Source organism: Schistocerca nitens, chromosome 4, assembly GCF_023898315.1.
Source record: "Schistocerca nitens isolate TAMUIC-IGC-003100 chromosome 4, iqSchNite1.1, whole genome shotgun sequence".
Taxonomy (NCBI): domain Eukaryota; kingdom Metazoa; phylum Arthropoda; class Insecta; order Orthoptera; family Acrididae; genus Schistocerca; species Schistocerca nitens.
In genome coordinates, this window is record NC_064617.1 from 176066187 (window position 1) to 176210365 (window position 144179).

The following is a 144179-nucleotide window of genomic DNA, read 5'->3' on the forward strand; positions in this document are numbered from 1 at the left end:
CAATGGTTTTAAGAAGTCTTACATATACGTAAGGTAGTCATTCGCAATTGCTAAATATGTATGGATATACACAACTGGCCATTAAAATTGCTACACCACGAAGATGACGTCTACAGACGCGAAATTTAACCGACAGGAAGAAGATGCTGTGATATGCAAATGATCAGCTTTTCAGAGCATTCACACAAGGTTGGTGCCGGTGGCGACACCTACAACGTGCTGACATGAGGAAAGTTTCCAACCGATTTCTCATCCACAAACAGCAGTTGACCTGCGTTGCTTGGTCAAACGTTGTTGCGATGCTTCGTGTAAGGAGAGATGCGTACCATCACGTTTCCGACTTTGATAAAGGTCGGATTGTAGCCTATCGCGATTGCGGTTTATCGTATCGCGACATTACTGCTCGCGTTGGTCGAGATCCAATGACTGTTAGCAGAATATGGAATCGCCGTGCTGGATCCCAACGGCCTCGTATCACTAGCAGTCGAGATGACAGGCATCTTATCCGCATGGCTGTAACGGATCGTGCACCCACGTCTCGATCCCTTAGTCAACAGATGGGGACGTTTGCAAGACAACAACCATCTACACGAACAGTTCGACGACGTTTGCAGCAGCACGGACTATCAGCTCGGAGCCCATGGCTGCGGTTACCTTTGACGCTGCATCACAGACAGGAGCGCCTGCGATGGTGTACTCAACGACGAACCTGGTCGCACGAATGGCGAAACGTCATTTTTTCGGATGAATCCAGGTTCTGTTTATAGAATCATTATGGTCGCATCCGTGTTTGGCGACATCGCGGTGAACGCACATTGGAAGCGTAAATTCGTCATCGCCATACTGGCGTATCACCCGGCGTGATGGTATGGGGTGCCATTGGTTACACGTCTCGGTCACCTCTTGTTCGCATTGACGGCACTTTGAACAGTGGACATTACATTTCAGATGTGTTACGACCCGTGCCTCTACCCTTCATTTGATCCCTGCGAAACCCTACATTTCAGCAGGATAATGCACGACCGCATGTTGCAGGTCCTGTACGGGCCTTTCTGAATACAGAAAATGTTCGACTGCTGCCCTCGCCAGCACATTCTCCAGATCTCTCACCAATTGAAAACGTCTGGTCAATGGTGGCCGAGCAACTGGCTCTTCACAATACGCCAGTCACTACTCTTAATGAACTGTGGTATCGTGTTGAAGCTGCATGGGCATCTGTACCTGTACACGCCATCCAAGCTCTGTTTGACTCAATGCCCAGGCGTATCAAGGACGTTATTACGGCCAGAGGTGGTTGTTCTAGGTACTGCTTTCTCAGGATCTACGCACCCAAATTGCGTGAAAATGTAATCACATGTCAGTCCTAGTATAATATATTTGTCCAATAAATACCCGTTTATCATCTGCATTTCTTCTTGGTGTAGCAACTTTAATGGCCAGTAGTGTACGTGCTAATCTCCTTCTCCCCCTCTCTCTGTCGACCTCCCCCGCCCCCCTTTCTTTGTCCAACTCATCATCCTCCCCTTTTTCTCTCTATCCATCATCTGCACCTCCCTACCCTCTTTCTCCATCTCCTCCAGCCCACCTCTCTCTGGCCATCTCCTTATTCCACTTCTCCATTTTCTCCTCCACCATCTCTTCGTCGCTCCCTCTTTGAACTTCTAATTATACTTTGTTCATTGTTACTTAAAATTAAAGATGTCATAGTACTATTTTAATCACATGCTGGTAATAATCTATAAATAAGTATTTCCTGTTTTCTGTGGAAAGCGACTGCGAGAAAGATGTAAGATGGTGTTTGCCAGCTTGCCCCCATACCGCTGTTGTGACCCAACATGCTCTGCAGAGTGTCAAAATGTTGCCTCGGCCTGCTCAAGCACCAGATTTATCATGAGTCACTATCGGACGACAACTACAGCGTCATCCATAAACCTATCAGGAGCAAAAGTCATGGAATCCCATCCCACAAACTGACCTGACATCTGACACTTGAGCAACACAATTTATGCACGTTTCCGTTCTTGCAGTCAACATTCTGGTGGTTACACCGGTTTTTAGTGAACCAGCATTCCAAAAAGAAATGGTTCAAATGGCTCCAAGCACTATGGGACTTAACAACTGAGGTCATCAGTCCCCTAGACTTAGAACTAATTAAACCTAACTAATCGAAGGACATCACACACATCCATACCCAAGGCAGGATTCGAACCTGCGCCGTAGCAGCAGCGCGGTCCCGGACTGAAGTGCCTAGAACAGCTCGGTCACAGCGGCCAGCCCAGCATTTCACTTTTGCAATTGATTACCTCTCGCTTACGTTAAGCTGTGGTTTTGCAATGTTAATAACTTATATGTTACCTAGACGAATGCATTTCCAAAATTTCATTACTCTACGTTAATTATGTATTGGCGCTGCGATATTATTCATTCAGTGTATACTGGAGCTATTTCGATGACATCGTTAATTCTTCAGTTATAGAGTATATCTGTATATTTCTGAAATTAGTTAGAGAAAGTGTGGATGTTCAAGCCATACTTCCTCAGCCATACACAATCTTGTACCTCGAAGTTGAAGAAGGTCTTCTGCCATACAGTACGTGATACTTGCAAATGAACTGCGTTTCTTTTATGTCTTAACAATTTTTCCGTCTTGAAAATCGAAATTTTTGTTAGTTGCCAATAGAGTCTGTTGCAAAATGTTTTTAACTTGTAAGTCATATTTTATTATGCTTGATCTTAATGTGATTTGACTTTCTTCTTCTTATTATTATTATTGTTCTTGTTGTTGTGGTCTTCAGTCCTGAGACTGGTTTGATGCAGCTCTCCATGCTACTCTATCCTGTGCAAGCTTCTTCTTCTCCCAGTACCTACTGCAACCTACATTGGTGTATTCATCTCTTGGTCTCCCTCTACGATTTTTACCCTCCACGCTGCCCTCCAATACTAAATTTGTGATCCCTTGATCCTTCCGAACATTTCCTACCAACCGATCCCTTCTTCTAGTCAAGTTGTGCCACAAACTTCTCTTCTCCCCAATCCTACTCAATACTTCCTCATTAGTTATGTGATCTACCCATATAATCTACAGCATTCTTCTGTAGCACCACATTTCGAAAGCTTCTATTCTCTTATTGTCTAAACTATTTATCGTCCATGTTTCACTTCCATTCATCGCTACACTCCATACAAGTACTTTCAGAAACGACTTCCTGACACTTAAATCTATACTCGATGCTAACAAATTTCTCTTCTTCAGAAACGATTTCCTTGCCATTGCCAGTCTACATTTTATATCCTCTCTACTTCGACCATCATCAGTTATTTTGCTCCCCAAATAGCAAAACTCCTTTACTACTTTAAGTGTCTCATTTCCTAATCTAATACCCTCAGCATCACAGGACTTAATTCGAATACATTCCATTATCCTCGTTTTGCTTTTGTTGATGTTCATCTTATATCCTCCTTTCAAGACACTATCCATTCCATTCAACTGCTCTTCCAAGTCCTTTGCTGTCTCTGACAGAATTACAATGTCATCGGCGAACCTCAAAGTTTTTATTTTTTCTCCATGGATTTTAATATCTACTCCGAATTTTTCTTTTGTTTCCTTCACTGCTTCCTCAATATACACATTGAATAACATCGTGGAGACTCTACAACTCTGTCTCACTCCCTTCCCAACCACTGCTTCCCTTTCATGCCCCTCGACTCGTATAACTGCCATCTGGTTTCTGTACAAATTGTAAATAGCCTTTCGCTCCCTGTAATTTACCCCTGCTACCTTTAGAATTTGAAATAGAGTATTCCAGTCAACATTGTCAAAATCTTTCTCTAAGTCTACAAATGCTAGAAACGTAGGTTTGCCTTTCCTTAATCTAGCTTCTAAGATAAGTCGTAGGGTCAGTATTGCCTCACGTGTTCCAATATTTCTACGGAATCCAAACTGATCTTCCCCAAGGTCGGCTTCTACTAGTCTTTCCATTCGTCTGTAAAGAATTTGCGTTAGTACTTTGCAGCTGTGACTTATTAAACTGATAGTTCGGTAATTTTCACATCTGTCATCACCTGCTTTCTTTGGGATTGGAATTATTATATTCTTCTTGAAGTCTGAGGGTATTTCGCCTGTCTCATACATCTTGCTCACCAGATGGTAGAGTTTTGTCAGGACTGGCTCTCCCAAGGCCGTCAGTATTTCTAATGGAATGTTGTCTATTCCCAGGGCCTTGTTTCGACTCAGGTCTTTCAGTGCTCTGGCAAACTCTTCACGCAGTATCGTATCTCCCATTTCATCTTCATCTACATCCTCTTCCATTTCCATAATAGTGTCCTCAAGTACATTGCCCTTCTATAGACCCTCTATATACTCCTTCCACCTTTCTGCTTTCCCTTCTTTGCTTGGAACTGGGTTTCCATCTGAGCTCTTAATATTCATACAAGTGGTTCTCTTTTCTCCAATGGTCTCTTTAATTTCCCTGTAGGCAGTATCTATCTTACCCCTAGTGAGATAAGCCTCTATATCCTTACATTTATCCTCTAGCCACCCCTGCTTAGCCATTTTGCACTTCCTGTCGATCTCATTTTTGAGACGTTTGTATTCCTTTTTGCCTGCTTCATTTACTGCATTTTTATATTTTACCCTTTCATCAATTAAATTCAATATTTCTTCTGTTACCCAAGGATTTCTACTAGCCCTCGTCTTTTTACCTACTTGATCCTCTGCTGCCTTCACTACTTCATCCCTCAAAGTTATCCGTTCTTCTGCTACTGTATTTCTTTCCCCCATTCCTGCCATTTGTTCCCTTACGCTCTTCCTGAAACTCTGTGCAACCTCTGGCTTAGTCAGTTTATCCAGATCTCATATCCTTAAATTCCCACCTTTTAGCAGTTTCTTCAGTTTTAATCTACAGTTCGTAACCAATAGATTGTGGTCAGAGTCCACATCTGCCCCTGGAAATGTCTTACAATTTAAAACGTCTGACCATTATATAATTTATCTGAGACCTGTCAGTATCTCCAGACTTCTTCCATGTATACAACCTTCTTTTATTATTCTTGAACCAAGTGTTTGCTATGATTAAGTTGTGCTCTGTGCAAAAGTCTACCAGGTAGCTTCCTCTTTCATTTCTTACCCCCAATCCATATTCACCTACTATGTTTCCTTCTTTCCCTTTTCCTACTATCGAATTCCAGTCACCCATGACTATTAAATTTTGTCTCCCTTCACTACCTGAATAATTTCTTTTATCTCATCATACATTTCTTCAATTTCTTCGTCATCGGCAGAGCTAGTTGGCATATAAACTTGTACTACTGTAGTAGGCGTGGGCTTCGTGTCAATCCTGGCCACAATAATGCGTTCACTATGCTGTTTGTAGTAGCTTACCTGCATTCCTATTTTTTTATTCATTATTAAACCTACTCCTACATTACCCCTATTTGAATTTGTATTTATAGCCCTGTATTCGCCTGACCAAAAGTCTTGTTCCTCCTGCCACCGAACTTCACTAATTCCCACTATATCTAACTTTAACCTATCCATTTCCCTTTTTAAATTTTCCAACCTACCTGCCCGATTAAGGGATCTGACCTTCCACACTTCGATCCGTAGAACGGCAGTTTTCTTTCTCTTGATAACGACGTCCTCTTGATTATTATTATTATTATTATTATTTCTTTCTTTTCTCAGACGTTAGGTCTGGTCAAAAATGGAAAGTGACATGGACCTTGATCAAGCGTGACTTCCTTTTAACTGTATGGTATATGTTATATTGCATTTAGGAACTTTCGGGTAAGTGAACATGTATCAATAATTACGGATTCTGTAGTTGTATATATAAGTTTGGATGTAGCTGTATTGCATTGATGTACTGGTGGATATTGTGTGGTATGACTCCTGTAGTTGATAGAATAATTGATATGATGTCAACTTTACCCTGATGGCACATGTCTTTCACTTCCTCAGCCAGTTGGATCTATTTTTCAATTTTTTCTCCTGTTTTCTTCTGTATATTTGTTGTATTGGGTATGGATATTTCGATTAGTTTGTTAATTTCTTCTTTTTATTGATGAGTATGATGTCAGGTTTGTTATGTGGTGTGTTTTTATCTGTTATAATGGTTCTGTTCCAGTATAATGTGTATTCATCATTCTCCAGTACATTTTGTGGTGCATACTTGTATGTGGGAACGTGTTGTTTTATAAGTTTATGTTGTAAGGCAAGCTGTTGATGTATTATTTTTGCTACACTCTCATGTCTTCTGGGGTATTCTGTATTTGCTAGTATTGTACATCCACTTGTGATGTGATCTACTGTTTCTATTTGTTGTTTGCAAAGTCTGCATTTATCTGGTATTGGGATCTTTAATAATATGCTTGCTGTAATATCTGGTGTTTATTGTTTGATCCTGTATTTCAATCATGAATCCTTCCGTCTCACTGTATATATTGCCTTTTCTTAGCCATGTGTTGGAAGCGTCTTGATCGATGTGTGGCTGTGTTAGATGATACGGGTGCTTGCCATGTAGTGTTTTCTTTTTCCAATTTACTTTCTTCGCATCTGTTGATGTTATGTGATCTAAAGGGTTGTAGAAGTGGTTATGAAATTGCAGTGGTGTAGCCGATGTATTTATATGAGTGATTGCTTTGTTTACTTTGCTAGTTTCTGCTCGTTCTAGAAAGAATTTTCTTAAATTGTCTACCTGTCCATAATGTAGGTTTTTTATATCGATCAATCCCCTTCCTCCTTCCTTTCTGCTTAATGTGAATGTTTCTGTTGCTGAATGTATGTGATGTATTCTATATTTGTGGCATTGTGATCGTGTAAGTGTATTGAGTGCTTCTAGGTCTGTGATACTCCATTTCACTACTCCAGATGAGTAGGTCAATATTAGTACAGCGTAAGTATTTATGGCTTTTGTCTTCTTTCTTGCTGTCAATTCTGTTTTCAGTATTTTTGTCAGTCTTTGTCTATATTTTTCTTTTTGTTCTTCTTTAATATTTGTATTATCTATTCCTATTTTTTGTCTGTATCCTAGATATTTATAGGCATCTGTTTTTTCCATCGCTTCTATGCAGTCGCTGTGGTTATCCAATATGTAATCATCTTGTTTAGTGTGTTTTCCCTTGACAATGCTATTTTTCTTACATTTATCTGTTCCAAAAGCCATATTTATATCATTGCTGAATACTTCTGTTATCTTTAGTTATTGGTTGAGTTGCTGATTTGTTACGGCCAGTAGTTTTAGATCATCCATGTATAGCAAATGTGTGATTTTGTGTGGGTATGTTCCAGTAATATTGTATCCATAATTTGTATTATTTAGCATGTTGGATAGCGGGTTCAGAGCAAGGCAGAACCAGAAAGGACTTAATGAGTCTCCTTGGTATACTCCACGCTTAATCTGTATTGGCTGTGATGTGATATTATTTGAATTTGTTTGGATATTAAGTGTGGTTTTCCAATTTTTCATTACTGTGTTTAGGAACTGTATCAATTTAGGATCTACTTTGTATATTTCCAATATTTGTAGTAACCATGAGTGGGGTATACTATCAAAAGCTTTTTGGTAATCAATGTATGCGTAGTGTAGCGACCTTTGTTTAGTTTTAGCTTGATATGTCACCTCTGCATCTATTATCAGTTGCTCTTTACATCGTCGTGCTCCTTTGCAACAGGCTTTTTGTTCTTCATTTATAATTTTGTTCTGTGTTGTATGTGTCATTAATTTCTGTGTAATGACTGAAGTTAATATTTTGTATATTGTTGGTAGGCATGTTATGGGGCGATATTTAGCTGGGTTTGCTGTGTCTGCTTGATCTTTAGGTTTCAGTTAAGTTATTCCATGTGTAAGTGTATCAGGGAATGTGTATGGGTCTGCAATGTAACTGTTAAATAATTTAGTTAGATGTGAATGTGTTGAGGTGAACTTCTTTAGCCAGAAATTTGCTATTTTATCTTTTCCAGGGACTTTCCAATTGTGAGCAGAATTAATTGCTTGGGTGACTTCATGTTGCAAAATTATCACTTCAGGCATTTGTGATATCATCTTGTAGGTGTCTGTTTCTGCTTGTATCCACCGTGCATGCCTGTTATGTTGTACCGGGTTTGACCATATGTTGCTCCAGAAGTGTTCCATGTCTGTTATGTTTGGTGGGTTGTCTATTTTAATGTGTGTGTTATCTATTGTCTGGTAAAATTTCTTTTGGTTTGTGTTGAATGTTTGGTTTTGTTTCCTTCTATTTTCACTTTTTTTGTATCTTTTAAGTCGTTTGGCCAATGCTTGTAATTTCTGCTTCTTTTCATCTAATTGCTCTATCGCTTCTTGTTGTGAGATTTTACCTAACCTTTTTCGTTTTTTTTTCTGACATTTCATTTCTTATAAATTGTGTTAGCTGTCCGATGTCTTTTCTCAGTTTTTCTATTCTGATCTGTAGCCAGTGTTGCCATGCTGGTTTTGTGGGTTTCTTCTGTGTGTTGGTTGGTTCTGATCTCTGCCTAGTGTGTATATTTGGTGTAGTGAGTGCTCCTATATGAACCAGTAGTTGTAACTCTTCCATAGTTGTGTTTTCATTTATTTAGTTGTGTATGATTGTGTTGATAGTTTTTATTGTTGTTTCGACTTGTGGGTTATTTGGCGGTCTATGCAAGAATGGTCTAATGTCTGTATTTGTGTCTTTGTATTCTATATATGTCAGCCGAAATTTTTCTTCTATATCTAACATGTGTGTCACTTCATGTTCTATTTGTACTTGTTCTGGTGGCTGTCTTAATATTTCGTTTTCCTCTGATTGTTTAATTGATGCGTGTTGTTCTTTGTTTGTTTACTCTGGGATGTTTGAGTCCATTACTGTATTTTCTTCTTCTTCTGATTGCACATTATTTTGTTCCAGTATTTGTTGTACTTCTTGTTTGATGTTTTCTAATTCTCACTGGGGTATCCTGTTATTTTCTCCTGATAACGACGTCTCTTGTTTATTATTATTATTATTATCATTGGTGTATTGTAGAGCAATAATGTAACACACTAACTGTTAAATACAGTACTGACAAGATATTTTTGGGTTGCTACACTTTTTTTTTTTTTTTTGATGGGGTGTTTGTTCCTAGGTACGTGGCCAACCTTGGAAGAGTTTTTACATTTTGAAAACCCTCACTTTTTGGGTGTATCTGTTCTAATTTCAGGAAAAAGAGTGCAGCCAACTTACAGCAACTGAGCGAGGTGGCGTAGTGGTTACCGCACTGTACTCTCAGACAGCAGGTTTTCCGTGTTTTTCCTAAGTAGTTTCAGCCAAGTGCTGGGATGGTTCCTTTGAAAGGGCACGGCCGACCTCATTCCCGATCCTTCCCTAATGCGATGGGACCGATGACCTCGCTGTTTGGTCCTCTCGCCCAACTAACCAAACATGAATTGAAGACTGTCATTTCGAAATGACGTAAGACAAAATACTAAATCTGTAGACGAATGTCTGAAATGTGTTCTAAGGTACAGCGTTCCACTATAAATAACCGAAAATGGAGTCCGGTGAGTATGAGAAACTGTAAACTAGTTACATTGACGTTGTATGGTGTTAATTATACTGTACACGGAGGTGAAAAGAGCCATGTGATACCTGCTAATATCGTGTCGGAGCTTCTTTTGCCCTGTGTGTAGGAGCAACTCGACGTGACGTGGACTAAACAAGTCGTTGGAAGTTCCCTGTATAAATATTGAGCCCACGCTGCCGCTATAGCTCCCCTTATTTGCGAAAGTGTTCCCGGTGCAGGATTTTGTGCACGACTTGTGTCCCATAGATGTTCGATGGAATTCATGTCAGTCGATCTGTGTGTCGAATCAACCGCTCAAACTATCCAGAATGTTCTTGAAACCAGTCATGAAAAGTTGTTTCCTTGTGACATGTTTGGGAACATGAAGTCCATGAATGGCAGCAAATGGCTTCCAAGTAGCCAATGATAACCATTTCCAGATAATTATAGGTTTAGTTTGACCAGAGGACCCAATCCATCGCATTATAGAGCCACCACCAGGGGTCCATGCCTTCATGGGGTTTGCGCCACACTCGAATCATACCATCGCTCTTTTTTTTTTTTTTTTGTTTTTGTTCATCAGTCTACTGACTGGTTTGGTGCGGCCCGCCACGAATTCCTTTCCTGTACTAACCTCTTCATCTCAGAGTAGCACTTGCAACCCACGTCCTCAATTATTTGCTTGACGTATTCCAATCTCTGTCTTCCTCTACAGTTATTGCCCTCTACAGCTCCCTCTAGTACCATGGAAGTCATTCCCTCATGTCTTAGCAGATGTCCTATCATCCTGTCCCTTCTCCTTATCAGTGTTTTCCACATATTCCTTTCCTCTCCGATTCTGCGTAGAACCTCCTCATTCCTTACCTTATCAGACCACCTAATTCTCAACATTTTTCTATAGCACCACATCTCAAATGCTTCGATTCTCTTCTGTTCCGGTTTTCCCACAGTCCATGTTTCACTACCATACAATGCTGTACTCCAGACGTACATCCTCAGAAATTTCTTCCTCAAATTAAGGCCGGTATTTGATATTAGTAGACTTCTCTTGGCCAGAAATGCCTTTTTTGCCATAGCGAGTCTGCTTTTGATGTCCTCCTTGCTCCGTCCGTCATTGGTTATTTTACTGCCTAGGTAGCAGAATTCCTTAACTTCATTGACTTCGTGACCATCAATCCTGATGTTAAGTTTCTCGCTGTTCTCATTTCTACTACTTCTCATTACCTTCGTCTTTCTCCGATTTACTCTCAAACCACACTGTGTACTCATTAGACTGTTCATTCCGTTCAGCAGATCATTTAATTCTTCTTCACTTTCACTCAGGATAGCAATGTCATCAGCGAATCGTATCATTGATATCCTTTCACCTTGTATTTTAATTCCACTCCTGAACCTTTCTTTTATTTCCATCATTGCTTCCTCGATGTACAGATTGAAGAGTAGGGGCGAAAGGCTACAGCCTTGTCTTACACCCTTCTTAATACGAGCACTTCGTTCTTGATCGTCCACTCTTATTATTCCCTCTTGGTTGTTGTACATATTGTATATGACCCGTCTCTCCCTATAGCTTACCCCTACTTTTTTTCAGAATCTCGAACAGCTTGCACCATTTTGAACGCTTTTTCCAGGTCGACAAATCCTATGAAAGTGTCTTGATTTTTCTTTATCAGCTCTTACCACAGTTTTCCAGTCGTCTCGGATCCAATGGATATGGTCAAGACCCCAGGAGAAGCGCTGCAGGCGATGACATGCTGTCAGCAAAGGCACTCTTATCGGTCGTCAGCTGCTGTACACATTAACTCCAAACTTCACAGCACAGTTCTAAGGGACACTTCGTCATTCGTCCCATATTGGTTTCTGCGTTATTTCACGCAAGGTTGCTTGTCTGTTAGCACTAGTAACTGTGTGCAAATGCCGCTGTTCTCGGTCGTTAGGTGAAGGCCGTCTGTGGTGAGAGATAATGCCTGCAATGTCGTACTCTTGGTACACTTGGCACTGTGGATCTCGGAATATTGAATTCCCTAACGATTGTCCCAGGCATCTGGTTCCAACCGCCATTCCGCGTTCTAACTCTTAATTTACGTCGGGCGGCCATAATTACATCGGAAACCTTTTGACATGAATCACCTGAATACAAATAACAGCTCTGCCAATGCACTGCCCTTTCGTGCATTGTGTACGCGATCCTTCCGCCATCTGTGTATGTGCGTATCACTATCGGCTGACTTCTCAGTGCATGTGGGATCACCAGTGGAATGGAATGGTACACACTCTCTCATGGATGTGAACGTCTGCGGAGAAGGGTAAGGAACACATGGGTGCGTGATACAGTGATTATACCATTCGCTAGTTCCAAGTCCAAATCTTCGTCGGGCCATCCAGAATTAGGTTTCCTATAGTTTCCTTAAATGCCTTAAAGCGATTGCCTGGGTGATATCTTTGAAAAAGAAAAGTAACTTCCAGGAAATTCACTTGTCCACCCTTAATAATTTGTTTGGTCTCTGCTGACTTTCGATTGAACGTTAGACCCTAACTTCCAGTTGTTCCTGTATGAGTAGCAATATGCAGTAGACATACAGAAATGGACAGTGTAACACGAAAGTAGCACCCGTCCGATATAATTTGTAGAGTTGTTCAACATAGAATGAGTATTAAATGATTTACATCCCATTCCATTCGAAAATTCAGCGTAATGCGTGACACCCACAGGCACGAATACAACCACGTACTCCTAGTTGCGTGAAAGCAAAAAGTAAAATGAAGAGAGTGTGTGGCATATTTGGCCGGGAGTCCACTTCTGGCAGGTCGGTCTCTTAATCGATTTGTGCGTCGATGATGATCATGATGATGATGATGATGATGATGATGATAAAACACACAGACACACACGCGAGCAGAGAAAATCCCCGACAGGTCTGGTGTCAAACCCAGGGATCAGTGATCTAATCAGCAATACTGAACAGAAGACCACGGGTCTATGACTACGTGGAAGCGAACGACCTCCTGGTGAAGGTCATCTTGAGGAATTTCTTACGACGTTTGGAACACATGTTCTATCAAGATCGCTCGTTGGAGACAGCCCTGGAAGAGTACGTCTTCCCATCACAGCCCAAGTATGCTCTTCTTCGTCGTTTCATTAGCGGGCACCCCGTGTAGTACTCAAGTTCTGCCAAATTTATCTTCATTTACCTATGCGACCGGATGCTCTCCCTTCGCCGACGTCGTCAATTGCCTGAGGTAGCTAAGTCGTATTACCAGTCCAGTGTTTGCCCAAACGAGCTTGGGAACCGTCTTAAAGGTATAGTAAGTCTGACCAGTGCATCAGACACTGTGGTTAATGCGCTGCGTGCATTAGATCCGCGAGTTGCTCACCTGCCCGCGCATAGCGCTTTACGGACGGTTAACTCAAGTATACTCTGAGGCTGACAATTTATAGGACACTGGATTCCAGTCAAGGTTGTGCGTTCCTCAAGATGCTTGTGATGTGAACTGCAGTGATCCTGCCACAGTATGTTATTTGGTGTTCTAATCATGTAAGGTATAACAACATGGTTTACCATTATTGCCACAACCTTGCGAGCATTCAGCCGCCTTTGAACAAATCAGTCATGTTGACACATTCGATAGATCCGCACACGATGATCCCAGACACATTGGTGTCGGTCTGAGAGCCACGCTCTGAAGCGGAACTCATACCACAGAATGACCGTAAATGTGCCAGTGGCATCTGGCTCTTCACCGTGAATGGGTCTATCGCCTGTGTTAGGTATCAGCGGTAAACAACGCGTGGTAAATCTAGGTCTCGACCCTGACGGTTCGTAGTGATGGTTTATGACCTTCGTCCCGATTTCAGCAGTCCTCACACGCCCATTCCTAAGAACCAGGCGAAAAATCCTCTCGTGGTGTGCGATATGATGCTCTCATGTCACTCTTATCAATTTTCGACCTTTCTCAAACTTCAAGAGAGGGTGATAAGCTGCAGATGCACGTGCACTGAGCTTTCTGTCTTGCTGTCTCCACCTGTAAAGTTCCTGTGACGTTTGTAAGGTGTACATATGTTTTCTGTCATTGTAAATACACTCCTGGAAATGGAAAAAAGAACACATTGACACCGGTGTGTCAGACCCACCATACTTGCTCCGGACACTGCGAGAGGGCTGTACAAGCAATGATCACACGCACGGCACAGCGGACACACCAGGAACCGCGGTGTTGGCCGTCGAATGGCGCTAGCTGCGCAGCATTTGTGCACCGCCGCCGTCAGTGTCAGCCAGTTTGCCGTGGCATACGGAGCTCCATCGCAGTCTTTAACACTGGTAGCATGCCGCGACAGCGTGGACGTGAACCGTATGTGCAGTTGACGGACTTTGAGCGAGGGCGTATAGTGGGCATGCGGGAGGCCGGGTGGACGTACCGCCGAATTGCTCAACACGTGGTGCGTGAGGTCTCCACAGTACATCGATGTTGTCGCCAGTGGTCGGCGGAAGGTGCACGTGCCCGTCGACCTGGGACCGGACCGCAGCGACGCACGGATGCACGCCAAGACCGTAGGATCCTACGCAGTGCCGTAGGGGACCGCACCGCCACTTCCCAGCAAATTAGGGACACTGTTGCTCCTGGGGTATCGGCGAGGACCATTCGCAACCGTCTCCATGAAGCTGGGCTACGGTCCCGCACACCGTTAGGCCGTCTTCCGCTCACGCCCCAACATCGTGCAGCCCGCTACCAGTGGTGTCGCGACAGGCGTGAATGGAGGGACGAATGGAGACGTGTCGTCTTCAGCGATGAGAGTCGCTTCTGCCTTGGTGCCATGATGGTCGTATGCGTGTTTGGCGGCGTTCAGGTGAGCGCCACAATCAGGACTGCATACGACCGAGGCACACAGGGCCAACATCCGGCATCATGGTGTGGGGAGCGATCTCCTACACTGGCCGTACACCACTGGTGATCGTCGAGGGGACACTGAATAGTGCACGGTACATCCAAACCGTCATCGAACCCATCGTTCTTCCATTCCTAGACCGGCAAGGGAACTCGCTGTTCCAACAGGACAATGCACGTCCGCATGTATCCCGTGCCACCCAACGTGCTCTAGAAGGTGTAAGTCAACTACCCTGGCCAGCAAGATCTCCGGATCTGTCCCCCATTGAGCATGTTTGGGACTGGATGAAGCGTCGTCTCACGCGGTCTGCACATCCAGCACGAACGCTGGTCCAACTGAGGCGCCAGGTGGAAATGGCATGGCAAGCCGTTCCACAGGACTACATCCAGCATCTCTACGATCGTCTCCATGGGAGACTAGCAGCCTGCATTGCTGCGAAAGGTGGATATACACTGTACTAGTGCCGACATTGTGCATGCTCTGTTGCCTGTGTCTATGTGCCTGTGGTTCTGTCAGTGTGATCATGTGATGTATCTGACCCCAGGAATGTGTCAATAAAGTTTCCCCTTCCTGGGACAATGAATTCACGGTGTTCTTATTTCAATTTCCAGGAGTGTAATTCATCTTTACTGTACTGGGATCAAGAGGCACGCGCGCGCTGACGAGCAATGGATAAGACCGTTGATTCTGCGGTTAGTGTAATAAGTGGTGCGCTTACTTGCCAGTCACTTGTGCAGCGCCGTGGAATTTTTATTAGAAGAATAGTAACGAGCAATTGACTTTCGGAGGAGGGGATATGATATTTGTGAATCTGGGAGAAATTGGCTGGAATGCTTTATTATGGAGATGCAAATTTGTTTATAAAGCTATTTTATTGTTCTTAGATGGAGCAGATTTTTGTAGTATTTCAAGGTGACCCATGCACGCGCAAGAATAAGATGTTTGTCACAACTATCAATTGAAGAAAATCTTTGTTCCTGAGACAACTACTAATATTCACAATGTGTTAATTTGATCTCTGTTTTCATTATGGCACAAATTACACAGCTGGATGAAATTTCGGTAGTGAGAGAATTTCCTAATTTTTAGAGTCGTCTTATGTTGTACAGCCTTTTTTGCTTGACAATAATCAGAGTTCAGTTTTTACAAGAGCACTTTTCTTTAAAGTAAAACCCTCCCCATCATTCTTAATAAAGTTTAAAATATTGTGTCACGTGTGCATTGTACCCTATGCCACACGCAGTCATAGACTGCTTCTAATAAGCAAAGAAACATTCGAAGTACATTATTTTTCTTGAGCTGCTATATTTGCTGATATCAATTTTCTTTCCAGAACGTCAGTACACCACACACGAAACAGAAAATGACCAAGAGGTAAGTTACTTTTCCTTCAAGACAGATCTCACTTTGTTTTCTTGTGAGCAAATTGTACCCAATCAGAATTTCCAGGTGTTGTGCTAAGTAAGCAGATTAATTTACAGTAAACAGTGTAAGTTTTCTAAACAGTTATTTTCTACCGTGGTGAGCAGTATTTTATTTTGTGCATATTTCAAGTCAGAGATTGCACTTCATGTTACGTAAATTTCATGAGGTACTTCAAAAATGGTTCAAATGGCTCTGATTATTATGGGACTTAACTTCTCAGGTCATCAGTCCCCTAGAACTTAGAACTACCTAAACCTAACTAACCTAAGGACATCACACACATCAATGACCGAGACAGGATTCGAACCTGCAACTGTAACGGTCGCGCGGTTCCAGACTGTAGTGCCTAGAACCGCTCGGCCACTCCGGCCGGCTATGAGGTTCTTCAGTACCGAGTTTCAGCTCAATAGTTCTCACTGAGTACACCATTACTTTTTTGGGATTTAATTAGATTCATTATTGCAGATCCAGAATTTCCCTACGATTAAAGTTTTATTTCACAACGCTGTTCACATGCGCATCACAGGGCCAAACAACAGTTAGTGTTGCTCAGCATTTGAACACGACGTCCTCATCAGACGTTACACGAAGAGAAAGTTTTTGGAAACAGTACATTGTCTCATACACAAATTACAAAGGAAACTTACTCATTACATCGTGCACTCACTGAACTCACCTATAAGAATAACCCTTGATGTACTGGAAATATTCAGAGTAAGCTTCATTTCTGCTGAAATTTTAAACAAATTGTCAAAGAAGCGTATAAATATCGGAGTATCAGTCTGGTAGCATTCCGTCAAAGTGTTCACGACATAGCACTATGCCTTTGTCTTCAGCGTATTTCTCTATAGAATAGCAAACATACAAATGTCCGCTATGTACGTATGACCCAAACAAAGAGAAACAGCGCTCCATCGCAGTAGCATCAGAAATATTCCCAAATTTTATTTCTGTTACATTACGTTTTTGCGAGTTGCTGGTGTTTCCTTTTAATATTTCCTAACCCATGGTAACCATAATACTAAATTTCAAATAAATTAGACACTACGTCCTAATGTCAATGTTACTAGTACTGAAACGAAAGCTAGATATATAAGGTCAAGGGGAAAAAACTAGGGAAGTCATTTTTTTTCTAAACTGAATTATTGCTACAGCTCGAATCGGACTTACATATGCAATTGTTAAGAATCTGAAAAAAAAGCGAACCCAGACATGAGCATTCAAAGTTTTGTTGTAAGGGAAGCAGTGAAGGAAGTCAATTAGTCAGGGGAAAGAAGCAGCCAAGTCAGGATGACTCATCTGGGTGTAAGAGGGCAAACGAACAGACCTCTGATGCAATCTCTCCCCATAGTAAATTAGAGGCAGGGAAAAACAAAAAGGAAGGTGGCTGGCTGCATAGACTTTGCAAAAAATGTATCCGTGCAAACTATAGCAGTCATTGACGTTTACTTTAAGCAGCAGTCTCTGTGTTTTCTTTCATTATCCATGTTCTTGCACCAGTCGAATTTTTTTACGTTTATCCTGAATCAATTGCGAAAAAGATCACAAGTAAAGTGACGTCATTCCTTTTTCACTATCACATATGCCTTGGATGAGGACACTGAACTGCACTACACTACACTCTGTGCCCAAGGAGTTATGTTCAGTATTCATGGATACGACATGAACGATTATTCGAAGCCAAAATATGTAGTAAACATGGGCACGAAACTGCATACCGGTAACTTGACAGCTATGAGTACAGCTTCGTGATCGATACTATGAAACAAACCTCTTCTACTGCTAGCTATTTTCTTTCTGTATTTGAGAGGAAATAGTATGGCCCAAAACAAGAAAAATTATCTGGTAAACATGTGTTCTAAAATGCACGTCATAAGAACTATGAGCTCTTGTCCAGTAGATGTAATATGTTTCACAGTAAAGATGAACAATGCTTATAGCTCTTAAGATATGCACTTTAGAGCCCATGTTTAGTGGACTTCTTTGCTTAGACCGTTCCTGTCATATCTACGAATATTAGGCATTTCCCTGGGACACCCTGTAAATCTTGTGATTCTCCTTCATTCATTATAGAACTCTCAGTCAAATTAGAGAGCTCAAGAAGCTCAAAATTACATTCCCTGTTCGTGGCCATTCGATCTTAGAGTGCGATAAAAATTTTCGATTATGAGACACAAAGACACTAATGGTAGCAGCTGCAGATTTCAAGAAAATGATCGAAGCATCCCTGTGTAAGCCGTCTCCTTTGCCTGGTCATTGATAACGAAGAAATGACAAACACTGCTGGACTCAAAGGGTGATGCGAAATTCCCTTTCAAAACTAAGTCTATCAACATAATATCTGATCCCAGCTACTGCCGTATGCTTACATATCAAACGGTTTATCATAGAGGAATGAACACTGGAATCATAAAGACACCACGACAATGTCAACCAGTGGATGGAGTGTCTGAACTGCTTATAATGGTACAGTATGTTTAATGTCAAAAATTCTTACTTGTCTAGAGCACAGTAGCTTTGCAGTTATTTTCTGTTCGCTACAATCTAACTTTAACAATTCCTCCTTCCAATTTGCAAGCTAAAACAAAGATTTGCAAACCCTGATTATGATTTTCTGTCCTGATGTTGCGAAGTTCTTCTGTCAGCTGCTCTGAACGTTCGTGATGTTAATACTATAGCTGTATTATCACAGCCATAAATTCGTTTAGTCGTGATTGTTTCGCTCCACTTACCTGTTTCTTTTCTCTTACGTTTGACTGCATTCTGGGAAACTACATCAATCTGGGAACACTCCGGATGCCAAAAATGCTATTTCCACATTCAGTGCACCCAAGATGCTTAATTTATTAAGTAAAAAGTATTGTATGTTGGTACATATTCATATAATCACAATTCAAACATTAAAATCGCTTTTCACCGAGTTTCATAAAGTCTAGCTTCTCATTCTTTCCCCTGGCACTTCATACATGAACTGTTAGCAAGAAAACTTGATAACGTGTTTAATAGTCTTTATTCTTAATGTTACTCGAAATGATAAATTAATGATTACGGCTACAGTCACAATGTCAACGTTAACATTTATGTGCAAATCTGCTACTCAAATTGTTGTGTCCACTCCATACTTTTAAGGATAAAGTAGAATTAGTCTCCGTCTGTTCCAGCACACACGCGAACCGTGACAGTAAAAGGAACTAAACTACTCGCATTGTTAACGAACTGTTTCTCGTGTTGTATTTCTAGGGTCTTTTTTTTTTCACACACAACTAGTTTACTACAGTCAGGCTCTGATACCCCACGGCAAGTACTTCCTTAACATTAAGCCGTAAGAAAAGTCTCCTGATCAGATGAATCGCTCTTAGTGCCTAACGCGGTGGGAAGTTCAGTTAGCAGGAAGTTCTATTAATGTTAAGCTTCACTATTGTAGAGGTGCAGTATTTGCCTCTCTGAGTTCCGCCTTTATAGTGTGAAGTAGGACAACGTACGATACTTCAGCGATAGCTATAATATGTACTACGGAAAGGAGTGCGTTCTTCTATAGTTATATATTTTCGCTCTTGCATTCTGTCTACAACGCTCGTCTATCGGCTGCTACGTCGCTGTGGAAGACTGCAGTGGACCTACTTCGAGACATTCAATTTGTCCGCCATTAGCACCCGAGGAGACCAAATATAACGGCGGAACCTCTGCGGTAGCAGATACAGCTGCCATCTGTGCGTCGCTCAACGTAACCACCCTCTGTCGCTGCATTCGCTTGCCATCTAGAGGTCAGTTTGTGAACAATTTCTGCGCTATGTAAGAAATATTAAGTCATGCGAAGCTGTAAACTTTAATTAAAAATATTTTACACAGATACAAACTAATTAAATAAATATATTATTAGATTAACTGAATCAGGAAACTTGCGGAGAAAACTCATTGACAGTTTAAGCGCTAAAACACAGCTAATATAAACGTAATTATGTGACAATCATGTTACGAGTTAATTTTCCCTTAATAAACTTAATATCGGCACGGTACACTGACAGGAGTAAGCAATAACTCTGTTATTCGCTATTGTATGAATTATCACACTCTCTGCTACAATTTAGATCGATTTAATTCCAAAAATGTAATCAACATGATTATAACATACGAATGTTAATCAGTGAACAGAGAAACGTAAATGAGTAACTTGGAAGTACACATATATATGGCCCATATGCATCTGTCTTCTAAACGGAATTCTCAGAGATAATACAATATCCTCATTTATTCTCAGAATAAGTTAATAATGTATCATACGTTTTACACCAACGAAACTTTTTTTAAAGACTTTTTTGTAACATTAAGAATGATTCCTACGACGAATATCGTCGCTAGTGTTACAAGATGTGTAGGTAGATGATATTCGAAGAAAATTTCTACATGTGAACACGCTGGTAACAAACTGTTTGTCACCCCAACAAAGAAGAAAACGAATAATTTACACAGCAGACCACCATACGTTGGGCACAGCAATGTGAGTAAATTCCTTTATCATTAGTTAATTTTACAGCATATCGTACGAAAACATAAAAACAAAAATTCCAAAGCCATAAAATTCACAGATTTTGGAAGTACAGCACTTGACGGTAAACAATTCCACAGCGTGTCAGATTCTTTTCTGCGTAACTTTCTTCAACAACAGTTACTTGCTGCTACTTGATGTACTGAAAGGAAGTATTTAAAATCGTTTGGTTTCTCGGTTCTCTCCCGTATTATCAGCTCTCCTTTGTAGCTCTTATGGTCGTAATAACGAACACTACTTTCTCGTAGGATGAACTGAAGCTGAAGAGTTCAGACGTGGCTTCTGACCCATTAGCTAATGAACTATTGCTGCTGCTTCGACAGCAAGTCTGTGATATGGAGCCAAGGTGTTTGGTAATGGTATCTGCGCCACTGCAAAAGACTAAAGGATCTATAACCGAAGTATGTAATTACTATTTGTGTGAGATATCCTTTATGGAGATTTGAAATGAATGCTATGTAACCTCAGCCAGATAAATCCTCCCTGATCTTACGAAACATAGCTTCATCAAACATTATTTATGAAACACATCTTCACCAAATATTATCAAATTGTTCTTTTATTTGATTGTCAATGCCGCTACTTCTGAACTAAGTACATATGGTTTTCTTGCTTCAACTTCTGTACACATATAAAGGATCAACTGCACGGTTAATCTAGATTCCCAACTCTCGGAGTCGGATAACGTAAATAGTTGCCCTTTGGATTGCTGGCGGGACACTTTGAAGATGGGAAGTCACGAGGGCACGAAACAGAAATATAGTTCCGTGGCGCGTTTCCAGTGCACCTTGAGCAACGTCTTTATGGCACTTACAATCAACTACTTCCAGAGAAGGTATCACACTGGGCTACGAGAATGGTGCGATTGATCACTGCACTGCCGTACCATTAGCTATAAATTGTTGGCTCAAATATTTCAGAGGCATGCATGTGTGACTTTTTTTTCAGGACAGTGCGACCAGAAAATCAAGCATCGGTGTCCTGCATAGTCCCTTGTTTTTTGAGTGTTAATATTGTGTCGTGATATCTTTCCACTCCAGCGCTGGATTTGCTGATGTTACGGTCGCGCCACGGGATGTCCGCTATGTGAAGAGCGAGGGGCAATAACGATAGTACTTTCTGCGCATGCGCACAACGAGTTCAAGGCGGGAAACAGCCGACTCGTTGCAGGTGTGGTTAAGTGGGGCAAGTGTTCGTAGCTCAGGCTGTGGCTTTGCGGCCATCTGGCATGCCTAGAAGAGCTGCTGGGACTTCTAGTGGTGCGGGGACAGTAAATGCAGGCACCTGGTAGGAAACCGGCGGATGCTGACTTGTCAAATGACTTAGTGTGTACAGAAATACCCAATTTCTCCTTTCTTGACTAAAGTGCTACTCGCGAAAGTGTAGCAGTATTCCTAGGATACACTAGTCGCGAGGTACATGTAGAGAAAACACTTCTAGGGTGAGATAAGAGGGTTTCGTACCCTCAGGCAATAAACTGCACAGAACTATTTAGGACAGCGATTTGTAGCTGTGCACGCGAAGATTCTGGAGAGCAGAAAGTGAACCTTTTCCGAACAGAAGGGTGAGCATGGTTTGTTGTGTGCGATTTAAATTAATTGTGGTTCAGTAACCCATGTAGCAATGTTTGGTGGACGCCATCATCATCGACAAGTCCTCAGTGGCATATAAGCAGTGAACACTGCAGAGTCAGTAGGTGTTAGCATGTGTCGTCTGTTGACTGCGCTGGCTGTGGCGGTTGTGGTGGTCGCAGGTCGCGACTGAAGAGACCACCGTCGGTGCGAGGTGGCTCCCAGTCGGGGGCGGTGGTCGTCTAGACGAAGGAGGGCGTGACGGGGGTGGGCGGCACGGGCAGGTGGTCTCCCACGGGGTGGAAGCCCGTCTCGTCGGCCACGTAGCTCAGCGACACCTGCTTGCCCTCGGGGCTGGTGTAGGTGTAGGAGCCCTCCTTCACCAGCACCGCCTCCCACCCATTGTTCACCGGCACCAGCCTGCCGTGCTCCGTCACTACGGCGCCCTTCTTCTCCGCGTACCTGCAAAACCAACGGGACACACCTCAAGAACTATGCAGTACAAAAGCGGTCGCTCAGTGCACTAACATCATTTACCTACAATATAACAGGTCAGCAACTGGAAGCAGTTAATTCCACAAATTATCTGGGAGTAGGCATTAGGAGTGATTTAAAATGGAATGATCATAAAAAAGTTGATCGTCGGTAAAGCACTTGCCAGACAGATTCATTGGAAGAATCCTGAGGAAATGCAATCCGAAAACAAAGGGAGTGGGTTACAGTACGCTTGTTCATCCACTGCTTGAATACTGCTCAGCAGTGTGGAATCCATACCAGATAGGCTCGATAGAAGAGATAGAGAATATCCAACGGAGAGCAGCGCCCTTCGCAACAGGACCGTTTAGTAATCGCGAAAGCGTTACGGAGATGATAGATAAACTCCAGTGGAAGACTCTGCAGGAGAGACGCTCAGTGGCTCGGTACGGGCTTTTGTTGAAGTTTCGAGAACATGCCTTCCCCGAGGAGTCAAGCAGTACATTGCTCCCTCGTACGTATATCTCGCGAAGAGACCATGAGGATAAAATCAGAGAGATTAGAGCCCAGACAGAGGCATACCGACAATCCTTCTTTCCACGAACAATACGAGACTGGAATAGAAGGGAGAACCGATAGAGGTACTCAAGGTACCCTCCGCCACAAACCATCAGGTGGCTTGCTGAGTATGGATGCAGATGTAGATGTAGAACCTCAAGTGCTAAATTTCTACACAGAGAGTGTTAAAAAGTATCATATCATCCTACAGCAGTTAGTATTGGTCGAAACTAAAAGAATACGAGGGACGTTCTACACTGAAGGGCCTGTATTCAAATATAGACACATTTAAACAGGCAGAATACGACGCTGTGGTCGGCAGTGCCTATATAAGACAACAAGTGTCTGGCGCAATTGTTAGATTGGTTACTGCTGCTACAATGCAAGGTTATCATGATTTGAGTGAGTTTGAACGTGGCATAATATTCGGCGCACGAGCGATGGGGCACAGCATCTCCGAGGCAGCGATAAGGTGGAGATTTTCCAGTACGACCATTTCACGAGTGTACCGTGAATATCAGCAACCAGGTAAAACATAATATCTTCGACATCGCTGCGGCCGGAAAAAGATCCTGCAAGAACTGGGCTAACGACTATTGAAGAAAAACGTTCAACGGACAAAAGTGCAGCAGCTACGCAAATTGCTGCAGATTTCAATGCTGGGCTACCAGCAAGTGCCAGCGTGCGAACCATAGAATGAAACAACACAGATACGGGCTTTCGGAGCCGAAAGCCCACTAGTGTGACGTCACGATACACCTCACCTGGGCCCATCAACACTGACATTGGGCTGTTGACTGCAAACATGTTGCCTGGTCGGACGAGTCTCGTTTCAAATTGTATGGAGCGGATGGACAGGTACTGGTATCGAGACAACCTCATGAATCCATCTACATCTACATCCATAGTCCGCAGGCCACCTGACGGTGTGTGGCGGAGGGTACCTTGATTACCTCTATCGGTTCTCCCTTCTATTCTAGTCTCGTATTGTTCGTGGAAAGGAAGGTTGTCGGTATGCCTCTGTGTGGGCTCCAATCTCTCTGATTTTATCGTCAGGTCTCCTCGCGAGATATACGTAGGAGGGAGCGACATACTGCTTGACTCCTCTGTGTAGGTATGTTGTCGAAACTTCAACAAAAGCCCGTGCCGAGCTACTGAGCGTCTCTCTTGCAGTGTCTTCTACTGGAGTTTATCTATCATCTCGGTAACATTTTGGCGATTAGTGAATGATCCAGTAACGAAGCGTGCTGCTCTCCGTTGGATCTTCTCTCTCTCTTCTATCAACCCTATCTGGTACGGACCCCACACCGGTGAGCAGTATTCAAGCAGTGGGCGAACAAGCGTACTGTAACCTACTTCCTTTGTTTTCGGATTGCATTTCCTTAGGATTCTTCCAATGAATCTCAGTCTGGCATCTGCTTTACCAACGATCAACTTTATATGATCATTCCATTTTAAATCACTCCTAATGCGTACTCCCAGATAATTTATGGAATTAACTGCTTCCAGTTGCTGACCTGCTATTTTGTAGCTAAATGATAAGGGATCTATCTTTCTATGTATTCGCAGCACGTTACACTTGTCTACAGTGAGATTCGATTGCCATTCCCTGCACCATACGTCAATTCGCTGTAGATCCTCCTGCATTTCAGTACAATTTTCCATTGTTACAACCTCTCGATATACCACAGCAGCATCCGCAAAAAGCCTCAGTGAACTTCCGATGTCATCCACAAGATCATTTATACTTATTATGAATAGCAACGGTCCTACGACACTCCCCTGCGGCACACCTGAAATCACTCTTACTTCGGAAGACTTCTCTCCATTGAGAATGACATGCTGCGTTCTGTTATCTAGGAACTCTTCAATTACACAATTGGTCTTATAGTGCATATGCTCTTACTTTGTTCATTAAACGACTGTGGGGACTGTATCGAACGCCTTGCGGAAGTCAAGAAACACGGCATCTACCTGGGTACCCGTGTCTATGAGCCTCTGAGTCTCGTGGACGAATAGCGCGAGCTGGGTTTCACACGACCGTCTTTTTCGAAATCCATGCTGATTGCTACAGAGTAGATTTCTTGTCTCCAGAAAAGTCATTATACTCAAACATTTCATGGACGCTGCATGTCAGCACGGGACTGTTCAAGCTGGTGGAGGCTCAGTAATGGTGTGGGGCGTGTGCAGTTGACGTGACATGGAACCCCTGATATGTCTAGAAACTACTCTGACAGGTGACACGAACGTAAGTATCCTGTCCAATCACCTGCATCCATTCATATCCATCGTGCATTCCGACAAAGCATTCCAGCAGGACAATGTGACACCCCACACGTCCAGAATTGCTACAGAGTGGCTCCAGGAACACCGTTCTGAGTTTAAACACTTCCGCTGGCCACCAGACTCCCCAGACATGAACATTATTGAGCATATTTGGGATGCCTTCTACTCTTACGGATTTATGTACAGCCCTGCAGTATTGCTGGCGTCAATTCCCTCCAGCACTACTTCAGACATTAGTCGAATACATGCCACGTCGTGTTACGGCGCTTCCGCGTGCTTGCGGGAGCTCTACACGATATTATCCAAGTTTTTTGTTTTGTTTTGGTTTTAGGGCGCAAAACTGATATGGTCATTAGCGCCTGGTCCGTGACTTAGGAAACAGTAAAAACCGAAAATGGAAACCAGCAGAAATGGGAACGAAACTCAAAAAATTGGAGAAACTAAAAGCAGAAGGAAGGCTTAAAAATCCACTACAGAAAGGGGTTGGTTGTGCCTGGAGGGCACTGACCGTTTCTAACAACAAGGTGCCATTCCGTAATCTGGAACAAGACTTTACAGGACCTGCAATTGCGTCGACACCTTTCTGAATAATGAAAGGGTTGACCGTGGAGAAGTCGTGACCTTCGTCAGACCGAGAAACAACAAGGAACTGTGGCAACGATGGAAGAACTGTCTGTGGCTGAGACTCAGTGAACTTACGCTTGTGACCAGACACAGTGGAAGGTGAGGAAACCATTGCGGAAGAATCCCCCATGATTACCGGCTTCTCCGATGGCGCGCTCCTCCCTTGTGGGGGCCCTCTCTGAGGGCACTCCCGCCTTAGGTGATCGTTCACACCTCAGGTCACACCACCCGACAAACGGACGGAGGGACCAATCGGCACTTTCGGAAGGTATCAGCTCGGGTAATCACCCCTCCCTGGGCCTGGCCGTTACCAGGGGGTACGTACGTGTCCTACCTGTCTACCCGGGGCGGGGAATTACGCGTTACCCCGTCACCGGCTACGCATGGAAGTGCGTGGGTCGTATTAGGCAAGTGTACCAGTTTCTTTGCCTGTTTAGTGTAGGAGGGCTTGTATGCGCACATAGTAACACTCTACCGGCCACATCGGTACCAACGTGTTGCTGCATCAAAGCCTCCCTGTCGTCCACGTACTGTTTTCTGCTGAGTGCATCCTTTATTCGACCAAACAGATGGAAGTCGGAAGATGCGACATCCGGGCTGAAACATGGATGAGGGAGTACCGCAAGGAAGCGTGATAGGACCTTTATTGTTTACAATATACATAAATGACTTAGTTGACAACATCGGTAGCTCCGTGAGGCTATTTGCAGATGACACGGTTGTCTACAAGAAAGTAGCAACATCAGAAGACTCGTACGTACTCCAGGAAGACCTGCAGAGGATTAATGAATGGTGCGACAGCTGGCAGCTTTCCCTAAATGTAGATAAATGTAATATAATGCGCATACATAGGGGCAGAAATCCATTCCAGTACGATTATGCCATAGGTGGTAAATCATTGGAAGCGGTAACGACCGTAAAATACTTAGGAGTTACTATCCGGAGCGATCTGAAGTGGAATGATCACATAAAACAAATAGTGGGAAAAGCAGGCGCCAGGTTGAGATTCATAGGAAGAATTCTAAGAAAATGTGACTCATCGACGAAAGAAGTAGCTTACAAAACGCTTGTTCGTCCGATTCTTGAGTATTGCTCATCAGTATGGGACCCTTACCAGGTTGGATTAATAGAAGAGATAGACATGATCCAGCGAAAAGCAGCGCGATTCGTCATGGGGACATTTAGTCAGCGCGAGAGCGTTACGGAGATGCTGAACAAGCTCCAGTGGCAGACACTTCAAGAAAGGCGTTACGCAATACGGAGAGGTTTATTATCGAAATTACGAGAGAGCACATTCCGGGAAGAGATGGGCAACATATTACTACCGCCCACATATATCTCGCGTAATGATCACAACGAAAAGATCCGAGAAATTAGAGCAAATACGGAGACTTACAAGCAGTCGTTCTTCCCACGCACAATTCGTGAATGGAACAGGGAAGGGGGGATCAGATAGTGGTACAATAAGTACCCTCCGCCACACACCGTAAGGTGGCTCGCGGAGTATAGATGTAGATGTAGATGTAGAACAGTGCAATGAAATTTTGTGAACTACTCTCAGGTGCACAGAGATGTGTGAAACCTTACGTTGTCATGGAGGAGGAAACGTATGTTTGTATTTTTGCGGCGACGAACACGGTAAGTCCTCTCTTCAATTTCGTTAGGGGAGCACAACACACTTCAGAGTTGCTCGTTGCACCATCAGGGGGGAGACATCAAACAGAATAACCCGTTCAGAGTCCCTCAAGACCATCACCATGACTTTACTGGCTCAAGGTGTGGCATTGAACTTCGTCTTCGGAGGTTGGTGCCACTCCATGGATTGCCCTTTTGTTTCCGGTTCCAAGTGATGAACCCACGTTTGATCGTCTGTGACGACTTTCGACAAAAGTTGTCACCCGCACAGGTGAGCCTTGGTTCCTCCTTACACTCTTCTGTTGGGCGGCGAAGAACCAAGGGGGGCACACACTTTGAATACCCCAACTGATGGACGCGTGTGCCAGCACTATCAACAGAGACGTCCAGATGTGCAGCCAGATGTTTGATTGCGATCCGTCGCTCATCTCGCATCCCAGACTATACTCATCCATTCTTTGATAATGAGAGCACTCAGCGCCTTCCAACGAACTTTAGGCAAAATTTCAAACATTTCTTGCACTACTTCTCGCTTACATGCTTGAAGTCAGGTGTAAGGGGAGATCAAAAACTCCCGTTAGAAGCATTGCCGCAGCGTATATGCAACGTAGCGTAACTCCGAAGCGGCTATATACACGCCGACATGTAGGCCAAGATGTTAATGTATTCGAGTCTTTCCGACCTGCGTACGATAAATGCGGAAACGTGGACTGCGACGGCGTCGTTACCAAATGCGTCCACACAGGACCAACGTGTTGCCCGTACTTTCTCGGTTGCCGAAGGACAAACACCGGTAGACATGGATCGGAGAATGAAGAGCGCGTACGGGGCAACATGTGTGTCGAAAACCACCGTCGTAAAATGGTGCGCCATGTCACCTGCTGGTCGCGATTCGACATAAGACGGAGACCATTGTTAATTTCCTGGTGGCCCTGTCATTTGGAAACGGCACTGCGGAACGTTAGGGACATGGCGGCATGTAATTAAGGCGAAACATCCAGGAAAACTGCGATAAGGGGTGTGTTGCTTCATGGTAACTCATATCCCAATATCGCAAATGTCGTAACGCAGAAGTGACAATAAATCAAGTGGGAGAGTTTTGAGAACCTGTCCAACAGTCCTGATCTTTCTCATTGAGATTATTACACCGTACGTCCCTTAAGAAAGACCCTGAAAGGTCGACGATTTCTGTCGGACGAGGATGATGTGTAGCAGGCAGTTATAAACTACTCCATGCCGCAGGAGACGGTGTTTTACAAAACAGTTATCTTCAACCTGGTACATCGGTGGATTGATTGCCTCAGTGCTAACGGAGATTCTGCCTGATTGGCGGACCGATTTTGAACTCCACAGCCTTCGAATACACTCTTCTCGGTCGCCCCTTATATTTAACACAATCTCATTTGTAAGATAATCAGGAGTTTGAAGTTTTTTGCAATGCAGAAGACATTGAATCTTTAAAGAATTGGGAATGTATGTAATTCTAACATTTCGTTGCTAAAGGATCACCAATGCAAGTCTGAGTAGTATTTCATCGTGTATCTGTCACAGCTGCGTAATATTCATTGATAGTGACTAGTTTGGAACGATGAAGTTCGAAAGTAGACACCAACACAAATTGGTAAGCAACTGTGACAGAAAGAGTAATAATATTAAACGAGAGTCATTGGTTACTTTATATCTGGAAAGCAGCACTGCGGGAATAAGAACCATTACATCCCCAAGAATGAGAATGAAAAGGGGCCGACATTGAAACATCACTAGAGAGCGCTTGGAGCATTTTCAACCAAATTTATCAGGAACAAGATTTGTTATTCGTATAAAAATACTCCCTACTTTCATGTGGGGGGTTGCGGGGGGGGGGGGGGGATGAGAAGGGAAGAAGGAAAAATATTCGAAAGCGACCTGTTGGTATGTATTTTCTATATTTAGTTGTTTGCACTACTTTTAAAAGTATGAAGTGATATTTGACCCTCATTTTGGCTGATAACGTCCATCCTGTGGTACAATGGTTGTTCCCGGATGGTGATACTGTGTTCCAAGACGATAGGCTCCCTGTTCTCACAGCTTGCATCATCCAGAACTGGTTTTGTGACAACGAGGATGAATTGTCGTATCTCCACTGGCCACCAGTAACCAGATCTCAACAGGCATATGCTTCGTAAAGAGGGGTAGAAGCCTGCATGGTTGTCTGATCCGTCCATTTAACCTAAATCATTCTAATGTCTTTTATTCCAGCCTTTGATCACAATATGAATTCTTCAGACGATGACCGGTTCCAGTCCGTAATGATCCTCAGATCCATAATATACAAATATATACACCTAGTGCGCAGTGTGTCTTTCAACATAATACAGCAATACATATCACAATATACTATCATACAATCAGGGAGATGTACAGAAATATGGTAAAACGTACCTCTTTTTACACCATGTCCTAAAGTGATAACGCCATAATGGCATCGTCGAAACATATAATAAGCATAGCTTCGTCGTATAGATCTGAAATAAAGTGTAGAATAGGCCGCATCGTCCACACATTCATTACTGCAACTGGCTACTAAAGTACAGTAGCCACCAGAAATCTGTTTGGCTACATCATCCCTAGATGTCGCTACTGTCGGCTTACATGTAGTCATCATTTCCGCAAAAAACATAATCTGATAAAAACACATTATGTAAAATACATGTAGCAAACTTTTAAAATTCTGGTACTGCAGCATAGCTGAAAGAAACGGGAAACTACCTCTATTGTATACCCCCAAGACCTGCAGCTCTACAGCATTGTAGAATGCTCATGACTCATTGTTATGTAAAATAGTCCACACGCAATGTAGTCCCTATTCGCATTTCTAGGCGGTAACTACTCAGGAAGACATTGTCATCAGAAAACTAATAAACCGCCATTCTACCGGTGAAAGTGTGGAATATTAGATCTCTCAACCGGTTAGTGGTTAGGTAATTTGAAAAGAGCATAAGATATAGTGGGAATTACCGAATTACCGAAATGCTGTGGCACGGAAAACAGGGTACCAACACAAAATAAAACAGTGATAACGCAAGAGTCGGTCTACTGACGAATAAGAAAGTAGAAGTGTAATTGAACTACTGTGAACAATGTAGTGAATAGATTTTTACAACCAATATAAAGGTTATTTCATCAGGAACGGGCAATATTCAGGAGTAAGACAGAATGATAACTCGAACACAAGTCTAGTAAAAATGGGCTCTCTAATGCAAACCTTAAGAGCTATGAGCACTTGCTCAGTAGAAGAAATGCATTTCACAGCAGCGAAAGTGAATAACCATTTTAATGTATGCGTTTTAGAGTCAATCTTCACTAGATTTTTCTGCTTCGAATGGTCGTTCTAAATTTTATCAGTCCTTCTGGGACATTCTGCGGTCACAAAGTAAATACACACCGTAATAGAGCAAGTTACGCGTCTGCTCATTCCGTGTATGACTAACAGGTTGAATTATGAATGTTGAGATGAAAAAAATTATTCGATAACCCAACTGGTTCGAACATTCATTTGTGATTTTGCACAGTAACTCGATAATACGAAAAGGAAGAAAAATGAAAATACTAAGACCGTTACGTTGACAGGAACTCATTCTTTGAAATTCTGAAGGTAACAGCGAGAAAACACAGGAAGAGAAGCGTTATCTAATACTCGTTCAGAAACCACACTGAAGTGAAGTACATGAAAGCTAGGTCGTGGATGAGAAGGGAATGGGATAGGATATTTTAGTCTGTACATAGAGCAAGCAATGAAGGAAGCCAAGGATACATTAGTAAAGACAATTTAACTTCAGGGAGAGTAATTTAAAACCCTGAAGTTTCCCAATAGCGTAGTAATTCCGCCAGAGAAAATTAAGCAGCAGACTCCATGTTAATCATCACAATGTGTATGTTTCAAAGCTGCATGAACAAACCCGTTTCGGATATTTTTGCCTTCCATTACTGCACAAAATGGGCCTACAATAAAAACAAACCTTTTTCCGTATCAACGTCATGCCTCAGTCATGTTGGTAAGTTTTCACCATTTTTTGCAGCTTGGAGAGACGAACAGAACAGAAATTTGCAACTAACGTGGATACTGTAAATGCAGACACGTAGTACGGAATGTCGAGCAGCATACCTGTTTCGTGGTTCCATCTGCCGGCGAACTGGCGAACTCTTAGCGCTGACTTGCGCGAAGCAGATGCGCAAAGAGATTTCTGAAACCTCTGATCACAGTTCAGTATCGTCCCTACCATGTGGGGTAGTGAAATTTATTGTAAGAGAAGGCATTTTTGTAGCAGACATTTACTACTATTCACAGAAAGAATTCGCTAACCAGTGTACATCTGAAAGTAGGAGACAATTTTTTTAAATTTAAATCGTGAAACTAGATAATGTTGCCACGAGGTCATCCAAAGGCCTCTAGTTCGGACAGCTATACCCAGAGACTAGGCTTTCCCCCTATTCAAACAACACATACACTTCTAGAAAGACAGAGCTGCCCCGGGCATGTTTTATGATTTTTAATAGTTGTCAGATCTGTTGCTGCCCATGAAAGATATATTCCACATGACTAAGAAATCCTAATGAAATTATCTACTGCAGCTATTGCGAGAATCAAGTTTTTGTTTTCGGATACTCCTTGTGCATAGTGTGGAGATCAGACAAGTATTTTCAGCCTCTCAGTGTAGCAAATTGAAAGAAAATTGTGTTAAAGGCATTACAGAAGCGTACTTCCAGTTTTTCGCTGAAGTGGTAAATTACCGTTTTAATTTCCAGACGGCTCTTGTCATCAAAAAATAAAGAGCGGGAACCTGTTTTGAATTTCCATCCGATCTTTGTATTTCATAATTAATGACAATCAGCTGTGCAGAATGTCACCAACCCTTTATTCCGTTAATTTATATCGCAAGAGAAACAAAAGCGATAGATCAGCTAATGAGTACAGTCGATGTAAGCGTGAGCTGTGCTTGATACAGGGATGGGTAATTAATCGAAATTAATCGATTAATTGTAATTATTCTGGTTTTGGGTTTAGCGATATTCCTGTCACGTCGATCTTACGTATTCGATAATCCTCACGATTACTTAGTCCAGTTCTCTCTCTCTCTCTCTCTCTCTCTCTCTCTCTCTCTCTCTCTCTCTCTCTCTCAAGGTTAGGAATTGCACTTTATAATACACAGCTGTAATATTTCACGTTTGTTAAAGACGATCGATTTCGATCATGACTTGCCCATCTTCGACTGTCGAAGACGATCAGATTCATGACCGAAATGGATACTGTTTTATAAATATAAAACCATAGATCTGTTATTATACACCGGAATCTGTACGAGTAAATTCCCTTTTTTGTTGTAAAACCTGTTGACTGTTGATTTTCTGTCTGTAGCTTCATTATGAAAATGTGTGTCTCGCCTACTAACCAGGGTGTGAAGTCGGTAAAGCGCGAATGATCATGTCGACTGTTTTTTTTTTTTTTGTGGTTTTAGGGAGCACAGCTACAGTGGTCATGAGCGCCCAGATCAGGGCTATTACAAATGATTGAAACGATTTCATAAATTCACTGTAGCTCCATTCATTGACATATGGTCACGACACACTACAGATACGTAGAAAAACTCAAAGTTTTGTTCGGCTGAAGCCGCACTTCAGGTTTCTGCCGCCAGAGCGCTAGAGAGCGCAGTGAGACAAAATGGCGACAGGAGCCGAGAAAGCGTATGTCGTGCTTGAAATGCACTCACATCAGTCAGTCATAACAGTGCAACAACACTTCAGGACGAAGTTCAACAAAGATCCACCAACTGCTAACTCCATTCGGCGATGGTATGCGGAGTTTAAAGCTTCTGGATGCCTCTGTAAGGGGAAATCAACGGGTCGGCCTGAAGTGAGCGAATAAATGGTTGAACGCGTGCGGGCAAGTTTCACGCGTAGCCCGCGGAAGTCGACGAATAAAGCAAGCAGGGAGCTAAACGTACCACAGCCGACGGTTTGGAAAATCTTACGGAAAAGGCTAAAGCAGAAGCCTTACCGTTTACAATTGCTACAAGCCCTGACACCCGACGACAAAGTCAAACGCTTTGAATTTTCGGCGCGGTTGCAACAGCTCATGGAAGAGGATGCGTTCAGTGCAAAACTTGTTTTCAGGGATGAAGCAACATTTTTTCTTAATAGTGAAGTGAACAGACACAATGTGCGAATCTGGGCGGTAGAGAATCCTCACGCATTCGTGCAGCAAATTCGCAATTCACCATAAGTTAACGTATTTTGTGCAATCTCATTTTAAAGTTTACGGCCCCTTTTTCTTTTGCGAAAAAAACGTTACAGGACATGTGTATCTGGACATGCTGGAAAATTGGCTCATGCCACAACTGGAGACCGACAGCGCCGAATTCATCTTTCAACAGGATGGTGCTCCACCGCACTTCCATCAAGATGTTCGGCATTTCTTAAACAGGAGATTGGAAAACCGATGGATCGGTCGTGGTGGAGATCATGATCAGCAATTCATGTCATGGCCTCCACGCTCTCCCGACTTAACCCCATGCGATTTCTTTCTGTGGGGTTATGTGAAAGATTCAGTGTTTAAACCTCCTCTACCAAGAAACGTGCCAGAACTGCGAGCTCGCATCAACGATGCTTTCGAACTCATTGATGGGGACATGCTCCGCCGAGTGTGGGAGGAACTTGATTATCGGCTTGATGTCTGCCGAATCACTAAAGGGGCACATATCGAACATTTGTGAATGCCTAAAAAAACGTTTTGAGTTTTTGTATGTGTGTGCAAAGCATTGTGAAAATATCTCAAATAATAAAGTTATTGTAGAGCTGGGAAATCGCTTCAATCATTTGTAATAACCCTGTAATGAATTCACTGCGAGGCACAAGGTTAAAACAGCAACTAAAAAGGACAACACTATAAAAGGCACATTAACAGGCAAGGGATTAAAAGAAAACAGCATAATCAAATGTACTTAGACAGGTTTGTCAAGTGGATAAAACGAAGAACGCGAGCAGCTGCTCCTGGGTCATCCGCTGAAATGGCATCCAGAGTACATGGCAGGCCAAGATCAGTGCGCAGTGTATTAAAATTCGGACAGGACGTTAAAATGTGGCGTACCGTCAGCAATTGCCCACATCGGCGGAACGGCGCCGGCGCAGCCGTCAGCAGATGGCGATGGCTGAACCGGCAGTGTCCAATCCATAACCGGGCCAAAACGACCTCCTCCCGCCGAGAAGGGCGTGAAGAGATCGTCTTGTTTTCATTAAGTGTAGACCAATCGGCATGCCACAGCGATAAAATGCGCTGACAAATGACCCTGCTAAATGCCGACTGTGTACCATATACGATCGCTGACGACATCAGCGATCTGACAGTACTATTAAGTGTAGTGGCGGAGTTTTGTGCTGATTGTGGAATTTCAGAAATAAATAAAGCAACAATTATGTTTGTACATGTCTCTACGATATGCTGTCACGAAATTTTTACTTCTATTAGTTAGAAAAACAGAAGTGTAGAAGTAATGACGTCACTTTATTTTTTACGGATTAAAGTATAATAAAAGTGCTGGACAAGTGTGAGTAGGACTCGCCCTCTGGCGGCTCCATGCGAAATTAATTATGTATGTGGATAGCTGATCTACAGGTTTTGATGCGTTAGTTTGCGAGTATCCAAATATATGAGATAAATGGACGAATTTCTTGACTGCATTGATTTAAAAGCTTGAACTTTTTACACTGCCAATGGAGCACGAAGCTTAATGGCTCTGAGCACTATGGGACTTCACATCTTAGGTCATCAGACCCCTAGAAATAAGAACTACTTAAACGTAACTAACGTAAGGACATCATACACATCCATGCCCGAGGCAGGATTCCAACCTGCGACCGTAGCAGTCGCGCAGTTCCGGACTGAAGCACCTTGAACCATTCAGCCACCATGGCCGGGTTGGATTGGGTTGGGGGAAGAGACCAAACCGGGAGGTTATCGGTCTCATCGGATTAAGGAAGGACGAGGAAGGAAGTCGGCCGTGCCCTTTCAAAGGAACCATCCCGGCAGTTGCCTGGAGCGATTTAGGGAAACCACGGAAAACCTAGATCAGTGTGCTAACCACTGCGGCACCTCGCTCGGTACCACGGCCGGCCACGAAGCTTAATATTTGACAGTTTTCAGTTTGCTCTATCTACCCATTCTTGAGAAAAAGGGCCGTAACAGATGGACAGGAGGATTGAAAACAAATTGATCCTGTAAGAGTTCTTGATGTGCATTTTCAACTTTTCTCGGCGTAAAGAATAGTCAATTATATTTCGGGCATGCAGCTGCGGATAATGAAGCTATAGGCAGCAATTCTTGCGACTTATTCTGAAAATGGCCGGACTATATGCAGCCGAAGTATCAGTGGAAGAAATTTTATTTGCGCGGCTGCATGCTCGAAATATAATGCGTGGACTGTAAGAGTTCTCTTTTTATCACTTCAGATACAGAACTCTACAAATATTTTTATGGGAATGCTTTACAGGCCTAAAAATAAAGATGTAAACAGTCTCAAAATTATTACTGGGATACAGTTAACTGATGTGATTAATTGTATCATTTACACATTCAACTATTACTTACAATGTCCATCTCTATACATACCCTTGTGTGAACTGGCCCAGGTTGTCAGCAAAGTGAACCCGTGTGCCGACAGGGAATGACTGCGGAGATGTGGCCACATTCGGTGGCGGCGGTGGTGGTGGAGGCGGCGGAGGTGGGGCACCCGGTGCGCCGGGGGCACCAGGAGCACCTGGTGTGCCAGGGGTACCTGGTGTGCCGGGGGCACCTGGTGTGCCGGGGGCACCTGGTGTCCCAGGTGTGCCGGGGGTGCCAGGCGCGCCGGGGGCACCTGGAGAGCCAGGGGAGCCTGGCGTGCCAGGGGAGCCTGGCGTGCCAGGGATACCCGGGGAGCCGGGGGTGCCTGGTGTGCCAGGGGTACCTGGTGTGCCGGGCACACCTGGTGTGCCAGGCACACCTGGTGTGCCGGGGCTGGGGACACCTGGTGCACCGAGGGTGCCAGGTCTGCCAGGGGTGCCTGGTCTTCCAGGGGCGCCTGGGGCACCGGGGGCACCTGGGGCACCTGGGGCGCCGGGCACTCCTGCACAGATCAGATGCATTCAGTGGCACGTACATGGCTGGTATCACAAAACACAAATGTGGTAGTAGTTATATTTCTTAACACATTCTTAACAAAGTGTAAGGCCACCTTTTTCTTCCAGATATCTTGCCTACTCCTTCATAGCCCAGTAGAACACATCTCTCAAAGAAAAACACACTTCCAGTGTCTTCAGATATACTGCAGAATGATAACGAAGTGTATATTATGTGCATATCAAGAAGAGTAGTGGAAAGGAGAATCCGTTCATTTGTGGAATTCCAACTGTTTTAATTTTATGCCATATTTGCATTCACACACTAATTTATTGGTACCTAGCAATCTGCCTCTACTATGCAGTGGTGGGATAAGTCATATATGACTGGACAACATATCTGGCATAGATAATCTTAGGTCAGTCTGCCTATTAATGAAAACAATCTCAAAATTCCTACAGTAATTCCTGAGATTAGCCATCACATACAGACGGAACAACACAGCGCTGGACAGTCCATTAGCAATGTCTATAGATGTACAGATTGATTTTGAACATGATGGGTATGAATGAGTATTGTTTAGAAATTAGCCTTCAATAAATTTCAGTATGAGAGCAAACATGAGACAAAATAAAGGCAGGGGAACAGTAGATAATATCGATTAGCACAAAAATTGCTAACGATGGAGTATGGGGACAAGTAAAGGAATTCTCATATCTTTAAAGGAAGATTACATAGGGTAGCTGTAGCAAGGAAAGTACAAGGAGAAGACTGGTGCAGCCAATAAACGTTGTGTAATAACATCAAATATTGATGTGGGATTGAGAAAGTAGGCCCTCAAAGGGCACATTTGGAGTACGGCACTGTATAGGAATGATACGTCAACCATTGCGAATATGGGGAATTAGCAACTGGGTGCATTTAAAAATCTATCGCTGTCCAACAATGTTCAAAATTAATTGGGCACGTAGAATATGCAGTGAAAAGAAACTTAAATAGTCAGGAAACAATTGTGTTGTGAGCTCTTACCATTACCAGCAGCAAGTCACTAGAATAATGCTACAGTTTCCTCGGATAGTAAAGTTGGCACTGGAAGAAGCAGAAGAGAGCAAAACTACATCGCCTGATTAAAAGTATCTGCGCACTTATTTGTGGACTTTAATATGGGGTGTGTGCACCATTCACCTTTATTGAACTCTGATGGGGACACTGTCACTGAGGTGTCAATGTCTGCCTGAATGGTGGCCCTTACTTTCACAAAAGCCGAAACCACACAAGGTAGAGATGTTGCACGCTAAACACTAGGGCCTTGAGTCAAGTCGACATTGTAATTCATCCCAAAGTCACTCCACTTGCTTGAGACCCTAACTCTGGGCAGGCCAGTTTGTTTCAGGAACTACATCACAGATGATACTTCATAACAGGGTGAACTGCCATGGGACACAGTCAGTCATCGGCTTCTACCTTTTTCTCTACTGTACACAATAATAACAATACTGTGAAGTGTGTAGGAAGTTTCATATCAGCGCACACTCCGCTGCGGAGTGAAAATCTCATTCTGGAGATTGCCAGATGCTATAGCGCGATTCATCACTCGTTTCCAGTAATCCACAATCCATTGCCGTGGTTCTTTACACCACGTAATGCAGACAGAAAAACGTGATGGGGGTGTTCATATACAGGGCACAACGGGTAAAGTGCAGATATTTTGTGTGTTACCTTAAAATGTACACAAATTAGTGTGTTGGTTGTTTTCTCTTCGTATGGAACAGTCTTTCCACAAACATGTGAGAAACTTACGGCGTGCAGTTTTCTGAACAATTGTAACTGCACCACTAAGTGGTTACACCTCTCAGTATAGACTAAACGTTTAACGTCCTCTCTTCCGCACTTCAGTAGCTAACCGATTGCCTAGAGGAAAATAAGCGTTGATTGCTTGCTCTTGCCACATGTACTAGGAGGCACTAATCAACCTAAAAACATACTACTCCTAATAGCTATAACTACACGCGTGTTCAGAAAAAGACAGAACACCTTGAACGACTAGAGATAGGAAGTTCATATTCACCGTACACGTACATTAATATGTTCTCCAGAAATCAGTAACACTTCAGTCGCCTGGAATCAGCATGTGACCTGTTGCTTGGCACAGGGTACGCCATGGGCGCTGATAACTTGTCCCATGCATGATGGCATCGACGCGTATAAGGCGCAAATGGAATCCTGTCGTATAGCCATCCATGCTGCATTCAGCTGGCTTCAAATTCATCTGTGGTGGCTGGCATAGGGCCACACCACTGCATCTCTCATTTCACCATATCCCACACACTTTCGACTGGCTAGAAATATGGTGATCAGGCGGTCCAGGGTAAAATGCGGTGTAGCGTTTCGTGATGCAATACCTCATAGGTGAAGTGCGACGGCCGGCCGCAGTGGCCGAGCGGTTCTGGTCGCTTCTGTATGGAACCGCGCTACCGCTACGGTCGCAGGTTCGGATCCTGCCTCGGGCAGGGATGGTTAGTTGAGTTTAAGTACTGAACTGATGACTTCAGAAATACTGTAGTGCTCAGAGCTGTTTGAACCGATTATTAATACGATGATAAATGTAAAATACCTGTGCGAGAGATAAATAGTATGGAATTTAAACATCTCCTTCCGATGTGATGTAACTTGATAAAGACATACAGACTGTATTAAGCTATGGCAAAGAGATAATTATTCCATGTTGGACATTGGAAGGGGGATGCTCTATGTCGGATTGAGAGGAGATTGTTGGAAGCTGCCATTAAGGCAGTAATCTATGTTTTATGGTATTGGAGAAAAATACATGTAAAAGCACAAAAGGAGTATTAGGTGTGTAGAGAGTTCATAACAATCATTTCAAAAGAAATATTCAGTGATTATAAAGACGCAAGTCTTTAGGAAGTGTTGCCGTTTTACACGGTTTTAGGATTCATCGAGAATATTTCTCCGAAGATATAAATAATTTCACGAACTAAAGTTGGACGCCTCATTCCATACACATGACACAGCATAGCACTTGGCTGTACCGATCGATTTACGTAGAGCGATAAATTATCTTTAGTGATTTCAGGTGGAGAAGTTCCAGCAAGGAGACTCAATGAGATCTGCTACTGCGAAACGCATATAGTATTACAGTATTCTATAACTTATGGAGAACAGTAAGCAATATAGACTTCATAACCACCGCAAACATAATGAAAATGGCTCAAATAGAAGGAGCAAATAGTAAAAAGGAATCGCTAAACCAAAGCATAAATATCAATTAATAATAATACGCAATGACATTAATAAAACGCTCATTAAGTAACAGAGAGAATAAAAAGAACTTTAAAGCTGACATACTATGACACCAAGAAGGCAAGCGTTCGTGCAACATTGTCTTGTTGAAAAATGGCGTCTGGGGTTTTGTGCAGAAAGGGTATGGCTACGGCTTGCAGGAAGTCATTTACGTAGGTAACACTAGTGACCGTGCCATGGATATACAGCAGCTGTCATTTGCGGTCGTACCAGTTAGCACCTCACCTCACACCTTATAGCCTTGAGTTGGCGCTTTACCTCCAGTGCGGATGAGTCCTGTCATGCCGCTCCCTCTGTCTAAATGGTTCAAATGGCTCTGAGCACTATGGGACTCAACTGCTGTGGTTATCAGTCCCCTAGAACTTAGAACTACTTAAACCGAACTAACCTAAGGACATCACACACATCCATGCCCGAGGCAGGATTCGAACCTGCGACCGTAGCAGTCCCACGGTTCCGGACTGCGCGCCTAGAACCGCGAGACCACCGCGGCCGGCCCTCTGTCTAAGGCGAACCAAAATGCGGCCGTCATTTTCAAACAAAGAGGACCTGGATTCGTCAGAAAACACTGTCTGATACCATTCCTGTCCCCAGTGACACCATTGCCGTCTAGCAAGTTTCTGCGCCTTCCTCAAAGAAAGGCGGAGAAGTGGACGACGCGCACAATAAATGGTGACGGAGTGTCATCCCTGATAATGTACGATGCGTTACACTATTGCGCCAGAGGCGACGAGGATGGAGATGTGTTCCGCAATGCCATTCAGGTGAGGTGTCGATCTTCTCGGGAGGGGGGGAGGGGGAGGGGGAGGGTTGTCTGATTCGTGCGATCTGACCCATCTTGTCGTGTTCCACGGCATTCCGTGAACCATTCTGCACACACCCGTTGCACTGCCGAAACACTTCGTCCCACACGAGCAGCAATTTCCCAGATGGATGCATCACATTTCGTGATGCCAGTAATGCGGCCTCTTTGAATCGTACCGAAAATGAAACAGATTCCTTGAGAGAACACGCTTTTCGGAATCTTGATCGGACTAGGTGGGTGCAAGTAAGGCGCGGTTCTCACTGAGACGAGACGATACACGATGCGACATATGACAGGCAACAAGACGGAGCGAACCATGTTTCTGTTTCAGATTCAGTTGCAATCATCAGCTATTCTGAAGAGTATGTTAGTGAGACTTATTATTTAGACCTCAAAAAACGGAAAAAGAAAGAAAGTACAAGGCGGTGGTTTATCGTGAGCTATCCCAACACGAACGCACATTCCACGACTTATACCGAATGAGTGCAGACCGTCTGCACTTTTTGGAGCAACTAGTATCAGGTACTGTAGCAAAGCAATACACGAATTTTCGATTTGGTACTTCTCCTGCTGAGAAATTGGTCCAAGTCACTACGAAAAGCTTATTTTTAATAAGACCACTGCAGGGCAAGTGGAGATCTGTGGTTTTCTGAAGAAAGCTGATTCTAAATTGGTGTCATTGGTTGCCACATGCTGGCTACATGAAGGCCAATTAAGGGCCTGCAACGAACCTGTCTACGTGCTAGATACTCTGGACCTACACCTCGAATTATGCTCAGGGGTGCGATCGATTTCGTATGACAGCAAGAGCAATCTCCTAACTGTCTCCTTTCCTCCCCCCCCCCCCCCCCCCCCCCGGGACTGCAAATTTCTACCTCAGTCTGATGATTCGACCTGTTGTGCTGCCATTCATGAACAGCATTCCAGGTGGTATCTTCCAGCTGGATAACACATTGTACTCTACAGATGTTGCCCTGGCCTACTCTACCACCAGATCATCGACGACAATTCGAGCGTCATCCACAAACAGCATTAATCGTCCCTGTACTGACCAACGCAGTGCAACAGGCTGGAACTCCATCCCACAATTTGACATCCGGCACCTGTACAACACAATGCATGAACGTTTGCTCTCTAGCATTCAACTTCAGGAGGCTACACCGGTTATTAATCTACCAACATTAGACATTCGCATTGGCTTATCTTGCGCTTACATTAACCTGTGATTTTACAACGTTAACAACTTAAGTATGTTATCTAGAGAACCGTATTCTCGAAATTTCATTTCTCTCCATTTCTTTGTTGCGATTTTTTCCACCAATGTATTTCACAGTCAAAGACTAGAAGGTCATTAAAAAATAACGAGCCCTCAGTCATATTACACTCAAAGATCTTTACGCTGAGCCTTTTGCTGCCTCCCCAATCACCGGCGTTATGTGCTGCCACGTGGTCGATAATAACCTCACAGTCCAGTCGAGCCATCTCTCATGACTGATGAAAGGACGTCAAGTACCGCTTACACCTCTATCATACTCTGATACACAGATGCTGATAAGCTTTACCTCTGCCCCTGAGATCCGCGATCTCCATTGACACCAAATCCTGACCCAACTTTTCCGGAAAGTGAAAAAGAACGTAACAGTGTCGAGTGTCATGTGAACGACTGATACAAATTCAGGTGATGGTGTTTCTTTTCTAAGAAACACTAATAATTGCTGTTGCTGTTGTCTTCAGTCCAGAGACTTGTTTGATGCAGTTCTCCATGCTACTCTATCCTCTGCAAGCCTCTCCATCTCCCAAACTATTTATCGTCCGTGTTTCACTTCCATACATGGCTACACTCCATACAAATACTTTCAGGAACGACTTCCTGACACTTAAATCTATACTCGATGTTAACAAATTTCCCTTCTTCAGAAACGCTTTCCTTGCCATTGCCAGTCTACATTTTATATCCTCTTTACTTCGACCATCATCAGTTATTTTGCTCCCCAAATAGCAAAACTCCTTTACTACTTTAAGTGTCTAATTTCCTAATCCAATTCCCTCAGCATCACCCGACTTAATTCGACATCATTCCATTATCCTCGTTTTGATTTTGTTGATTTTCATCTTATATCCTCCTTTCAAGACACTGTCCATTACGTTCAACTGCTCTTCCAAGTCCTTTGCTGTCTGATAGAATTACAATGTCGTCGGCAAACGTCAAAGTTTTTATTTCTTCTCCATGGATTTTAATTCCTACTCGAAATTTTTCTTTTGTTACCTTCACTGCTTGCTCAATATGAAGATTGAATAACTTCGGGTATAGTCTACAACTTTGCCTCACTCCCTTCTCAATCACTACTTCCCTTTCCTGCCCCTCGACACTCTTAACTGCCATATGGTTTCTGTACTAATTGTGAATTGCATTTCGCTCTCTGTATTTTGCCCGTGCCACCTTCAGAATTTGAAAGAGGCTATTCCAGTCAACATTGTCAAGTGATTTCTCTAACTCTACAAATGCTAGAAACGTAGGTTTGCCTTTCCTTAATCTTTCTTCTAAGATCAGCCGTAGGGCCAGTATTGCCTCACGTGTTCCAACATTTCTACGGAATCCAATCTGATCTTTCCCGAGGTCGGCTTCTACCAGTTTTTACATTCGTCTGTAAAGAATTCGTGTTAGTATTTTGCAAGCGTGACTTGTTAAACGGATAGTTCGGCAATTTTCAAACCTGTCAGCACCTGCTTTCTTTGGGATTGGAATTATTATATTCTTCTTGAAGTCTGAGGGTATTTCGCCTGTCTCATACATCTTGCTCACCAGATGGAAGAGTTTTGTCATGGCTGGCTCTCCCATGGCTATTAATAGTTCTAATGGAATGTTGTCTACTCACGGGGCCTTGTTTCGACTTAGGTCTGAGTGCTATGCCAAATTCTTCACGAAGTATCGTATCTCCCATTTCATCTTCATCTACGTCCTCTACCATTTCCACACTATTCCCCTCAAGTACATCGCCCTTGTACAGTCCCTCTATATACTCCTTTCACCTTTCGGCTTACCATTCTTTGCTTAAGATTGGTATATCATCTGAACTCCTGATATTCATACAGGTAATTCCCTTTTCTCCAAAGGTCCTTCTAATTTTTCTGTAGGCGGCATCTATCTTATCCCTAGCAATACATGCTTCTGCATCCTTACATTCGTCCTCTAGCCATTCCGGCTTAGCCTTTTTGCACTTCCTGTCGATCTCATTTTTGAGACGTTTGTACTCCTTTTCATCTGATTCATTTACTGCATTTTTATACTTTCTCCTTTCATCAATTAAATATCTGTTCTGTCACCCAAGGATTTCTACGAGCCGTCGTCTTTTTACCTACTTGAGCCTCTGCCACCATCACTATTTCATCTGTCCAAGCTACCCATTCTTCTTCTACTGTACTCCTTTCCCCTTGTCAATCGTTCCCTAATGCTCCCTCCGAAACACTCTACAACATGAAGTTTTTTCACTTTATCCAAGTCCCATCTCCTTAAATTCCTATCTTTTTGCAGCTTCTTCAGTTTTAATCTACAGTTTGAGACCAATAAATTGTGGTCAGAGTTCACATCTGCCCCAGGAAATGTCTTACAATTTAGAACCTTGGTTCCTAAATCTGTCTTACCATTATATAAATCTATGTAAAACGTTCCAGTCTCTCCACAGGCCTCTTCCACGTACACAAACTTCTTTCGTGATTCTTAAACCAAGTATTAGTTATGATTACATTGTTCTCTGTGCAAATTTCTACCAGACGGCTTCCTCTTTCATTCCGTACCCCCAAGTCCATATTGGCCTAATACTTCTCTTCCTTTTCCCACCATCGAATTCGTGTCCCCCAACACAATTAAATTTTCGTCTCTGAATAATTTTTTTTCGCATCATACATTTCATCAATCTCTTCGTCTGTGTCATTAGTTGGCTTATAAACATATATCACTGTGGTAGGCATGAGCTTCGTGTCTATCATGGCTACAATAATGCGTTCACTATGATGTTCGTAGTAGCTTATTCCCATTCTCTTTTTTATTCATTTTTATTCATTATTTTTTATTCATTATTAAATCTACCCCTCGTGCCACCGAACTTCACTAATTCCCACGATAACTTTAACCTATCCATTTCCCTTTTGAAATTTTCTAACCTACCTGCTCGATTAAGGGATCTGACATTCCAGTCTCCGATCCGTAGAACATGTTTTGTTTCTCCTGATAACGACTCCTCCAGAGTAGTCCCCGTCCGGAGATCGGAATGTGGGACCTTTTTACCTCCGGAAAGTTTTTACCCAAGACGACGCCATGATGATTTAAGCATGGAGTGAAGTTCCAGCTGTAGTTTCCCCTAGCTTTCAACTCAGTTATACTCTAAAAAAGGAAACGACGCGCCACTGGGAAATTACGCGCTTGGGACGGAAATCGGTAGATGTTAAGTACTTCTACAGACAAACAAATCTTTAAAATTCCAGAAAAATGGATGATTTATTCAAGAGAAAGATCACGAACTGATCAAGTCCATAACGTGTTGGTCCACGTGAGAGCTCGCCATCCTCATCAACCAGTCTGGAACAGAAGGACTGGCAATTATCTGCTCGAACCCCTTAAATCTCGGACCAAGGGCTAGGTCTGTATTGATCCATTGTGGACATGGGAGAGCAGCTTTTCAAATACACTAATGGCCATTAAAATTGCTACACGAAGAAGAAATGCACATGATAAATGGGTATTCATTGGACACATATATTATACTAGAACCCACATGTTCCTACATTTTCACGCGATTTGGGTGCATAGACCCCGAGAAATCAGTACCCAGAACAACCACCTCTGGCCGTAATAACGGCCTTGATACGCCTGGGTATTGAGTCAAACAGAGCTTGGATGGCGTGTACAGGCACAGCTGCCCATGCAGCTTCAACACGATACGACAGTTCATCAAGAGTAGTGACTGGCGTATTGTGACGAGCCAGTTGCTCGGCCACCATTGACCAGACGTTTTCAATTGGTGAGAGATCTGGAGAATGTGCTGGCCAGGGCAGCAGTCGAACATTTTCTGTCTCCAGAAAGGCCCGGAGAGGACCTGCAGCAGGCAGTCATGCGTTATCCTGCTGAAATGTAGGGTTTCGCAGGGATCGAATGAAGGGTAGAGCCACGGGTCGTAACACATCTGAAATGTAACGTCCACTGTTCAAAGTGCCGTCAATGCGAACAAGAGGTGACCGAGACGTGTAACCAATGGCACTCCATACCATCACGCCGGGTGTTACGCCAGTACGACGGTGAGGAATACACGCTTCCAATGTGCGTTCATCGCGATGTTGCCAAACATGGATGCGACCATCATGATGCTGTAAACAGAACTTGGATTCCTCCGAAAAAATGACGTTTTGCCATTCGTGCACCCAGGTTCGTCGTTGAGTACACCATCGCAGGCGCTCCTGCCTCTGATGCAGCGTCAAGGGTAACGGCAGCCATGGTCTCCGAGCTGATAGTCCATGCTGCTGCAAACGTCGTCGAACTGTTCGTGCAGATGGTTGCTGTCTTGCAAACGTTCCCATCTGTTGACTCAGGCATCGAGACGTGGCTGCACGATCCGTTACAGCTATGCGGATAAGATGCCTGTCATCTCGACTGCTAGTGTTACGAGGTCGTTGGGATCCAGCACGGCGTTCCGTATTACCCTCCTGAACGCAACGATTGCATATTCTGCTAACAGTCACTGGATCTCGACCAACGCGAGCAGCAATGTCGCGATACGATAAACAGCAATCGCGATAGGCTACAATCCGACCTTTATTAAATTCGGAAACGTGATGGTACGCATTTCTCCTCCTTACACGAGGCATCACAACAACGTTTTGCCAGTGAACGTCGGTCAACTGCTGTTTGTGTATGAGAAATCTGTTGGAAACTTTCCTCGTGTCAGCATGTTGTGTGTGTTCCCACCAGCGCCAACCTTGTGTGAATGCTCTGAAAAGCTAATCACTTGCATATCACAGTGTCTTCTTCCTGTCGGTTAACTTTCGCGTCTGTAGTGCGTCATTTTCATGGTGTGGCGATTTTAATGGCCAGTAGTGTATTTAGCAGTGAAATTCGCCGAACAGCCGTACAATTGAGACATTTTTTTTATTTTCGGTTTGAGCTTCTGCTATTAATTATGCTATCTTCAGGTCCAATATGCAGCTATAAAAATAATCGATATTGGCATACTGGAGCCATATGTTTCTGGATGTCGTGAATTTGTAACTCAGGTGCTTCCTTCGCAGACTTGACTTCAAAAGTGATCCCAGTAGGGATGTTACTAAAGAGGATCAGGTAGTGATTGTGGGTGGGGCTGGTAATAGTATTGATAGGGATGGGGAGTATGACATAGATGGTGACCTGGAAAAGATAGCCACTCAGACTGGCAACACGAATGTGCATTTCGTGGAACTGTTTCAGCGTCACGATCGGCCTCATCTTAATACAGCCATCAGGCGTAATAACATGAGACTTGGGGGTGCGCTGATGACAGAAGGCATGAGTCACATTTCAGTGGTGTCGGTGGAGTCTATCAGCAGGACGGGTTTCACTAGACATGGCCTGCACCTCAACAGGTATGGGAAGGGGAGGTTGGCAAAACTTATAGGTGACAGCATAGGTGGGGGTGGTGGGATCACTCATGGGTGTTAGAGCTGTACCTTTTTTAGATTGAAGTCAGCTGATAGGTATTCCTGCTTAAGGGAAGTCTCTCTAACAAAGAAACCACTTTCTACAAAGCTTTGGTATCCGATTAATGAGGGAATTAGTATATTTCATCAAAATATACAAGGTATTAGAGATAAAGTTAGTGAACTGCTTATAGATGTTGACTCTGAAATTATTGGTATATCTGAACACTTCTTAAATAAGGAGATAATTCAGAGGCTTCCTTTACCAGGATACAGGTTGGCTGGCAGCTTTTCTAGGAGCTCTTTGTGGTGTGGGGGAGTAGCCATGTATGTGAAAAACGGTATCCCATTTGAGTCAATTGATGTTTCAAAGTACTGCACTGAAAAGGTGTTTGAATGTTGTGCAGGTGTGGTTAAATTTAGTGGAGCTAAACTTCTTACTGTTGTTATTTATAGATCCCCAGACTCCGATTTCACAACATTTTTGCTAAAGCTAGAGGAGGTTCTTGGTTCACTTTATAGGAAATACAAAAAGTTAGTTATATGTGGTGACTTCAATATTAATTGTATAAGTGATTGTGCAAGGAAAAGGATGCTGGTAGACCACCTTAATTCATATAATCTTATGCAAACCGTATTCTTTCCAACGAGAGTGCAAGGGAACAGTAGAACAACCATAGACAATATTTTTGTTCATTCGTCATTATTAGAAAAGCATTCTGTTAGCAAAAAGGTGAATGGCCTTTCAGATCATGATGCACAAATTTTAAGTCTAAAAGATTTTTGTGCTGCAACACATGTTAAATATAGTTACCAACTTTTTAGGAAAGCTGATCCAGTTGCTGTACAGACTTTTGTAAACCTTATCAAGGAACAAGAGTGGCAAGATGTTTATAGTGCTGATACAGTAGACGATAAATATAATGCCTTCCTCAAGACTTTTCTCGTGCTCTTTGAAAGTTGCTTTCCGTTAGAACGTTCAAAACAGGGTACTAGCACAAACAAGCAGCCTGGGTGGCTGACTAAAGGGGTAAGAATATCTTGTAGAACAAAGTGGCAATTATATCAAAACGTTAGAAACAGTCACAATCTAAATGCAGCAGCCCATTACAAACAGTATTGTAAGGTGCTTAAAAAAGTTATTAGGAAGGCAAAAAGTATGTGGTATGCAGATAGAATAGCTAAGTCTCAGGATAAAATTAAAACCATATGGTCAGTCGTAAAGGAAGTGGCTGGTCTGCAGAGACAGATCGAGAATATAGAATCAGTGCGTAGTGGGGATGTCCGTGTTACTGATAAGTCGCATATATGTACAGTACTTAATAATCACTTTCTGAATATAGCAGGTGAACTAAATAGAAACCTAGTCCCAACAGGGAATCATATAGTGCTCTTAGAAAAAAGTGTTCCGAGACTTACCTGAAATGCTCCTCCATGATACTGACAAAAGGGAGATTGAGTTCATAATTAAATCACTAAAGACCAAGAACTCTCATGGATATGACGGGGTATCTAGCAGAATACTGAAGTATTGTTCCACGTATGTTAGCTCAGTACTTAGCCATATCTGTAACTTTTCCTTTAGGAGTGGTCGGTTTCCTGACCGATTAAAGTACTCGGTAGTGAAGCCACTTTATAAAAAGGGAGACAGGGATAATGTTGACAATTACAGACCTATTTCTATGCCATCGGTGTTTGCTAAAGTTATCGAGAGGGTTGTATATACAAGGTTACTGCAGCATTTAAATTCACATAATTTGCTGTCAAATGTACAGTTTGGTTTTAGAAATGGCTTAACAACTGAAAATGCTATAGTCTCTTTTTTCTGTGAGGTTTTGGACGGATTAAATAAAAGGTTGCGAACGTTAGGTGTTTTCTTTGATTTAACGAAGGCTTTTGACTGTGTTGACCACAAAATATTACTGCAGAAGTTGGAACATTATGGAGTAAGGGGAGTAGCTTACAATTGGTTCGCCTCCTACTTTAAGAACAGAAAGCAGAAGGTAATCCTCCGCAATATTGAGAGTGGTAATGATGTTCAGTCCCAATGGGGCACTGTTAAATGGGGCGTTCCCCAAGGGTCGGTGCTGGGGCCACTGCTGTTTCTTATTTATATAAATGATATGCCTTCTAGTATTACAGGTGATTCAAAAATATTTCTGTTTGCTGATGACGCCACCTTGGTAGTGAAGGATCTTGTGTGTAATATTGAAACATTATCAAATAATGTAGTTCATGATATAAGTTCGTGGCTTGTGGAAAATAATTTGATGCTAAATCACAGTAACACTCAGCTTTTACAGTTTCTAACTCACAATTCAACAAGAACTGACATTTTAATCAGACAGAATGGGCATGTTATAAGCGAGACGGAACAGTTCAAGTTCCTAGGCGTATGGATAGATAGTAAGCTGTTGTGGAAAGCCCATGTTCAGGATCTTGTTCAGAAACTAAATGCCGCTTTATTTACCATTAGAACAGTATCTGAAATAAGTGACATTTCAACACGAAAAGTAGTATACTTCGTATATTTTCATACGCTTATGTCATATGGTATTATTTTTTGGGGTAATTCTTCTGATTCAAAAAGGGTATTTTTGGCTCAAAAACGGGCTGTTCGAGCTATGTATGGTGTAAGTTCGAAAACCTCTTGTCGACCCCTATTCAATAGTCTGGGAATTTTGACATTGCCCTCACAGTATGTATTTTCTTTAATGTCGTTTGTTGTTAGCAATATTAGCTTATTCCCAAGAGTTAGCAGCTTTCACTCAGTTAATACTAGGCAGAAATCAAATCTGCATGTGGAATGCACTTCCTTGACTCTTGTGCAGAAAGGAGTGCAGTATTCTGCTGCATCCATTTTCAATAAGCTACCACAAGAACTCAAAAACCTTAGCAGTAGCCCAAACTCTTTTAAGTCTAAACTGAAGAGTTTCCTCATGGCTCACTCCTTCTATTCTGTCGAGGAGCTCCTGGAAGAGCTAAAAAATTGAGCAAATTCCAGTGTTACATTCTTTATTTTCTTTATTTAAACTAACGACTTGTCGCCTGAATATGTTTCTTATATTTCATATCATCTGTTTCTACAATCGTGTTATAATTTCATGTATTGACTCGTTCCATGACCATGGAGACTTCTCCTAAATGTGGTCCCACGGAACAATAAATAAATAAAAAAAATCGATTATTTCTGAGAGGTGCATATTAGGACTGAAGATGGTATAATGAAACTTCCTGGCAGATTATAACTGTGTGCCGGACCGAGACTCTAACTCGGGACCGTTGCTTTTCTCGGGCAAGTGCTCCACCATCTGAGAAACCCAAGCACGACTCATGCCCGTCCTCACAGCTTCAGTTCTGCCAGTACCAACTTTACAGAAGCTCCTGCGAACCTTGCAGAACTAGAACAGGAAGTTTCATATCAGAGTACACTTCGCTGCAGAGTGAAATCTCATTATGGTGTAATGAATTGCCGAATGTGATAGCGAAAGTAAAGTAACATCTCAATTGCAAGGCTGTTTGGCGAATTTCATTGTTAAAATGGCAAGGTTCGTCTGTGTCAGCGTATCACCAATTAGGAACCCCTGAAAACGGAAAGAAGTCGACCTGCTACAATATCGCGGTTCTAGACGACGCCACCCACCTGAATACCTGGGAATTTGTGGTAAGGTCTTATAGGACGCACTACTTAATCTAACTTAAACTTACTTACGCTAAGGACAACACACACACACCCAAGCCCGAGGGAGATAAAAAAAATGGCTCTGAGCACTATGGGACTTCTATGGTCATCAGTCCCCTAGAACTACTTAAACCTAACTAACCTAAGGACATCACACACATCCATGCCCGAGGCAGGATTCGAACCTGCGACCGTAGCAGTCCCGCGGTTCCGGACTGCGCGCCTAGAACCACGAGACCACCGCGGCCGGCTCCCGAGGGAGAACTCTAACCTCCGACGGGAGGAGCCGCGCGGACCATGACAAAACGCCTCAGACCGCGCGGCTGCCGGACAACTATTCAAGAATTTCTTACCCCGAGAAAAACAAGAATTTCTTACCCCGAGAAAACCTAAAAGTACGCATTAAACAATCAGTGCAGAGGCGTTATCGGCACCTTAGATACGTAGTGACCCATCAGAGCAATTAAATGAATGTATAACGTGGAATGACAGAGTTAGTTAACCACTAAGACCAATAGTTGGAGGCAACATAATTGGAATGTGAATATTTGTTCGTGTCCGTGTGTACGCTTGGGAGATGCTTCTGCCGAGCCGAGGGTGGCCGCGATTAGTAGTTTCTACACTCCTGGAAATGGAAATAAGAACACCGTGAATTCATTGTCCCAGGAAGGGGAAACTTTATTGACACATTCCTGGGGTCAGATACATCACATGATCAGACTGACAGAACCAGAGGCACATAGACACAGGCAACAGAGCAGGCACAATGTCGGCACTAGTACAGTGTATATCCACCTTTCGCAGCAATGCAGGCTGCTATTCTCCCATGGAGACGATCGTAGAGATGCTGGATGTAGTCCTGTGGAACGGCTTGCCATGCCATTTCCACCTGGCGCCTCAGTTGGACCAGCGTTCGTGCTGGACGTGCAGACCGCGTGAGACGACGCTTCATCCAGTCCCAAACATGCTCAATGGGGCACAGATCCGGAGATCTTGCTGGCCAGGGTAGTTGACTTACACCTTCTAGAGCACGTTGGGTGGCACGGGATACATGCGGACGTGCATTGTCCTGTTGGAACAGCAAGTTCCCTTGCCGGTCTAGGAATGGTAGAACGATGGGTTCGATGACGGTTTGGATGTACCGTGCACTATTCAGTGTCCCCTCGACGATCACCAGTGGTGTACGGCTAGTGTAGGAGATCGCTCCCCACACCATGATGCCGGGTGTTGGCCCTGTGTGCCTCGGACGTATGCAGTCCTGATTGTGGCACTCACCTGCACGGCGCCAAACACGCATGCGACCATCATTGGCACCAAGGCAGAAGCGACTCTCATCGCTGAAGACGACACGTCTCCATTCGTCCCTCCATTCACGCCTGTCGCGACACCACTGGAGGCGGGCTGCACGATGTTGGGGCGTGAGCGGAAGACGGCCTAACGGTGTGCGGGACCGTAGCCCAGCTTCATGGAGACGGTTGCGAATGGTCCTCGCCGATACCCCAGGAGCAACAGTGTCCCTAATTTGCTGGGAAGTGGCGGTGCGGTCCCCTACGGCACTGCGTAGGATCCTACGGTCTTGGCGTGCATCCGTGCGTCGCTGCGGTCCGGTCCCAGGTCGACGGGCACGTGCACCTTCCGCCGACCACTGGCGACAACATCGATGTACTGTGGAGACCTCACGCCCCACGTGTTGAGCAATTCGGCGGTACGTCCACCCGGCCTCCCGCATACCCACTATACGCCCTAGCTCAAAGTCCGTCAACTGCACATACGGTTCACGTCCACGCTGTCGCGGCATGCTACCAGTGTTAAAGACTGCGATGGAGCTCCGTATGCCACGGCAAACTGGCTGACACTGACGGCGGCGGTGCACAAATGCTGCGCAGCTAGCGCCATTCGACGGCCAACACCGCGGTTCCTGGTGTGTCCGCTGTGCCGTGCGTGTGATCATTGCTTGTACAGCCCTCTCGCAGTGTCCGGAGCAAGTATGGTGGGTCTGACACACCGGTGTCAATGTGTTCTTTTTTCCATTTCCAGGAGTGTAGTTAGGTGCGTCCGACTCACCCGGGATGTCACGAAAGTGGGGACCGCGCTTGGACAAGTGTAGCGCCCAACGCGTTTAATTTTTGTCCCGCCCATTCCAGGTCGCAGTGCATTACCCTGACCCTCGCTTTAAGCTACGGGACACATTGTACAGCTTAGTCGGCACAAGCCATTTACGAGTTCAGGATGTCATGAGTGACACCCTGACGCCTACTTAAAGTATATCTGTGGGGAGAAGAGCGTTGTCTGCCGCGGAAGGAGAACCGCCGTTGACATCAGAATACGTCATATGGTTATACATAGCTTTTGTCGGCAAATTTAGCTTTTTGGAGAGTGCTTTACACCTTGTCTACAGTTGAGTCAACGTAAGTTGACCCCTGACAGTTACATCGGCTGGGCATGGCAATTTTGCGTGGCCACTTTAGCCAATAATGCAAACGCCTCAGTGTTGCCACAGCTCTGTAGCCGTCTACCGTTTCTGCCTGGGGCCGTTAGTGCTCGACGATTGGAGATAGTTTTTTGGCGACTCTCCTTTTGAAGCGATGGTGTTGAGAAGGGAAGCAGGGAGGATTTTTTCGGGCATTCGGCTGTGATATGCCCGAGAGTACGGTCTCGGTTGTCCGCGGGTGCCAACCAGTATTCTCCACTCAACTTTGTGCAAGAACACACTGGTTGCTGTTGTAATACACTCCTGGAAATGGAAAAAAGAACACATTGACACCGGTGTGTCAGACCCACCATACTTGCTCCGGACACTGCGAGAGGGCTGTACAAGCAATGATCACACGCACGGCACAGCGGACACACCAGGAACCGCGGTGTTGGCCGTCGAATGGCGCTAGCTGCGCAGCATTTGTGCACCGCCGCCGTCAGTGTCAGCCAGTTTGCCGTGGCATACGGAGCTCCATCGCAGTCTAACACTGGTAGCATGCCGCGACAGCGTGGACGTGAACCGTATGTGCAGTTGACGGACTTTGAGCGAGGGCGTATAGTGGGCATGCGGGAGGCCGGGTGGACGTACCGCCGAATTGCTCAACACGTGGGGCGTGAGGTCTCCACAGTATATCGATGTTGTCGCCAGTGGTCGGCGGAAGGTGCACGTGCCCGTCGACCTGGGACCGGACCGCAGCGACGCACGGATGCACGCCAAGACCGTAGGATCCTACGCAGTGCCGTAGGGGACCGCACCGCCACTTCCCAGCAAATTAGGGACACTGTTGCTCCTGGGGTATCGGCGAGGACCATTCGCAACCGTCTCCATGAAGCTGGGCTACGGTCCCGCACACCGTTTGGCCGTCTTCCGCTCACGCCCCAACATCGTGCAGCCCGCCTCCAGTGCTGTCGCGACAGGCGTGAATGGAGGGACGAATGGAGACGTGTCGTCTTCAGCGATGAGAGTCGCTTCTGCCTTGGTGCCAATGATGGTCGTATGCGTGTTTGGCGCCGTGCAGGTGAGCGCCACAATCAGGACTGCATACGACCGAGGCACACAGGGCCAACACCCGGCATCATGGTGTGGGGAGCGATCTCCTACACTGGCCGTACACCACTGGTGATCGTCGAGGGGACACTGAATAGTGCACGGTACATCCAAACCGTCATCGAACCCATCGTTCTACCATTCCTAGACCGGCAAGGGAACTTGCTGTTCCAACAGGACAATGCACGTCCGCATGTATCCCGTGCCACCCAACGTGCTCTAGAAGGTGTAAGTCAACTACCCTGGCCAGCAAGATCTCCGGATCTGTCCCCCATTGAGCATGTTTGGGACTGGATGAAGCGTCCTCTCACGCGGTCTGCACGTCCAGCACGAACGCTGGTCCAACTGAGGCGCCAGGTGGAAATGGCATGGCAAGCCGTTCCACAGGACTACATCCAGCATCTCTACGATCGTCTCCATGGGAGAATAGCAGCCTGCATTGCTGCGAAAGGTGGATATACACTGTACTAGTGCCGACATTGTGCATGCTCTGTTGCCTGTGTCTATGTGCCTGTGGTTCTGTCAGTGTGATCATGTGATGTATCTGACCCCAGGAATGTGTCAATAAAGTTTCCCCTTCCTGGGACAATGAATTCACGGTGTTCTTATTTCAATTTCCAGGAGTGTAGTTACGCACCTAGGAACAGACACCGTGTCATACATTCCCCAGTACACTGGTGAACATATCCACAGCCAGTGCATATTAGGGATTTTTCTTGAGGAGTTGATTCTTCACTTGACTGAGTCCATCTGACCTGTAGTTCTTATACTTTAGCCAATATAGTGAACTGGCAGCTAGAGGTGCCTAATCTTTGTCAATTCAGGGGAAGTCTGATACATCTGTATCGATACTCTTCAAATCACATTTAAGTGCCTGGCAGAGATGGTTCACCGAACCACCTTCACAATTCTCTATTATTCCAATCTCGTACAGCGTGCGGAAAGATCTAACAAATATCTTTTCGTGCGTGTTCTGATTTCCCTTATTTTATCAGGGTGATGGTTTCTCGCTATGTAGATCGGTGTCAAGAAAACATTTTCGCATTTAGATGACAAAGTTGGTGATTGGAATTTAGTGAGAAGATTCCTCTGCAACGAAAAACACCTTTGTTTTAATGATGTCCATCCCAAATCCTGTATCATTTCAGTGACACTCTTTCCCCTATTTCTTAATAGTACAAAACGTGCTGCCCTTCTTTGAATTTTTTTCGATGTACGTCGTCAATCCTATCTGGTAAGGATCCCACACCATGCAGCAGTATTCTAGAAGAGGACAGCCAAGCGTACTGGAGGCAGTGTCCTTAGTAGATCTGTTACATTTTCTAAGTGTACTGGCAATAAAACGCAGTCTTTGGTTAGCCTTCTCCACAACATTTTCTGTTTATTCCATCCAAAGTTCTAACTCCTACGTATTTGTTTGAATTTACGGTCTTTAGATTTGATTGATTTATCGTGTAATCGAAGTTTAACGGATTCCTTTTAGCACTCAAGTGGATGACCTCACACTTTTCGTTATTTAGGGTCAATTGCTAATTTTAGCGCTATGTTGTTGTTGTTGTGGTCTTCAGTCCTGAGACTGGTTTGATGCAGCTCTCCATGCTACTCTATCCTGTGCAAGCTTCTTCATCTCCCAGTACCTACTGCAACCTACATCCTTCTGAATCTGCTTAGTGTATTCATCTCTTGGTCTCCCTCTACGATTTTTACCCTCCACGCTGCCCTCCAATGCTAAACTTGTGATCCCTTGATGCCTCAAAACATGTCCTGCCAACCGATCCCTTCTTTTAGTCAAGTTGTGCCACAAACTTCTCTTCTCCCCAATCCTATTCAATACCTCCTCATTAGTTACGTGATCTACCCACCTTATCTTCAGCATTCTTCTGTAGCACCACATTTCGAAAGCTTCTATTCTCTTCTTGTCCAAACTAGTTATCGTCCATGTCTCACTTCCATACATGGCTACACTCCATACAAATACTTTCAGAAACGACTTCCTGACACCTAAATCTATACTCGATGTTAACAAATTTCTCTTCTCGAGAAACGCTTTCCTTGCCATTGCCAGTCTACATTTTATATCCTCTCTACCTCGACCATCATCGGTTATTTTACTCCCTAAATAGCAAAACTCCTTTACTACTTTAAGTGTCTCATTTCCTAATCTAATTCCCTCAGCATCACCCGACTTAATTTGACTACATTCCATTATCCTCGTTTTGCTTTTGTTGATGTTCATCTTATATCCTCCTTTCAAGACATTGTCCATTCCGTTCAACTGCTCTTCCAAGTCCTTTGCTGTCTCTGACAGAATTACAATGTCATCGGCGAACCTCAAAGTTTTTACTTCTTCTCCATGAATTACGGCTGCTCTGATTGTCTCCCAAATCGTTTATATAGACAAGAAACAGCAGAGTATCTGTAACACTGCCTTTGAGAACGCCAGATATCACTTCTGTTTTACTCGATGGCTCCCCGTCAGTTGCTACGAACTGTGACCTCTGACGGGAAATCACGTCACATAACTGAGACGATATTCCATAGGCACGGAATTTCACTACAAGCCGCTTTTACGTAAAGCGTTTACGTTGCGATTATTTTATGAGACGGATCATGTCAACTTGACCATTCCTTTCCAATTTTATAACTGTCATCCGTTGATATCTGTCAATTTTCGTTCATGTGTTTTCAATAATTTCTACCAGTGTTGTTTTTCTGTTTTCACATGTTCCATTCTGAGGAGAACACTTAGTCATTTCAGTACATAATTCTTACAATTCATTTATGAATTTATTAATTACCTTGTGAGTGGAGCAGACGGTAGAAGAAAAGTAATCTTATACTAAAAGTCCAACTTATGGCCACTGCTGAACGTTAGTGTTATGAAGTCCATTGTGCAGCATTATTGGTGGTGAGCCTTAAGAATGATACTGATCTGCGGAAGAAATTCTGGATCAGGTATTCCAGCAACATGAACTGAACTTCACCTCTTACAAATTTCAATCAATAGGCGGATTTTTCATCTGAAGCTTTGTTGCCTGCCCTATTTAAAAGACTGAAACAGACAGACTGTACTGGGCTAGTCTACGAGGTGGTTGTACAGATAGTCAGGTGCAACTGAAGTTTCGTGGAAAGAAAATTTTTGAACATACACCAGAGGCTGCCCAAAGGGCTCTGTTTGTCATCCAGAGTTCTGGGAGTTTGGCAAAGAGCCGTTAAGTGTACCAGCTCCAGAGTATAACGCTAGATGCTGCATCGGCTCTTATCATAATGATAATAGTACTGCTAACAAAAATCCTAAGTTAGAGGAAAATCGTATGGTAATTCTCGAAAGACTAAATAACTGATGCCGGCCACGGTGGTCTCGCGGTTCTAGGCGCGCAGTCCGGAACCGCGCGACTGCTACGGTCGCAGGTTCGAATCCTGCCTCGGGCAGGGATGTGTGTGATGCCCTTAGGTTGGTTAGGTTTAACTAGTTCTAAGTTCTAGGGGACTGATGACCTAAGATGTTAAGTCCCATAGTGCTCAGAGCCATTTGAACCATTTTTTAAATACCTGATGCGTAGAAATCTAACGATAGCAGCACACAAAACAGTTTGTATGTCACAAAAGGAAACATCATCAAGAACGAGAAACCCCACAATCAGAATAAATGACCAACTTGTGGAAAGAAAAGAATTGTACGCGTGCCTTGGAATTAACATCGACGAAATGCCGAACTTCCTTCTGCATTTAGAAATCTGCCAGAGGCGCATTTAAGTCCTTGACAAAATAGCAGCAACTGGCCAAAGAGTATTTCAGATGGCACTAAGTGCAATAAGACTGTACCACAACGCAACCCTACTTCCTGTTGTGGGCCACAAGCCGAGCGCTTGGACGCACAGAGCTGGGCTCATAGCCAGCACAGGCTGTTAGGCGAGCACAGAAAGTGTACTCTTGCGCCTGACAGGCGCTTACTGAAAAGCACTGACTGAAATGTTGCTTGTGGTCTACGCTTGCTGCCTCTAGACCTACCCTTAAGAGAGAAAGAGGTGCACAATATTGGCTCAGAAATCTCGAATACGATACAGTAAATAAAGGCATGCTTTGACAGAGAAGGGCAACCAGTCTGGGGACAGAGCAGAAACAGGGAGGAGAACCCATCAGTTCCTTCGTAATATAAAAGGAAGAACAAGACTGACGTACTTCCTTCTGACCAAGAGAGCTATACACAGCCTGTCGCGACATGGTCCATATGCATGCTACTTAGTAAAAATACAGTACAACGTACCACAGACACTTGGGAATGTGGATCAAACAGCACCCCTGAATCACATCGCCGGGCAACGTGCTATTAGAGCAGACGTTACAGACGAGTACAGGAACGCTTTGCTAATACAACTGTCTACACTGACATGAAAAAAAAGCCATGGGATCCTTTTTACCCGGCGTCGTGCAGCAACTCGACGTGACATGGACTCGATAAGTCTTTGGAAGTCCCCTGCAGAAGTACTGAACTATACTGCCTCTCTAGCCGCCCGTAATCGCGAAAGGTTCCCTGTGCAGGATTTTGTGCACAAACTGCCCCGTCCATTATGTCTTATAAATTTCAATAGATGTCAGGTTGTCTGGGTAGTTAAGTGATTCGCTAGATTTGTCTAGAATCATCTTCAAACCAGTCGTCAACAACTGTGGCCCAGAGAGATATTTGGGAATATGAAGTACGAGGGGCGTTTGACAAGTCCGTGCAAAAATAAAAACTACTCACGTGTTTGGGGCAAACCTGTTTTATTTTTCGACACAGTCTCCTTTTGGACTTCTACACTTCGTCCAATGCTGTTCTAATTTGTTGATCCTTTCCGAATAAAAGGAACTGTCAAAGTCTGCAAAATAGTTATTAGTTGCTGCACCTCCTCGTTTGAATAAAATCTTCGTCCCGCCAGCCATTTCTTCAAATTGGGGAACGAATAGCAGTCCGAGAGAGCCAATTCTGGAGAATAGGGGGGATGTCAAACGAGTTGGAATCCTGTTTCCATTAATTTTGCGACCACAACTATTGAGGTGTGTGCTGGTGCATTTTCGTGTTGGAAAGGACTATTTTGCGGTCCATTCGCTGGCATTTTTCTTGCAGATCGGTTTTCAAACGGTCCAATAACGATGAATAATATGCACCTATAATAGTTTTACCCTTTCCCAGATAGTCGATGAGGATTATCCTTAGCGAATCCTAAAAGACAGTCGCCATAACCTTTCCGGCCGAAGGACAGGTCTTCACCTTTTTTGGTGCATGTTCTCCATTGGTAACGCATTGTTTAGACTGTTCTTTGGTTTCAGGAGTATAGTAATGTATCCATGTTTCATCCACAGTGACGAAACGACGCTTTAAGTCCTGCGGATTCTTCCTCAAAAGCTGCAAATCATGCTTGCAACACTTCACACGATTCCAATTTTGGTCAAGCGTGAGCAATCACGGAACCCATCTTGCGGATAGCTTCCTGATGTCCAAATGTTTATGCAAAATATTATGTACCCGTTCATTCGAGATGCCCATAGCAAATGGTTCAAATGGCTCTGAGCACTATGGGACGTAACATCTGTGGTCATCAGTCCCCTAGAACTTAGAACTACTTAAACCTAACTAACCTGCCCGAGGCATGCGACCGTAGCATGCCCACAGCACTAGCAATCCCACGTACCTTAAATTTTTCTGTCATCCATCACCATATCATGGATTTTATCAATGATTTCTGGAGTCGTAACCTCCACAGGGCATCCAGAACGTTCAGCATCACTTGTGCCCATATGGCCACTCCGAAAATTTTGAAACTACTTAAAAACTGAAACTTCCTGGCAGATTAAAACTGTGTGCCAGACCGAGACTCGAACTCGGGACCTTTTGACAATGACTCGACGTCCTTGATTCACACGAATGACAAATACGAATAAATAGACCAATATGGCTGAAACTTGGGTGTGCGTTCTTTCCAAAGATGCTACTAACTAAACATGACCTCGATGCGCGCCTGTGGTGCCATCTCTCGGACTTTGCACGGACTATTCTAACTCCCCTCGTACATGAATGGCTGCAGACTGACAATAAGTAGCCGAACATAACATTTTCCAGTCAGCGATCAGTTCACCTGGACCAGATGACCCAGTCCATTTCGTTATGGACCACCACCAGTTTGCACAGTGCCTTGTTGACAACTTGGGTCCATGGTTTCGCGGCGTCCGCGCCACACTCTAATAGTACCATTAGCTCGTACCAACTGAAATCTGAACTCATCTGACCAGGCCACCGTTTTTCAGTCGTCCAGAGACCGACCAATATGATCACCAGTCCAAGAGAGGCGCTCGATGTCGTTCTATGACCAAAGGCATTCGCGTCGCCACAGCTCATCAACGCCAGATTTTGTCGCAAGTCCCACTTTGATTTGTGCTGTTATTTCACGCAGTGTTGCTTGTCTCTTAGCACTGAGAACTCTACGCAAACGACGCTGCTCTCGCTCGTTTAGTGAAGGCCGTAGGTCGCTGCGTTGTCCGTGGTGAGAGGTAACGCATAAAATTTGGTATTCTCGACACACACTTGACACTGTGTATCTCGGAATACAGAATTCCCTAATGATTTTCGAAATGGAATGTCTCATGCGTCTAGCTCCAACTACAATTCTGGGTTCGATGTCTTAATTCCCATCGTGTAGCCATAATCACGTTAGAAACCTTTTCAAATAAATCACGTCGGTGCAAATGACAGCTCCGCAAATGCGTATTCCTTTTATATCTTCTACACGCGGTACTGCCACCTTCTGTTTATGTGCATATCGCTATCACGTGACTTTTGTCACCTTCCATACAGTGCCTTTTAAAATACCAAATATTTCGGTTCCCTTGGTTGTGGAAGCACACACACCATACGAGCACTAACAATTTGCCAACGTTCAAGTTTACTTAGCCACGCTGTAATGCACTCCGAACTGCACAGAACACTGTCGTGACCACTACTGACACTTTCAACCTATCGACGATGCTGTACAAAAAAATGGCTCTGAGCACTATGGGACTTAACAGCTATGGTCATCAGTCCCCTAGAACTTAGAACTACTTAAACCTAACTAACCTAAGGACATCACACAACACCCAGCCATCACGAGGCAGAGAAAATCCCTGACCCCGCCGGGAATCGAACCCGGGAACCCGGGCGTGGGAAGCGAGAACACTACCGCACGACCACGAGCTGCGGGCGATGCTGTACAGGTACAGTTCTTGATCACATACAAAAGCGCATCTTGCAGAATCGGCTATCAGCTGCATTTGTGTTCAATAATGCATTTCTCGCGTTCTTTCCAAATTTGTGCCCAACCCTGTAGCTCTCGTTGAAAATCCAAGAACTGCCTGTTTTTGGTTCATTTACGTTCAGGTCCTGCAGTGTCCTGTTAATTGCATCAATATTTCTAATATCAAACGACAGTTACAATACACCAAGATGGGTATCACAGTTTCTCAGTCTCACTGGAAATTTAGTCTATCCTTATTAGAAAGCCACAAATATCAAAAGAACACAAAAACTGCTTTAGCAAGTGACTAAAATTTTTATGTTTCACATCGCGTTTCTGACTGCTATACCTGCATTACTTAGTGTGTAGTACTGTTGTCAGTATTTAATTATGTTCGCACCTAGTGCATTTCTCTACAGTGATCCTAAGTTTAATTTCGAAGTTATTTATAAAACAACATTTTCCAAATCGTTTTATGTGTAGTGGAACATGTAATCTATGTACAATTCCCGAAATGGTACGTACCACTGAAGTGTAGCACCACGGATTTAGCTCAGAAATATTTCTTGAAGAAAACATTCATGACCTTGTAGGAATTGTTATATCCACGGAATGAATCAAGAATGACACTGTGAAACATCGTTTATAACTGCAAAGAAGAAACGGCAGTAAACAGAAAACTATTATTTCACCCTAAGGGTAAAGCAATTCACCAAACAATAAAGACATTATACTCGAGAACGCACTGTAAATATATGAAATGAAAGTAAAATTCAGTGCAGTGTGAAATCATTTCGTGACATAGAAAATAATCCCTGAAGGAACTGTATATAAAATACCTTCCATACAAGTCGACTATATTGTTACCCTTCATAATATTTGTAGATATTCCATCAACTGTAGTCTTTATGCTCACTAACAGGGCATATTAAAAATATACTGTTACCTGTTGGAAGTACACCAGCATTCCTTTCAGGTGCACGAACAGTTGGGGCACCTGGAAAAGCTGGAGTAGGCGCACCAGCAGCTCCAAACTGGCTGGGGAAGCCTGGAGGTTGCGGTGCACCTGGAACTGTGGGCAAAGGCTGTCTCTGCAAGAAAGAGGGTGGCGGAGGCGGCGGCGGCGGCGGCGGCGTTGGCGGAGGCGGTGGTGTTGGCGGCGGCGGCGGCGGCGGAGGTATGGGAAAATGGGTGGGAGGGCTAGTAGGTGGGAGTGAGACAGCTTTGCCAGGCCCAGAAAACATTGGTTGCTCAAATGGCTGTGGTGGAGGTGGTATTGGAACTTTCGGTTGCCTACCACCTGTAATTATAGGTGGTAGTGATGGTGTTGTAGGTAGCTCAAATGGCTTTGGAGGAGATGGTGGTGGAGGTCTAGATGGGAGAGGAGGTGGTGGAGGTGGAGGTGCTGATGGAGAAGGCAGTTGGGATAGTTGAAATGGTGGTGGAGGAGGAGGAGGAGGAGGAGGAGGAGGAGGAGGGGTTGGTGGTGGTGGTGGTGGTGGTGAAGGAGGAGGAGGACTAGGGAATTTTACTACTAGATTAGGTGGCAATCCGTTTGTTTCTGTAGGTAAAGGCTGCAGCTGGAATGGTCGTGGTGAGAGTGGAACTGGAACACTTGGCTGCCTCCCACCTGGAACAACAGTAGGTGGTGAGAATACCTTATTTGTAGGTGGTGAAACAGGCAGCTCAAATGGCTTTGGTGCTGGTGGTGGTGCGGGTATGGGAACTGGAGCAGATTGGATAGTAGGTGGAGGGGAAACAGCTTTACCAGGTACAGGAAACAATGGTAGTTCAAATGGTTGCGGTGGAGGTGGTATTTTCCTAGCCCCTGTGATACTAGGCGGCAGTGATGGTGGTTTAGGTAGTTCAAATGGCTTTGGAGGAGATGGGAGTGGAGGCCTAGATGGTCTGTGAGAGGAACTTGAAAGTGGAGGTGAAGGTGATAAAGATGGAGGAAATGGGAGAGGAGGAGGAGGAGGAGGAGGAGGAGGAGGAGGAGGAGATGGTAGAAGAATTGGTGTTGGAGGCAGTGGAGGTGGTGGTGGTGGTGGTGGTGGTGGTGGTGGTGGTGGTGGTGGTGGTGGTGGTGGTGGTGGTGGTGGAGGAGGTGGAGGTGGAGGTGGTGGTGGTGGAGGTGGTGCTCTTGGCAGTGATGGTGTCAGTGAGAATAATAGTGGTGGTGGTGGAGGTGGTGGAGGTGGTGGAGGTGGTGGAGGTGGTGGAGGTGGTGGAGGTGGTGGAGGTGGTGGAGGTGGTGGAGGTGGTGGAGGTGGTGGAGGTGGTGGAGGTGGTGGAGGTGGTGGAGGTGGTGGAGGTGGTGGAGGTGGTGGAGGTGGTGGAGGTGGTGGAGGTGGTGGAGGTGGTGGAGGTGGTGGAGGTGGTGGAGGTGGTGCTCTTGGCAGTGATGGTGGTGGAGGTGGTGGAGGTGGTGGTGGAGGTGGTGGAGGTGGTGGTGGAGGTGGTGGAGGTGGTGGTGGAGGTGGTGGAGGTGGTGGAGGTGGTGGTGGAGGTGGTAGTGGAGGTGGTGGAGGTGGTGGAGGTGGTGGAGGTGGTGGTGGTGGTGGTGGAGGTGGACTTGGCAGTGATGGTGTCAGTGAGAATAATAGTGGTGGTGGTGGTGGTGGTGGTGGTGGTGGTGGTGGTGGTGGTGGTGGACTTGGCAGTGATGGTGGCAGTGAGAATGGTGGTGGTGGTGGTGGTATATTAGGAGGCTTCAAGTAATTCCTTATGATAGGTACTGTTGGTAACTCAAAAGGTGGTGGTGGTGGTGGTGGTGGTGGTGGTGGTGGTGGTGGTGGTGGTGGTGGTGATGGTGGTGGTGGTGGTGGTGGTGGCAGGATGGTTACTGGTGGTAACACTTTACTTGGTTTCATCAATGATGGTTTTTGAGGAAAAACAGATAGGGAGGGTGGCTGTAGTGGAGATGGTTGTGGAATGGGCAAAGGTTTTGGCACTGTTGTAACTCCAGGTTTTGGGAGGACAGGTGCAGGAAAATGTGGCTGTGCTGTGGGTATTGGTGGCAGCTTACCCACACCTGGACTGGCAGGTAGGACTGGGTGTGAAGGCTGGGTGACTGCAATCGGTGCCGGTGCAGGCACTGGGGCGAAGCTGGGTGGTGGTGCGGGCACCACAACGATGCCATGAGTGGGCGGCGCTCCTGGGGCGGCAGGCGAGGGGGCGGCGCCCAGAGGTCTGCCCGGCACCAGGCCAGGAGGCCCGTACTCCAGCACCGGCGTCGCTGGCCAACTACCACCCGGCGCCCACAGTGACGCGTACCATACCTGTGTATGTTCCAGTCAGCATAGTGATGTGATGCTATGTCACACCTACAAACACACTACTGATGGTTCAATTTTAACGATGCTTGCATGTAATGAAAGTCAGATGGGATGCAAATGATAAAGATTTCAGTGCAACCACACAAAGTTACATATACTAGGTCTAAGGCCCTCTACTCGTACATTCTTTGCATAATGAAGAATCGCGCAGGGTTTATTAATTCAGAAATTGCATTTGAAATTGGCTGTAAGTATTACCTACTGTCCAAGGAGGAGAAACATCTGCCAGCAGTATCAGAATTCGACTCGACTGGAAATTTTATTACATTGTTGCCAAGTTATCTTTGTCTGACCTCCATTTTTTACCGAAAATATGCATGTGACGGAAATTCGTAAGAAACATTTTTGTAGTGTTGGTTTTAGAGGACGTTAAAAAATTTTGATTTATGTTGTTTGTAACTGGATTTGGTAAATGACAATGTGGCTCACTGAGACAGTTTGCAGACAACACAGTTGTGAAAAGGATGTGCCATAGGGAATTAATTAGAAATACTGAAATATTGTAAGATGTTCTGCGCTTGGTGCAAAGACGAAGTAGGTTCTGAAGAAACATTAATATAATGAAACTTAAGTAAATAAATACATACTTAAATACACCGAGGTGAGAAAAGTCATGCGACAACTCCCAATATCTTATCACACCTCCATTTGTCCGGCACAGTGTAGCATCTCGACATGGCATGGACCCAACAAGTTGTTGGAAGCTCCCTGCAGAAATATTGAACCAAGTTGCCTCTATACGCCACATTTCGCCGTACTGGCCTCACGGATACGTACATCGTACGTCCGATAGATTTCTGCGGTTACTCCACGCAGTGTAGCTTGTTCGTTACCATTGACGACTCTACGAAAACGGCGCTGATCTCTGTCGTTAAGTGGAGGCTGTCGGCCACTGTGTTGTCCGTGGTGAGAAGTAATGCCTGAAACTTGGTATTCTCGGGACACTAAAGGCGCTGTTGATCTCGGAACAATGAATTCCGATATGGAATGTCCCACGAGTCGACTAGCTCCAACAACCATTTCGCATTCAGAGTCTCAATTCGCGTCGTGCGGCCATAATCACGCCGAAAACCTTTTCACATGAATCACTTGGGTACAAATTACAGCTCAGTCAAAGCACTCCCCTTTTATACCTTGTGCACGCGTTAGTACCATCATCTGTACTGCTATTCCGTAAGTTTTGTACTCTTAGTGTAATTTGCCGACTTAATTGGAGTCGAAGTATCAAGCAACACGTTCCTCAGTGATTAGAGGCAGTGTTCAAATGGCTCTGAGCAATATGGGACTTAACATCCGAGGTCATCAGTCCCCTGGACTTAGAACTACACTAGTGGCCATTAAAATTGCTACACCAAGAAGAAATGCAGATGAAAAACGGGTATTCATTGGACAGATAAATTATACTAGAACTGATATGTGATTACATTTTCACGCAATTTGGGTGCATAGGTCCTGAGAAATCAGTACCCAGAACAACCACCTCTAGCCGTAATAACGGCCTTGATACGCCTGGGCATTGATTCAAACAGAGCTTGGATGGCGTGTACAAGTACAGCTGCCCATGCAGCTTGAACACGATACCACAGTTCATCAAGAGAAGTGACCGGCGTATAATGAAGAGCCAGTTGCTCGGCCACCATTGACCAGGCGTTTTCAGTTGCTGAGAGATTTGGAGAATGTGCTGGCCAGGGCAATAGTCGAACATTTTCTGTATCCAGAAAGGCCCGTACAGGACCTGCAACATGCGGTCGTGCATTATCCTGCTGAAATGTAGGTTTTCGCAGGGATCAAATGAAGGGTAGAGCCACGGGTCGTAACACATCTGAAATGTAACGTCCACTGTTCAAAGTGCCGTCAATGCGAACAAGAGGTGACGGAGACGTGTAACCAATGGCACCCCATACCATCATGCCGGGTGATGTGCGTTCACCGCGATGTCGCCAAACATGGATGCGACCATCATGATGCTGTAAACAGAATCTGGGTTCATCCGAAAAAATGTTTTGCCATTCCTGCAACCAGGTTCGTCGTTGAGTACACCATCGCAGGCGCTCCTGTCTGTGATGCAGCGTCAAGGGTAACCGCAGCCACGGTCTCCGAACTAATAGTTCATGTTGCTGCAAACGACGTTGAACTGTTCGTGCAGATGGTTGTTGTCTTGCAAACGTCCCCATCTGTTGACTAAGGGATCGAGACGTGGGTGCACGATCCGTTACAGCCATGCGGATAAGATGCCTGTCATCTCGACTGCTAGTGATACGAGGCCGTTGGGATCCAGCACGGCGTTCCGTATTACCCTCCTGAACCCACCGATTCCATATTCTGCTAACAGTCATTGGATCTCGACCAACGCGAGCAGCAATGTCGCGATACGATAAACCGCAATCGCGATAGGCTACAATCCTACCTTTATCAAAGTCGGAAACGTGATGGTACGCAGTTCTCCTCCTTACACGAGGCATTACAACAACGTTTCACCAGGCAATGCCGGTCAACTGCTGTTTTTGTTCAGAAATCGGTTGGAAACTTTCCTCATGTCAGTACGTTGTAGGTGTCGCCACCGGCGCCAACGTTGTGTGAATGCTCTGAAAAGCTAATCATTTGCATATCACAGCATCTTGTTCCTGTCGGTTAAATTTCTAGTCTGTAGCACATCATTACCGTGGTGTACCAATTTTAATGGCCAGTAGTGTACTTAAACCTAACTAACCTAAGGACATCACACACATCCATGCCCGAGGCAGGATTCGAACATGCGACCGTAGCGGTCGCGCGGTTCCAGACAGAAGTGCCTAGAACCGCTCGGCCACTCCGGCCGGCAAAATTAGTGTCGCTCAAGACATATGCCGGACTCATATTTACGGAACAATCTAAACAAAGCTCACACAGGAATTAGAACGTTTATCAAAGCCTATCGGTAACATTTCGGCCGTCTTTGGAGCCTTCACTGAATTCGATTAAAGACGAGTTGCAGAATAACGTAAAGGTGTGCAGCGAAGTTTGTCACGTTACGCGCAAATAAAGCTTTCAGCTTTTTGTTTGAACTCGCGAAAACTCTTATTCAGTGTGCACAGGTGAAACTGTAAAGCGCTGCGAATGCGCGACTGCAGAAATATTGCATCTGAACATAATGAGGTTGAGCAGTAATAGTTTTGTGCAGCTATTGGTTGACGCTGTCACGCAATTAAGGAATAGCGTCTGCCTCAGAAACCACGGTATATCATGTGGGACGTCCATTTACGTGATGTATTTGTGGTATGTTTTAGTTTTTACTGAAATACAGGAATATAAATTGCTGTACTGCTATTGCTCGAGCTTTACTACTACATTCAGTAACCTGACAAGCTTTTAGACGGACACTGCTGATTTTCAAAAACCTCAATCCTCGGTCGAGTTGAAACATGCACAAAGAAAGCGCAAAATGTGGTCAGTCTGAAGTTTTCTGTCAAAATTAAATGGTTGAAATGAACATCAGAAAATCTAAGATGACTGTGAGGAAACTATTAACAAATAAACAAAACCTATATAACGCTCATTTTTATTTTGTATTCATCACAGCTTTAAAAGAACTTCAACTATTCGGTGGACACTGCCGTTTTCACTCGAGAGGTTATACAAATTCCTTGTGCGTAGAAAGCATTTTAAGTAACTAATCTAACTAAAACACCCTTCAAAATGCCTTCCTGACAACTGAAACTGCCGTTTATTCAAGAACGCAAGGTTGACTGACACTGCAGTAGAGTATATCCGAGTTTTCCCCTGCAAAAATTGTTAAGTCTTCTGCTGAAGGGCGAGCCAAGTAATCGACTTGCAAATTTCCTCTTTGACCCATTGAATGCTGACCCTGTAATAAATTTCTGATTTGAAAAATCTTTTGCACACTATTCGACTAATTTCACGGGACACAATGCATTTTTTTTCTCTTCTTCGTCATGCAGACGCCGTTTCGTCGATGACGACCGACTTCGAAGATCCTTATTACGTGTCTTCAATTTCTCGCACATATTCTACAGATTAGAATTTGTTCTCTGTAATGGCGCCATGGACTTCTGTAAATTAGCTGTATGTGTATCATTACAAACAAAACCTGTAAAAGTACATTTATCAGCCCTCTCCTTCCGTGGTGAAAGCTTTTCTAAAATTCCTGTTCTTTTTCTGCGGAACTCACATTCTGATTCATGTAGTGTGCTAACACTACACTGTAAGTTACACGATGGAACTCTATCGCTCTTAAGCACTGGTTTCCGCGAAAAAATGTAGTAGTTCAGGCGGAAGTGCCTTTGCAATGAGGAGAGCATATTCTAGTCTTTGTAATAATCCCAGTGTCTTTTCTACCGCATTTCGGGAGCCAAATATTATACAGACTTTTATTGCGAAGAAATCATGAAACATTTCTTCAGCTCCTTTGGTGTCACAATGGTCAGACTGATAGCCAACAACAGCACAGCCCTGCGTTGCTTGCTCACACTCAAGGCAATTTCGCCTGTAAATCACTCGCTACACAAAAGTAACGAAGTGAAGACGACAACAGTCACGGAATCACACAGCCTCCAACGTACAAATGGTTCCTCTCTGACGTCATGCGCACAGTGGCAGAAATGCGTTTGCTCCTGCGCAGCAATTGCTGCGCCCGCTCCCTCCCCAACTGTATAAAACTTTAGCATGCTGCAGATTCCTCTAGTCTGCATAGTTCGAACTATTGTAGTCATGCGACAGATTTGTTCGTGACTAAAATATACTTATTTCTCGAGACATTTACTGTTTTGTCCGCTACTGAAAAGAATGCGCGCCATAGGAATGTGGATGGGAGTAGAGTGACGCGCTCTAGCCCTTCACCCATGAGGTGTTACCTGTCAGACTGCACGAGAATTCTCGAACTATCTCTCCATGGTCATTTCTGCTGGAATGCTTATACCCCCCCTCCTCCATTACCCTCCTTATGTCACCAGCCCTACAATATTTTATCGTCGTTCGCACGAGCATCATCTTTGCTATACTCAAATGATGATGTTACGTGTTGAGATTTCCTAGACCATGCCTCGAACTATGCAGCTGTTTTCTTTAGCATGGTACAAAATGTGCTCGCAGGAACGTGTCAATTATAAAGAGCCAAAGCATGATGAAACTGTTGGTCGATGGATGGAGAGAAATGTCTGTGACATAATCAAGAAATACACTCCTGGAAATTGAAATAAGAACACCGTGAATTCATTGTCCCAGGAAGGGGAAACTTCATTGACACATTCCTGGGGTCAGATACATCACATGATCACACCGACAGAACCACAGGCACATAGACACAGGCAACAGAGCATGCACAATGTCGGCACTAGTACAGTGTATATCCACCTTTCGCAGCAATGCAGGCTGCTATTCTCCCATGGAGACGATCGTAGAGATGCTGGATGTAGTTCTGTGGAACGGCTTGCCATGCCATTTCCACCTGGCGTCTCAGTTGGACCAGCGTTCGTGCTGGACGTGCAGACCGCGTGAGACGACGCTTCATCCAGTCCCAAACATGCTCAATGGGGGACAGATCCGGAGATCTTGCTGGCCAGGGTAGTTGACTTACACCTTCTAGAGCACGTTGGGTGGCACGGGATACATGCGGACGTGCATTGTCCTGTTGGAACAGCAAGTTCCCTTGCCGGTCTAGGAATGGTAGAACGATGGGTTCGATGACGGTTTGGATGTACCGTGCACTATTCAGTGTCCCCTCGACGATCACCAGTGGTGTACGGCCAGTGTAGGAGATCGCTCCCCACACCATGATGCCGGGTGTTGGCCCTGTGTGCCTCGGTCGTATGCAGTCCTGATTGTGGCGCTCACCTGCACGGCGCAAAACACGCATACGACCATCATTGGCACCAAGGCAGAAGCGACTCTCATCGCTGAAGACGACACGTCTCCATTCGTCCCTCCATTCACGCCTGTCGCGACACCACTGGAGGCGGGCTGCACGATGTTGGGGCGTGAGCGGAAGACGGCCTAACGGTGTGCGGGTCCGTAGCCCAGCTTCATGGAGACGGTTGCGAATGGTCCTCGCCGATACCCCAGGAGCAACAGTGTCCCTAATTTGCTGGGAAGTGGCGGTGCGATCCCCTACGGCACTGCGTAGGATCCTACGGTCTTGGCGTGCATCCGTGCGTCGCTGCGGTCCGGTCCCAGGTCGACGGGCACGTGCACCTTCCGCCGACCACTGGCGACAACATCGATGTACTGTGGAGACCTCACGCCCCACGTGTTGAGCAATTCGGCGGTACGTCCACCCGGCCTCCCGCATCCCCACTATACGCCCTCGCTCAAAGTCCGTCAACTGCACATACGGTTCACGTCCACGCTGTCGCGGCATGCTACCAGTGTTAAAGACTGCGATGGAGCTCCGTATGCCACGGCAAACTGGCTGACACTGACGGCGGCGGTGCACATATGCTGCGCAGCTAGCGCCATTCGACGGCCAACACCGCGGTTCCTGGTGTGTCCGCTGTGCCGTGCGTGTGATCATTGCTTGTACAGCCCTCTCGCAGTGTCCGGAGCAAGTATGGTGGGTCTGACACACCGGTGTCAATGTGTTCTTTTTTCCATTTCCAGGAGTGTAGATGAAAAAGACAACCATTTTGCAATAGACAGTGATCACAATTCTGCTAGCGGAAAGCAGGATCATCAGGGGAAGAACTTCAGGATAACGGTCGGCCGCGGTGGCCAAGCGGTTCTAGGCGCTTCAGTCCGGAACCGCGCGACTGCTACGGTCGCAGGTTCGAATCCTGCCTCGGGCATGGATGTGTGTGATGTCCTTAGGTTAGTTAGGTTTAAGTAGTTCTAAGTTCCAGGGGACTGATGACCTCAGAAGTTAAGTCCCATAGTGCTCAGAGCCATTTGAACCATTTCAAGATAACGATGATGAGCTCGTTTCTGTTTCTCCAATAAAGTACTTGAATTATAAAATTATAAATTAAAATCAAATGTCTTCATGAGTTATGGTCAAGAAAAATATACACTCCTGGAAATGGAAAAAAGAACACATTGACACCGGTTTGTCAGACCCACCATACTTGCTCCGGACACTGCGAGAGGGCTGTACATGCAATGATCACACGCACGGCACAGCGGACACACCAGGAATCGCGGTGTTGGCCGTCGAATGGCGCTAGCTGCGCAGCATTTGTGCACCGCCGCCGTCAGTGTCAGCCAGTTTGCCGTGGCATACGGAGCTCCATCGCAGTCTTTAACACTGGTAGCATGCCGCGACAGCGTGGACGTGAACCGTATGTGCAGTTGACGGACTTTGAGCGAGGGCGTTTAGTGGGCATGCGGGAGGCCAGGTGGACGTACCGCCGAATTGCTCAACACGTGGGGCGTGAGGTCTCCACAGTACATCGATGTTGCCGCCAGTGGTCGGCGGAAGGTGCACGTGGCCGTCGACCTGGGACCGGACCGCAGCGACGCACGGATGTACGCCAAGACCGTAGGATCCTACGCAGTGCCGTAGGGGACCGCACCGCCACTTCCCAGCAAATTAGGGACACTGTTGCTCCTGGGGTATCGGCGAGGACCATTCGCAACCGTCTCCATGAAGCTGGGCTACGGTCCCGCACACCGTTAGGCCGTCTTCCGCTCACGCCCCAACATCGTGCAGCCCGCCTCCAGTGGTGTCGCGACAGGCGTGAATGGAGGGACGAATGGAGACGTGTCGTCTTCAGCGATGAGAGTCGCTTCTGCCTTGGTGCCAATGATGGTCGTATGCGTGTTTGGCGCCGTGCAGGTGAGCGCCACAATCAGGACTGCATACGACCGAGGCACACAGGGCCAACACCCGGCATCATGGTGTGGGGAGCGATCTCCTACACTGGCCGTACACCACTGGTGATCGTCGAGGGGACACTGAATAGTGCACGGTACATCCAAACCGTCATCGAACCCATCGTTCTACCATTCCTAGACCGGCAAGGGAACTTGCTGTTCCAACAGGACAGTGCACGTCCGCGTGTATCCCGTGCCACCCAACGTGCTCTAGAAGGTGTAAGTCAACTACCCTGGCCAGCAAGATCTCCGGATCTGTCCCCCATTGAGCATGTTTGGGACTGGATGAAGCGTCGTCTCACGCGGTCTGCACGTCCAGCACGAACGCTGGTCCAACTGAGGCGCCAGGTGGAAATGGCATGGCAAGCCGTTCCACAGGACTACATCCAGCATCTCTACGATCGTCTCCATGGGAGAATAGTGGCCTGCATTGCTGCGAAAGGTGGATATACACTGTACTAGTGCCGACATTGTGCATGCTCTGTTGCCTGTGTCTATGTGCCTGTGGTTCTGTCAGTGTGATCATGTGATGTATCTGACCCCAGGAATGTGTCAATAAAGTTTCCCCTTCCTGGGACAATGAATTCACGGTGTTCTTATTTCAATTTCCAGGAGTGTAGCTTACTGGATGTTCGTTCTGCAGAAGTTTTTTTTTGTACCTATCTAGTGCAATTTTTATGTGCAAATTTAAACACTGGAATTAAACAGTGAGAAAACATACCTGCCACTGAGGTACTATAAAAGTTCCACAATGTAAAATTCACTTCTCTAACATTACGTTTGTGTGTACAGTACTGCTTAGAAAACCACGAACATATTGTTTGGTGTGATACAAAGTATAAAACTGTGGGTTTTATTTAGCACAATAAAATCAACAATGGGTATTTAAACAACACTTAAGTAATTGTAAAAATAAATGTCATACAACTATAATAAAAACTTTTATATGATTTTCATCTTACAAGGTGACACTATTTTGGAAACTATATTCATGGTTTTTGTAAAATAAAATAACTAATTACAGAAATGACTTTGCATCTTTATTGTACGCCGTTAAGACTGTATTATGTATTTCTTGGGTAAAATGCTTGCACCCAGAGGGCGCCTCACGACATCGACGAACGGCCGTCGCCGAGTGCGAGAGCGCTTAGTGGGGGCTCTGAAAACCACAATTTTCGGCCTGGATCCAAACTTCAAAAACTACTTTGAAATTGATATTATTCTGTAACTCAGTACGTAGGTGTATTTAAAAGAAAATGGTTTTAACGAAACTACCGAACTTTGGAATAAAGGTCAATGTTTTCGACAAATTAATCGCTATAAAAACATGCACCAAAAGTCGAAACTATATCATATCGCAAAAATCCAAAGTACGCCGTCTCACAAGTTACAGAAAGGTATAACGTAACTGCATGAAATGTATTCGCAATAACGAATACGAAAAACCGTCGGCTGTTTGAGGGAATGACGACAATGAAAATTTGTGCCAGATAGGGAATCGAACCCGGGTTTCCCACCGTACGCAAGCGATCGCCTTAACAGATGGAGCTATCTGTGCACGACTCACAGACCACGGCCGAACCCAAACTTCCCTAAGTCTTCGTTCCTGCGTTACAACTTGTGCTCTTACACAAATTACGTAATTCCCGTACAGGGGAAGACATTTTAATTGGAAGTTGTTGCCCGTTATCGGCGGATAAATACGATATTGCAGTGTCTCTGTTGTTAAGAATAACGATGGAGTGTTCCTTCCGACTTGTATGCATGCATGTCAGTAGGAAAACTGCAACATCGTTCTTAACACCACAGGCTCTGCAATATCGTATTATAATGTAAATGCGTGTATATTTCACCAGTTATAGCTCCAACCAATTGGAATTTTTTTTTTTTGAGAAATAAGAGCTTTAATGCAATTTTGTCATATGATGACATGATGGAGACCGTGGCTGTTGAGTGTTGTTGATGTTATGACAGCAACCAGCCACGAATTTACTTTCAGTTCCTTTATTCAAAGGGTACCGTTACCGGTTTCTAATCATTCTAATTCGTCCTCAGACGGTTTACACGCTTTCTTTATGACATGTGGTGTGTTTTTTATAGATTAATCGTCCTAAAATACAAATAATACATAATTATAAACACGCCACACACAGATGGTTGCGTTACAGACTTTCGTTGCATGTGACTTACTTGAAACGTCGGTTTGGAGTGTTTGTTTCCACAACATTCGTCCAACAGATGTAAATGCATTCCCACTGCATTCTTATTGTTGCACACGTAAATTGTTCTCACTGAACACTTTAGATTTGTCACTGAGAAGATTTCTACCACGCACCACAAGTTTTGATACATACAAAGCGCTTAGAAACATGAGTATCACAGATGCTATGATATATCGTAACATTTGACAATTATGTAATGAGGTAGAATAGTATATTATTTAATTACATTTACCATCATGAGAATTATGGTAACATGCAGATAGGTGTACTAATATTATTTGCTTTGGAGGCTGGAAAGTAATTTTTGATTTTTGGAAATTTTTCAGAAAAGGGGTGTTAGCTAAGGATATAGTCTGGGGTGCTGTTTTTGTGTGTGTGTGTGTGTGTGTGTGTGTGTGTGTGTGTGTGTGTGTGTGTGTGTGTGTGTGTGTATTTCTAATTCTTCTAATATATTCATAGTGGCTCCTTTTTCTGCTAGTTGCAAAATTTTTAAGTTGTCCTCAATCTTTCCCACTGAATGGTTTTCTTCAGCAATATGGGCTGCAAATGCTGATTTGTTCAAGTTACCAAGTCTTAAAGCATCAGTATGTTCTTTGTATCTAATTTCAAAACTTCTGCCTGACTGTCCGATGTAGAATTTTTGGCATGTATTACATTTGAGTTTGTATATTCCTGATTTATGGTAGGAACTCTTGGAGGTATTTAAATCATGGATAACTTTTTGTTGTAATTTGTTATTTGTGGAAAAGCTGATTGTGATATTTTTCGCCTTTTTAAATACGTTTGCTAGTTTGTATGAACGTGGACCTATGTATGGGAGAGTAGAATATTTAGGTTTGACTTCAATGGCAGATTGATTTGGCTTGAAGTGACTGCAGTGATGTGGATCTGTGGTTTTTGTCTGCATTTTGTTGTGGAGTTTTTCTATCATTGTGGGTTTATATCCATTATTATGAACAGCTGTTTTAATTATATTTATTTCATTTTTTTGGTCTGTGTCACTAATTAGCACTTTTTAATTCGGCGTAGCACTGTTCTGAAATACGCCATTTTTTGTTGGTGGGGGTGGCAAGATGATTTGCCAATACTGACATCTGTGGTGGTAGGTTGTCTGTAAATACTGAATTGATGTTTATTGTTACTATTGTAAATTTTCAGGTCAAGAAAGCTAATGCTTTTATTAGTTTCATGTTCAACTGTGAATTTAATATTTTTGTGCATTTTGCTTAGATCTGCTCCTAATGTATCTATTTCATTGCTTGTACCATCATAAAGCAAGATTGTATCATCAACATATCTTCTGTAGAAGATTATTTTGTTTGAAATACTCTGGTTGGTTGAAAAGAAGTTTTGTTCTATATGGTTGATATAAATGTCAGTCAATATCCCAGCTAAGCTACTTCCCAAAGCCAAACCATCATGTTGTTCGTACAGTTTGTTGTTGAAGCTAAAGTAATTATGCTGTAGAATAAGTGCAAGTATTTCCATGAGTTCACAGATCTCTGCAAGACTAACTTTCTTATAATTAAGCAGATTGTTTCTTATAATGTTAATAGTGTCTTTGACTTGGATGTTCGTGTACAGGTTGACTATGTCTAGTGATGCTAATTTAGCTGTTGGTGGGATGTGGATGTCTTTAATTAAGCTTCTGAGTTCATGTGTGTTATGTATGGTGTAGTTATTTTCAAATGTATAGTATTTAGTAATGAGGTCTTTTAATTTACGGCTTATGAAGTATGCCGGGCTGTTTCTTGAGTTAACAATCGGACGAATGGGACAATTTTCTTTATGAACCTTTGACTGTGCATGCAGTTTTGGTGCTGAGGGATTCATTACTACACAGTTACGTATTTCATATTTGTTCAGTAAAAAGTTACAGTTTTGCAGTAGCTTTCGGAGTTTAGTTTAGAATTTTACTGTAGGATCTGTCTTTATTTCAGTAATATTGTTGCTATGGAAAAATTGCAAGGTTTTCACAACATACTCTCTTTCATGCATTACGATTAAATAATTTCCTTTGTCAGCTTTTACTATGAGTGCTTTACTTTCAGTTTGCTGTTAATATTTTTCAAATCTTTAAGTTCAGTGTTTCTGTAGGTATTATTTGTTTGAAGTTGTTTCATCGTAAGTTTATTTATCTTGTATGCAACTGCATTTTTCTCACATGTGTCTAGTTTTTCTGTGTCACAAGCAAGTTTTGTGCAGGCTATGAGATTTTTAACACTGTGATTATTGAGATTTGTTCCATTATTTTGTTTCAGACCTTTATTTAATAAAGTGAGTTCACTGCTTTTAAACTGGATGTCAGTTGTATTAATAACTCTATCAAAAAATTTGTGTTGGCTTAGCTGTTTGCTTTTATCAAACTCTAAATTGTTCATAGATTTTAAGGCTTCAATTTTCTTTTTGTGTTTGGATACGATTTATCATAGCATCTGTAATACTCATGTTTGTAAGCTCTTTGTATGTATCAAAACATGTGGTGCGTGGAAGAAATCTTCTCAGTGACAAATCTAAAGTGTTCAGTGAGAACAATTTACGTGTGCAAAAATAAGAATGCAGTGGTAATGTATTTACATCTGTTGGACGAATGTTATGGAAACAAACACTCCAAACCGACATTTCAAGTAAGTCACATGCAACGAAAAACTGTAATGCAATCATCTGTGTGGTGGGTTTATAATTACGTATTATTTATATTTTAGGACAATCTGTAAAAAACACACCACATGTCATAAAGAAAGCGTGTAAACCGTCTGAGGATCAATCACAACGATTCGAAACCGGTAACGGTACCCTTTGAATAAAGGAACTGAAAGTAAATTTGTGGCTGGTTGCTGTCCTAACACCATCAACATTTGTCTAAAAGCTTTAAAGTTTAACTTGTGTTTTCGAATATTGAAAATGAACAAATTTTTTATAGGCAGTGCGAGCACCGTTATGTAGGTATTTTTCTCGCTGATGTCGAAACATTCTCATTTTGACAAAATTGTGTCCATTAACTGCCCTCCGCTAACACATCAACGCGTTTTTTGCACAATAGGGATTATTTTTCGAACCTTTCCTATCCATATAAATAGGTTTGTCATTTTCAAGCACTCACCTTTTACTTAGTATAGAAAACAAACGAAATGAGAAGTTAAGCAGACGCGAGAAAAGCTCGTGCTTTCAAACTGTTTACAATACACAAATTATGTAACGAAGAAAACTGTTGTTGAAAATAGTATTTTAGTTAGTACTGATCACCTCTCTGGTACTATCCGAAACTAACAGGACCACTATTCCGTGGGCGATTATATTACAGTATTACAAAGGCTGCATTCGGGCGCTCGGATGCCCAGACCCCCAAACAGAAAATAACTGTTTTATCAAATTTTAACATTTATGAAACACTTTGTAACAATGAATCTTGAAAACAGATTCTGTAAGAAATATTTTAAGCCAGTAAAAAAATTCTACTCCCGTCCTAGCGCCTTAAACATTGAGTCTCAGAGACCGCGCCTCGTGATATGCGTTGAAGAAAGGCCATCTCTTGAGGTGGAGAGTATTGTACATATTCTCCTAAAAACATTTCCACAAATGAAACTACGACAACATTGTAATTGTGACTGGCCAGAAGGGGTTGGGCCGACGTAAATACATCAAACCGTTTAGTGTCTTCAGCGCGCTTACACTATCGAAATACACTCCTGGAAATTGAAATAAGAACACCGTGAATTCATTGTCCCAGGAAGGGGAAACTTTATTGACACATTCCTGGGGTCAGATACATCACATGATCACACTGACAGAACCACAGGCACATAGACACAGGCAACAGAGCATGCACAATGTCGGCACTAGTACAGTGTATATCCACCTTTCGCAGCAATGCAGGCTGCTATTCTCCCATGGAGACGATCGTAGAGATGCTGGATGTAGTCCTGTGGAACGGCTTGCCATGCCATTTCCACCTGGCGCCTCAGTTGGACCAGCGTTCGTGCTGGACGTGCAGACCGCGTGAGACGACGCTTCATCCAGTCCCAAACATGCTCAATGGGGGACAGATCCGGAGATCTTGCTGGCCAGGGTAGTTGACTTACACCTTCTAGAGCACGTTGGGTGGCACGGGATACATGCGGACGTGCATTGTCCTGTTGGAACAGCGAGTTCCCTTGCCGGTCTAGGAATGGAAGAACGATGGGTTCGATGACGGTTTGGATGTACCGTGCACTATTCAGTGTCCCCTCGACGATCACCAGTGGTGTACGGCCAGTGTAGGAGATCGCTCCCCACACCATGATGCCGGGTGTTGGCCCTGTGTGCCTCGGTCGTATGCAGTCCTGATTGTGGCGCTCACCTGCACGGCGCCAAACACGCATACGACCATCATTGGCACCAAGGCAGAAGCGACTCTCATCGCTGAAGACGACACGTCTCCATTCGTCCGTCCATTCACGCCTGTCGCGACACCACTGGAGGCGGGCTGCACGATGTTGGGGCGTGAGCGGAAGACGGCCTAACGGTGTGCGGAACCGTAGCCCAGCTTCATGGAGACGGTTGCGAATGGTCCTCGCCGATACCCCAGGAGCAACAGTGTCCCTAATTTGCTGGGAAGTGGCGGTGCGGTCCCCTACGGCACTGCGTAGGATCCTACGGTCTTGGCGTGCATCCGTGCGTCGCTGCGGTCCGGTCCCAGGTCGACGGGCACGTGCACCTTCCCCCGACCACTGGCGACAACATCGATGTACTGTGGAGACCTCACGCCCCACGTGTTGAGCAATTCGGCGGTACGTCCACCCGGCCTCCCGCATGCCCACTATACTCCCTCGCTCAAAGTCCGTCAACTGCACATACGGTTCACGTCCACGCTGTCGCGGCATGCTACCAGTGTTAAAGACTGCGATGGAGCTCCGTATGCCACGGCAAACTGGCTGATACTGACGGCGGCGGTGCACAAATGCTGCGCAGCTAGCGCCATTCGACGGCCAACACCGCGGTTCCTGGTGTGTCCGCTGTGCCGTGCGTGTGATCATTGCTTGTACAGCCATCTCGCAGTGTTCGGAGCAAGTATGGTGGGTCTGACACACCGGTGTCAATGTGTTCTTTTTCCCATTTCCAGGAGTGTAGTATCAATCCAATTCTCCATTTGCATTCACGGTACCAGGAATTTCTGAATCAACAGTTTGTTAGTCCTGGATCTGTGTATACAACTACCGAAATGTGCTTATTCTTCACTATACATGTTTCGTTTTATTCAGTTAGAACATAGCCAAAGATACGATGTTATCGTCTATTTCTTGTTTCTAATGTGGATATGACACGTGCACTCACGTTGCACCACAATTGCCCAGTTTGGGACTGAAAATATAAGGAAGTGAAAGACACAGGCCATGTGTAGGCTGTGGGCTGAAGAGAGATGAGCTAGTACTTTTTCCCAGCTCCCTGTCTCACAAGTCGCTGGCATTCTTCTCAGCGGAGTAATGTAAAAACGTCTAAAACAAGAAACTACACGGTGTCCCAAAAGAACGTTTACATATGAAGAGCTCTCTGCGCATGCGCACCATGTCGGTGGAAAGTGGGGGTTACGTTCATTGCTGGCTTGGTTGTTAAGACGATATGGAGCGCTTCTCGGTAGCGGACCGGTCGTTGTGGGTGCGAGAATTTTACAATAACAGTTATTCGGCATCTGTAACACGGAGATTTTCCAATGATCGTGGATTGCATAATGTAAATGATACTTCACGTGTTCTGCTTATCCGGAAATGATTCGAAACGTTTCAGGAGAGCGGTTCAACACTAGCCAAACTGAAATCAGAGCGGCCAACGTCATCAAGAGCCGGTGGATCTGTTCGTGACGATCCTAACCTCTTCATTCGTAAATGTGCATAGGTCATCACTGCCCCTTCTGCAAAACGACCTTAAAATGCACCCTTACAAAATCCAATTGGTGCAAGAATTAAAGCTTTGGGCGCTAGACGTAAGCTGCAGTTCGTTAAGTGCCTTTTATTCGTCATCTTGTTTCCTGAGGAGACCCATTGTCACGTGGACCATCACGACAATAAGCAAAATTACCGCTACTAGAATGCAACGAGTCCTTAACAGAAGCATGAGAAACACCTTCATTCGCCTTAAGTCACTGTATGGTCTGCGATATCGGCCCGAGGAATAATTGACCCGTACTTCTTCGAGGGTGGTCGTTCAGGTACAGTGAATTCGGAGCGTTACGTGACGCTGTTAAATAACTATTTGAGCGTGCCTGAATTGCAAAACCTCCCTGATTATAACCAAAGAACATGGTTTCAGCACAGTATGCACGTCCAATGCGTCTTACTGCGATTTCGTGAAATTTTTCCTGGCAAATTAATCTCCAGGAGGGTTGACATAAACTGGCCCTCACACAGTTCACTTGTGAGTCCCATGGATTTTTTTTACCATGCGGATATGCCAAATCTGAACTGTATGTCAGTAATCAGATTTCTCTGAAGCAATGGGAAGAAAATATCTCTAGTGAAGTGGTAGCCATCCCAGAGTCTACATCCGTAGCAATCATGCGAAATTTTGTTCATCGTTTAAATGAGTACCGTAGGCGTGCAGGATTGCATTTAAATGATATTTTTAAGTACAAATTCCCAAACTGCATATTTTAATAATAAAGATTTCGTCGATAGACTTAAACCTCCATTTTATTTTAACACATCAAATATAAACTTTGTTTTGAGACACTCTTTCTTAGATCAGAGTAATACTGCAATATTTCAGTAAATGGTCCCCCTCCGCTACATAACCAGAATGATTTCTTCCTTCACATAAAACAAGAATTTTGGAATCTCCCCTGTGATTTTGTTCTTCTAAATGATAACGAAAAATTATGTCTTAAGTTCATGAAATTAAAGTTATGAAAGGGCACTTACTGTATGTACCCCGCAACAAAACGACAATCATTTGCAACAGTGTTGCTGTATTATGAATATGTCTCCGTTTGCAGAAATACTAATGAGAAGTACATATTATCTGCCTTGAATAGAACTTCAGTGCCATGATTTGATAGCGGAACAGTTAAATGTTTCATGAACAGCGAAGAATTACGTGTAAGCAATTACAGTTTCAAAGAGATCTGGCAGCAAGGAAACCACGACTGCAGCAAATGACTGTATCGAAATACCAGCTACACAGCAGATGATGGACAGCTACATGAACAACAGTAATGCTATTAAGCACTTGCCTCTTTGTATGCTATCAGTTTATTGTACTTAACGATGGAAGTAAATTACAGTATACCATACATTATTTACACCTTCTGTACAAAGAAAATAGTACTGAAATATCAATTAAAGTGCGAAGGTAATGGCATTTTAAAGAGTTGAGCCAGTGATATCAAAATTTATTATCAATAAAAAATGACTGAACAAGTTAATTTTATTTATTTAGGATAAAAAATAAGTTACCAGCGTAACAGATATAGACACCAAGCTTCATCGATTTCAGTGTAATTTAGCGTTATTAATGGAGTCAGAAAGGTAACAAAAATAAGGTTTTATGAAATTATGGCTATGACGCCACTGCTGCACGGGGTTAAACCTGGGTAAAAAGAGGGGTAAGAGCAAAACACAGGCAGCTGAAATGAGATTTCTGTTTGCAGTGGGAGCTGTCACGCGGCAAACACCAGGTTAACAATGAAAGAGTTAGAGAACGACTGAATGTCGAAGGGATAAACAACACAACAGAGAAATAAAGAAAGAGGAAGAAAGAGCATGTAATCAGAATGCCAGGAGAACGAACGACGAAACAACTGTGAAAATACGGGCCCAGAGTAAGAAGAAATCCTGGTAGGTCCGAAATGAGCTGGGTTCAACAATAGCCTCTGAAGACGGAACAAGCGGTTAGCCTTGTCTTTGGAAGTGGATTTCACACTATTAAGAAAAATAGAGGAAGCACACTACTGATGATAAAACTTCACTGAAACCCTTTAAAACAGACGTATTTATTAAAGTAGACACGGACACAAGTATTGCGTTTTAACCGTAAAATGAATATATATTTGGCTTTTGACTGTGAAGCAGGCATCCTTCCACATTTTAGTAATAGTTAACAAGCACTTGCTTAATTCTTCCGTAATGTTTATCTTCAGTAGTGGCATGTCTGAGCTCGCCATGCCAACTTTTTTCAAGAGGCGACTACACTGTTCGGCATACTTAACGTTGCGAACCAAACGTACATAAAGATCTGTCTGCAATAGTGTCTAATTCATCGGTTTATACAGCATCTCATTACGTTGTTTTGTGCAGCAATGGAATGAATGAGTGAAGCACAAGTGAAAATAAAACAGAATCAATGTTCTGATTAACTGGTAAATCTCCGAATCACATTTGATTTTTAAACAGTGGAGCTAACGTATAGCTATTTACACTAGTTTTGAAAAAAGTTAATTTTACTGTTTCCCATATATCTGGAATATCCAGTGTAATAGATTCGTGTGGATGAAGAAGCTGGAAATATTTTCTATTTCGTTATAGTGACACTTCTTGGCCGCTATTTTGCAGTTAAGCAACGCTGGCATGCTCAAACAACTTCAGTTCAACATCCGGTGTAAATCGTCCTCCCACAGTACATGGCAGCTAACATTGATATGGACACGGACATCCGACCTCGCAAGAGACAGCGACGTCGACACACGTAACAAATGGTTAACGGGATTTGTGCTCACAGCCCTCCACGGCGACCGTTATCGGCTTTATTTGGCTCGCAAACCACACAGTTCCCTCACGAAAATGGACACACAAAAAACAGCTGCATTAACTCTGTTAGCGATTGTCGAGGGAGAATGGAGAAAGTAGCGAAGAAGATTCTGGACTCGTCGATGGCTTGAACAGTGAATTGCTAGTTGGGGAAAACTACACAATGCTATACAGTGGTCTTCGATAAACACTTGCAGTTATGCTTTTTAAATTGAATATAGTTAAGATATAGCGTCTAGTGTAAGTCTGCTCATTCACAATATGCATATTCTCGATGCTGCATTGACGAACAACGCTCTGAAATAACGTATTTCCTCACATTGACTTCAAGATCGAGATTCTTTTCGTAACGTCATTCGAATGGAAGACGCTCTCCATCATAGAAAAACGTATTTATCGACTGTATATAAACATGAACCAGTATATACAGACTGGTTGTTTCGTCTGTGTTACAACTTATGTGCTGCAGAAGTGTACAGTTTCATGTCTGTGGCACAATGATGGTTTATCAAAAGTGGGCCTTTTTGGTACAATTTGCTATTAAACATCATATAACGATATTTGTAGATACAATCATTAGACTATACAAAAGGTGTAGAGTCGGCAGCTATGTCGAAACTCGAGAGCAGTTGATAGCAGGTTCGGGTCCGCCTTTCTTTACAAATGTTTTCATCATTTGTTTTCTAAAAGATTCCGTGTGTTCCTTATCCCTTTAATAGAAGAACTATCTCCAAAGTCGATTTTATTCATTATAAGTAATGTATTTTCCGCAATCCGTGTTCGTAAGTTCAACGACTGGAATGTTTCCCCCATGGCCAGAAGCCAGAAATTCTAACATGAGTGCCAGTCTGTGTCGGTTACACACTGGAAGTTATCGCTGTTGTGAATATATATATATATATATATATATATATATATGTATGTGTGTGTGTGTGTGTGTGTGTGTGTGTGTGTGTGTGTGTGTGTGTGTGTGTGTGTGTGTGTGTGTGTGTGTACAGTCGCACTTTTGATTCTTCATCATTCGTGCCGTAGACATGAAACCGTATACTTTTGTAGCACACAAGGTGTAACACTAGAAACAACCACAGGAAGGGGTTGCGTACCGATAAGTAGTACATGGTCACTTTATTATAACAAATCTTAGCTAAAACGACGCGCTTTCGAGAGACTCTCAATTTGCTGCTGCTTTGAAACAGGTTATATCAGTACCGTGCACTCTATGACAAAGAGAACACAGCAAACACGATGTTTAACGTCATACAGTCTGGCGGCCTCTGTCTGCTATGGTCTGCTTGTGACGTGAATCGATGTCGCATCTCATTGGCCGCATTCCTCTCCACGACGCAAAAATCAAACATGCCAGACCCATTATTTTACGCTTCTGGTGTAGTGACGCGTGGGATTCCACGCTATAACGTCACCAGCTCCTCGTCCACATGCTTTATCGTGTCCCGCGAGGGGACAGATTTAAGTACAGATCATTCGTAGCAACGATACTAAAATTGTGAATATGTTGGCAAATGTAGGAAGAACAAAGAATTTCATGCAAGTCGTGTGTCATACACTTGTAAATTCTCAAAATGATTCCCGAAATGTCTAATACAGTGAGAGAATAAACTCCATAGATGTATTTTCACGATAAAATGATAAAACTGTTAGACGTCTCTGGAGTGTAAATTCTCTAGCATTGCTAATATCTTTGCCAAAGATACCGTTCAAAAGCGACCGAAGAATAAGGCGGTACCGTCTGTGTCTGCTGTCAGATTCCAAGAGAATAAATTGGTTGTTCAAACTCGACAAGAAGTGCTATTAATTGAAAAAAATATCTCCTACCAAGTTAGCATGTAAAATGTAAACCACAATGGCACTCAACTGTTCCATGCAAATTGTGACAGCCGAGAAACGTGAAGCACATTTTCGAGAATTAGTCGTGGTCAGATCAAAATGTAAGAATCAGTAAATATTAATGTAGTTACGATCAGTATATACACATAATGTTTGTCTTACGAACACACACACACACACACACACACACACACACACACACACACACACACACACACACACACATATATATAGGGTGAGTCACCTAACGTTACCGCTGGATATATTTCGTAAACCACATCAAATACTGACGAACCGATTCCACAGACCGAACGTGAGGAGAGGGGCTAGTGTAACTGTTTAATACAAACCATACAAAAATGCACGGAAGTATGTTTTTTAACACAAACCTACGTTTTTTTTAATGGAACCACGTTAGTTTTGTTAGCACATCTGAACATATAAACAAATACGTAATCAGTGCCGTTTGTTGCATTGTAAAATGTTAATTACATCCGGAGATATTGTAACCTAAAGTTGACGCTTGAAACCTCCGACGTTCAGTTGCGTGTAGTAACAAACACGGGCCACGGTCGGCGAGCAGCATCTGCAGGGACATGTTTACGATGACGACCGTGTTTACGAGTGTGGCTGTAGTGCACTGTTGTGGTTTGGTCTAGCTGTCGCAGTGTCCGCATGTAGCGCTTGCTGCTATTGTTATTCTGCATTCGACTCCGCACGCAGACCAACTGTAGTACACCGTGTTACCAGACGTCTGTGATAGTGTAGTGTTGTAGGAACTCTAACCATGGTGTATTCGAACTCTGAAAAGGCGGAGATGATACTCATCTATGGCGAGTGTCGACGAATTGCAGCTGAAGCCTGCAGGGTGTATGCAGAACGATACCCGGACAGAGAGCATCCAACGTGCCGCACATTGCAAAACATCTACCGCCAACTGTATGCAACAGGTATGGTCGTAGCACGCAAACGGGTCCGTAACAGGCCCGTCACAGGAGAAGCGGGTGCAGTTGGTGTGTAGCTGCTGTTGCCATGAACCCACACATGAGTACACGGGACACTGCGTGAGCCGGTGGACTGAGTCAAAGTAGTGTCATGCGCATACAGTATCGTCACCGCTTTCACCCGTTTCATGTGTCGCTACATCAGCAATTACATGGTGATGACTTTAATCATCGAGTGCAATTCTGTCAATGGACATTAACAGAGAATGCGTTGCAGTTCTACCTGTTTACCGATGAAGCGGGTTTCACAAACCACGGGGCAGTGAATCTACGGAACATGCATTACTGGTCCGTGGACAATCCTCGCGCTGGCTCAGACAGGTAGAGCGACAGCCAACGTTGCTCGAAAATGTCCCACTGCAAACGCGTCGACGTATGTGGTATCAGCATGATGGTGCACCTGCACATTCCGCAATTAACACTAGGCTGACCCTTGACAGGATGTTCGACGGGCGTTTCATAGGACGTGGAGGACGCATAAATTGGCCAGCGCGTTCTCCTGATCTTACACCTCTGGACTTCTTTCTGTGGAGTACGTTAAAGGAGAATGTGTACCGTGATGTGCCTACAACCCAGAGGATATGAAACAACGTATTGTGGCAGCCTGCGGCGACATTACACCAGATGTACTGCGGCGTGTACGACATTCATTACGCCAGAGATTTCAATTGTGTGCAACAAATGATGACCACCACATTGAACATCTATTGGCCTGACATGTCGGGACACACACTATTCCACTCCGTAATTGAAAACGGAAACCACGTGTGTACGTGTACCTCACCCCTCATGGTAATGTCCATGTGCGTCAGTGAAAAAGACCAATAAAAAGGTGTTAGCATGTGGACGTAATGTGCTGTTCCAGTCTCTTCTGTACCTAAGGTCCATCACCGTAATTCGGTGCTTTCCGATACACACGATCGAACAGCGGAGGAGTGGTACTCAAGCGTCAATTTTAGGTTACAATATCTCCGGATGTAATTAACATTTTACAATGCATCAAACGGCACTGATTACGTATTTGTTTATATGTTCAGATGTGCTAACAAAACTAACGGGGTTCCAATAAAAAAACGTAGGTTTGTGTTAAAAAACATACTTCCGTGCATTTTTTTATGGTTCGTATTAACCAATTACACTAGCCCCTCTCCTCACGTTCGGTCTGTGGAATCGATTCGTCAGTATTTGATGTGGTTTACGAAACATATCCAGCGGTAATGTTAGGTGACTCACCCTGTATATTATGTATTAGAAATCCTAATAATTGTAACTTTTTTTATTACTATCACTGGAGAAGAACATTCCGAAATATTCCACCTAGGTCAGCTGTATCAGCTCGCTATCGTTCAGTGCAATAACGCGACGTAGAAATTCTAGAAACATAATGTCGAATTTGCATCCACTCAGTAAAATTGTATGTACAGTATACAGGAATAATATTGGACTCGAGACGACAGATAACGACACATTCATACACTGTTTCTATTTGAACTATGATCCACCACTTTGTTCGACGTTGATTGCGTTTTTTAACGCGAAAAAAGTACTGTATTGGCATACGGCGGTACGTACCAGGAACGTTGAACTAAATGTGTTGTATGATGTAGCTCAAACGCAATAGCTATAGAAATATCTAAGTTAAAAAAATACTGGAACATTATCATGGCCATGAACCACCGACACTATTTGCACACAAAATCTTTAACACTGACAAATCCAGTTAATTTAGATGCTGCAGTATCCCAGCTGCTTTCCATGCAATGAAACGTCAGAAAAAGACTTCGTGCATTCTGAGACGGAAGTCTTGTTTTTTTTTCTTTTTTTTTTTTTCAAGGAATATTTGCACAGAACCAAAATAACGTTCGGCGTTATTTGGTTCCGAAACTTTGGAAATGTGTTCACGTTGCATATTAATTCATTCTCACCCCCAACTGTTGACCTGTGGTACGGCGGCTGCATGTTAGGCTACAGACCCTAACGAATGTTAGTACTACGCTTACGACGGTCTATTCGACTCGGATGCTTTCTACTTACTTCAGGACAGATGCGGTCAATTGGATTAAAGATATGGCGCGATACTATTTCCTCCGCGACGGTATCAAAGAGGTGTTAGATTATTGGATTTCCCTGCTGGACAAACAAACGGACTTACAATGCTGGCGAAATATAGGTCCTGATTTGCTACGGACCCTCCATCTAGCTGGGGTGTTCCAGGTGCGAGAAAAAGAGATGACCATGGCCCACCATTCATGACAAGATTTCATCCTGTGTATACAGGGGACAGTACTCCTCAGTGTACGAGAAGACGACCTGGACACACTGCATGATCAGCTGTTGAGGGGTTTTCTTTAAATAGTTAGTATTGTCCTTACTTCGAGGTAAAATAAACAAATAAAGTAAATAATAAAAAACACGAACCATTTGTATCTTCCCGTTCGATCCCTGTTCCACACCCGTGAGCAATGCGACGCAGTGGGCAAAAGTCGGGTGGCGACCCCTACCATCTCTGCCGCCATGCTCCATAAAATGTCATCAGCCATGCAGCGGACTCAGTTTCGATCCCCAGCCATGTCGGAGATTTTTTCTTTTTGAGGGCTGGGTGTCCTATTGTCCTCACTGTAATTACATCATAATAGATACTGAAGTCGCCCCGCATGGCGACAACTGAAAAGACTGAAATTAGAATGAACTCGAGATCTTCAGCTGCTTACAGGATTTGATAAATATCAATGGGCACAGTTTAAAATGTGTGCCCCGACCGGTACTCGAGCCCCGAACTTCCTGCTTACATGGCAGACGCTCTATCCATCTGAGCCACCGAGGCCACAGAGGATAGTCCGGCTGCAGGGATTTATTTCTGGCACGCTCCACGTGAGACCCACGCTTCCAACTTGCTGTCCACACACTACATTTGTAGTGCCCCTGCCCACTATACTCATTACTCGCGGCAGTATATATACCGATTCCTGTATATTAAGATGGTATATGCTCTTTCGGACATATCCGAATCAACAGATACCATCTTCATACTGAAAAGACTTGTCACTCAGCGGCCGAACTTCCCCCGGTGGGAACTCCTGGCCGTGAATGCTGTATGATCATTTTCTCACAAGTGTCAGTTTTCCCTGTTACGTTATCCATCCTCTATTTATTGGGTGTCCCAGGAGCAGAAACAAATTACTAAAAATGGGCTCTAAAATGTATACCTTAAGAGATACGCGCACTACATCTTCGATGCTGTGAAACAAATCTCTTCCACTGATAGGTTTTTGGTTTCCGTATTTTGAGAGGTGATAGTGCGAACCAAAACAAGAAAAAGATATCCATTACGCATGGGCTCTAAAGTGTATACCGTAACAGCTATGAGCTCTTGTTCATCTTTGTTACTGTGAATCCCATGTTATCTACTCAACAAGCTCTTATGGTAACAAAATTTTGATTGTGATACTTATGTTTAAACAAACGAAAAAAAATCTCCTGTGTTCAAATAACTTGAGGAAATGCAACGGGGTGACGCCGTCGATATTTCGACAGGAGCACACCCTGCCAATTTCAAGGCTTAACTACAGCAAGTAAGCGCTGTGTAAGGGAATTTAAAACCTCGGTCCTCAGAGAAACTTCGGAAAGATAACACATACACACTGTAAACACAAGCACCATCACAAACCAAAGATGACAGACATCAGAAATCATTGACAATGAAATTAATAATCAGCAGGTGGGGTAGTATAAACTCTGTCCTTGTAAGGTTACTTGCCGCCCTTGTAATCGTGTGTGCTGCTTACCCCCAGTACACAGATACTCCACAGTCCTGAGAGTCTCACCGATCGATGGCATGTCGCCGACCGGAGTGGCCGTGCGGTTCTAGGCGCTACAGTCTGGAACCGAGCGACCGCTACGGTCGCAGGTTCGAATCCTGCCTCGGGCATGGATGTGTGTGATGTCCTTAGGTTAGTTAGGTTTAATTAGTTCTAAGTTCTAGGCGACTGATGACCTCAGAAGTTAAGTCGCATAGCGCTCAGAGCCATTTGAACCATATGATGGCATGTCACAGCTGGAAGGAATACGATGGACACCCGCCATACGGAAATCTAGCTCATCCTTTACGGAACCTAAAATGACCCTGATCTTGGTGGTCGAAAAACACTGCCTCATATTTCCGCAAAATACGACCAATCCTGTTCGAAATTTCCGTGCGTAAGATAAAATGGCCGTAGATTTTGATGCCAACTTTATATTATCATTTACCGGGTGCACAGTTGGTTGATGGCACAACGCCCCTCTGATCTGTCTTTCGCTATAGCCATTATGAAAGGCCAACCGAGCTGACGAAACTCTCAGGGTACGAGATGAAACGGGCCCTGTCAACTAAGGTACAAAGTATCTCTTCACGCTGAGCCGGATGGTGACAAGTATTAACCTGCCGATGCAAATCAGTGTGAATAGGCTTCCTATAAGCGGTGTGTCTCAGTGTATCATAACTCTTCCACTTGACTAACACATGAAGGAAGGAGATTTTGGCATGCACTCATGCCATTGGGATACCCGTTCAGTTATTCTAATCTTGTTCCGTAAACAAGAGAACAATCTTCAAGTGACCTTAAAACTAACCGCAATGTGCGCAACAACCTTGGACCCTAAGTCACCTAAGCTATGTAGAGATGAAAGACCGCCACTGTTCCGTGCACGTACACAAGTTTCGAAACTCCTCTTACTGTGATACACTCGGAGTGGACGGCTGTGTCAAGACATGGATGTATCATTTACATGGCTAGCAGGCTGAACTTATCAGTAGGCCTATCCGTACTGTAAGACTCCAGAAGGCAACATAAAATTTGAGTCACGACCTGGAAGAGTATCTGCCAGGTATGAACATCGTGCGCTTACTAAAACGTACGACGTCACGTGAAGAAAGTTATTTTCCTGTGAAGTCTGTTCTTTTATTTTGAAATAAAGTTTATTATGTACAGGTTACATAATTTCACCCCTTTGGTGTATCAATGAAAATTGTTACTCTAACAACATGAAGAATTCAGCACATCAGTGTAGGAAGGAAACCTGTCATGGCGTTCCTAATGAAATGAAATGTCGTGTGACGAGGGCCTCCCGGCGGGTAGACCGCTCGCCTGGTGCAAGTCTTTCGATTTGACGCCACTTCGGCGACTTACGCGTCGATGGGGATGAAATGATGATGATTAGGACAACAGAACACCCAGTCCCTGAGCAGAGAAAATCTCCGACCCAGCCGGGAATCGAACCCGGGCCCTTAGGATTGACAGTCTGTCGCGCTGACCACTCAGCTAGCGGGGGCGGACATGAGGTTCCTAATAAGAATTTCTTATAACCATAGTAGGTGTGGGGACTACAAACACAGATTTGAAGGCCGTAAGTAAAATGGAAGAAGTGCAACCCTTACAAGGGTTTTGTCAAAGTGAAATATACATAGCACATTCGAATTCCTTAGCGTGACTGATGAACTGGAAACGCATATGACGTGGTCAAAGTCTTAAAATCGAATACGGTGCATGCAATGAACTTTATTACACCATTTTTGTTTCCTCTTCAGTAGACACATCAACCTATTTTTAAGTGCTGTTATGTTGATACAAGGACATAAGGGTTGAACGTTTTTATTTTACTTATGGACTTCTTGTACGAAACCGTTATTAGAGCCGCCATCAGATTTTGCTTCTCCCCATATAGATGTATGAAATAGGCTATAGTGTGGAGTAAACAGAACGATGTTTATTGTGATATTTGCTGATAATGACTTAGAGGCCGAAATTAAATTATTGATAAATAGTGAAATAAAATTTTTATTTCAAAATGAAAGAGTAGACGACACACAAAACTTGGTTCCTCGAACCGTATTTAGATAACGACACTACTTTGAGCCCAAATACCATTTAAGCGGTTATTGCAACGATAAAATCTCAAAATATCACAGCCGTTACTTCCAGTGCGATGAAACTGGAAGTTTACCGGAGTAATGTACCGTTTCCTGGACTGTGTTACACCTGTAACGATCAGTAATCACTCACCACAGATCGCTGAATGTTTCGTTCCATATTGTTAGGCGTAGTACTGGACATTTGATTACTTGTTAGTCTACATGAAGCCCTTTATGTCTCTCTTATCTGCGATGCGGTAAACTGAACGGAAGCTGCACACACACCTCACCCTGCCTATGAGACGAGTAAACAAATTTCGTTAGTACCTGGGTGACTCAACGATTAGAAGATGACTATTATTTCAGTTCCATCGTCGATATGAATCCTGAAACACGGGCTTCAACTTCATATTCTCGAGACTTGAGCGCATTAGAAATTATATTCTACGGAAATAAGATAGCTTCGCTTTTATAATGACACTGACTACACTTCGACCATTCTCTACGATAATTTACTTGCTTTACGCTCCGTAACAAGAGCCTCTGTGGAATCTGGGAACTTGGAGGGGTGTAGGCGTTTGAAGATTTTATCAGAATTGTGAGAGCATTGCTCGCGGAAGATAAAGCCTTAGATTCATTACGTTATTTGGTACACAGCTAATTTGCCACTAAGCCTCGATATTTAGAACATTGGAGCAATAGTTGATTGCTGGGTTGATGCGGACTGTTCTCCTGGAATTACAGTCCATGTCATACGTCATGTCATGTACGTCTCCAGTATTATAAAATACAGTTTAAAAAACATTGCCTCTCTTCAATGGCAGTATTTCTAGTTTCAGAGTATCTTTTTACTAAATATCGCGAAAAAATTTCTTGTTTTCTGTCTTCGCCAAGTTTGTGGACTTTCACACTAATTGTGGCACACTGTTTTATGGAAAGCAATGGCTATATGTAATATCACAGTTCAGGTCAATTTATGTTATGCAAAGATATATTACGCAAATGGTGTTCATAATTCATCTTACGAAAAAATTGTGTCTCTGAAGGGCAGACCTAGATCTCAAACAAGTAATTTAGTTCCCCCACAGGTGACGTGGAAAGATACTTTGCACATTTCTCAGACAGTGAAAACGCTGATTTCAAATTCAACCCTTTTCCTCGAACGAGATCGAACTACTGGATCCCGGGATATTGTGTTCGCTGCTTGGTGAGAATACCTAAGCAAGCCACAGAATCGGAACATGATTATGTCGAAATGGTCCTTGTACCTGGCAATAACAGGCGGGTGATGGAAGGGGAATATTCTGCTGTTGTTGAGGGGAAGTTGGTGTGAACGGGTAACAGCCGTGCGCGGTGAACGGCCACTGCGGCCGTTAGGCAGCTGTTTGCGCAGAGTGAAGCAACCCTCAGGTATGCGGCCCGACAGCTGACACAAATACATTAAACCAGGCGCCGAAGTACTTTCCACTCACGACTCATAAATCGATGAACAGACTCGGCGCACGTAACGCCGGGAGTGGAAGTGAAGCCAAGTCTTTAAGGATCACCTGAGATGGATACGTGGAGTAAGGACGGAATAGCTTTAGGCTATTTATCAAAATTGAAGCAAAAAGAGAACAGGGCATTCTTCTCACTTTACTGCCGTTTAAAATGGCAATGCATTTCTTTAATCTTGTGCTAGCGTACATTTATTGCCCAAATGGATAAGTTGCTGCAAGAGTTCACAGATTTTTGTTCTGCATATTCTTACTTCGGTTGCTAGGGGTTTATTTATCGATTGTCATTTTTTATTTGTAGTTGACTGTTATTTGAGTTTACATATTGTCATTTTCTCATTTGGAGATAGCGAGTGGAGCAGTGGACGTTAGAAAATGGAGTGCCAAGATGACAAATCAGAACACTTCCGACGTATTCTTCCAATTCGACTTCAGTAAAGGGGTAGCAGCAGCGGATGCAGTCAGAAACATTTGCGCTGTTTATGGATAGTGCCATTGGGTAGAGCAAGGAAAGGAAACGGTTGTCTCGCTTTGAGGAGGGTCGTTTTGACATTAGTGACTCTCCAACGCTCGGGAAGGCCTTCGGGATTTGACGAAGATTGTATAAGCACATTAATCCTCAATGATTCATGTCATTTCACTCGAGATCTGGCAAATGAACTATGATCACATGACTGTCGAACGATATTTACATGCTACAGGGAATGTTCAAAAACGGTGTGTATGTGCACCGCATGCTCTTTAGGCCGAATCAAAAAATCAGCCGATGACCATACGTGCATTTCTGCTTTCTCATCAATTGGCCCGTGTACAGCACCGACCATTCCTATCAAAAATGGTTCAAATGGCTCTGAGCACTATGGCACATAACTTCTGAGGTCATCAGTCCCCTAGAACTTAGAACTACTTAAACCTAACTAACCTAAGGACATCACACACATCCATGCTCGAGGCAGGATTCGAACCTGCTGCGAGCGTAGCGGTCGCGCGGTTCCAGACTGTAGCGCCTAGAACCGCTCGGCCACTCCGGCCGGCACCATTCCTATCCTCTATCGTTACTCTTGACGAGAAATAGTGTCTTCATGCCAACATAAAGAAAAGAAAGGAATGCTTGATCCCGAACAAAGCAGCAACGGTCCGAACAAAGACTTGACGCATCTACAAAAGATAATGTTGTGCATCTGATGGAACAGTGGCGGTAGGGTGTACTGCACATCTGTTGTGAAGTGGATGCGATGCAACTCTGCACTGTTTACCGAGACGATTTGTCGTCGTTGTATGCGAACCGTCCATTTCCAGACACATTCATAGCATCTTTCTTCCTACACTTCCAGTTAGGAAACCTTTACTGCAGTTTGTTGGTTTTATTAATGTCCACCCTATATATAATACGAGTGTTGCCCAGAAAGTAATGCATTGCATTTTTTTTCTCAGCCCGAAACAACGTTACGAATGCGAAACGTTACGTAAGTATTATCTGAAGTCTCCTGAGTAAGCGCGCCAAGTTCCCGTCACTTCCGACAGATAGCGTAGCTACAGGACAGTTTCAAAATGGCGTCTGTAGATGATGTACGTTACGAGGAACGTGACGTCATTGAATTTCTAACTACAGAGAAAGAAACTGTGAGAAATATTTACAAACGCTTGCGCAATGGCTATGGGGCATCTGCTGTCGACAGAAGTACAGTTATAGTTCAATTCTTTTATCTTGGCGGCTCACGCATGCCCGCCCAGACGCGGGAGATTGCTGCGTTGCCAGGTGCACATGACGCGCGCGCCAATAGAAGCAGCGCCATAGTATAGTATAGTTCGCAAACTTAAGTTTAGGGGGGAGCGCGCAGTTCATGACGTAAAGCCACCACGGCTTCATTAACCCTTTCGCTGCTACAGAGACGTGCTCCCCGCATTCCGCGCAGTGCGCGATTTTGTCACTGCACTGCTCGCCTGTGCAGACACATCTTGTTCCGACTGCTTTGACAGTCTTATCATTCGATTCCACAAAAACTATTTGGCCCAAAAATTAGATTTTTACACATCTTCTTGGCCGATACCTTCCCCCCATAAATGACTTAATTTCGGTTCGACGTTCAACACAGTTATTGTGCAGCATTAAATGTAGTAAACCTCTGTACGAAATTTTGAAGAGTTTTCAGAGGTAAAAGTCTATAGCATATACTTTCCATATGGTCAATTATAGTTGCCACAATGTTGAGAATGAAATGTGGACAAGACAGCTAAATTTCATATAAAATTTAGTGTATAACAATATCTCATTTAGTTTAAGTATCAGATAGGTGCCATATGTAATATTGAGAAATATTCCGTCTTTCCCGACTGTAACAAAAGTTTTATTTACACTGAGCACGTTTGGCTTTATTTTAAATAAAGAGACAAAGCACTAGAAATTTTAAAAAATTGCATTCAAACGAATATAATTCGTGAAGTGACGCACTTCGATATTGTTTTTAAATAATGAAAATATTACGCCCCACACAAGTTTTGAACTCATAACCTTTCACATAGATGCCCACCACCTTAACCGTCACACTATCGCAACTAGTCTGACTACAAAGCCCCATGAAGACTCTAACACGTCACGCAAAATACTGAAACACTGTTGGTATGACTATGAATTACTCACGCTTCGTCGAAGTACAATAGGAAATAAACAATTACCGCTGTTCTTTATTGCGAAAAAGCGGTTCTTGTGATTTATACAAACACCTTTCCTTGCTATCGCCTGAATTAGGAGTCTTATTTCTTGTTTGGTTTAATTAATTAATAGAATATGAAGCAATTGGTATAAAGAATGCTTTTTCCAAACTTTGTATAAAAGAAAGTCTGCTATCAAGACATTGCTTTTGTTCTATTACTTTATTTATGACTGAACGTTTCTAAAATTGAAGACACTCGTCCATGCTCTGCACTGCAGTCGAGATTCGGCAACGTCGTTCTCTGTTCATTGGCAGACTGTGTTTTGTGACGTCAGATGCGCAGAACGAACCTAAACTCGGCCGCCAACATAAATGACGCGCACTTTAGTAGCTGGGCACAGGAGGGAGTGGTGGGGGTTGGGGGGGGGGGGGCAGAGGTCAGCAGCAGGAGGTCAGCAGCAGGAGGTGGTTCGTCGGAGCTCCACGATTTGCAGCGATCGGGGAGACCATCCACGGCTCATACCTGACATTTTGCAGCGCGCTGATGTTGTCATTCGAGAGGATTAAAGGATGCCACTCGTGGAAGATATTTTGAGGACGATGAGGAGGTGATTCACATAGGGAAGCACTGGCTGCCATCAGGACAAGGATTGAGTCCGACAGGGCGTACACGCTGTAGGAAAGCCATAGAACGGGATGGAGAATACGTGGAAAAATAGAGAGTGTAGATAAAACACCATTCTTTCGTGTGTAATTCTCATTGCGTTCAATAAAGAACTGTTGAAGAAAAAAACGCGGTGCATTACTTTCTGGGGAATCCTCGTATACATGCAGACACTTTTTATTTATATGTTTGATTCTGTTGTTATGTTTTAACATGCAGTTCTTACACTATTCTTATATATACTACAAATGTTAAACAGCTGGCAAATCATTCTCTCGTATTAAACAGAGCAAAAAAATTAGTAGCGAAATTGCGAGGGCTAGCTGAGAAGTAATGACTCCGAATGTTTTATTTGAAAACTTCATGATATTTAAATAAAACTAACGTATTAATATTCTACATCTTTATCCTTCACATCTACAAATTTATTTCTCAACAGTCACCCTAGCGACGTACGCATTCCTCTCAACGAGAGGCCACTTTCTTGATAAAATCAGTGTAAAATGTTTGACTTTGTTGACGGAGCCCCAACGTCATCTCTGCTAGCGGTAATTCGTCACTACCGAAGTGAAGTCCTCGGAGGTATTTTGAAAACACATTACAATCGGGTGGGGGCAACTATGAACTGTAAGGAGGACGATCGATGACAGAAATCAGATTGCTGTAGACGTCGCAGCACTCGTGTGTGGTCTGGCATTTTGATCACCCTACACAGATTTCGTTGTTCTATGGATTTCAATTCGAGACACGTTTTCCGCGTTTAGAATATGGATTACAATACGCTGTTACTCGCGCACCGACTTATTTACGTTACACACTGCCACGCTACACGCTACGATTCGGAGCCCTCTGGCGGCAGAAGCGGGAAGGTCAACATAGTAATGTGCGTGATATGTAAAACCTCAACCGATACTGAGAACAGAATAAAAAGCTCAGAGGCTTTATTTTTCAGCACTCCCTCGTGTAACTGATTGTACTTCGCAGTTTGTAAACAATCACTGCAAGAAAAATCCTATCAGCAAACCGCACAGATCGCAGTTGTCACTATTAGCTGCTAAGGTTTTGGTTTACAGAGAGAGAGAGGTGCGAAAATTGTGATAATGACTAGTGAGTCAGTATGTAGCCACGAGTCTGGAAAATACATATGGTCGTTATGAATTGGAAACAGTAGCACCGTTTGTATCTCATGGCTGCTATAAAAACCTAAAACTCGAAGGTTGAACAAATTCGATAGCTATAGAGAACATTCAGCTTTGAAAACCCAGTGTCGTGCGTATATTCTTGCTATTATTAAATGTATTACGTTTAAATTATAACTCCCTGTATCAATTATTCACGAACATGGAGGAGAAAGTTGTAGCACAAAATTAGAGTACATATCAACAGTTTATTTCTTTGTCAAAAGAGCTGTGATTCTGGGAATTTTTGACGAAAGAATTAAAAGGTTAATTTCCTAACAGGAAGATAAAATCACGGTGTGCGTCTTAACAGCAGGCTGACGAGCTATTAAGTGTGCCGATTATTGGTGAAGTATATTTGTAAATGTCGTTTGTGAGCAGACTGTTTTCATACACTGAGGTAGTTACGTGTGTAATAATCTGTATGTCGTGTATTTATACCATTTCCACAAGTTTTTTATATCGCGCAATTCTTAAAACAATTTTGTAACGGGCTTCCAGAAAAGTTCTTTGCAATGTGAAAATTTGTTTGCAATAAATTTGGATATACTTATACTATGGTTGGCGTAAATTGTGGATTTTAAACGATTTTAATTAGCCATTTCATTGACATTTGTAAGGAATTGCATCAGAGCGACCTTCATTACGAACAGCTGGTGTGTAGAAGTCTTTCTTTCTGAATTATCAATTGTCAAAAGTAAGTATTAATGATGAATATGTAAGCTTCTGTATACGTTGTCACTCTCGTTAAAATCCTTCTTGTTGTGGTGCCGCATCATACAAAATACTTAAAATGCTAAATTTAAGGCTTAAGGCATTTTATAAGATTACGTTGCAAGAGGGTTTTAGTGGCAGAAGTATCGTCTGCTTCACTGTTCAGTAGTTTTCAAGCAATACCATTCACAGTCTGTTCGTGGCTTTCTCGCAGTCGAGAATTTCTTAAAGAATGGCGAAGAATATCTGTGAATTAGACCCTTGAACTGATTGTAAATGCTAAAACGGCGTTTCGAGGTAACAGCGGAACAATAGTGGATGTGAAAGCACTTATTACAATCTTATCCTGGGACCTCTTGGGATCATATAGAAAATTGGCTTACTGAAGTTACATCGAGGCATTTCGCTGTAACATTATGTTGTATTAAGTCGCCTTGTATCTCTGGTGGTGACACTTTGCATGGATGTTCGTCTAAGATTCCCATGAATTGAGGCAGGGCAGAGGTCTCAAGAACATTCAAATTGCGAGAGTTCCGTCCAACGTTTTCTGGATGTGTGGGACGCACTTTGTATGGCAATGGCTAAGTCAAAACAGCCAACAGAAAAACATTAGATATTTCCCATCAGTTATGAGAAGTTGGAGACTGCATTTCCTCGCGAGGGGGCAAGGGATTTAAGACAAGACAATTTGTTTCCAAAGCCCACTGGTTCAAAGTCCTAGAGCATATAACAAATCGTGACAACTCATTTCGTTTTTATAAAGTAACGTTACCTCAGTGGAATGAACAATCGGCAACAATTAACATTGCTGCATTATTGCTACATTGATGCGTGTAGATGCAGGCTGAATGTTGTATGATCCCATTAAAAGCTAGTATTATTGACCAAATATCAGCTGTTCTATTTGGTGTGCAAGATATATGAGACAGGTGAAATATTCTCAGGCTTCAGGAAGAGTGGAATAATTCCAATTCATGAAAGGAAAGTGCGGACAGTTGTGAATGTTACCGAACTATGAATCTAAAAAAATCGTTGTTGCAAATAAATGACAAATTATTTACAGAGGAATGGAAAAACCGAAAGATAAGACCAGTCTGGGAACCGGAGAAATGTAGGAACATGAAAGGCAATACAAACTCAACAATTTTCGTACAAGACTAGTTAACAAAGACAAACTTTCATTTATAGCATTTGTAGATTTAGAGGAATCTTTTGACATTATTGACAGGAATGCACTACTTCAAATTCTGAAGACAGCAAGGCTAAAACAAGGAGAGCAAATAGTTATTTACGTCTTGTGCAGAAGCCAGATTGCAGGGCGTGAAAGTGAAGCAGTGGTTGGGATATGGGAGACTGACAGGCCAGTGACCTATCCCCAACATTTTTCAGTCTGTACATTGAGCAAGCAGTCTTGAGCGTCCTGAAAGTCGGCATTAGTTACTTTGAGAATAAATATATCTTTGACGAAAAGTGACTTTCTAGTAACGTCTGCTCTTAGAGTCAGCTGGGTATGTTCATGGACTTCTCACAATGACTAAACAAATACGTGGACAACTGCGCAACACTAGCCTGAATCTGTCACTGGTCTTTCGTCATTTCACCTGGCACAGTGTCGCAAGTTGTCGAGAAATACTCAAGTATAGATTGGACGAGAGTTCCATAGGCAATCTCCTTTGTAACTGACATTTCCATTGGATCCTTTCAATGAGCAATCTATGACAGTAACCTTCCATGCAACGGATTTTATGTCTATGCTCCACCTTCGGAATAAAATAAGTAAACGCTATCGGAACGTTTCGACTTTATGAGGAATGCGTTACTTTTGGTAACATAACATTACTGCCAAACTGGAAACCAGTACCTCTTCAGTAGTTCGAATCTGTTAAATTTTATTTTTCTTACCTTCTAATGTTGATTACTTCTCATTATGCACAACGTAGAAATCCAAGAGTAAGGGCACATGCGTCAAAGTGAATCCCGTAACATGATTGTTGAACTCTAACATGAATATGAGCAAAATACCAATAGCCCAACTCTAGCATTGTTTATTGCACCTCAGAAAATACTGCGTGAATTGAACATACTTATTTTAGAGACAATTGTTAGGAAGTACAGATTACGAAATAAAACTGTAGACATTCTATACGTATCAGCCTCCTCAAATTCAGAAATGAAACTGCAAAGTAAAATGCCTCGTAAAATCAACAGCAGTAACCAGACCAACATGTCATCATTTGAGACGGTGGACCACAAACTAATGTACATCGATTAATAGCACTCTTATGTCAGTGTTTTGGGTAGTTACTTGCATTATCACATCACGTTTGTTGATAAAGCGGTTTTTACATAGGGCTTTTACGCGGAACTGTACAAGGATATGATACGCTCATTGAAATTCAGGTACAGAAATGGTGTTCCGGCTGAACATTCGTCGACGAACTATGGTCGAAGGTCAAGTAAAATGAAGTACTCTCTCCATGTTGGGTAACAAATATGATCGTTAAGGGTGGAAACGCGGAGAGCGCAAGAAAACAAGCTAGTGGAAACCTACCGAAGAAGCTGGGAAAGCCTCTCTGTCGAGATTACAAAGCGCTAAAAATACAAGTGTGTACTGATGTCCGTCAGTATGAAGTTACCCGTTTATTGACAGTTTGACAGAATATGCTACTTTCGAAGAAGGTGTTCCGGTACGCACGCTCAGAAAGGCATGTCTCATGCTTTACCCAGGCTGCTTTGTCGTTCATCTGATGGTGGAGGAAATTGCTCGACAGAAAGAAGAAAAAGAAGGGGGGGGGGGATTAGTGTTTTTGCGCCCCGTCGACATCGAGGTCTTTAGGGACGGAGCACAAGCTGTGATCGTTTCAAGGATGGGGAAAGAATTCGGCAGTAGCCTTTCAAAGGAACTATCCCGGAATTGACCTGGAGGAAAACCTAAATCAGGAAGGTGAGACGCGTATGTGAACCGTCGTCCTCCCGAAGGCGAGTCCGATGTGCTATAACCACCGTACTGCCTCACTCACTCGAGAAGGAAGGTAGTATCTTCAGACAAAGGTATAGTGGACCTATACCCTAAGATTTTGCGCAGATTTCTTGTCGAATAACAGATAGTACTGAACGAATTTTTTGGAGTTACGCTTTTTCGCGACTGTGTAGCTTTCAAATAAACTGACTGTGTAGACCTGCGTGCAGAGCTATGATGGGAATTGTTTAACTGTGTAGCAGTTCAGTATAGCACTGTGTGCTGTTTTGGTTTTGAAGTAACAGATGCACTGAATTTTACTAAAAAAAAAAATTGCCTGGGTTTGGTGCGCCACGACGTATTCAGTGTATTCTCCGAGCTGATTCAGAGCTTCAAAACTTGAGATACTGAAATTTATGGTAAGGTCTTATGGGACCAAAATACTTAGGTCATCGGTTCCTAAGGCTACACACTACTTAATCTAACTTTAACTTACGCTGTGGACAACACACACACCCATGTCCGAGGGAGGATTCGAACCTCCGAAGGGGGAGCGGCGCAGACCGTGACAAGGTTCCCAAGATCACGCGGCTATCCCGCGCGCCAAGAACCAGACATATTTCTTCCTTGCTCCGTCCAATACTTACAGACTTGTACCAACATTAACAACTACTACGTATTATAACTCTTCTGGATTAACAGAAAACACATACAAATTTAGTGGGGTGACAAGAAACAAATTCAAAAAATCGTATGCATTATTAGAATCCAGGTTCTTTTCTGTAGCTCAGGAAAGTGATGTACTCCAAGTGGACAAGAGAAAGTACCAAGAGTGCTGCTTTGATTACATAACTAGATGAGACGTTTCGCAATTAGAAAGCTTTATTTAATCTAGAACGAGCACAATCTCTAAAGGAGTCCATAATCAGTGGGATCACTGACGTTGAGGCCACACGCATGGAGTCCATAATCCCTTTCCAGCAGAAAAGTTCTGCCACTTTTCAAAATTCCTGCCAACAGTTTATTATTTCAGTTCGCGAGGTACTGCTGAGTTTCTTGTAATGGGAATAGTATGCCGCCACTCTACCGACTTCCGCCTTTTTTACTGTATATGCTCAAATAAGCATCTTAATACACCTTTTTATTTTATCATCGCGCAGAAACTAATTTATGTCTGCGGTAACTACATCTAGAGTAATTAACCACCCTCATTCCACATTTTTTAAACTATTCTCTTTCTATTCGAATGCTTAGGTCGGCGTCTTTGAGACCCGACTCACTATAGAGATGGAGCTATTTTCGAAGGGAAACTATCCGATAACCCTGATCGTTTGTCCATTATACCTAATGAAAATGGAAAAAGAAGTTTGTGTACGCGTACGGGTGGGGCGGGAAATGAGTGGATGTGAGTGCGTGTGTGGCGTTGTCAGTTTCTCAAGACGGTCACTAAAGTATTGAATGAGTCTAGCGTCGCACGTGAGAAGAATATTTCACATTTCCCTTATTATCCTTTTTCACATTTTTTGTGTATTCTACGTGGATGGCTGTATTGGACGAAGGAACACACCAAGAATGAATTGCGCAAAATTATCAGTTGCTCTTTAGCTTACCTATTTCATATACAGTTGACTTCCTTTTTTTCCCTTCATCCTGGAAGCGATCGGGAACTGAGCGAAATACTCGTAAGTGGGGAATTTTGTCATTATGAATAAGGTGGTGGATGTATAGTCATTTTCAAACAGTTCATTTGTACACGCGTTTACCTATCTAGGGAAGTGATGGAGTAGTCACAGATTTCCCACATCTGCGGGGAACAAGGGTACTGGTACCCTAGCCGCACGAATGTTGTAAATATTAAGTAAAGGGGCGGGGAGGGGGGGGGGGGAGTATCCGCGGACAACTGAGTATGGAAACAAAGAAGTTAGAAGTTTCCAGAAATCGTAATGGCGGGAAGTGTTACTTGTGATTATAGTAAGAACGTGCTCAAGAATAGACTAGTTTCAAGGGAATGAACAGATCTTACTACGATGTGGATGCATGCTGAAAGTTTCATTATTTTAGTACAAACTATGACGTGCACCTAAGCAAGGCTTCCGATTGTGCAGAAATGAAATTGGGAAAGGGACGGTGTAATAACATCGAGCCTCGTTTTCCGTAATGTGATCGAATTATAAACAGAAAGAGACACTCAGGATATTTACGTTATTTCTTTCTTGACCAAACAAATTGATAGTCCAACATGTTCAGTTTCAATCGTATTAGACTTATCCACAGACCAGTGTGCAGGATTGTGGTCTCAGCGTCGTTGAGCGTCACTGTACAGTTGAGACCAGTCACCTAAGAACATAGTGTCACCAGTGAACAAATGCTTCCATCGCAGCTCAAAAAACACGAATATGTTCCCGCTTATCTAAAAGAATGTGACTGTGAAGTGCGGTACCAGCTGCCTCATTCAGGCTTCCTCAGCTACTTTAAAAACGTCCCGAAAAATTTTAGCACGCCAACCTATTCGTGCTTTTCTTTTTACATGCAACTTCCCCCTAACTCCCACAAGCCTCCTAACTGTAATTCTCTCACCCACCAGTCCTTCGCTGTAAGTCGCTCATACCCACCCACTCCCACTTGCCTCATCTTACTCACTCGTTCAGCCCAACTCATTGTTATCTCTGTCTCTCCTGTCACACTCACTGTCTACTGTCTCCCGTCTCACAGCGACAGTTGCCTTCGTTCCATCCTGCTACTACCGTCTCCGCTCACTGTCACTGTCGTCTTCCTGCTCTCTCTTACTGCTGCTACCTCATTCATTCACTCACTCTCTCTCTCTCTCTCTCTCTCTCTCTCTCTCTCTCTCTCTCTCTCTCGCTGTCGTTGTCGCAAATTCTGACTCATTATTACTGGCTCTCATCCACTTCCGTTTTCTCATTCACTTTATTCCTCTCCACTGGCTCTGTCTCCTTCACTCTGTTCTTAGCTATGTTCAGTCACTGTCTGCTACGTTCCACTGCCACTGTGTCCCTCTCTTTCTCTCACACTGCTATTGTCTTTTTCGCTTTTCCTGTAACACAATCACAGTACCTTCCAGTCTATATTACTTTTCCTTCTCTTTGTCACAGCCACTTTCTTCTCTCTCAGCATAAAAAGGTGATAATATATTCGCATACCAAAGCTTTTGGGGGAAAGTTTTAAAGGTTCTGAGGTAGCCTAGGCAGCTGATACCCCACTGTGCAGTCAGGTTCCTTTAAATAAATAAGAACATATTCGCGTTTATTGTGCTGCGATAGATGCATTTTTCCGGTGGTTCCATTTTTTTCCCGCTGCAGCGGGGCACGTATCTCATTTGAAGTGAAATGTACTGCTCAGTAAAATTTAGATAGTTTACTTATGTGAAACTGAAATAACGCAAAACAAATTTTAAACTTCATTCCGGATTTTACGTGAAAAAAATTTATATGCTTCAGTCCTACAACACAGTTTATATATATGATAACGGACACACATTATAGCGTATTTCTCCGTATTACCTCATTTTGTAAACCACGTTATCGCCTCACATCGGATTTTACGTGTAGATGTAGGGTAACTGAACAGCTGTAGCTCGGAAACGGATGAACATATGAAGGAAATTTCCGTTGTTCGATATCGGGATCTTAGGAATATATCGTAAAACTTTCAGCCCTTTGCTGAGCATAGCCGTTTTGAAATGCTCGGCTGGGTTTTGGTCAGCTGTTAACGGCGAAAATAGAGTAACAATAGATTTTTCGTGGGGTTTGCCGATAAACGGCCCAGGATCTAACGGTGCCTCAGTAAATCCCAACAAGCCATAGTATGCCATATCACATGCTGAAAGGACCAACAAATTTCCTCCATATTCCTTATCAGGAGGAAGTATATAATATTCATACTATGACCCTATACTGTAGGATAGTGAAACAAGACGATATTTCTACTGGGTATACAAAAGGCCCCTGGCCTAAGGGCTATCAGAAACGCTTGGCCCTAGCTTTTTATCGCTTATGGAACCCGAGGTATCAGCACCAGAAACTCAAGTATTTCTTTTTCTTTTTCTCTGCCGCGTTTTGGAACACTTTAGGTACGCATGCTGTCGCATGCACACTGATTGCACCAGGAAATAAAAATTTCTGAGTTTCATACGTTGTTAGGGTGCAAATATTTACCGATTTCTTTTCTCACATTCTTAATTGAATGAACGAGTATATGTCCAGTGATTCATCAAGGAAAATCTACCGGCATAGGAAATTGCAACTGTTGCTGCTGGCAAACATTTCGGGGTGTGATGTCGTGGTCCAAGAAACTCTTCTGTTCCTTACGTTTCGTCCAGGACTGCGCTAGACATCCTCAGAAGCGCTCCTCCGCCGAGTCTTGCCGACGTCAGAGAGCGACATGTATGTCTGGGGACTATTTATATACCCTGTAGAAATATCGTCTTGTTTCACTATCCTGCAGCACAGCGTCAAGGTATCAATATTACACGTATGTCGCTCTCGGACGTCCGACCGGTCAGTCGGCAAGACTCAGCGGAGGAGCGCCTCTGAGGATGTCCAGCGCAGTCCTGGACGAAACGTCAGGAGCAGAAGAGTTTCTTGGACCACGACCTCACATCCCGAAAGGTTCACCAGCAGTTGTCATCCGGTCGTGAAGGCCTTCATTCTATGAATTGCAACTACTGTTTTTTTTATATATTATTTTCGATCTAAAGACATATCCCGAGAGACGCATTGCTGAGCTATGTAATACTACTGAAATGATTCTGAGACGACTCAGACTCACTCGATTTTGCTAATAGTGGTATTCACTCTAATGTCAGTTCTAAATAATCTTAATATATGGTGTGAAAGCGAAATGCCGCGGGTATATTATTTAACAAAATATTTTATGGTTTTCAACCAAAGATCACTAAGCTGAAAGATCATACGAATTATGACGCGTATGTAATTCAGATCTCATCAGATGACATCTGCATGAGAACAAGACAAAAATATAAGTGGCCTTCGTACACTGAGAACTAGCGCTTTGTTCAAGTTAGAACAGTTATATCTTACAGCGGGAACCATTGAACTATAATTTAGACACTTACGAGTAATTTTGATAATGCTGTCTCATTACCTCAACATTTAAGTTTAATAGATTTTTCTATATTCTGCAATTTATAAGAAAAGGTGGACTGGAGTTTACTTTTTATAATTAGGATATTTGTGTAACAGTACACCTTACCTTCCCTATCAGAATAATACGCGATTAAGTAACAAAGAAATGTACATGTCAATAGTGCCTGAGCTTTCACCAAGTAGAAACAAGGTAGAATATTTAAAAAAATAGCAACTATATCTAGTCAGGCCTCTAAGGAGAGTACAACTGATTGTGCTATAGGTTTCCGATGAAGTGATTATTGATATTTCGTTGCGAAGGAACATTTTCTCCTGGTTACCTTAACGAGTAGTTTGGAACGCAAATGTTGGTGCTATCACTTAGAAAATGCCGCCCTTACCTAGGGTGATACCGACGAGTGGAGTAAGCGAAGAGTTAATGTAATAGTCGGTATTCGATAGGTAGCAGGATGGACTTGCCCCACCAGCAATATAGCGCTTGTAGCTGTACTCGCTTTGTCGGCTCACACTGTGTTGACACTTTTGCAGCACCGTATATTGTGCGCCTACCACTATTCACGTAGCAAATTTTTCAGAGGCGAATACATTTCAGAAACACCCGTAACTCGAGCCCTAATTAAAATGGACAGATTTGTGACGTTCTTAGATGTTAGAGAGATCTGTGCCATACGTGAATTTCAGAATTTGTACGTGATCTTTGAAGGAAGTAAGGTCTTTACATTTCATACTCGTTACAAGTCAAATATTGTAGAACTTGCAAAAAATGCTGTTTTACAAAGCTTACACAGCTTTGAAAGTACCCGCTGCCGAGGGAAGTATTTTTCTAATAGCTGAAAAAGTATTCCAGTGATTTCAGTAGCTTTCAAGATACGTGGTAAAAGTCTGAAACTGGACCCGGATGGTAAAACTTCACCCGTTGAAATAAAATTAACATAACTCTGGTTGTAATTAAAAATTAAGAGCAGATGTTTTACATGCTTAGAGACACTATAGAGATTTATACCCTTGTGCAGCGGAGCGCTTTGGTGACGAAATAGGTCTAGTCACGACAACGCCTCAATTTTGGACCTTACACACCAAATGCCAGCTCATTTAGAACAGACTATAGACGTGCAACCTTCTTTACTTTAACCCTCGTGAAACCGTGCAGAACGACAGGGTTCTCTTTTAATATTAGCCCAGAACACCTTACCAGTGTGGTAGGTAGTGCTGCGCTTCGACTTGTTCGAACACTTTACGTCACAGCTCGAGAAATCTCTGGTACTACACGATCTTTCGACCACACCATACATACACTAGTGACTGTTGGCAATATCTCCACCACTTGTCTTAATGTCTTTAATGCGCTATCGATTTTAATAATAAAAGTGTGAGATATGAACTGAAGTATCTTCTATGTAAGAACGTCAATTACTAAATAAATGAATGATTGTAAACCTGATTCTGTGCAGTTTACGATCTTTATCTCGCCCTGCGTTCTAGAGACGTCTGTTCTTACTATCTCTGAGACAGATTTTACAGCTGTAATTTGTTCCCGCTATTGCAACTGCGGTCGGTTTATCATGGTGTAATTCGTTTGGGTTGGCATTTCTTTCTTGATTAATTTTCTCCTTGTTTAAGATGAACGCGGCTATCTTGTTTTCAGACTCATCAACACCTTTTAACGCTTTTCCCTGTTATCCTAACATGCGAACATGGATTGAATGCTCATTTGCTATCCATTTGGTAAATCGTTACTGTCACTCATAAACAAAATTTTGAAATGGTGAACATGGCGGGAGTCAGCAACTGTAGAATTACGGATACAATCGGAGTCATATCGGCAACGAGCTGCACGTCGCAAGGTTATGCAAACGTTTACCTACATTTCGACAGATTTAAACCTGTCTTCCTCAGAGGAAGTAATAACACGTGTTAGATATCGTGTGAAAAGTGAAAGGCTTAGTCAACAGAAAAATGATCCATATAAATGCTATGGCATAGCCACAAGGGTTAGTCAACAAAATGGCTCTGAGCACTATGGGACTCAACATCTTAGGTCATAAGTCACCTAGAACTTAGAACTACTTAAACCTAACTAACCTAAGGACATCACACACACCCATGCCCGAGGTAGGATTCGAACCTACGACCGTAGCAGTCCCGCGGTTCCGGACTGCAGCGCCAGAACCACACGGCCGCCGCGGCCGGCTTTGGTTAGTCAACAGTAAAAGTTAACGGATAGAAAAAAATTTTGATGTGCAACTGGTTGGTTCCATGATTCTCATTGTATCTAACAAATAAAATATTGTACTGGCTTCAGTTAAGTAATACATTTGGAGGACATTTTCGCCTTTGCCTGTTTACTTAAAAATCAGCATACATTTTTTGAGAACTCTTATTGTAAATTTGTGCAAATACAAGGGGTGTCTGTCCACTGATAGGGTTTAGTACCATTTACTGCTGGGTTTCAGTAAATCGTCAGAATTAAGCCATACCATTGTTTGTTTGTTGTGGTTAGTTCGCAGTTTCTCACGTACCCTTGCCGCGGCGGTCAAATGTAACTTGACTATTCGGGCAGACTCGATACTGTTCAAATGGCTCTGAGCACTATGGGACTTAACGTCTGAGGTCATCAGTCCCCTAGAACTTGGAACTACTTAAACCTAACTAATCTAAGGACATCACACACATCCATGCCCGAGGCAGCATTCGAACCTGCGACCGTAGCGGTCGCGCGGTTGCGGACTGTAGCGCCTAGAACCGCTCGGCCACCCCGGCCGGCCTCGATACTGTATCCATCGCTGTGGCGTATAGGGATATCTCGAGCCCGATAGAATGACAGCGCAGTTTCCCAACCCCAATCATACGTATATATTGGAGGGTACACATGCTGTGCTGTGGGCGATATGTGTGGTAGGAAAGGAACACACTTCGTACGCTGCAATCGCTGTGTACACACTTTTTTTGTTCGGAGATGACGGTTTCAGCAGTCTTCTAACCTCATGGAACTACTTATAAAATTGCCACGTTACATTAAATTAAGTCAAAGCATCACTCCACACGTATATGTATCGTACCAACAGGGTTTTTATCACGATGTGTGTGCGTGTGGGGTACCTTTTATTCTTTAACTTCATGTAATGTAACGAGACAATTTTATAAGAAATACTATGAAATCAGATGATGGCATCATAGAGCTTTTGAAACCTGTCATCTTGGAACAATACAAAGGTGTTATTCTATTCCAAGATGAACTGCGTAGATGAGTCCGAAAAGTCTAAGTTCTACATCTACATCTACATCCACATCCATACTCCTCAAGTCACCTGACGGTGTGTGGCGGGGGCTACCTTGAGTACCTCTACCGGTTCTCCCTTCTATTCCAGTCTCGTATTGTTCGTGGAAAGAAAGATTGTCGGTATGCCTCTGAGTGGGCTCTAATCTCTCTGATTTTATCCTCATGGTCTCTTCGCGAGATATACGTAGGAGGGAGCAATATACTGCTTGACTCTTCGGTGAAGGTATGTTCTCGAAACTTCAACAAAAGCCCGTTCCGAGCTACTGAGCGTCTCTCCTGCAGAGACTTCACTGGAGTTTATCATTTCCGTAACGCTTTCGCGATTACTAAATGATCCTGTAACGAAGCGCGCTGCTCTCCGTCGGATCTTCTCTATCTCTTCTATCAACGCCATCTGGTACGGATCCCACACCGGTGAGCAGTATTCAAGCAGTGCGCGAACAAATGTACTGTGACCTACTTCCTTTGTTTTCGGATTGCATTTCTTTAGGATTCTTCCAATGAATCTCAGTCTGGCATCTGCTTTACCGACGATCAACCTTATATGATCATTCCATTTTAAATCACTCCTAATGCCTACTCCCAGATAATTTATGGAATTAACTGCTTCCAGTTGCTGATCTGCTATATTGTAGCTAAATAATAAGGGATCTTTCTTTCTATGTATTCGCAGCACATTACTCTTGTCTACATTGAGATTCAATTTCCATTCCCTGCACCATGCCTCAATATGTTGCAGATCCTCCTGCATTTCAGTACAATTTTCCATTGTTACTACCTCTCGCTATACTACAGCATCATCCGCAAAAAGTCTCAGTGAACCTCCGATGTCATCCACAAGGTCATTTATGTATACTGTGATTAGCAACGGTCCTACGACAGTCCCCTGCGGCACACCTGAAATCACTCTTACTTCGGAAGACTTCTCTCCATTGAGAATGACACATGCTGCCTTCTGTTGTCTAGGAACTCTTCAATACAATCACACAATTGGTCTAATATGCTCTTACTTTGTTCATTAAACGACTGTGGGGAACTGTATTGAACGCCCTGCCGAAGTCGAGAAACACAAATACTTTCGTATTAGCCGATAGAGTTCAGTCTGGGACTTTGACAGATCATCCTTACAGGCAGACGGTGTTCGAAGCGTCACTAGAGATACCGACATGCAGCCCAGTGTGTACTTACGAGCAGCGCGAGCAGGCCGCCCCTGGCAGCCATGACTGCTGGTCGAGCTGGCGGCACTGTGTGGTCCGGCCGCTGCCTTATCTCATATATATATATCTTCTCCCCCGGCGACGGCAGAGATGCATCCGCGTGTGTGACGACTCGCCCGCTGCGGGTGATGACCGCTCCTTACCCCCACCCCTCCCACAACCCTTCGGTGCCATAACTCCTTGCGCCGACCAACTCTCGCCGCAAGCTCTGGACCGCTCAAGGTAACGCTTATATCGCCCCGCGGCGGCAGCTGTATCTTATTCCTATGACGGCAGGCTGCTGGCCCACGGCAGTAACGAACTTCTCAAACTGACAAGGGAACCTCCCCATCGCACCCCCCTCAGATTTAGTTATAAGTTGGCACAGTGGATAGGCCTTGAAAAACTGAACACAGATCAATCGAGAAAACAGGAAGAAGTTTTGTCGAACTATGAAAAAAATAAGCAAAATATACAAATTGAGTAGTCGATTTGTAACATAAGCCACATCAAGGACAATGTGATCTGAGGAGCGCCGTGGTTTCGTGGTTAGTGTAAGCAACTGCGGTACGAGAGGACCTCGGTTCAAGTCTTCCCTCGAGTGAAAATTTTAACTTTATTTTCTAGCAATTGACGTGTGTCAATTATCAAAGTTCAGGCACTCACACAATCAACTTCGTTCTCGAAAATTCCAGAATATGTTCAGATTTGCTTGGACATACGCAGGATTTGACGGTCTACACACGGAAAAAATTGGAAAACGTTAAAAACATATGTTTTGACAGAGCACAGGGAAAACTGTGTGACTGTGAAACTGTTGCATTCATTTGTTGCAGTTTATGTGACAAACTCTTATGTTTTCATCACTTTTTTGGGAGTTATCATATCCACAAGAAAACCTAAATCGGGCAAGGTAAAAGAATCTTTTTACCCATTCGCCAAGTGTACAAGTTAGGAGGGTCGACAACATATTCCCGTCGTGTGACGCACATGCCGTCACCAGTGTCGTATAGAATATATCAGACGTGTTTTCCTGTGGAGGAATCTGTTGACCTATGACCTTGCGATCAAATGTTTTCGGTTCCCATTGGAGAGGAACGTACTTTCGTCTACTAATCGCACGGTTTTGCGGTGCGGTCGCAAAACACAGACACTAAACTTATTACAGTGAAGAGAGACGTCAATGAACGAACTGACAGTTCATAACTTTGCGAAAATACATAAAGTAAAATTTTCACCCGAGGGAAGACTTGAACCAAGGACCTCTCGTTCCGCAGTTGTTCACGCTAGCCACGGGACCGCGGCGCTCCTGAACTGACACTATGCTTGATGTTGCTTATCTTGTACATGGACTACTCAGTTTGTATATTTTACTTATTTTTTCCATAGTTCCACACAATTTCTTCCTGTTTTCTCGATTGAGCTGTGTTCAGTTTTTCAAGGCCTGTCCAGTGTGCCAACTTATAACTAAATCTGAGGGGGGTGCGATGGGGAGGTTCCCTTGTGAGTAAACACCGAGAACATAAACGGAGCTCCCACGATTGTGGGTAAACTATGAAAATCTCATCACCTAATCATATAAAAGCGGGCCGGCCGTTGTGGCCGAGCGGTTCTAGGCCTTCATTCTGGAACCTCGCTACCGCTACGGTCGCAGGTTCGAATCCTGCCTCGGGCGTGGATGTGTGTGATGTGCCTAGGTTAGTTAGGTGTAAGTAGTTCTAAGTTCTAGGGGACTGATGATCTCAGATGTTAAGTCCCATAGTGCTCAGAGCCATTTGAACCATTAAAGAAGACTAACGAGGAGAACACGGCCAAGTGCCATAACCCGATTTTCCAGAACTTCGCTCAGTGAAAGAGGGGAGAAAATATGTGGACACGTGTTTCGGCTTATCCGTAGATAGCCGACTGTCTCTGAGAAAACGACCGTCTAAGTTTTCGACACAATTTATGCGCCTTTTTATCGCGCAATAAGCTCAGCCCAACTGGTCCCATAGAGGATGGCTTTGCGGTCTCACACGTTTGTATCCCGTGTTCGAGAAACGATTATTGTTTTTGTTTTATTTCTTCATTTGTTTACCCTCGACCGTAGAAGGCGAATGTTTATCAAGTTAGGTGAAACAAGGACGTTATGTTAATTGTACAATTACAACTCGTTTTCACAATAAGTGTCATAGATTTATAGTATAATATGTATGTATGTGGTATCTTCAGGGGCTATAATCTTTTTAAATTCTCATATTCTTGTATTTCATTCTTATTTCAATTCTTAATTCTCATATTTTATTCTTGTGTTTATTCTTCAGGGAGATCTAGCGCTTTCCCTTCGATGATACCGTACTTACACCACAGGCATCGCGCCAAGTCAGGTTTACCACAGCGACATTTCTTCGTATGAATGTCACTCGTAAAGGAAACGACTTTAACATTCCTAAAGATTTCATGCGATGGCAAAAATTTCGCGGGAAACCACTGACAATCGTTTTACAGGAATTTTACCGAGAACAATTTCAAATAATTTTTCCATTCATTTACTGCTTTTCTTTCTAAATTCATTCACCAGCCATACAATTAGCAGACTTATAAGGACAACGTTATTACAGTATACTTTAGGAAACATCCATGTAGTAATCGTCTATCGAAGAGAGCAAATAAATGAAAAACAAAAATAAAAACAATAATAGGGTTTCGAAGACGCGGCACAAAAGTGTAAAGCAGCAGTATCATCCACTGTGCCATCGCTTCAGTTTAACTGTTCAGTCGCTAAAAGGCACATGAAGTACCTCGAAAACTTTGACGTTGTTTTCTTCAGAAACGGTCGAGTATCTATGGATAAGCAGAGACACACGTTCGCTTATTTTGACTCCTCTTCCATTGAGAGAAGTTTCTGGGAAACAAGGTTATGACACTTGCCGTGTTCTCCTCGTCAGTACACGAGATAACTTGTTTGAATACAAGTTTCTAAGGTGGGATAAAAATAGGAGTCGGATGTTTATGTTACCCTTACAAAACTTTGGAGGTCGCTCTCAGATATATCTTGGAATACACTACGCGTAAATATCCCAGTCACGCAATGGTGATATGGGCGATTTAAATTCGCAAGCCATACACAGCAATCCGCTCGCGTTTAGAATCACAAAGTCGAAAGGCTCTTGCTACGTTGTAGTAAAATTAAATGAAATGATCGTATAGCATTGATGGCCGGGAGTCCCCACATGGGGAAATTCGGCCGCCAAGCTGCTAATCTTTTGAGTTGACGCCACATTGGGCGACCTGCGAGTCGACGATTATATGACATTTAGGACAACACAACTCCCAGTCCCCGAGCCGAGAAAATCTTCGAGCAGGCTAGGAATCGAACCCAGGCGCGCTGCATGGCCATTAGTTGTGCTGATCGCTCAGCTAAGGGGGCGGACTACATTACAGTAATCGTACTTAATGAAAATTGCCTATGACAGTAGATTACATAGTCCAAATCCTATTTGGTGAAAAATTTAATTTCTTTCGTCGTGATCGATGTTTTAAGAATGCTGCAACCGTGTCATTCGTGACAAATAATAGCACACTGCATCAGTTACGTTTATTCACGCATAGAACAACAATTTTTGCAAATTTATTTTAATTTTCAAGTGCAAATATCTGCAATTGTATTTTGTGTGTCTGCATGTATGTTGTTCTGCCTCCATTGCCCTGCTTCCATCTCGCACCACAGAACACCAAGGACAAAAACTTGTCTGTGGCGAAAGGCAGTGAATCGATTAACTTCTTCAGGTGTTATGCTGTTTCTAATACCTATAGCAAATACATAAATATGTTCATTCCTTCATACATCGGTCGTTTAAATAGCCAGTAGTGTTACGATAGAAGCTGCAAGTGACAACGTGGGGTAATGAATGTAAACCATGGGAACACCACCTCCGACTGTATCCAAATTCTTTGGGAACCGATGCTGTTGTAATTTCTTTGTACGATTTCTATTTCACGTCAACAAATAATGTGAGTGATAGTATGTGTGTGTGTTTTCTGCAAATTGGAGGCGGCAAAGTACCTGTAAGTGAAGAGAGAAAAAGTACTGTTCTTAACTTTAGCATGTCAACTATCACCACGTTTACAGTTTCCAATTTTCCAACTGCAGTAAAACCAGAAAAAGACGACGGCAGGGCAGGAGGGGTAGAACACCACACACGCAAACATCACATAGAATACCAATGTAAATATTTGCACTTGGTAATGAGATGCAATTCTCGAAACAATGCTGTGCATGAAGAAACGTCACTGGTAGAGTATTTTATTATTTAAATTGTTCACGAAAATGACCTAGAGCAGTATAGTTAAGTAGCCCACTACCCAGAAAACCATATTGCCTCTTCTGGCTACAAACAAATCTGAATTTTTCGATTGAGTGAATGTAAAAACGGAAATCAGCGACCACGATGATTTTATAGCATCACTATTCCCCAGTATTCGAACAAGTGTGTAGAAAGATAGGATTCTATTTATCCTTAACGAGTAAGACATGAAAATTGTTAGAAACTACCTAAGCAACCAACAGCAACGTTCACTTATAGAGAGGCGATTGAGAAGGATTAAGACTGAAATTTATCGAGGGTAGGGCGGGACCTACCATTGTCAATATTTTCTACATTTGTATCTACATACGTTCTTCACACTTAGTACTTCGAAGAGGGTTCATAGAGCCACTCTACCGTTCAGTTCTCGAATAGCAAGCGTGTGACGAAGACGAATACCTAAATCTTTCCGTGCAAGTTCTGAGGTCATTTCTCCGTAAGTAAATACAAGTGAATAAAACATTTTCGCATTCAGAGGAGAAAGTTATTGAAATTTCGTGAAAGTTCTCGCCGCAACTAGAAACGCCTGTTTTAATGATTGCCACCTAAACTCGCGTGTGGAATTTTCGTCCCCATTTCGCGATAATACAAAACGAGCTGCCCTTCATGAACTTTTTTATATATCCGCGTCAGACCTATCTGGGAAAGGTTCCACACCGCTCAGCAGTACTCCATTAGAGCATGGGCAGTCTCTTCAGTAGATCTGTTCCATCTTATAACTGTTCTGCCAATGAACCGCAGTCTTCGATTCAGCTTTGTCAAGCATTAGGTATGTGGCAGTCCCAATTTAAGTTGTTCATAAACGCATTTAGTTGAACCGACATTCCCTAAATTTGTGCCACTCTTCGTGGAACCGAAATTTAACAGTTTTTTTAATACTCCTTCGAAGTACCTAACTTTTTATTGTTCAGGATCAATTGCCACTTTTCGCGCCACACAGAGATCACTCTGAAATTCGTATTCATCTTCTGACAAGTTTACAATATTACAAGGTATTATGGAAACAGAGAGCTACATAGGAGATTCAAACGAAACTGGATCGTATCTGATACAAAGTTGTAAGTTTAAGGATAGTTAATCAAAAAGCGTTCGATACATTAAAAAAAAAAAAAAAGATCTTACTTCACGAGGTTTTGGAAATAAAGTACAGAAAACACTGGACAATGAACTCTATACAAAATCAGTCAGTGGATAAATGATGTCCAGATGCCAATAAGTAATGGCGCCACCGGATAGGACGACGCAGAACGAAATCTGAAATACTAAATTATTAAACTTCCGCTGCAGAGTGAAAATCTCATTCTGGATACTAAATTATCATTTTTAAAACTGTTCCACCAAAGAAAATGCCGCAGGAATGTTGAAGGACAAATACAAAAGAAATATGTAAAAATATGTAACATGAAAGAGAAAAACAATTGACGATACTTGATACGCATTACATCACTGGAACGTGTTACAAAATGCACGAAGACTTGAAGAGGACTATCATTATGACCGTGAAATGGCTCTCAACAAAGATAAGTGTAAAGGACGTAAATAGTATCGTTTGCTTATGCCATCACGAGTAAGTCTCTGCAATCAAACTTAATTATTTGAGTAAGTACACTGAAGAGACAATCAAACCGGTACAGCTGCCTAACATCGAGTAGGGCCCCCGCGAACACGCAGAAGTGCCGCAACACGACGTGGCATGGACTCGACTAACGTCTGAAGTAGTTCAGGAGGGAACTGACACCATGAATACTGCACGGCTGTCCATAAATCAGTAAGACTGCAAGGGGTGGCGATCTCTTCTGAAAAGTACTTTGCAAGGCATCCCAGATATGCTCAATAATGTTCACGTCTGGGGAACTTGATGGCCAGCGGAAGTGTTTAAACTCAGAAGAGTGTTTCTGGAGCCACTCTGTAGAAATTCTGGACGTGTGGGGTGTCGCATTGTCCTGCTGGAATTTCCCAAGTCCGTCGGAATGCACAATGGGCATGAATGGATGCAGGTGATCAGACAGGATGCTTACGCACGTGTCACCTGTCAGAGTCGTATCTAGACGTATGAGGGGTCCGATATCACTCAAACTACACACGCCCCACATCATTACAGAGCCTCCATCAGCTTCAACAGCCCCTGCAGGGTCCATGGATTCATCAATTTGTCTCCATACCCATACACGTCCATCCGCTCGATACAATTTGAAACAAGACTCGTCCGACAGGGCAACATGTTTCCAGTCATCAACAGTCAGAAGTCGGTGTTGACGGGCCTAGGCGAGGCGTAAAGCTGTGTGTCGTGCGATCATCAAGGATACAGGAGTATATGGATGACGTTTCGTTGAATGGTTCACACGCTGACACTTGTTCATTGAATTCTGCAGCAATTTGTGGAAGAGTTGTACTTCTGTCACGTTGAACAATTCTCTTCAGACGGCGTTGGTCCTGTTCTTGCAGGATCTTTTTCCGGCAGCAGCGATGTGAGATATTTGATGTTTTACCGGTTTCCTGATACTGGCCGCGCGAAGTAGCCGTACGGTCTGGGGGTCTTGCCACGGTTAGCGCGGCTTCCCCCGTCGGAGGTTCGAGTCCTCCCTTGGGCATGGATGTGTGTTGCCCTTAGTGTATGTTAGTTTAAGTTAGGTTAAGTAGTATGTAAGCCTAGGGAACGATGACCTCTGCAGTTTGGTCACATAGAACTTACCACAAATTTCCAATTTCTCGATATTCACGGTACACTCGTGGAAAGGTCGTAAGGGAAAATCCGTACTTCATCGATACCTTGGACATGCTGTGTCCCATCGCTCGAGCGCCGACTATAACACCACGTTCAAACGTATTAAATCGTGGTAACCTTCCATTCTGGCAGCAGTAAGAGTTATAACAACTGCACCAGACACTTGTTTTCTTATATATGTGTTGCCGACGGCAGCGTCATATTCTGCCTCTTTACGTATTTCTGTATTTGAATGCGCATGCCTATTCCAGTTTATTGGGCGCTGCAGTATATATCGATGATCCTTGTAAAGCTCAAACACCAGTTTTTCTAACAAGTGCGGCTTGTCATCCCTTGAATATTTGTAGTCTTTTTTCATTTCAATACGCAGACATACAGCTGCGATCTTATTCGAGGAGGAGTAGTAGTAGTTTGGTGTCTAACGTCGCTTCAACAACGAGGTCATTAGAGACGGAGGAGAAGCTCGGATAAGGGAAGGACTGAGAAGGAAATCTGCCGTGCCCTGTCAAAAGAACTATACCGGCATTTGCCTGAAGGCGAGTTAGGGAAAGCAAGGAAAACTAAAATCAGGTTGACCGGACGCGTTTTTGAAGCGTCTTCCTCCCGAATACGAGTCCAGTGTGCTAACCACTCGCCACCTCGCTCGGTGGACTTACTTGAAATCTGTTCACAATCGTTTTCTCTTCTTTTTCTACTATGCTGTGGACAATCTCCCATGTACGTAGGTATGTTTAGTACCCGCTCCTTAGACAACGATTGTTCTTTACCTTGTTTCACACTGCAGACAGGATTTGTGGCTCTATGACCGACAAAAGTGATGAACTACTTGGCTCGGCGCCTGTTTCAGTATCACTTACATTTTTTAAACACATATTGTCGTCACTGTACTCCTCATGTACATTGTCGGCACAGTGAAGTGTATAAGACACCAACATTCCATTGACCTGTCTTACACAAACGCTAAGATTTCATCTTCCACTTCTTTCTCACTCTGCGAAACACGTTGGGTTTCTTTCTGACAGCAACAGTTGTTGTGGATATAGTGCAATGTTTACTTCGTTTATCGTTGCCATTGCTCTGCTTTGTATCAACAACACTAGCACTGTAGCTGTGTTGCGAGTTACTCGTCGACTAAACAGTTCAACTGCGTTCCGTAGCCTCATGTTGTGCTCACCATTGGATACATCCAGTCTGACCCCTATTGCCATTAGAAGCCAATATTATGATTGCATGGTAGGCAATACATGGGGTGCCGCGCGGGGTAGCCATGCGGTTTGAGGCGCTATGTCACGGATTGGGCGGCCCCTCCCGCCGGAGGTTCGAGCCCTCCCTCGGGCATGGGTATATGTGTTGTTCTTAGGATAAGTTAGTTTAAGTAGTGTCTAAGTCTAGGGACCGATGACCTTAGCAGTTTGGTCCCTTAGGAATGCACATACACACACACACACACACACACACACACACACACACACACACAATAGGGTGTCCAATACCATATGACCCTTCAAATTGTGTGGTAATTAAAAGATCAAACATGGTATCTATTCAGTATGCTAACTATGCGGAGGTCGTGTATTATATAAGACATGAAATTGGGGTTATGTGTGAAATATGAAAGTACAAAGATGTAATACCTCGAGTCTTGTTTTCTGAAGTTCTGAGGGGCTTACGCAATAACAATTGGAAGGATGGGAGGAGTCGGTTCTATGCACCATGACGGATTGTGTAACACAGTGGTGTGCAATGGCTAGAATTGCTACTTCAACTTGCGTTAAGCGTATACTTCCTGACTTGGTAAATAAACCCGAAAAATTCACACCCTCATCAAAATGATTTCTGAATTATCCTTTGCTTGATTTTTCATCATTGTTCGAGTTTAATAAAGTTTAATAACGATTAACTGATGCACAGAGTGGAACATAGCACGGAAATCTCGGCAACCAAACCTGGGTGAAGGGCAGCACAGATTCTCATTGCTAGCATTGCCAGTCTACCTAAGCTGGACAGCTAATGCGCTCGATCACACACGCAAACATACCAGGCGCATTCAATTAGTAGCACAATACATTTTTTTCTCGGCCAGTTTCGACTGAAAAAATAATGCGGAGTTTGCTATGGGACACCGCGGATTATTCCCGCTTCCGACCCTGTAGTTTCATGAAGATCCGATAGGTGGCGGCGCTCTACGTAGCCTCCAAAATGCGTTCCATGCAAAGAACTGACAGTTTCTTTTGGCGGAAAACTAGAGCATCGAAATATTCAAGCCGCTTGCAGAATAAAGAGCAACGGAGAACCATATGTGTGGAGCTGCTTGCGCATTACGGAGCTGATCCTAACAATTTTTTGTCGAACGTCGTCACAGGCGATGAACGTTGGTACATCACTACGAACAGGAAGCAAAACGGCAATCTATGGAGCGGCTCCACATCACCTCTCCTCCGAAGAAAAAGTTCATAGTTGCACCCTCAACCGGTAAAGTCGAGGCGACGGTCTTATGGGACTGAACAGGATATTCTGTGTCGGCGTCCCTCATGGTGCAACGATGAAGTCTGAAGCGTATTGCGCTAACCTTAGGCACCTGATCAACCTCTTTAGCGAGTTCGTCGCTACAAAACTGCAAACGAACTTCTTGTCCACGAAACGCAAGGCCTCACAAGTTTGCGCACATGAGAGGATCTCTCAAAACTTCATTGCACTGTTCTTCCTCATGCACACTACAGCCCGGATCTCGCACCTTCCGCCTTCCCTCTTTTCGGCCCAATGAAGGATGCACTCCGCGGGAAGCAGTAGGTAGGTGATGGTGAGGTTACTGGTGCAGCAAGACGTGGGCAACGACGTCAACCAATAGTAATACCATGACCCGCACGGGCTCTCCCAGTAAGGTGGCACAAGGCCGCCGTATTGAATGGAGTCTATGTTAAAAAAGTTTTGTAGCCAAAGGAATTGGGAAATAATATGAGGTATTTGAATCCCGAACAAAAATAATCTGCTTTTATGAGGAAAGTGTGACGTATTACCTAATGAAAGCCATTTGCATGGATGTTTGAATGTATCCGGAATTCGGTTAAATAAAAATGAAACTTTCTTCGTATCGGTTACAGTGTCGGCATTCAGTAGCAAATAGTACCTGACACGTTTCTCACTACTACAAGTATTGCAAAGTTGTACTGCAAGATGCTAGTTATGTTAATTGATTAACCGAATAGTTCTTGGTTTGCAAAACTTTTACTTCCTGTGGTCCACCAATGACAACGACCCACAAGAACGAAACAGGGTACTGGCAAGGTATAAATCGATCGAATCTTATTCCAGGTCTGCCTCTATAACTCTAACACTTCTATCTTTAATGGCATTCACGTTACAGGCAGGCTGATCAACTTCTGACCGTTGAAGTGGTGGAAGAAATTTCAGTCAACAGCATTTGGCAATCGAGAGAGAGGTTGGTTTATAGTACCTTACTATTAGATTTTGCGCCACTGTCCTGGATTAATTCTCAAACCTTTGCACAATGTCTCACCGTACGCGTACGGGAACGTTAAGCTTGCTTCGTATTGTTAAAGAGGAGAAGATGCATAATTTCATAATCACTCTTTTGTCACTGGTATCAGAAACATGACACTGAACTGTACATGCAGTGGCCGGCCGAAGTGGCCGTGCGGTTAAAGGCGCTGCAGTCTGGAACCGCAAGACCGCTACGGTCGCAGGTTCGAATCCTGCCTCGGGCAGGGATGTTTGTGATGTCCTTAGGTTAGTTAGGTTTAACTAGTTCTAAGTTCTAGGGGACTAATGACCTCAGCAGTTGAGTCCCATAGTGCTCAGAGCCATTTGAACCATTTTGTACATGCAGTCACTTATACTGAACTGACACACCTCAGACAACACCATGTCTTCACAAAGAGAAAGTGTCATTCTGCCGATTTAGAGCCTGTATCTACCCTTCGGCAGAGTCTGGAGGTGGGTAATCTATCCGCCTGGCCCGCAAGCGGCTGTCGCATGCGAGAGGGAAGGCTAATAATCTAATTGCCTGCCGAAGCTGACCGATGTTATCTCGCCTGATAACGCAGCCACACGAGCGCTTCTTGGTAGCCACGCGTAAATACGAGTAAGTCACTTGCGTATTTTCGAGCACGTGTGTAACATGCGCCTGCATATTGCCAGCCAATTTGCAGGGTGCGCATGCTCGATGAGCCAAGTTTGTCATTTCAGTGTGCAATATTTTAAACATTGCTGCACAACAGCAACGGTTTCACGTAGTAAAATTATGAACCGCCCATCAGTTGCAATGGATAAAGAAATACTTTACCTAGGTTTCGACAAATATAAATTTGTCTTCTTCAGAAGGTAACCTAAGGGCAATGATGTTCATTGCCCTTAGGTTACCTTCTGAAGAAGACAAATTTATACTTGTCGAAACGTAGGTAAAGAATTTCTTCATCCGTTGCGACTGGTCGGCTGTTTATAATCTTATTTCAGTGTGCGTTTATGTTGCAGCCACGCTGCTGGCTGCTGACACACACAGTCTCGCTGTTCGTGGGGTTCGTTGTTGCATCTACGTTGCCACCTCGCTTTGCCCCGAGCTAGGAAGGCGTGAAGGGGCAAGGGCGTGGCCAAAGAGAGACGAGGCTCCAGCGGGTCAGGAAATCCCCATCACCTGAATGAAATTACACACGGCCTGTTTGCCCTGTAGTGAAATTTGAATGTATTCTGATTTTCCGTCACACAACGAAACACGGATACACACTATCCATGGTCAACGAGGCCAACGACAGATTTACACCAACTGGATATCGACAACACTATCGGCTATCACCCATCCCTACTTAACTCTATTATCAGCTGAGTTCTTACTTGCAATTTATTGTGATGCCATTTATTGTTTTTGTGCTGCGTACTGCTGTGACATTCTAACTATGGCTACGTTTGCAACAAGAAAGAAGAGGAAAACCGAGATCGATTCGCCTACTTGAAAGTTAAAAATATGCACACACACACTTGTGTAACAGCCTAAATACCTGTCTATAGCAGTTAACACGGAGGTGACAAAAGTCATGGTACACCTCTTAATATCGTGTCTAATCTCCTTTTGCTCGGTGTAGCGCAGCAACTCGACATGGCATGTACTCAACGTTGTTGGAAGTCCCCTGCAGAAATACTGACCTCCCCATCGCACCCCCCCCCCTCCCTCAGATTTAGTTATAAGTTGGCACAGTGGATAGGCCTTGAAAAAATGAACACAGATCAATCGAGAAAACAGGAAGAAGTTGTGTGGAACTATGAAAAAAATTAGTGAAATATACAAACTGAGTAGTCCATGTGCAAGATAGGCAACATCAAGGATACTACGAGTTCAGGAGCGTCGTGGTCCGTGGTTAGCGTGAGTAACTGCGGAACGAGAGGTCCTTGGTTCAAGTCTTCTCTCGCCTGAAAGTTTTACTTTCTTTATTTTCGCAAAGTTGTGATCTGTCCGTTCGTTCATTGACGTCTCTGTTCACTGTAATAAGTTTAGTGTCTGTGTTTTGCGACCGCACCGCAAAACCGTGCCATTGGTAAACGAAAGGACGTGCCTCTCCAATGGGAACCGAAAACATTTGATCGCAAGGTCATAGATCAACCGATTCCTCCACAGGAAAACACATCTGATATATTCTATACGACACTGGTGACGGCATGTGCGTCACATTACAGGAATATGTTGTCGACCCACCTAACTTGTACACTTGGCGAATGGGTAAAAAGATTCTTCTACCTTTCCCGATTTAGGTCTTCTTGTGGATGTGATAATTACTCCTAAAAAAGTGATGAAAACATAAGAGTTTGTCACATAAACTGAAAATAAAAAGTTAAACTTTTCACTCGGGGGAAGACTTGAACCTAGGACCCCTCGTTCCGCAACTGCTCACGCTAACCACGGGACCACGGCGCTCCTTGAGTCGCATTATCCTTGATGTTGCCTATCCTGCGCATGGACTAGTCAGTTTGTATATTTTACTAACTTTTTCATAGTTCCACACAACTTCCTGTTTTCTCGATTGATCTGTGTTCAGTTTTTCAAGGGCTATCCACTGTGCCAACTTATAACTAAATCTGAGGGGGGTGCGATGGGTAGGTTCCCTTGTGAGCCATACTGAATCTCTAGCCGCCCATAAATGCCAAAGTGTTGCCGGTGCAGGATTTTGTGCACGATCTAGTCTCTCGATTATGTCCCACAAATGTTCGATGGAATTCATGTCAGGCGGTCTGGGTGGCCCTAAGTGTCCAAAATGTTGCTCAAACCAGTCGTGAACAACTGTGACCCAGTGATCTGACATCGTTGTTATGGATGAAGAAGTTCATGAATGGCTGCAACTGGTCTTCAGTTAGCTGAGCGTAACCATTCCCAATCCGCGATCGGTTCAGTTGGAACAGAGGACCCAGTCCAGTCCATTCCATGTAAACGCAGCCCATACCATTAAAGAGCCACCACCAGCTTGCAGAGTTCCCTGTTGGCAACTTTGATCCATGGCTACATGGGGCCTGTGCGACTCTCGTACCTTACCGTCATCTCTGACCAACTAAAATCGGGATTCATCTGACCGGGCCACGGTTTCCCAGTCCTATAGCGTCCACCGCATATGGTTACGGATCCAGGAGTGGAGCTGCAGGCTATATCGTGCTGTTAGCAAAGGCACTCGCGTCGTTCGTCTGCTACCATAGTCCGTTAATATCAAATTTCGCCGCACTGCCCTAACAGAAACGTTCGTCGTACGTGAAACATTTTTTTTATGTGGTTATTTCACGGAGCGCTACTTGTGTTTTAGCTCAAACAGCTATACGCAAACGCTGCTGCCCACGGTCGTTAACGATTCCCAAAATCGACTGTTCCATGTGTCTAGTTCAAACTACCATTCCTTTTCCGAAATCTTATTTCCCGTCGTGCCGTCATCATCATGTAGGAATCCTTTTCACTTGGTTCACATGAGTACAAATGACACTGCCCTTTTATACGTTGCGTACCCCATACCACCGTAGAAATACTGGAACACGTGAGGCAATACTGACCTTACGACTTATCTTAGAAGAAAGATTAAGGAAAGGCAAACCTACGTTTCTAGCATTTGTAGACTTAGAGAAAGCTTTTGACAAAGTTGACTGGAATACTCTCTTTAAAATTCTGAAGGTGGCAGGGGTAAAATACAGGGAGCGAAAGGCTATTTACAATTTGTACAGAAACCAGATGGCAGTTATAAGGGTGGAGGGACATGAAAAGGAAGCAGTGGTTGGGAAGGGAGTAAGACAGGGTTGTAGCCTCTCCCCGATGTTATTCAATCTGTATATTGAGCAAGCAGTAAAGGAAACAAAAGAAAAATTCGGAGTAGGTATTAAAATCCATGGAGAAGAAATAAAAACTTTGAGGTTCGCCGATGACATTGTAATTCTGTCAGAGACAGCAAAGAACTTGGAAGAGCAGTTGAACGGAATGGATGGTGTCTTGATGGGAGGATATAAGATGAACATCAACAAAAGCAAAACGAGGATAATGGAATGTAGTCGAATTAAGTCGGGTGATGTTGAGGGTATTAGATTAGGAAATGAGACAAAGTAGTAAAGGAGTTTTGCTATTTGGGGAGCAAAATAACATGATGGTCGAAGTAGAGAGGATATAAAAGGTAGACTGGCAATGGCAAGGAAAGCGTTTCAGAAGAAGAGAAATTTGTTAACATCGAATATAGATTTAAGTGTCAGGAAGTCTTTTCTGAACGTATTTGTATGGAGTGTAGCCATGTATGGAAGTGAAACATGGACGATAAATAGTTTGGACAAAAAGAGAATAGAAGCTTTCGAATTGTGGTGCTACAGAAGAATGGTGAAGATTAGATGGGTAGATCAAATAACTAATGAGGAGGTACTGAATAGGATTGGGGAGAAGAGGAGTTTGTGGCATAACTTGACCAGAAGAAGGGATCGGTTGGTAGGACATGTTCTGAGGCATCAAGGGATCACCAATTTAGTATTGGAGCGCAGGGTGGAGGGTAAAAATCGTAGGGGGAGACCAAGAGATGCATACACTAAACAGATTCAGAAGGCTGTAAGTTGCAGTAGGTACTGGGAGATGAAGAAGCTTGCACAGGATAGAGTAGCATGGAGAGCTACATCAAACCAGTCTCACAACAACAACAAACAACAACCCCATACCACGGCCATCTGTTCATCTGCATATCGCTACGCTATCCCATGATTTTTGTCACCTCAGTATAATGTTAGTACTGGATTCGCTATTTGGAGGCTGACGTTGCTATATTTCAGTATTTCACACAGCAGCGGATCGGTAAATATCATTACAAATAACATTAAATTAAAATTACTGCATAAAAGTGTCTTCGGCGCCAATAAATCACGATGATCAACAAATATCTACATCGACATCCATACTCCGCAAGCCACCTGATGGTTTGTGGCGGAGGGTACCTTGAGTACCTCTATCGGTTCTCCCTTCTATTCCAGTCTCGTATTGTTCGTGGAAAGAAAGATTGTCGGTATGCCTCTGTGTGGGCTCTAATCTCTCTGATTTTATCCTCATGGTCTCCTCGCGACATATACGTAGAAGGTAGCAATATATTGCTTGACTGCTCGGTGAAGGTATGTTATCTAAACTTCAACAAAAGCCCGTACCGAGCTACTCAGGTTCTCTCCTGCAGAGTCTTCCACTGGAGTTTATCTATCATCTCCGTAACGCTTTCGCGATTACTAAATGATCCTGTAACGAAGCGCGTTGCACTCCGTTGGATCTTCTCTATCTCTTCTATCAACCCTATTTGGTACGGATCCCACACCGGTGAGCAGTATTCAAGCAGTTGGCGAACAAGTGTACTGTAACCTACTTTGTTTTCGGATTGCATTTCCTTAGGATTCTTCCAATGAATCTCAGTCTGGCATCTGCTTTACCGACGATTAATTTTATTTCGTCATTCCATTTTAGATCACTCCTAATACCTGTTGATGATGAGTTCTTCAGTCCTGAGACTGGTTTGATGCAGCTCTCCATGCTACTCTATCCTGTGCACGCTTCTTCATCTCCCAGTACTTACTGCAACCTACATCTTTCTGAATCTGCTTAGTGTATTCATCTCTTGGTCTCCCTCTACGATTTTTACCCTCCACGCTGCCCTCCAATGCTAAATTTGTGATCCCTTGATCCTTCCGAACATCTCCTACCAACCGGTCACTACTTCTTGTCAAGTTGTGCCACAAATTCCCCTTCTCCCCAATTCTATTCAATACCTTCTCATTAGTTATGTGATCTACCCATCTAATCTTCAGCATTCTTCTGTAGCACCACATTTCGACAGCTTTTATTCTCTTCTTGTCTAAATTATTTATCGTCCACGTTTCACTTCCATACATGGCTACACTCCATACAAATACTTTCAGAAACGACTTCCTGACACTTAAATCTATAGTTAATGTTAACAAATTTCTCTTCAGAAACGCTTTCCTTGCCATTGCCAATCTACATTTTATATTCTCTCTACTTCGACCATCATCAGTTATTTTGCTCCCCAAATAGCAAAACTCCTTTACTACTTTAAGTGTCTAATTTCCTAATCCAATTCCCTCAGCATCACCCGACTTAATTCGACCTCATTCCATTATCCTCGTTTTGCTTTTGTTGATGTTCATTTTATATCCTCCTTTCAAGACACTGTCCATTGCGTTCAGCTGCTCTTCCACGTCCTTTACTGTCTATTACAGAAATACAATATCATCGGCGAACCACAAAGTTTTTATTTCTTCTCCATGGATTTTAATACATACTCCGAATTTTTCTTTTGTTTCCGTTACTGCTTGCTCAATATACAGATTGAACAAGATCGGGGAGAGTCTACAACCCTGTCTGACTCCCTTCCCAACCACTGCTTCCCTTTTATGCCCCTCGACTCATAACTGCCATCTGGTTTCTATACAAATTGTAAATAGCCTTTCGCTCCCTGTATTTTACTCCTGCCACCTTTAGAATTTGAAAGAGAGTATTCCACTGTCAAAAGCTTTCTGTAAGTCTACAAATGCTAGAAACGTAGGTTTGTCTTTCCTTAATCTTTCTTCTAAGTCGTAAGGTCAGTATTGCCTCATACCTACTTCCAGATAATTTATGGAATTAACCGCTCCAGTTGCTGACCCTCTGTATTGTAGCTAAATGATACAGGATCTTTCTTTCTGTGTATTCGCAGCGCATTACATTAGTCTACACTGGGATTCAATTACCTTTCCCTGCACCATGCGTCAATTCGTTGGAGATCGTCCTGCATTTCAGTACAATTTTCCATTGTTACAACCTCTCGATATACTACAGCATCATCCGCAAGAAGCCTCATTGGACTTCCGATGCTATCCACAAGGTTATTTATATATATTGTGAATAGCAAGGGTCCTACGACACTCCCCTGCGGCACACCTGAAATCACTCTTACTTCGGAAGACTTCTCTCCATTGAGAATGATATGCTGCGTTCTGTTAGCTAGGAACTCTTCAATCCAATCACTCAATTGGTCTGATAGTCCATATGCTCATACTTTGTTCATTAAACGACTGTGGGGAACTGTACTGAACGCCTTGCGGAAGTCAAGAAACACGGAATCGACCTGGGAACCCGTATTTATGGTCCTTTGAGTCTCGAGTTGGGTTTCACACGATCGTCTTTTTCGAAACCCATGCTGATTCCTACGGAGTAGATCTCGAGTCTCCAGGAAAGTCATTATACTCGAACATAATACGTGTTCCAAAATTCTACAACTGATCGACATTATAGATATAGGTCTATAGTTCTGCACATCTGTTCGACGTCCATTCTTGAAGACGGGGATGACCTGTGCCCATTTCCAATCCTTTGGAACGCTACGCTCTCCTAGAGACCTACGGTACACCGCTGCAAGAAGGCGGGCAAGTTCTTTCGCGTACTCTGTGTAAAATCGAACTGGTTTCGCATCAGGTCCAGCGACCTTTCCTCTTTTGAGCGATTTTAATTTTCTATCCCTTTGTCATCTATTTCGATATCTACCATTTTGTCATCTGTGCGAAAATCTAGAGAAGGAACTACAGTGCAGTCTTCCTCGCCCAAGCGGCGATGGTTGCATTTCTTTAAAAAATTAATATGACAGTACATTCTAAAGTTAGTTCATTTCTAAAAGATTTTTTCAGCCAGCCGTTTGAATTCGAGTCGTCTCCATCTTGCATGCTACCCCCCCCCCCCTCCCCCATCCAACAACCCATTTGTCCAGAATCTTTTTATGCCCTTGGAATACTATGGATCAGCCATGAATTCAGTGCACAGTTAAATCTTAAAATATGCAAGCAAACATCAAATCACCAAACATGCACAATTAAAGGAAAAAATGCAATATTAGTATTCCTTATTTTGTTGTGATGCATTTTGTTTTAAACACTGTACAACAAACAACTTTCCCATATTCTCCGCCGACTGTGGTAGCTCTGAGCGTTGGACCGATGAGCTAGCAATCCCTGGATTGAAGAGGCGCGGTGGTTCAAATCCAAGCTCTTTGGGTTGATCGGATATCACTGCCCAGATCTCATAGAATGTTTTTCTAATCTCCTGGCAGTTTGCAGCCAGTTTTTTTTTCTGTGAATTTCGGTATGCACTCTTCATGCAAGATCTTCCACACAGATTAAAAACGTCCCTTACTATTTTACAGTGTTGTGTGGCCGATTCTGTGTTGATAATGCAGATTAGAGTGCACCCATTGCCCAGATATCTAGAAAAACTGAACACTACACGCTACAGCTGTTAGTTTGCTGTTACTTAAACAAACGACAGCACATTCATTTGAAAATAAACAATTTACTTCCATTTTCTCTTAAATCCGTTAGGATTGTGACGAACGTCGTGAACTGATCATTGTGTAAGTCCTAAATCCCTGCTGCATCTCTTAATGTACTCGTAAAGGAAATGAACAATGCGCGCTGTCTCCTCCATTTGTGGATCTGGTGGTCTTCCAGAGCAGTCCTGGTGCGACATAATCGCTGTGATACCGCCGTGCGTGCACTGAAACGATTTCTGACGTTGCGATCTCCCTGTGTGCACGCGCGGCTCTTACCAGCTCATGTGCATCGAGCCTGAAATCACCGCGTATTGGTGCGTGACAGGCTGCTGGGCGCGTCCTTCCGCTTGCGCGTGTATAGCTAGTGATGGGTACCGAGCGCTGCTCACACGGTTTCGCCACGTGGTTGCAGATCTCTACGCATCACGTAACAATGCCCTACAACTCTTTTATCTTATTGCATAAACTACAAAGAATTCTTTTCTGACCATTCAAATGATACGCACTTGGGCCACCTCAAGCATACATGACTGGACGATGGACTACTTGGAATAAGAAGGAAAATAAGCAGAGTAGACGAAATCGCAAGTTACTAGGTCATATTATTCACATTGTCTTGCAGTTACTGCGAAGTACAGGATGATCAAAAACTCAGTATAAATTTGAAAACGTAATAAACCACGGAATAATGTAGATAGAGAGGTAAAAATTGGCACACATGCTTGGAATGACATGGGGTTTTATTAGAAGAAAAAAAAAGTTCACAAAATGTCCGGCAGATGGCGCTGGACAGCAAAACTGCTACCGTGACGGTTGAGAGGTGCGCCGATATGTTACAGAATCGCATCATCCCCAGCCTGGCTGATAAACACCTGCTGGAACGTACGATGTTCATGCAGGATGGCGCTCCACCCCATATTGTTAGACGCGTGAAAGATCTCTTGCGCGCGTTATTTGGTGATGATCATGTGCTCAGCCGCCACTTTCATCATGCTTGGCCTCCCAGGTCCCCAGACCTCTGTCCGTGCGATTATTGGCTTTGGGGTTAACTGAAGTCGCAAGTGTATCGTGATCGACCGACATCTCTACGGATGCTGAAAGATATCATCCGACGCCAATGCCTCACCATAACTCCGAACATGCTTTACAGTGCTGTTCACAACATTATTCCTCGACTACAGCTATTGTTGACGAATGATGGTGGACATAGAGCGTTTCCTGTAAAGAACATCATCTTTGCTTTGTCTTACTTTGTTATGCTAATTACAGCTGTTCTGATCAGATGAAGCGCTATGAACTTTTGTATTTTTTTGTTCTAATAAAACCCCATGTCATTCCAAGCATGTGTGTCAATTTGTACCTCTCTATCTGTATTATTCCGTGATTTATTCAGTTTTCAAATTTATACTGACTTTTTGATCACCTGGTATTTCACGCTACTTCACTCCAAGATATTTCAAAGCGCAGAGATAATTCTTTGCCACGAGTAAAATATTTTATTGATCTACATCAGTGGACACGGACTGTCCTTTCGCAGTATCCTCAGTTCCACAGGGGCCGTTCCAAAAAGTGCTGCAAAAAGAGCGTTTGTGGTATTTTGAAAGGAAGCCGTCAATCGTTCCTTCGGCATGTCCGAATGGCCCAGTCGGAAGACGACTCTCCACAAAATAAGACGAAAGTAATGAGAAGTAGCAGAAATGAGAACAGCGAGAGACGTGTCAGAGTTGGTGATAACTAAGTAGATGAAGTTGAGGAATTATGCTACCAAGACAGCAAAATAACTTATGATGGGTGAAGCAAGGAGGACATAGACTAGCACTGGCAAAAAGGGCATTTCTGGCCAAGAGAAGTCTACTAGTATCAAACATAGGCCTTAATTTGAGGAAGAAATTTCTGAGAATGTACGTTCTGACCACAGCAGCGTATGGTAGTGAAACATGGACTGTGGCAAAACCTGAAAAGAAGAGACTCGAAGCATCTGGTATCTGGTGCTACAGAAGAATGTTGAAAACTGCATTGACCGATAAGGAAAGGAATGAGGCGACCTTCCACAGAATCTGTGAGCAAAGCGGTATATGGAACACACCACCGACAAGAAGAAGGGACAGGATGATAGGACATCAGTTCAGACACCAGGGAATAACTGGCATGGTACTAGAAGAAGCTGTAGAAGATAAAATCTGTAGAGATTGGAATACGTCCAACAAATAAATGAGGACGTAGGTTGCAAGTGCTACTCAGAGAAGAGGTTGGCACAGGAGGGGAATTCGTGGCGGGCCTAATAAAACCAGCCAAATGACTGATGACTCCAAAAAATGGAAAAAACAGTGCCGATGTTAGGGTTCGTGTGTGGCGCATCCGCCACGAAGTCATGGACGCAAGTTATCAACAAGCCACTCCATAAAAGTGTGGGCTTTGTTTACTTGGAATGGACTGGGTCCTTTGGCCCAACTGGACCGATCATTGACCTGAAATTATTATGTTCGTGACGAGGATGGACACAGAAAAAAATTATTATGTTCGGCTACCTGGAGATCATTTGCAACCATCCATGGACTTCATGTTCCTCAACAATTACGTAATTTTTATGGATTACAATGCGCTATGTCACCGGGCTACAACTGTTCGCGATTAGTTTGAAGAACATTCTGAACAATTTGAGCGAATGGTTTGGACACCCTGATCACTCGACATGAATCCCACCGAACATTTATGGAACGCAGTCGAGAAATCAGTTCGTGCACAAAATCCTGCACCGGCAACACATTTCGCAATTATGGATGGTTATAGAGGCTGCTAGTTCAATATTTCTGCACTAGACTTCAGCGACTTACTACGTCGAGCGGCTGCACTACGTTGGGCAAAAGGAGGTATCCCGTGACTTCTGTCACCTCAATGTAATTAATGTTTGTAACTGCTAACTGATCAAGATTCTTCCCAACAGCCTGGTAGCAGGTACTTCAGAAGCATTATTGAGTAAAGAATCTGACGCAGAATATACCGACAATATGACCATTCCACCAGCATTAATTCAGACTTCAGAATGCTTAGTTCATTAAAGACTTACTAATTACCTAACCTCAGATAATCTTCCACGTGAATACGAGCCAGGTTCCTGCAAGCATAGGAACAGGACAACTAGTCTTCCAAAAATGAAGCATCAATTAAAATTAGCTATGGACAAGCAAGAAATGGGTATTATGTGCTTCCTAAGCTCCAGTCAAGCATTCAACACTGTCGCCTTTCATATTATGCTTGCGAGAGTCACAAGCCATAATTTTTCTTAAAATCCTGTACAGTTGTTTCGTTAAATACCTCTCATCCCGCCAAACGTGTGCAGGGAGCGGAGTGACAAGGTCACTATGGAGAGATGTAGTATCAGGTATCCCCCGGGGATAAATACTAAATCCATTACACTTCTCGTGATATGCCAATAATGTGTCTATTCACCCACTTTTAAGTATTGCCTATATGCTGATGATCTTCAGCCATACATAAACGCAAGCCCATTAACGCTGTGGACGGCCATCCAAAATATACACGCTGAAACCATGTAAAATGCAAGCCATTTTCGTGGCTCGCAAAATGCGTATCACATCATTTCAGTTCAGCGAGTCACTTCCAATCCACTTGAAGATACAAAATTTATCACGTCTACGCAGGTGGCGTAGTTAGAAGGTGATGAGTTGTATCATAGAGTGGTGTTCCCCTTTGCTAATATTAATTTTTCACCTTTAACATTTCTTTTTTGTATTAAAGTTCAGTAGTCATATATCGGTACTTCAAAGCAGTTCAACGCAACTCAAAAATTCTCGAGGAAGTCGACTTCGCAATATTCCGAGGAACTCCAGTAAATTTAATTTCGTAAGATGGAGATAGCGTTCGGGAGTGGTAACAAGTTATCACTAGACCGCAGGTTCGAATGTCGCATGGATTGCTTTTCATTTTTTTCGTTCAGTTTGAATGCCTACGTCATATAAAAGCAAAAGTAATCAAATATATGCTGTTTAGCACGTATCTATTCATTGTTTTATGGAAAATCATATCTTGTTTCGAATTACGTATCACACGGAGAATTCCAATTTTCATTGCAAATAACACATCGTAATTACCGATGTTTCATAAAAGATTTTAACCAATTATTAATGTTTTTTGAAGTCAATAGATTAAGTGTCTTTCATGTCTTACGGTAATTAATAATATATATTTTCTATGAAACCTGGAATTTTGTATACGATATGTAGCCCTAATTAAACCGAGTTTTTCACAACAATAATGATTGGATATTTGTTTATTAGCATATTTCTGATTAATTTTACATTAAATGCTGTAAGCGTTCGAAATTAATGAAGAAAAGTACTGCATGAAGATTCGAAGCATTCTCCAACATTGTCGAGTAAGCCACGGTGCCTATCATTAAAACCGCCTTCATTTTTATGAATTAAAATTACTGAAATTACTCGGGAATTTTACGTACCACAAATATAATGCATTACAAAGACCCGATTGCTGGATGGTTTCCTTGGACGTGCTATGCTGATGGGTATTAGTTTAACACAATATTACCACCCTCAGCAGACTATTACTTTGATGCTTTGCTTTTTCATGAATACGTCGCCACTTTCCCGAATTTAAGCATCTTCAGCAGGCCCTACACTAACAATTTAGTGAAGCGGAATTTCTATTTATCCAAGATCCAATGAATGTGAAAATTTTAGCTGACAATGTAGCAGCATGAACATCCTCTATACAGATTTACACAAAGGGGACTAAAGGAAGAGATGGTGCGGTAAGTGCACTCATAAAAGGAAAGATTAATCTGTGGGAAAATTCAAAATCCCTGAAGTAGCGTCTATACTCACTGCAGAATTTACAGCTATTTTAGAGGGACTTAAATACGCAAAAGATGTTTAAGTAGAAACAGTCTATTTTATCAGATGCATGCTCAGCATTTACGCTGTTAAAAAGCTACGACGTGAAGAACACCAAAAGTTATGTAGTATACAGTATCATAGATGCTGTTAAGGAGCATTCGTCCCAAACTAAGATGACCATCAGGTTTTGGGTGAAGGCACACAGCGGACTAAGGGAAATGGAGTACATATTGTGGCCAAGAAGCTTTGTGCACTGGTCGAGTGAAATGCCATTGTCACCTACATACCGTGAGATCTAGAACCAGGCTCCGACCGAACGAAAACCTCTATCGGTCTTACGACAAACAGAGACACTGTACCGGAATGGTACCTAGTCTCCCACCACGTCCTCGGCACCAAAATGAGAGATACAGCATAAACTCTGTTACAATGGCACTATTTCGAGTCAACCGCAGAAGGTTCCAGTAATGTCTCTACCACCTCAACATGATCATGTCACGTGAATGCAGCATTGAGGAAGATTTTAACCACATTGTCGTTGGCTACAACAGAAAAATCAAGAAATTACGAAACTAATGCAGCTTTTGATGTTCTCTGGCAATACTTCACCATCAAATACTTTTAGCAAAAGAAGACAAAGCATATGAGCTCCTGTTCAACGGGGTACCACAGTAGTGAGCACACTGGAATCCCACTCTAGAGGGTGACAGTCGAAACGCGCATCCGACCATCCTGATTTAGGTTATCCTTTCCCTAAATCACTTAAGGCAAATCCCGGCGTGATTCCTTCGGAAGGGCACTGCCGCTTTCCTACTCCATCCTTCCGTAATCCGAGCTTATGCTCCGGCTCTAATGACCTCGTTGTCGACGGGACGATAAACACTAATCTCTTCCTCCTCCTGTAAGCTCCAATATGATTTTAGAACAGACTGACATAACACAGGAAAAGCGACTTCTTTAGTTACAGCGTGATAAATACACTCCTGGAAATGGAAAAAATAACACATTGACACCGGTGTGTCAGACCCACCATACTTGCTCCGGACACTGCGAGAGGGCTGTACAAGCAATGATCACACGCACGGAACAGCGGACACACCAGGACCCGCGGTGTTGGCCGTCGAATGGCGCTAGCTGCGCAGCATTTGTGCACCGCCGCCGTCAGTGTCAGCCAGTTTGCCGTGGCATACGGAGCTCCATCGCAGTCTTTAACACTGGTAGCATGCCGCGACAGCGTGGACGTGAACCGTATGTGCAGTTGACGGACTTTGAGCGAGGGCGTATAGTGGGCATGCGGGAGGCCGGGTGGACGTACCGCCGAATTGCTCAACACGTGGGGCGTGAGGTCTCCACAGTACATCGATGTTGTCGCCAGTGGTCGGCGGAAGGTGCACGTGCCCGTCGACCTGGGACCGGACGGCAGCGACGCACGGATGCACGCCAAGACCGTAGGATCCTACGCAGTGCCGTAGGGGACCGCACCGCCACTTCCCAGCAAATTAGGGACACTGTTGCCCCTGGGGTATCGGCGAGGACCATTCGCAACCGTCTCCATGAAGCTGGGCTACGGTCCCGCACACCGTTAGGCCGTCTTCCGCTCACGCCCCAACATCGTGCAGCCCGCCTCCAGTGGTGTCGCGACAGGCGTGAATGGAGGGACGAATGGAGACGTGTCGTCTTCAGCGATGAGAGTCGCTTCTGCCTTGGTGCCAATGATGGTCGTATGCGTGTTTGGTGCCGTGCAGGTGAGCGCCACAATCAGGACTGCATACGACCGAGGCACACAGGGCCAACACCCGGCATCATGGTGTGGGGAGCGATCTCCTACACTGGCCGTACACCACTGGTGATCGTCGAGGGGACACTGAATAGTGCACGGTACATCCAAACCGTCATCTAACCCATCGTTCTACCATTCCTAGATCGGCAAGGGAACTTGCTGTTCCAACAGGACAATGCACGTCCGCATGTATCCCGTGCCACCCAACGTGCTCTGGAAGGTGTAAGTCAACTACCCTGGCCAGCAAGATCTCCGGATCTGTCCCCCATTGAGCATGTTTGGGACTGGATGAAGCGTCGTCTCACGCGGTCTGCACGTCCAACACGAACGCTGGTGCAACTGAGGCGCCAGGTGGAAATGGCATGGCAAGCCGTTCCACAGGACTACATCCAGCATCTCTACGATCGTCTCCATGGGAGAATAGCAGCCTGCATTGCTGCGAAAGGTGGATATACACTGTACTAGTGCCGACATTGTGCATGCTCTGTTGCCTGTGTCTATGTGCCTGTGGTTCTGTCAGTGTGATCATGTGATGTATCTGACCCCAGGAATGTGTCAATAAAGTTTCCCCTTCCTGGGACAATGCATTCACGGTGTTCTTATTTCAATTTCCAGGAGTGTATCTTAATTGTCTTAGATCATTGACTTAATTTCGCGTTAAATGGGAGCAACACATAACTAATTTCCTAAAAGTTCAGGCTATTGAAACTTCCTGGGAGATTAAAACTGTGTGCAAACGCAAAGGTCCCGAGTTCGAGTCTCTGTCCTGCACATAGTTTTAATCTGCCAGGAAGTTTCATATCAGCGCACACTTGGCTGCAGAGTGAAAATCTCATTCTGGTTCAGGCTATTACTTACTTAAATCTCAAAAAATCATTCTGAGGCTAGCTGTATGGGTGATGCCCAAAACTATTAATAAATTTACTATCGATACGTTGCTAGGAAGTTATTGTTCCATTTTGACCAGCTCCTTACGTAGCCAGTTGGGTTTATTTCTGAGTATAGGGCATCCAAAATAAATGTTGACATTCTCATCTGACAGTCGTACGGCGCTCATGCTGTGAATTGAAGTCTGTGGAGGTGGTGCCGGTATCAGCAGTAATTGAATTTCGGTCTGGCAGCTGTCATAACGACTCGACTCTTGCTCTCTTTGCCAACGGAATTCGTTTAGTTTCCTATGTCAGCGGTATACATGGATGTATTTTTCTCTATTATGTGAAAATTTTCGATCTGCCACTCTTCGCAGCATACCTTTCTGGCCATTTCTTTGAGTGCAGCAATTAGATCACCAGTTGAAAAGCCCATCTTGTATTCCAAGCCTCAGAGCGTTCTTTGTGAGATGGTTGTTCTTTTGCAACTAATGTCAGTGTTTTCAAATCTGAGAGGAAGTCCATTTGCATTGTGTCATACTTCCCCTCGCAGCGGCAGGAATGAGGTTATTTATATTTATTATTATTATAGAAAAATTTATTTAATTATTGAGATTTAGGTTATACCAATCGTCATCTACATAGTTTTAGATGGAATTTCTATCCAGAGAAATTTTTGGCGCCGACTTACAGCTGTTTGCCATGAAAAACAAAACAAACAAAAAAAAATCTGAATTTATTGCATCTTTCTCCGTTGTTGAGAGAAGCAGACATGTATTTATAGTGAACGAGAATATTTATCAATGTTACTGATAAGCAATATCTCTAAAACCCGCAAAGAAAGTATATAAAGAACTAGTGAGATCAGGAAAGACGTCTCAGATAAATTATTTACTATTAATCCATGTCTCATGTTTATGTGTGAGCGGCTCCATCACCTAGTACCGATGACGAAACGCATTTAGGAGGAAGTCAATCGAAGCTCCAGTGACAAGTTAGCTTAGATCGTCATACTTTATCTTTTTGCTCGTTCAGTGCTGGAGCAATCTGACTTATTTTCGGGAGGCATATACTAATTTTCACATACAGCCAGGGCGTACGCCGTATTTGGGCCCTATCGGTATAAAACACACACAATTTGGCCACTTTCTTAAATTTCTCTGTTGCTGCTTGATTATCAGAATAGTCTCTACAAATACACCGTCCATCGAAAAAGTTCGGAGCCTGATTTTATGCCTAGCGCTGGGCCAACGAGATGTACGGGCCCTGCGAGTTTGTGACGTCACTAGTCGGCTTGTCCACCACACTTGGCGAACGCTCGGCTCCATGCAGGGCCCACGACAAATCAATATATGATTGAAAGGGTACCCACTAAAGCTTTTAAATTTGTCGTGTGTTGTCGAGAACTTGCATGCATTTAAATACGCAGTCAAGAGTTATTAAACTCGTCCGAAACAGTTACTCGTTCCCCGCCGAAAACTACCACTTGCACTCTTAAGACATGAGATGTGCTGTGACGTATTCGCCACGGTTTGTCTTTACCCCGAGCCTCGCAGGCGTGTCGAGGCCTACGAGAAAAATAGGCCGCGGCGCGTATATCACGAAGGTAGGCCTGCGCTCGCTCGCTCAACTAAGGAGATAAATTACGTTTCCTTACCTGCTAACTCGTAACTAGGTGTTTATGTACAAACGAGAATTTCATCTACTGTAATCCGCATTTGTGGAGTCTTATTAGGCCTACAATGATCTGGAGTCCATAGGTCTAATTATTTGTTACGGCTGTACTGGGGGGCAATACAAATAAAATCACGCCAAAATTATGATCAGTTGCAAAAGGCACCACTTCTCGTATGAAATGAGGAATGTTGAGCAGAAGAGAGTAAATGCTATGAACTAGCCGTTATATAATTTTTATCCATTATTGATCTAACATTTTGTTGTGGTACTTTACTTCATAATAGCAGATTCCAGGTAGAAGATGCAATTCTCGTTAGTACGTACACGCCCAACTGCGATTAATAGGTTTAGACACGAATTTTGTCTGCTGAGCTGAGGGAACGTACTTTTTGACGTACGCGGCGCGGCCTGCCTTTCTCTCGAGGCGTGTTGAGTGACGTCAGCGCACTTACTACGGTGGCAGCTTGAAAGAACAACTGAACAGATGTGCATTCGACCAGCCAGTTGTTGGCAAGCAGTATTACGCAGCGAACATGTGGCTGTAGTTTGGCGTCGTAGTCTCTGTGTCACAAATAGCCGTGGAGCAATATGTCAAAATAAAGTGCTACAGGTATTTTCCGGAACGTTTTGAAGTAAAGAAAAGTGTGTACAAATCTGCCCACACACCATAGCTCTTGAACAAAAATGACGCGTGGACGACTGCAACGGTCACAAAATTAAAAACGGGGACGATTATTTCCTGGAAAAAAATAATCACGGGTGATGAGACTTATCAGTGTGAACCTACAACAAAACTGCAAAGTACAGTAATTCACATAACCGGCATCGAAGTCAATGTAACGCGCTAGCTGAACAACAACCACAGGAACATTTCTCTAAAAGTTTCAACGGTTATATGACCATTTTGTGCGTTTTAGGCAAGTGGGTGAGGCCGTGTTGAAAACTAACGGCATATGAAACTTCCTGACAGATTAAAACTGTGTGCCGGACCGAGACTCTAACTCGGGACCTTTGCCTTTCGCGGGCATGTGCTCTACCATCTGAACTACCCAAGCACTACTCACGCCCTGTGAAGTTTGGAAAGTATGAGACGAGGTACTGGTTGAAGTAAAGCTGTGAGGATGGGGCGTGGTTCCTGCTTGGGTAGCTCAGTTGGTAGAGCACTTGCCCGCGAAAGGCAAAGGTCCCGAGTTCGAGTCTGGGTCCGGCACACAGTTTTAATCTGTCTGGAAGTTTCATATCAGCGCACGCTCCGCTGCAGAGTGAAAATCTCATTCTGTCAAACTAACGGCATATGTGAGTCCAGTATCTGACGATATTTATATATTGCTACCCAAAATTCCGTAGCAGTGTCTTTCTTAGGACGAGGTTCTGACACTTGATGGTAGTACACTTGTCTTTGCCGTTAGATATTTTTAATTTATCAGCTCATTACGCATTTTGGGATAACACCATTGTCGGATCTGCACTGTGGCACATGTGCAAGGGCCGATTGTATAAACATCGCTGACTGGAGATCAAATTTGACATTGGATCAGAGCTCTAATGTATAACGCTAAACCTGGGTCCACCTAAGCAGGTTCAGATATGATCTTAGGTAGCACATAATATGCTTGGCAACGGCTAAAATCGGCTATCGACATGACTATTTCGATTCGACCACAAATATTGTACATCGTAGATACGCAGTATTTACTATCGAAGGTGTCGTGCTGTAACCATGGAAGCAAGTAAACAGGAAAAAGGAGCGAACGTCAAACTTTCCTCAATACGAGAAATATTCGCTCCTGGCAACTGTTGGGTCAAGATAAATATACAAATGGGTGAGAAAAGTGTCACTGTGGCCAAGAAGGTAAAGACATGGGGAGAAGTTGCCCAATTTTATTCTCTCGTGAGGCCGATACCTTATGAACAGCTCTGGAAACTGTTGCTGTGTCTGCTTTCAACGGATCACCAACCACTATTTGAAAGGTTCCTGTGGCGTAAAATCTTAAGGTTAACAGCAACGTGCACATCGCAGTCAGGGTTTGGTTTCATCAGATAGTCTCTGAGCCTTAGTTCCAATTACTCTACAGTACTTTTCTCCAAACGAAAACTCTACTTAAAAGACGTTATTTAACTCCAAGAGCAGGTTCATCCTTTCACGGAACGTGCGGGGGAGCTCCTTTGGTCTCGTCATCGTCGTCCTCTGGGGCGCATCTGAATGCTCAGCTTTGTGAAGTAAGCGAAAGGAAACAACGTAATTCTTATCTCGTAGGGTTATTGAACACAGAATTTTGCCCAACAGTGGTCCAGAACGTTTGGGAAACGGAGAGATAAGGTATGGTTTCAATGGTATGGAATGACATGGTAATGTTATGTTAGTAAAGGAAAATTCGAAACATTTGGCGTGAACATTAAATATGGGACTAATTGCCATGTGCATTATTGCTGTTGACCTTAAGATTTTACGCCTCAGGAACCTTCCCCAAAGTGGTTGGTGATGTGTTTGAAACAAACATTTACGACTTGTAACGTAGAAATTTTCAAGAATTGACATGCTTTCGAGCATGTGATCTTCTGCACTACAGTCCACAACGCAACCTCTGACCACAGAAATGAATTACATAAGTTTATGTGGTTGGTTGCATTTCAATGTACTTGCTTATGTTCTGTTTATTAACGCACGTGGAATTTTCATAGCAGTTTAATGACGTGTTCGGTAGTTAAAAATTTAAGACTAATTGCGTAGTTACTGGTACTCGAGCAGAAACTGAACATATGTAAGTGTTGTTGAATCGTTATTGCTAGCTGTCAAAATTGCAATACTTAAATGTTCACGGCAAATTTCAAATCTTCCTTTCTTACGCTGCTGCTAAGTGTCTATAAATGATGATGATTGGTTTGTGGGCCGCTCAACCGCGTGGTTATCAGCGCCCGTACAAATTCCCAACCTTTGCTCAGCCCAATCTCGCCACTTTCATGAATGAGGATGAAATGATGAGGACAACACAAACACCCAGTCATCTCGAGGCAGGTGAAAATCCCTGACGCCGCCGGGAATCGAACCCGGGACCCCGTGCTCAGGAAGCGAGAACGCGACCGCGAGACCGCGAGCTGCGGACAAGTGTCTATAAAATGCGCTTGAACTAATCACATAAATTAAGAGTCGTCTCCCAAGAGCTGTTAAGAGATTGATCGTTAAACACATGCGGTATTTTCCTTAACCTAACCTTCCACACCGAAAAAAATATTTTGTCCATCAGCGGCGTGGTAATGTAGTCATTTATTTACTTGCCATTTTTGTTAGTAACTTTTTTATTATTTCAATTGGTATTGCTAAAAACAAAAGCGATAAATCTTAGTGCCAGTGAACTATAAATTGATGATTTGAGCTTAACCGTGATTTTCGGCAGACATATATGATCCGAATTCACGGCGATATGATCTAGAATTACCGTTTATACGTCGCAGATTTCCAGGTTATGCTTGATCTGAGGTAACTTTCTGTCTTAATCTAAGGTTCAATACCTTATACAATCGACCTGAAAGGCATCAACTGCAACACCGCAATAAAGCTCAGAAATGTACCTGTTAAAATCAGTAAAGAGCTTCTTCTCACTTCTTTCTCCGTTCCGTAACACCAGCCCTGCCCAAACTGACATAGGCCGTCAGGTAATTTTGCCAGTAGGTGGCGTTAGTGAGCATAATGCCTTTGACAGCTAGCGTAACTGTTACGGCCCTTACACAAGCACCAACCGATAAACCGACCGACCAACTGACAAACTGGGCGTGTGTAGGCTCTTCGGCTAACCGACCGATCGCCTTTTTTTTTATCAGGAAGTCGGTCGGATAGGACCACCCGACAGCCGACCCAACCGTCACTTCACCCAACAAACTGTATCTTGTGTTGTCCTGCCAACCGCCCGACAAAAGTTCGTCTCTTTGTCACTGCGCGCGGGGATTATATGCTGGGTAAAATATATGTTTCGGACTCCCACTCTTTGCAGTTTACAATATGGAGCGGAAGTAAACATCAGTCTTCACTGTCTGCCAGTTTTTTACCACAACCAAATTTTCCTCACATTCGTTGGCTTCGCCAGCTCACAACCAAACTGTCACCTAACAACCTAACCTACAC

The 144179-nt window shown here is 43.6% G+C and overlaps 1 protein-coding gene across 1 annotated transcript; it reads right to left on the reverse strand.

Annotated features, from left to right (window-relative positions):
- Window positions 1-22186: 22186 nt before the first annotated feature.
- LOC126252186 (basic proline-rich protein-like) lies at window positions 22187-112003 on the reverse strand. Its single transcript, XM_049953057.1, has 6 exons — window positions 111971-112003; window positions 64742-65176; window positions 63526-64606; window positions 62842-62967; window positions 36163-36658; window positions 22187-22406 (listed from the first exon to the last, which is right to left on the reverse strand). The coding sequence occupies exons 1-6, from the start codon at window positions 112001-112003 to the stop codon at window positions 22187-22189; spliced, it is 2391 nt and encodes a 796-aa protein (XP_049809014.1).
- Window positions 112004-144179: the final 32176 nt, after the last annotated feature.

What these genes read in the sequence shown, in the direction of transcription:
- LOC126252186 (XM_049953057.1), bottom strand. Translation starts at nt 112,003, where the DNA reads ATGGCTGCCAGGGGCGGCCTGCTCGCGCTGCTC. An exon ending in ACCACCTACTGTTGTTCCAG is followed by an intron (nt 62,968 to 63,525) that starts GTGGGAGGCAGC and finishes CTTTGCCCACAG; the next exon opens with TTCCAGGTGCACCGCAACCT. An exon ending in CTGGGCCAGTTCACACAAGG is followed by an intron (nt 22,407 to 36,162) that starts GTATGTATAGAG and finishes TTGGTTTTGCAG; the next exon opens with GTACGCGGAGAAGAAGGGCG.